The 122,925-nt window shown below is 31.7% G+C and overlaps 2 protein-coding genes and 1 long non-coding RNA gene across 5 annotated transcripts; 2 read left to right on the plus strand and 1 right to left on the minus strand.

Moving 5' to 3' along the window:
* Positions 1–1,660: 1,660 nt before the first annotated feature.
* LOC139500951 (pre-mRNA 3' end processing protein WDR33-like) lies at positions 1,661–42,060 on the plus strand. Of its 2 annotated transcripts, none has more exons than XM_071289879.1 (17): positions 1,661–1,815; positions 3,310–3,632; positions 4,324–4,392; positions 5,765–5,869; positions 6,547–6,642; positions 7,781–7,932; positions 11,285–11,382; positions 18,210–18,336; positions 19,143–19,297; positions 21,811–21,889; positions 22,378–22,488; positions 22,929–23,023; positions 24,143–24,232; positions 34,311–34,499; positions 35,960–36,094; positions 37,949–38,635; positions 41,096–42,060. In XM_071289879.1, exons 2-17 carry the CDS (start codon positions 3,351–3,353, stop codon positions 41,812–41,814), a joined length of 3,189 nt encoding a protein of 1,062 aa, XP_071145980.1. In that variant the 5' UTR covers positions 1,661–1,815; positions 3,310–3,350; the 3' UTR covers positions 41,815–42,060. The 2 variants fall into 2 exon arrangements, with proteins under 2 accessions (XP_071145980.1, XP_071145981.1); XM_071289880.1 differs by having other exon boundaries at positions 1,671–1,860.
* Positions 42,061–48,601: 6,541 nt separating this feature from the next.
* Positions 48,602–72,381, minus strand: LOC139502145 (uncharacterized). 2 transcript variants are annotated; one of them, XM_071291520.1, is made up of 8 exons: positions 72,132–72,328; positions 60,568–60,679; positions 58,908–59,599; positions 58,463–58,574; positions 55,619–55,720; positions 53,965–54,267; positions 52,349–52,444; positions 48,602–49,675 (listed from the first exon to the last, which is right to left on the minus strand). In XM_071291520.1, exons 2-8 carry the CDS (start codon positions 60,569–60,571, stop codon positions 48,879–48,881), a joined length of 2,106 nt encoding a protein of 701 aa, XP_071147621.1. In that variant the 5' UTR covers positions 60,572–60,679; positions 72,132–72,328; the 3' UTR covers positions 48,602–48,878. The 2 variants fall into 2 exon arrangements, with proteins under 2 accessions (XP_071147621.1, XP_071147623.1); XM_071291522.1 differs by lacking the exon at positions 60,568–60,679 and having other exon boundaries at positions 72,132–72,381.
* Positions 72,382–114,898: 42,517 nt separating this feature from the next.
* Positions 114,899–116,397, plus strand: LOC139501150 (uncharacterized). The gene is made up of 2 exons (XR_011658473.1): positions 114,899–115,086; positions 116,246–116,397. It is a non-coding gene; the product is annotated as an uncharacterized lncRNA (long non-coding RNA).
* Positions 116,398–122,925: the final 6,528 nt, after the last annotated feature.

Raw genomic sequence — 122,925 nt, forward strand, 5'->3', positions numbered from 1 at the left:
AAGCCCATACCGCATAGTGAGCTATAAAAGGCCCCGATAAGACAATGTAAAACAATTCAAACGAGAAAACTAAAGCCTTTTAACAACTGATTTTGAAGTAGAAAAAAAAAAATATTTACATTTATTTTTTTTTAATGTCGACTCGTGCAGTTATATACGTTCTCAAATCTCTCAATCAGGTTTAATATGGAAATTGATCTCTCACAAACAAGTTTAACCCTGCCATATTCTTTATGTGTTACCCGTAGTATCATATATTACTGTTTCCGGCCATCTTTTTCCAAGATCAATCTACCCCCTTTTTTATCCTCACATCCCCACTTTTTTTACGCCCGTTATCTCAAAATCCCACTTCCTTTCTTTATTGGAAATAGATGTTGGTATATATCAATCTAAAAACCGATCTTTTATCTGCGTGCATGGGAGCGACATATCAGAAAACAGGAGCAATGAAAGATCGGTTTTTAATTAGATGGGGTTTGATCTATTTTTATTCCAAAATTTAACCAAACTCCTCTATAAATAAAAAGATTTGCATTTGGTTTGTCTGTACCTGTAGAAAGCTCATTTTAAAAGAAATAGGACATAGAAATTTTACGGTGATGATTAACAGTGAGCCCGTAAATTTAGTAATGATACGATCCGGGTATACTTAGAATTCTAAACACATTGTAAACAATATGTACGCATACATGTGTAAGGTTGATTATAGAGTCATTTTAGTAAAAACAATCTTTATTTAAAAAAAAATATTTGAACTTTAAATGTTTACATTTTTGTCATTCTCACTAATTAGCGACAACAAGAATTTTAGCGACAACAAGCGTCAACAAGCGACAAGAAGCGACAACAAGAATTATTTTAGCGACAACAAGCGACAAGAAGACTATTTAGCGACAAGAAAATATTTTTTTTTTATTAGATATAAAGAAATTTGTATTTAATGTTGTTTTTTTTTTAAATATACGAGCCGATATGTCTAATTAAAATGTTTTATAATAAGCAAATAAAAAGATGAAAACATTCACATTTCAATTTTCTTTTCCTCTTGTTTGATTTCAGTTCTTTGTATTTCACAATTTGTGTCAATATTTTAAGGACAATGATGCACAAATAATTCATTTTGCGAGCTTAATATATATTGCACGAAAAGAGTTTTAAAAAACAAATTATAAGATAAATAATATGTTCTAAAACACAAGGAAAAGTAATCTCATAACACAATAATTAAACGTAATACTGGCTGTTAATTATACATAATAGATGATAAAATATTATGTCGCTCAAATTATTTTCTTTTGCATATTCTTTTAATATTTATTGCAATAATTAATTTTAATTAAAAAAAATATGTTTTCTTGTCGCTAAATAGTTTCTTGTCGCTTGTTGTCGCTAAAATAATTCTTGTTGTCGCTTCTTGTCGCTTGTTGACGCTTGTTGTCGCTAAAATTCTTGTTGTCGCTAAATTAGTGAGAATGACAAAAATGTAAACATTTAAAGTTCAAATATTTTTTTTTAAATAAAGATTGTTTTTACTAAAATGACTCTATAATCAACCTTACACATGTATGCGTACATATTGTTTACAATGTGTTTAGAATTCTAATCTTTCAATTAATTTTCACTTCGCAAAAAAATATTTTAAATTTCGATAGAAATTGTGCGCAGGCGTACACATATTGGTCGCCATTTGTATGAAACGTGCGAAGGAAGACAACGATGTTAAAGAAGATCTTTGTAGTTGTTTGACAATAAACATTTTGCCTGAATAAATAATTAAGCAAATCCAACACATACATATCACTAGGCACAACTGTAAGTCTGGTAGTAGCGCTTTGATTAGGTTTAACACACAGAAAAGTTCGTATAAAAATAGATTATCTCCCTTACTACAAATACTATTTAAAGCCCCCCTTTTCAGATGGGCTTTTTAGGGGGGAAAAAACTCGGGAAGATTGACAAGATGCAAAAAAAATACTTAACGAAAGATTTGAAATGCAACAGGTAAAACTTTTTATATTAGGCTCTAAATATTCATCTTGCGAGACGGTAAACAAACTAGAAACAAAACAAAAAGCACGAAAAAAGGGGGTATTTTTTATCTTAATTTTTGATAAACAATTTAACAGAAGGGAAGGAAAACATAAAGATCCTTTCTATCTGGATTTTCTTTGTAAATTTAAAATTGTTTTGTTTTTTGACTGTTTTATTTTAATTCATTTGGCAATCATGCCACATCTGTTTATTTTATTTTATTGGGAAAAGGAAAAAAATAGATGAGTGGTTTTGCTGAGCAACTGAAGTATCATGCATCAGGCCAGCAATATTAATTATTATTTTTTTTACAATTTAGCCGACAGACAACAAAGCTTGGTGTTTTATCAGAATTTTTTTTAATTATTTAATTTATTTGAAGCATTTCACATTTTATGCCAATACATAGATTAGGTCTATCAAGAAAACAAACAACCTAATTAATATAACAGGTTCTATTGTATATGATTATGAGAAAGTGGGTGAAATTTAAAAAAAGAAAGAAAAGGGGGGGTCATGGATTATACAAACTACTTTACATTAATTTTTGAAAGATATAAATATAAACAACTTTGCATTGTTTGAAAGATATAAATATGAACTACTTTGCAATAAGCAACTGTTATAATTAGAAATTGTTTTCAAAATGACAGGAAATGATTATACATAAAAGGGAGTATTACACAAATGTACCCCAAGAACTTAAGTATGTCAAAATACAGCAAAACTGACTACATCAAATAATGTATATAAGAGTACTCCAAAAAACAAACATTCAAACAACACATGGTATAAGAAGCTAGAAGTGTTAAAGCAGGGAAAGTGTTAATGTTCAAATCTGTAGAACTTCAATAACAAATTTTCATATGTTTTTTTGTCAAGCCTGCAACAGTTTGTTGCACCAGGGGAAACAACCATCCTTCATTCTGTTAGCATTTGCAGCTGCATCAGCATTTAAAGGTTCAGTCTTTTGTTAAAGATATTTGGAACATCAATGACTGTCAATAGATATATGAAGATGAGTGCCATGGTATGAGTGCCAATGAGACAACTCCATCCAAGTATCAATGTATAAAAAGTAAAAAATTATACATGTAGATCAAAGTACAGCCTTTAACACGGAGCTTGGCTCACACCGAACGGTGAAAAAATATTTTAAATGTAAATTAATATTAATTATACATACATGTATATATAGACACATTATTAAAATTGATATGATGCATCGATAATTAGGTAAATTATAATGGTAAAAACTATTTCTATAAATTTCAGATTTAACAATGACTTAGAGGGATTAACAATCAACAGCTAAGATGGATGGTGGTGTTGCCACACTGCCTATGGGAAGGCCCTTCCAACCAAGCAATTACCAATATATGCCCCCCAAGCCAAATCATCAACAACTGCAGAAGCCACCTAGTTACCAACAGCCACAACAGAATGCCACCCAACAGCCACCAGCCGGTGTGGATCCAAGCAAAGACCCGAATCAAGCTGCTGCAGGGCAGGTGGTCATGTTTGACGGTAAACGGATGAGAAAAGCAGTACACAGGAAAACAGTTGATTATAATTCTGCAGTGATTAAATATATAGAGGTATATATATAACTGAATGAATGAATTATCTCTAACATTTGTTTAGAAATCAGAAGCTGTGGTAAGATTGCCAAGGAGAACTTTCCACCATAGATAAAATGATGTAAACGTTTGCCAATAGAGGTTACCAAAATGCCATTCAAATATGAGAAAAACCCATATGAATACACAGACCTGGACATGGCAAAAGTAAAACATTTTAAACAAAAAAACTAACAAAACACATTATCATTGAAAAAATAAATATAGTATCATTTAGGTAAAACTTGTTTTAAATGTGCAAAACACACAGTTGCAAGGTGATTAAGTTGAAAAGCACTGCATATTTCACTGAATATTGTTAAACAGTGATTGCTAGTGATAGAAAAAATAGAAAAAAACATGTTTGGAAATTTATTGTACACTTACATATATGTAAAAAGGATACTTCTAAAAAGTAAAATCAGATAAAATACTGAACTACAAGGAAAATTCAAAACAGAGTCCCTAAGTAATCAAATGGCAAAATCAAAAGCTCCAACACATCAAATGAATGATAAACAGTCTAAATGTTTTTTGGGCTCCCTAAGGACATAAAAAAGAATATGGGAAATATGAATCAAGTCCATAATACCTTTTAGCTCGAAGATCATGGCATTACATATAAATTATATTTAGAATAGCCCTAATATATAAATATTTTGTTTTGTAGAATCGGTGTTGGCAGAGAGATGATAGAGATGTCAGGGCTGTTATGCCAGATGCTTTGTATCAGATAGATGTAAGTGTAGACTTCATTGCAACAGACGTTAAAGAGTTGATGCCAACATATTCATTTGGTTTAGGGCTATTACATTAAAAAACACACATGAAATGTCATCTATGGGTGGGTGTCACCAAAGTCACTTGAATTTTACTTATTTAAAAAAAGGCTAGAAAAATGTATGTAGTTTTAAGTATCTATGTATTTAATATATTTGTATGCCCCGCCCCTAGAAGGGGGCATTTAGTGTTACCTTCAGCTTTGTCAGTCTGTCCATCTGTATGTACCTCCCAAAATTGGTTTCTGTTCTCAAACTTAAGTATGCTTTAACCAAATGTTATGAAACTTGTGAACATTTACTTATTACCACAAAACTCAGATCAAGTACCTATTTGGGCTGCATCACTTTTACTGTTCTTCAGTTATGTCCCTTTAAACGTTATATATGTCATGGCATAGGGAGCATCATTTGTGTCCTAAAGATGCATTCCTCATTTATGTTTTAATCATTTATTGAGAAATTCATTTGTATGTGGTGTCGTATATTATTTTTTTTGTACAATGAAAATGAAAGTGGAATTCTAATATTGAATCTATGGGAGGTAACTCCAATTTAAAATTTCCTTCTCAGGGTACCATGTTTGATAAAAAGGAAAAGCTCTCAGATTAAATCAGTTTTAAACAAAACACAAACTACAAAGGGCTACATTGATGCATAAGTTATAAGAAAATTTCACTAGATACAAATGAAAGAACTTCACTTTGGGATTACATTGGGTTCACAGTACATGTACATGTATACCTATCTTTACTGTAAATGGTATATATTAGCGTAATGGTTTGTCCATGTTGGTTTTAGTCGTGAGACAAATCCAATATATTATGTAGTTACTAGTAGAGCTTCGTTTAATGTAAAAAAACTCAGGGGATTTCATTTTGAACCATACATTCATTTAAAATCAGTAGAACTCTGCACTATATATATTTGATATCTGGTTACACATACTATGGTCCAGTAAAATGACGAATATTTATTGGACCCAATGACCTAGACATGATGAAGGCATGATGAATCACTGGCAAAAAGTTTTAAATTAGAAGAATGGATAGACACACGTAAGGGCTCTTCTAGAAAAAAATCAGATATAAGAATAACTAAGGCATACGTACAAGGGGAAAATTCCTATGTCCATGGGACATAAAAAAAAACATGCTTGGAATTTAAAAAAACCCATCTGAAGCATTTTCTGAAACAAATGACAATGTTTATAAAAGCATATTTTGCTAGGTCAAAAATATCTTTAAAAACCTACTTTCTAGATCATTGGGCACACCTGTTATATTTGTTTAACCATGCCACTTAATTTTGAAAATGTGATTACTTTTTCAGCTGACTCCACCATTGAGTATGAAAACTAATCCAATGAACTGTGTCACAACAAAGTTTATAAGAACATCAACAAATAAATTCAGATGCCCAATATTCTGTCTTGCTGTAAGTTTATAGATATTTATTAAATTCTCTTTGCCTATATTACTGTAATCACTACCTCCATAGTTCTCATACAACAGCTTTCAGACATGACTCATGAGCAGAATTTATTGGCTATGAGAAGTTAATTATCAATGAGGCTACTATGTGTGAGATGTTATCAAGTTTACATTCTTGAAGTGTAAAACTATCTAAAAAGGGGGGATGAGGGGAACAGAACTATCATTATTAACAAATAAACTGGAATTTCTACATGTATAGATATAAAAATATTAGCTACTGTTTCTAAGCTTTTTTGCTAGAGCTGTGTCCGTTTGCTAAAAACAATCATACTGCAGCTCTTAACTGATATTATATCAATATGAAGGAGACCAAACTAATGTAGAAATCTTTCATCTTGACAATTTTTGTCATCACATTTATACATGTTCGTTTTAAGAGGATTTCTGTCTCTTTGATGTGTACCAGAAATATCTCATTCTTATTTTAGTGTCGTACATTTTGTCATATGAAATTTATCAAATTTGTAGGAAGTTCATGAAAACGGAAATTGATGCCTTGGAACCCAAGTGTAAAAAACATCATTCTCATCTTTATATTGTCCTTATAGAAAGTATTATGGTAAAAAATGAAAAATAAAGAGAGTTTATACAATAATGAACTAAATATTCCAATTTCAGTGGACACCTGAAGGTAGAAGACTTGTAACTGGAGCATCCAGTGGGGAATTCACTTTATGGAATGGTTTAACTTTCAACTTTGAAACTATTTTGCAAGTAAGTCTTGTCATTTGTTTTAGTTGTTGTTAAATCAAAAGTATTTACAATTATTTATTGATTTTTTTGTGCAGGACCATGTTTACTGAGCAAAAATAAATTATTTTATGCCTCAGCTGCAGCTAAGTGGGCATTAAGTGTTACCCTTGTCTGTCTGTAAGTTCCAAAATTAGTTTCTGTTCTCTAACTTTAGTTTGTCTAAACCAAATGTAGCGAACCTTGGACACACTGCTTATTTAATAAGGCTATTCCATTAAAATGAATGTGGGAGGGTAGAAAAGGACTTTCAAAATATCCCTACAACCAAGAACCATTTTTATGCCCCCATTTATTGAAATAAGTTTTGGTCTGTACGTCAGTGCGTCTTGTCTGGCTTCAGGTTAAAGTTTTTGGTTGAGGTAGTTTTTGATGAAGTTGAAGTCCAATCAACTTAAAACTTAGTAAACACATGTTCCCTATCATTTGATCTTTCTAATTTTAATGCCAATTAGAGTTTTTACCCCATTTTCTTGGTCCACTGAACATAGAAAATGATAATGTGGATGGGGCACCTGTGTGCTATGGACACATTCTTGTTAAGATAATTTTGCATAATGGTAATAGACACATACTGCAAAAGACCCTTGACCCCTGTTCAATAATTAAATTTCCCTTCCTACCCTCCAACATACATTTTAATGGAAAAGCCCTAACACAAATGCAGATAAAGTGGGGCCGCACGGAAACATTCTCCATGTATTTGAGTTTATCATATAAAAGCTACTGAATGTAAATTAATTGGGGACATTTATAAAGGACCTTTGATTGTCAGTAATGTCAGTCATATCGGAACAACAAAGAACAAGTACACTACATATTTTTTAATATTTCTACAAAATAATTTCTTTTAAACATTCTAATTGTAATGGCAGTACTGTGGATTAATTTAATTTCTTGGATATCAATTTTAGTGCTTTGCATATTTGTGGCTATTTGATTTTGGGGTTTAGTCTAACTCTGCATTCAAAACTTATTGTAAATTTTTATGTTATTTGTTGAACATTTGAATTCATGGTTCAACTGTACCTACTAAACTCACGAAAATTGGTATCCAACGAAAAAAAAATGAATTCACAGTAAATAAAATTGTTTTTTTCAGGCCCACGATACATCAGTACGAGCAATGGTGTGGAGTAACAATGACTCGTGGATGATAACTGGAGATCATTCAGGATTTATCAAGTATTGGCAGTCCAATATGAACAATGTAAAGATGTTTCAAGGACATAAGGAGCCCGTTCGTGGGATCAGGTGGGATTCTGGACGTAAAGTAACCATGGCAACCATCCTCTTGATTAGGATTGAAGCCATTATTGTTTCTACGTTATATTATTACAGAATGTCCGCAGACATGTTGACTTGCTGTACTCTTGCATATGGATTTCAAAGTAATTGTGAAAATTTACGAGAAAATCTGCCAAAATTACAAGAAATATTCTATGGGGAGGCAGTCACATAGAATTTTTCAAATCTTTGGCAAATTTGGAAATCTAGTTTTAGAAATCTGTTTCTATTGATCTATTTGATTGAACTTCTGCCAGTGTTAAATCTGGATACAAGTGTCACAATCGGAAAAAATCTCATATGCAAGAGTTCAGTTGTTCATTTTAAATATGAAAATATGAACATTGACAAATGGTTGATGGTTTGTCAGATCAGAAATGCACAAATAAAGGCGCAAGCCCTTCAATCAGGAGGTACAATAGTTTGATAATAAAGGCAGAAGCCCAAGTATTTATAGACAATCATGTATGTAGGGACTAAATAAAGGCATTGCCCACATTTCATCAATTTTTTGCATGTTTGTACATGTAATAATAAAATAAAGGCGTATTGCCCAGTTTGCCCAGAAAAATAAAGGCATATTGCCCAGTTTGCCAAGGGAAAATAAAGGCTTTAAGCCCTTCTGCCCTATTTATTTAGATTATATAATGTAGAATTGTATAAAAATAAAGGCATATAGCCCACTGAATTATCATTTAAGTATATTTTGTTAAATTTGAAATTGTGTATATACAAATTTCTGTTAAATTGTTATTCTGTAATTTATTTGGCTTATTTAATAAAAATTTGAAAATCACAAAACTTTTTTTTTAATTCTTCAAACTCCAGTTAAATCCCATGCTTTACTTGTACATCAAAATTATGGAGGGTTAGAAATATTGCAAAAATGCCTTTCTGTCTAAAATAACAACTGATCTGACTGACACGAAAGAAGTCCATTGTTTTAGGTTTAGGTGAAGAGATTTGGTGCAGCTCTCATTTACATGTATTTATTATGATTTGCAGATGTTTTATATTCCAAAAATTACAAGTATAAAAAATTTCAGAGAAAGATGAGACCAGGAGCAGATTATAAACATAAATAAAAACAAACAACAAACCTTCAAACACACTCACCCACACACCAGGATGTATTTACACTATTTGTCCAGATATTTTGATGAATTATTTTAATGAATTAAGGATGAGATTGTGAAAAGTATTTCCTTGGAGACAATGTATTCTTGATAAAGATTTTATCATGTCTATAATTTAAGTATAAGATTGCCCTTGTGGCATGATGGTATTAGACAAATTTTAAAAAATGCACTTTTTACATTTTAAAACTACAAAGCAGTTCAAAGACTTGCATTCAGATGAATTCATAAATGATTATGTAACTGCATAGGCTTAAGTTATAAAGTGTGCCATGTGAAATGACAACATTGTCCTAACAAGTGTGAAAGGTTTTGATACATGACCGATTCACATACATGATAAACATAGGTTTTCTTGAACACTTGAGAAACGTAATACAATGGCTCTGAGAGGTTTTGTATTTTAAGATATCCAAGACACAAATGCTAGCTTACATGTACAAGGAATAGATTACATTAAAATGTAGGCATCCTTTCAATACAAAAAAATGTTTTTAAATGATGAACTATAAACTTGTGATTACTTTTAGTCGTAGGATTCTTTGTGAGCAGAGTCGGTCTCAATAACTGAACAGGTTTCTTTGTGCATTACATAAATATTACTTTCCTTTGGTTTGCTTACACAACAATCATTTATCAGTTCACTGTACTGCCTTCAACAAAGTAATCAAGTTATAATGTTTCTAAATAAGAGGCTGTTCTCGAATATAATGTGCATGTGGGTAACTTGACACAGTTGTGTACTCATGGTACTTGCATCATGCAGTTTCTTTCGTTGGTTTTTCTTTTAATTCTTACTTTGCAGAATTTTATAATTTTGCACAAATGTCAAATGAAATTTAATAGTTGAACAGGAATGATATTATTTGTTAAGGGAAAAGGGATAACATATAAATGTATACAAGACTGACAATGCTATGATCAACTTATTTCTGCTTTTAACGCTGTTCTTCATTTTGTTTTCATTTTGTGGAAGATTATTGTATTTTTAAATGCATCTAAGTTATCAATATATTATATGGTTACAGTTGTGAACCTGAAATTGCAAGGTATCTGTCTGATTGTGTAATCAATCAATGAATAAGAAATTAAAATCAGTAAACTGACAGTTTTAGTCTTTTTGACTGAATTTGTATATTGAGTAATTTTATTTGACTACCAAATGAAGAACAGCAATCAAAGCACTGCTTTTGAAATGTGTCACTTGGGATTTTTGCTTCCTGGTCATCAAACTGCTTTGGATGGTACACCATTTTGAGATTTGCATCTTGGGAATCATCCATTTGAAAAGGAATTTTGTTTAGGAAATGGTTAAGAAACAAGCTTTCAAAAATGACAATGTGCATTCAACATGTGAATTTTTTAGACTGGTCTTAGTTAATATTTATCTACATTTGAAGAAAAACAACATCACTGGTAGAGTCGTCTTATTATGAAGAATTTCAAGCTATCACTTCAACATTTTGTATACTGTGCTTTCATAGATACTCCATTTAATGGTTTCATTGAGTTGGTTAGAAGTAGTTTGGATTTTTATTGTGTAGCTCTTAAATTTCTGACAACCTCCATGCATAAATCTACAAAAAGTGATACCTCCACAAAGATGACAAAGTTCAAGAAAATGGAATCCTGTGTAAAACATGTAAAACTTTCTATACATAAACGAAAAAACACAAAAGTTGTAAAAACAGAATTGAAATGAATTCAAACAGGTGTGAAATCCAGCATTCAACATGCACTAATCTCACAAGTGTGCATGGTACATGTAATAACCAGTTTATGGAAATCACTCCCAACAAATATTCTCTACACATAAAATCACTGTATTTCTACAGGTTACACAAAATGTATATCAGCTCGGACTAAAGTAAAAAAAGACATCATAGAAGAAGTTTTAATTATCTGAAGATTTTTATAATACATGTACCTTTCTGATGTTCACATGTCAATGAATTTCTTGTAAAAATTGCAGCATTTTTGTAAGGATATATGTTGTTTTCCTGTGATCTATCTATCATTGCTCTCTGGAATGAGAACTCAGTTCAATAAATGGTTAGCAGTTGCCATAATTCCATTTATTTCTTTGGTAATTGAAGATGAATTTGCCATTTACTTTCTACCATGGATGATTCTTAAAAACAATAATATAACCATGCACATTGTTTTTTCCTCTTCCCCTACAGTTTTTCTCCATCTGACAATAAATTTACGACTTGTTCTGATGATGGTACTGTTCGAATCTGGGATTTCCAGAAATGCCAAGAAGAGAAGATTTTGAGAGGTATGTATTTCTTTTCAAAACTCTTGTCCCTGTTCAAATAGAATAAGGGTTCATAGTAAGCTTTGATCCAGAGAATAATAATGCCCCTGGGGCTTTCACTTTTACCCTTGTTGTTTTCACAACCAAATGATATAAATCAAGTACACATTACTTATTATTACCAATCAAATTTCGAATTTGGGTGATGTCCCTTTCATTGGTCTTGAGTTGTGTCCTTCTGTAAGATGAAATGTTTCATTATATCAGGGAATAGGATATTCTGATGCCAGCATCAGATTTAACTGTTTGATGTTGTTGTCTTAAAACGTTCAAATGCTATACCCTGCCTATAGTATGATCTAGGGACCATATGGTTTTCTGGTGCATCTGTTTCTTTTTATGCCCCATCTACGGTAGTAGGAGGGCATTATGTTTTCTGGTCTGTGCGTCCGTTCGTCTGTGCGTCCGTCCGTCCGTCTGTCCCGCTTCAGGTTAAAGTTTTTGGTCAAGGTAATTTTTGATGAAGTTGAAGTCCAATCGACTTCAAACTTGGTACACATGTTCCCTATGATATGATCTTTCTAATTTTAATGCCAAATTAGAGTTTTTACCCCAATGTCAGGGTCCACTGAACATGGAAATTGATAGTGCGAGTGGGGCATTCGTGTACTGGGGACACATTCTTGTTATATCTCTTTAAACATGTTTAAAAAGACCATACAAATTGGGAGTAAGGTAGATAACCATAAACTTGAAACTTTACTATTATTATGTGTTCATTATTATGATGAAAATACATGCCAAAATTACCTTTTGAACTTTTGACTCTTTGTTTACAATTCAATTATAAAGTGATAGAGCAAGGGGGCACTATCGACTCATGTGATACCCACACTTTAGGCTGGGGGAAGGGGACTATATTGCTTTCACCTTGTTTGACAGTCCATCTTGCTTTTTGTCTGTTCATGCAACCGATAGTTATGTCACACTTTTCTCAGTTTCTACTGAATAGATTTTTTTGCAGTTTACATTTAAATCATTAAAACATGTTTTTGAAAACATTCATAACATACTTATAAAAGTCCAGTATGTATTTAAGGGACTGAAAAGGGGTATCAATAGGTCAAAAATTTGAAAAATCTACAATTAAATTGAAACCCTATGGACAAATATATGGTGTTTCAGAACTCATGAAAACAAAATATGCAAAAATGTTCTTAAGATGGTACTAACCAAGTATTGTTACATTGCAATTGGTCCGAATGACACGTCCAATGTGACACAAAGGGACTGAAAATTAGTTCCCAAATTGACCTAATTTAAAAAGAACCTCTTTTCAAGGAATAATGAACCAATTAAAACAAGTGTTCTTAGTTAGAATATATTGAAAATGCTACAAGCAGAGGTCAAAGATTAAATTTATTAAAATTACATTTAAATGCTGTAAGATTTTGTCCATTGGTTAAAAGATCTTGTCTTTTGACAAATTAATAGATTTTAGAACACCTGTTTGTTTTGGACAACCAATGCATTAGAATAGGGACATATGGTTGGAACCCCCCCTTTTTATACGACCGCAAATTTTGAAAAAATTTTCGTCGTATATTGCTATCACGTTGGCGTCTGCGTCGTCGTCGTCGTCGTCGTCGTCGTCGTCGTCGTCGTCGTCGTCCGGCGTCCGAATACTTTTAGTTTTCGCACTCTAACTTTAGTAAAAGTGAATAGAAATCTATGAAATTTTAACACAAGGTTTATGACCATAAAAGGAAGGTTGGTATTGATTTTGGGAGTTTTGGTCCCAACATTTTAGGAATAAGGGGCCAAAAAGGGCCCAAATAAGCATTTTCTTGGTTTTCGCACCATAACTTTAGTTTAAGTTAATAGAAATCTATGAAATTTTGACGCAAGGTTTATGACCACAAAAGAAAGATTGGGATTGATTTTGGGAGTTTTGGTTTCAATAGTTTAGGAATAAGGGGCCAATAAAGGGCCCAAATAAGCATTTTTCTTGGTTTTTGCACAATAACCTTAGGTTAAGTAAATGGAAATCTATGAAATTTAAACACAATGTTTATGACCACAAAAGGAAGGTTGGTATTTATTTTGGGAGTTTAGGACCCAACAGATTAGGAATTAGGGGCCAAAAAGGGACCCAAATAAGCATTTTTCTTGGTTTTCGCACTATAATGTTAGTATAAGTAAATACAAATCTATGAAATTTAAACACAAGGCTTATGACCATAAAAGGAAGGTTGGTATTGATTTTGGGAGTTTTGGTCCCAACAGTTTAGGAAAAAGGGGCCCAAAGGGTCCAAAATTAAACTTTGTTTGATTTCATCAAAATTGAATAATTGGGGTTCTTTGATATGCCGAATCTAACTGTATATGTAGATTCTCAACTTTTGGTCCCGTTTTCAAATTGGTCTACATTAAGGTCCAAAGGGTCCAAAATTAAACTTAGTTTGATTTTGACAAAAAATGAATCGGTTGGGTTCTTTGATATGTTGAATCTAAAAATGTACTTAGATTCTTGATTATTGAAGTTTTTTTGGTCCAGTTTTCAAATTGGTCTACATTAAGGTCCAAAGGGTCCAAAATTAAACTTTGTTTGATTTCATCAAAAATTGAATCCTTGGGGTTCTTTGATATGCCAAATCTAACTGTGTATGTAGATTCTTCATTTTTGGTACTGTTTTCAAATTTCAAATTCTACATTAAAGTCCAAAGGGTCCAAAATTAAACTAAGTTTGATTTTAACAAAAATTGAATTCTTGGGCCTCTTTGATATGCTGAATCTAAACATGTACTTAGATTTTTGATTATGGGCCCAGTTTTCAAGTTGGTCCAAATCAGGATCTAAAATTATTATATTAAGTATTGTGCAATAGCAAGTCTTTTCAATTGCACAGTATTGTGCAATGGCAAGAAATATCTAATTGCACAATATTGTGAAATAGCAAATTTTTTTTTAATTAGAGTTATCTTTCTTTGTCCAGAATAGTAAGCAAGAAATATCCTATTTGTGCAATAGCAAGAATTTTTTTTAATTGGAGTTATCTTTCTTTGTCCAGAATCAACTTAAATCTTTGTTATATACAATATACAATGTATATACACTTTTTACTACCAACTGATAAATTTAAATAATCTTTACCATTCAGTGATAACAAGCAGTTTTTTTACATCTTAATATTTTATGATGTATTTAAATGAGTAGTTATTGTTGCAAACTCCATTAGAAATTTGAATTGATATCAGTTTTGAAAAAGGGAAACGGGGATGTGAAAAAAAAGGGGGGGGGTTAAATTTTTCTCATTTCAGATTTCATAAATAAAAAGAAAATTTCTTCAAACATTTTTTTGAGAGGATTAATATTCAACAGCATAGTGATTTGCTCAAAGGCAAAAAAAACCTTTTAAGTTCATTAGACCACATTCATTCTGTGTCAGAAACCTATGCTGTGTCAACTATTTAATTTTAGATTTAAAAAGTTTGAAGAAGAAATCTTTAATTGATTTGTAAAATCTTGGCATTTGTTTTGTGTAAAAAAAAACCATGTAATGTCAAAAATTTGATCACAATCCAAATTCAGAGCTGTATCATGCTTGAATGTTTTGTCCATACTTGCCCCAACTGTTCAGGGTTCGACCTCTGCGGTCGTATAAAGCTGCGCCCTGCGGAGCACCTGGTTATCCTTGGTTGGGAACCCCCCTTCCCCCTTTTGAAAATGGCTGGATAGGCCCTAGTCATTGAATGTATAGATGCCAGTGTTTTCCCACCAAAAAATCAATATAAGTTATTTCTAGTAATACATTTGATACATATGTAAATCCATAAAAAATAATGACTTGTCCTCTTATTTGAACACCAGAAAAACAGTCACTATTGAAATATGGAAACAAAAATGAAAATTTCTGTTATATCACCACAATTTGTTTTTGGTTTGGGGGTGGGGGGGGAGGAGTAATTTAAAAATCACAGTGTCCATCTGTCCATTTACTTTGCAATTGCAACAATGCTGCCCTAGGATGTGCATAAAGGAATATAATTCTGGTCCAAATTATAAAAAGGGAATTAATCAAATTAACTTACTTCAGGATGAAACAGATGATTTGGTTGCAAGTTGTATCCACTTGTTGGTATCTCAATGGACTTATGTAGTAACATTTGCTTTCACTTGGTGTCCCTTTCATGAAATCCACTTTTGAAACCACTGGGCAAAACTGGTCCAAAGTCGACCACAATCTTTTTTATGGGTGGCTACTTTTAAAAATGCTGCCACAGGAAAAAAAACCATCACCACCATGGCTAAAAATAGATTACCTATAAGAGTAAAATCCAATTATTCATTAACATAAAATCTGTCAAAGCAAGAATGTTAAGAATATTGAGATCTACCTTGAATTATTTTAGACAAGGCAGATGTCTCCCGATTTTGTTTTATGAGGTTTTTTTCTTGTATGCAAGATGTTCAAAACTGACTTTTATTATTGTGATAGCAAGTGTATTGTCTAGTGGGGAAAGTGGGTACCTATTTTGTGTTATCAAGATGTGATAGAATTTCAAACCCAGACCTTGAAACACAGAAAGATAATACATACTGTAATTGGGTAGTTTGGACTCTTGTTATTGTGGAGTTGTTATAGGAATTATTTCCTATTTTCATAATGTGAACCAGTTTTAATTATGGAATTTCCCCTCATTTCTTGGAGTTTGGAACTTAAAGAGTAATATTTGAGCAATTTAAAGGTTTCTCGGAATATTGCCATATATAATACTACCCTATATATATTGATTTTTTTCAGAATTATTTTTGTGGTTTCCCTTAGAAAATTATGAACTTTGCCATCATTTTTATAATATCTACCAGATTGCAAATTCCTAAACCCCTCTTTTATCAAATTGTAATATAGCTGTTTTAAATTAGAATCAGAACAATATAATCCCGTTGGGCGACTCCTGCTTTATTTTTTTATCCAATTTGTTATTATTTGGGGTTTCCCCCTAAGCAGATCAAAGACTCTGCCATTTCTCATTTCTCAGAGGCCCTTTTTTCAAGGAAAAAATAATGGTTGATTATATAGGCAATCACTGAAGCAAGACCAGATTGGGCCTATCTTAGGCAGTCAATGGGTCCCCTCTTATGAAAATTTCTTGATCCACCACTGTTTCTGATAAAGGGGGTATATTTATTTGTTTGTTTAGATTGATACTGAACAGTCTAATTTGTGACCTGTTCAATGAATTGCACACATCTATAAAATTTCTCATTTCTTTTTTTCTTATCACATAAAGATAACTAAAATTCCTTCACTGTAGGATCATGCTAATTTTTGAGAAAATCTGTATATGAAATAAGCAATGCAAAACTCTTCAAGGCTTTCATCTTGAGTGTGGACAAAGAAAGACAAATAAATATTGTCACATGTGATTCTGTACTAGATTAGTTCCCTTTATTGATCTCTGTCCATTAATTAGATAGTTTCAGGAAAGTGTAGGCTTAGCAAACATTTAGTTTAAGTGGTCTTTACAGCTGATTACATTGAGTGTGTAGGTAAAGGTAATATCTTTGGTTAGCAATGCTTGCTAGCTGAACTGTGAAGTCATTACCAGTATTAGATTAGGTAAACTAATCTCCTTTAGGAGCAAACTAGTTTGACAGTTAACCAATCTATCTGTCTCAGTGTCTGTAAAGTACTAGGCTCCATCAAAAGGAGGGTAGTAATACCTTACTTTATAATGACTTCACGGTTCAGCTAGCAAGCAAGCTAACCATAAGATATTACATTTACCTACACACTCAATGCAATCAGCTGTAAATGGTTAAAGGGTCTGAATCTTAATAAAAAAAACCTCATTTTTAAGAAGTGGGAAGTTATTTCAGACACCACCCAGTTCTCCCACTTCTTTCAACCTAATAATATAGCTTCCAGTGTGGATATTTGAAAAGGAGTAGGTCCGGTAAGGGCCGATTTTGGCCTCAAATTTCAGGTTCGTCCAACGAAAGTTTTTGGCCACTTTTTAAACACTTAAGTGTCTATTTCAATTGATTCGATTAGTTTATGTGAAAGATTTTAACTGATTTAGTCATTAAAATCGCTCTGATTCAAGCTTAAATACGAAAAATCTATCAAATATGCCTAAAAACGTCACTTTTCAGATGGTTTTTGTCAAAAATGAAAGTGGCCGCATCCGTGTTCATCCTCAACCTTTACATATGTTTTGTATTATCATCAAATACAACTTACTTTTCAATATTATGAATGAACACGAATGCGGCCACTTTCATTTTAGACGAAAACCGTCTAAAAATTAACCAAAATGCTAAAATTTTTAAGATTTCAGTAATTTAGCATGACTTAATGATGCTAGAACGCAATAATTGTGCATTGTTTTGTCAAAAACAGCTCATATTTATGTAGCAGAAGCAGTTTACTTTCCAAAATATAGCTTACAGATTACATTTTCACAATTTTCCAAAACTGCTATATTTTGGGGCCAAAAAGGGTCTTACTGAACCTACTCCTTTGCCACTGGATGTTGATAAGCAAAGGATCAATCAGATTTGTAGCTAGAATGTCACTAAAGAATTATTTAGGATCATGATGCTCTCGGTCTCTGACTTTCAATAGTCAAACTGCAATCTAAAGTGAAGCACTTCTTGAAAGGTATTAAATAGTATTTTTTTTGTTTTCTAAAGGAACCCCCCCCCCCAAAAAAAAAAAAAACATCCAAAAAAACAAACAAAAACAACAACAAACCCACTGATTTCAACTGTTCAATGTTGAATACAGATATGCATATAGTGTGATCTGAATATAAACCAAACATTTTTGTGAATTAACTAGGACATGGTGCTGATGTGAAATGTGTAGGCTGGCATCCACATAAAAGTCTGATAGCCTCCGGAAGTAAAGACAACCAGCAGCCATTGAAATTATGGGATGCTAAAACTGGATCCTGCCTAGCTACATTGTAAGTCAACATTATAGGATGTGCCAAATCAATTTTTAATTTTGCCCCTGTCCTTAATTTTTATGATATATTTATCAACACGATCAATCTATTGTAATTAATAAGAAATTTTTGATAGTGTTAATTTGGACATTGTCTGGCATTATTGTATGTAGTAACTATACTATAGTTGGTAAAAAAGGGCAAATCCTTTATATGACTCAAGAAATTGATGTTGTCTATACTGTAGTCGTGACCCATATCATAAAAGTATGCATTGAAGTTCAATAAATGTGTGAAAAACATAAATACATCATTCTGTTAAAAAAATTTGTAAAATCAAATGCAATTAAGACTTTCTAAAAGTATGGAGATGAATAGCACATCTCTTATTTTATGATTGCCAATGAGACAATTATCAACCAGCATGATCAGAGACCAAATGATGGGAATTTAAGGAAGTCTGCACAGCTCTCAACAATAAACAAAATTCATACTCTGTAGTTAGCTATAAGTATGAATGACACCAACATAACAAAATATAACATAATTCAAACCTATGTCAGACCTGATTTTGGGTACCAAATAAATTGAATGATGTTTTCTTTACGTCACATTAGTACAAAAATGTCTACATCAGGAAGATGTGGAAACCAGACTTCAGGGGTTGAAGTCATAAAACTTTGCTCAGTGCTTGGAGCACATAAATCATGCTTGAAACATGGAATCCAATATTTTGATTGTTTTTTTTTGGAGTCTTGAGTACAAATAACCGACTCGAAAGTTCTATGACTTCAATCCCAGAGATTGTTCCTATAATATTTCAGGCATGCTCATAAAATGACAGTAATGCAGCTCCAGTGGAATAAGAATGGTAACTGGTTACTGACAGCATCACGTGATCATCTCATTAAACTGTTTGACATACGTAACATGAAGGAGGAGGTCCAGACATTTAAAGGACATAAAAAAGAAGCTACAGGTATACTTGATATTTTAAAAAAATCGGTAGTCTCCATGAGGGCTTTTCCATTAAAATGTATATGGGAGGGTAGGAAGAGAAGTTTAATTATTGAATGTGGGTCATTGGTCTTTTTTCAGTATTATCATTATGCAAAATTATCTAAATAATGGTTCTTGGTTGTAGGGATATTTTGAAAGTCTCTTCCTGTCCATCCACACACATTTAAATAGAACAGCGCTGAATATATATTCAGATTAAAAAACATTGTTTGATGTACAAGATTATTAAAAATTTCAGATATAAGTCATAGATTTGATGGTAACAAGTTGATTTTGCATAATAGTTGAAATTGGGAACTAATATTTCCCCCTTTTTGTGTTACATACAAATCTAAAATTAAACTTCAGTACGTTTCTCATGACAGTGTACTTTTGAAGTGTCTTTATGGTGACTTGAATAACACCGGTATCACTCAGATTACAATTTTACCTTGACATGTAAGTTTGTATTTAGCCTATAAAATACTTATTTAGCCTTGAGAATTGAAAGGTCAGTTTATCCCATTCATACAATAGAAGTTGATAAATTTGGCTTCATGCCATTTACCTTGTCCAAAATTAAGGTCACTTTATTGTTATTGTGATATTGTTAAAGTACAAAAGAACCCTATATTCTGACCAATACTTAAAACTTTGTGCATCATGATTTAATTGTTAAAAATCTGTTAATGTTGAATTTTTGGGGTTATTTCGGCCTTTTAATTGCATATTTCTTTACATGGTAGTTTTTTTTCAGATATAAAAAAATATCTGCTTGACTTTATAGAAATAGACTATGCTTGCAGGTTATATATTACACTGTCTTGTTTTTTGTTTACACCAAATCTGACAGATTATTATTTAGTTGCAAAACATTTTAAATGAGAGCTGAAATGTTTTCTATCTTTAAATGTGCATTGAAGGTTAACATAATCATAATGTGAACAAGAATGAAGTTAACATCTTAGTCCTCAAAAAACATCAACCAGGATATAACATTCCAAATTTTAATTTATACTAATATCAGTTGAAATATCAAGCCACTGTTTTGCATGTTAACAATGTAGGTCATGTCCAACAGAAAATCAATAAATATGACAGTACAATGTACTCTTAACACAAACACATGAGGTCACTGTGAAATCGAAATCTAGGGCAAGAAACAGTCAGTTATACCAAACCAGTTTGACTAGATGTCTAGTTTAAAACCAGTTTGACTAGATGTGTCCTATATTTTGACAATGTAAATGACATGAGGACCGGCATGGGTTTTTTTAATATCTGTATTCTTTAAATTTTTAGGGCATTTTCTTTTAATAGCCTTAAAAATAACTCTAATTCTGTAAATTTCATGTGAAAATGATTTTACTATTTAGTCTTTCTGTTACAACATTATTTATTAATTCTGTACATTGATTGTTTATTTTATCAGTATTGCATTACAGTTACCTAAGTTACCTTTTTATTTTGCACAATTATTCTTTATACTTTTGCATCGCATTAAATTATTCTCTATTCCTTATTTTGTTGTTCATTTTCTCTATTCTCTATTTTTTGTTGCTATTACATGTATTCTCTATTCTGTAAACCCTGTTCAGACCCTTAAAGGTAAACTTCTATTGTATGAATGGGATAAACTGACCTTTCAATTCTCAAGGCTAAATAAGTATTTTATAGGCTAAATACAAACTTACCTGTCTAGGTAGAATTGTAATCTGAGTGATACTGGTGTTATTCAAGTCACCATAATTCTTTAAATAAGTTTTCTTTGATAAAATACTCAAAATAAGACATATTTTCAATTTTTTTTCTTGCATCACTCATAGATTTTATAGTAACAAGTTGATTCAGCACAATACGCAGTCCTCGAGACAGTGTACTTTGAAATTTGTCCTTTAATTATTAAGAATAGTGAGCTTTTTATAATAATGATCTCAAAACAATTTGTCAGCGTAATTGACTAAAATTAGAATAAGAAGTTGTGGTATGATAACAAATGAGACAACTTTTCACCAGAGACCAATCGACACCAAATTTAGTTTAAACATATTTATTTATAGTGGATTGGGAAACAAGTTTTGCAACTTATATTAATCCCTTTCCACTTTGTTGGTGCGAGTTCTGCCTTGTAGCAGCATTAGCCTGCTCTTTTTCGAAATCTACAAGGGTGTCTTTAACGTGCAAGAGATATGGCTCTCTCTTAACAAGGTTCAGCCATTTATTCTCCCCTTCCGACGGACTATCATCGTTTCCTTGAGACCATACTCGCAACTGTACTTTACTGTATGTTTATCAATAATGAATAAAAACAATGCTGACAAATGTAAAACAACTAAAATGAGAAAACTAACAGTTTGTTTTATGTAAAAAGAAAAACAATTATGGTATACAGCAACAAACAATAACCACTGAATTGTTACTCCATTTTGAAATTAAAGGTACCAGTTGTTATAAGAATTTGTGAATATAGAGCCTATTTTTATATTATTTTAGCAATAGACTGGCATCCTATACACGAAGGATTATTTGCCTCAGGAGGTTCTGATGGAGCTGTCATGTTCTGGCATGTCGGGTAAGTGTTTTAAATTTGCCTATGTATAAAATATTTTGAAGAGAAAAATATCAATCCCATAAGTAACCTTACAGCACATGCAAATAAAACTAGAAATCAAATGCAACCATGAGAAATTTATTGTTTTATACAATAGAAGGGGGCTTTATGTTTTTTAGTCTGTGGGTCATTCAGTCCATCTATTAAAGTAGTTTACAATGAAGTTGTGGTCACATCAGCTTACAACATTGAACACCTGTTCTTTTGATGTGTACTTTTTATGTCAAATAAGGGTTTTGGCTCATGTTGCAAGTGTTCATTGTGTCCTTTTGATGCATGTATTATTACTGACAACTTGTATATTCAGGGCAATTTAGAGGCTGACCTTTAGCAGTCTCAATGATGGACAACCAAACTATTATTGTAAAAGTATGGATTATAATTTCGATAACCCACTTATTATTTTATTCATATGTGTAAAAGTATGGATAATTATAATTTTGTTACAGAACCGACAGAGAATTAGGTGGAATGGAGATGGCTCATGAAGGCATGGTCTGGAGTTTGGCATGGCATCCACTTGGACATATATTAGCTTCTGGATCTAATGATCATACAACGTAAGTCTGGAAGAATGTGAAATATGAACAGGCTGGTTGGGTTAATGTTTTCTATTCAGTTTTTTATCATGGCTGCTATGTACATGTTTATTACACGTAATTGTCAGATACCTTGAAAACCAAAATAGATCAAGAAATATCTGACATTGGCAAAATTGTTCAGAATGTCAAAATCTATTTTGTAGTATGTTTTTTTTTTTGTTTTTTTTTGGGGGGGGGGGGGGCAATAATTTTGGATTTTTTATTGTACCTCCATAGGAATTTTTATATTTCTCTTTTGTTGTAGATTAGGGTGTTAATAATACATTGGTACAATGCATTGAGAAATAGTATTTCTGTCTGAGATTTTAATTTGATGGCAAACTTTCTTATCCCTGAAATATTATACATTACAGATATCAGTGTACCTTAAATTAATTACTATCAATTTTATCTTTCAGAAAATTTTGGACACGTAATCGTCCCGGAGATAGAATGAGAGACAAATATAACTTGAACACGTTGGGTGGATCAGAACATGAGTTACCGGAGTTTGGTTTGTACATTAGAAAACTTTAATGTTCTTGAAGAATCTATTTTCGAATTAGGACTGTTCTGAACTTATTTGGGGGACATGGAAGCCATTTTTTCGAACCCCTATTACCCATAAAATGAACAATTTTCATTTTATTAAAATTTCTACAAAATTATAATGAAAATGCATCTATCAGTGTGTAAGTGATTTGAGTGCTTCTAATCCCTCTATCCGATAAATTTTGGTACAGCCCTTAAAGAATCCCTTTACAATTTAGATTTTTTGGCAAAGGTTAGGACAGGTTGCTCCTTGTCAATGCAAACCTATAGAAAGAGCATATTTTAAACTAAAGTATTAAGAATTTTTTGGTCTTAATAACTTTTTTTTGGTTTAATTTAAGAGTTATTTGCAAAAGTTAATACAATTCAACACAAAATGAATGAACTGTACTAGAATCTTGAAACTGTAAACGCATAGTGAAATATGTGGAGGTTTATTTTTAATGTAAATGGTATATTTTGTATTAGTTAAAAGTGTTCCAGAAAAGGGGTTACAGCATGTTAAAAATGTTTTTAAAATTTCCTGTTTAGAATCTAAGGATTTCTTGTTTTATATATGCAATAACCTGAATGAAGAAGAAAAATCAAAGAAAAAAAAATCATTACCTTAGCTTATTCCTTTATAATTCAATGAGAACATTCTCTTCTTCATTTTCATTGCTTTGAGTAGAACACACATGTATTATATAAAATGAAAGGTAGCAGGAAGAGATAACCTTAGCTGTATTTGGCAAAACCTTTGAGTTTTTTAGGTCCTCGATACTTTCCAACTTCTTACTTTATTTTGCCTTTTAAACTTTTGATTTCAAGCTTCCCTAATGAGTCTTTTGTAGATTTAAAGCATGTGTGGTGTGTGAAATTGTAAGCCTGGTGCATGTACCTATATACATTTGTATGAATTTTGTTAGTCTTGTATGATTTATACTTATAATTCATCTATATGTTTTGGAATTTAGTTAGCATTCCATTTATTCTGCCCTTTGGTTGGGTTGTTGTCTCTTTGACACATTCCCATTTCCTTTCTCAACTTTATTATTTACTATATATTTATTTCTAGTAAAAGTTAGTTGTTATTTTGTAGATTTAGACAACACAACCCCAATAGTGACATCTGTGTCAACCATTCCTGGTGTCAACGAGGGATCAACAGAAGATTTTAACAACATGGAAGGTAAGTCTTGATGTTGTATATAATGAACTTTAAGGCTCCTGGTCCAAGTAATCATATAATCATAATCTTTTTGCCAATATAATCGTATAGTCTTTATTTTATTTTTTTAAACAAGATAATCAAAGAATTAAAAATACAGTTACGAAATATTTGGTCTGTTAATCAAATAATCACAATAAAAACAGCCAAGTAATCACCAGAGATGGGTCTGATTACTTTCAATGTAATTGATTAAATTACAATTACTTTGTCATTCGTACGATTAAATTGAATTAACGATTACATCATTTCTGAAAGTATCTGATTAAATTAATGATTACATTGACAAAGTAATCATGATTACATCTGATTACAATGAATTTAAATAAAGAACATTTGAATTATGTGAATAAATAAACGTTTGATATAACTATAGAAATTTTTGAAAAAGGATTTTATTAGATATGTTATATTTAGTCATACTTACACTGATTAACGGACATGTCATGCCGTGTACTAGGACTTTGTGGTAATCAGATAGCCGTGGTCATTAGTGTTCAAGATGGCCTCTTGCCGAGAATTAAGAGTCGATTTTAAAAATCAAATAACTCACTTATCTAGAGGAATAAAGCTTTAATATTTTGAGAATATGCTTATTTATCTAGGATGAACATAATATCAAATTTTTATTTTTTTGCGAATTTTCCCTTTAAGAAACCGCAAAAATTCACAACATATATATATGATATATACATGAACATTATTTCACTGGTAATGACCCATTAAACTTTATCATCTTTCTTCTCTGAATTATTTTGACTTCAGTTGAATATAGCTTTAAAAAGAGTTTGCTGTTTACCTTCTGACCCCTTCCAGACTTTATATGTATTTCAAGGTGCAGTATCTTGGAGTTAAAATATGGACATGATGAATGAAATAATGTGTTACCACTTAAAAACTATGTAAAATTTTAATATGATTGTTTTATCAAATTGTAAACAAAATATAAGTACTAAAAATCATTGTATTTTATATGTCCAGACCAAATACCTACCAAGATGTGTTTATTTTAAAATACATATTTGTCCAACTTTTAATTTATTTTTGCCCATTAGATTAATTTTCACATGTCTGATTTATCTTTTATCATAAATATTGCCCTATAGCTATACACAATTGGGTATTGCAATACAAACAATCCTTAATTCGTGTCCTACTTGTCAATTTAAAGTTGACAAAAGTCACAAAATTAACAAAAGATTATAATTCAAGCGTTAAAGAAAATCATTACTTGAATATAACATCTATTATCAAATATATATATAATGTACAGCTTTAAATTGTGAATATATGTACAATATATTTTACTAAAGCTAATGATGACTTTTCAATACAGTAAAAGTTTATTTTTTACTGAAGTATACAAATCAATTAACATGCTTGAAGTAAACAAAACTATTTTAACATATTTTAAGTATTCATTAAATATGAATAACAAAAAGGTTCATTTATTGACCATAAACACAGTTTTAGATTTTTTTCAATGTAATCAGAATGTAATCAAAAAGTAATCAGGATTACAGTGTATTTTGAAAAGTAATTGATTAAATTAAATAGCATGTAATCAGATTGTTGGCTGATTAATGATTACAATAATTACTTGAAAAATTGTATTATCAATTACAGCTGATTTACGATTACAATTACAATTACCCCAAGTCTGGTAATCACGTAATAAAAAAACTCATTAAGAGGCTCAGATGTGTTGAATAAGATTGGACAGTATGCAAGTCAGGAATATAACAGTTGTTATTCACTTCTTTGATGTGTTTGAGCTTTTAATTTTGCCATTTGATAAGGGATTTTCAGATTTAAATTTTGCTTGGAGCTCTTTATTTTTGTTATTTTTCTCTTCCATACATTTTTGGTCAGGTTATAAAAATCTCTATCTGTAACTATTTGAAAATAGAGTCTATATATTAACCTTACTAAACAGACCTTAATTCATCTTTTGTTTTATATCTGAATATTCCAAAATCATTGAAAGTCTTTAACATGACAATGTATACATAAACATGCAGAATGTCTATTTCTATTCGAAGCAGCTCAAATATTGGCCTGTGTTTTACTCTAAAATTTAACAACTCAAATTGATCAAAAGTATACTGCATTGTTTATAACTCATGAGAAGAATACATTTTTCTTTTAATTTTTCCATGTTTTACTCATCATCTCATAGATGGACTGATTTTTATACTTTGCAAAAATTAAAAAAAAATTTGGTTGTATATTGGTATCACGTTATGATTGTAGTCGTCGTCATCAGCATTGTCCGAAGACAGATGGTTTCTGGATAATAAATTTAGTATAAGTAAATAGAACTCAATAAAGTTTTAACACCAGGTTTATAACCACTAAAGGAAAGATGGGATTGATTTTGGGGGTATGGTCCAAACTGTTCAGGAATTAGGGGCCAACAAGGGACCAAAAACAATGCTTATTTCTTGTTGTTTTTTATTATGTTAACTACCAGATACTGTGGAGGGTTAAAGCTTGTTACACATAAATTACTATATGAGTATGTCAAACCGTTGTAGAATTTTATGAAATTTTGGCAGAAATTTATGAATGAAAGATAACATCTGAAGCAAAAGTTGAAATATTTATTTTATCATTTAACTGACACTTATAGATAATGCAGTTAACATCTGAAGGAAGCCTCTGGGTGGGGGAATTTCTAGCTGCATTGAAGACCTATTGATGACCTTAACACGTTCTCATCTAAAATTAGAAATTCTCATTAACGGTAATTTGTCATAATTCGTGCTCAAATAGGTCGAATTATTGCTCATAAGACAAACTTATGCAAAAAGAGAAAAATAAAGGAAACAACACATTTTTATTTTATCAAGCACTTGGAAATCGTGAATCTGGCATATTTAACACCTGGTGTATGCTGAACTGAATTGTAATAAATTAACTTGCATTTCTCAGGCCTGTATGCTAGCATACGTACCTGGTGTATGCTAATGTCTACATTTAATTAATACATTGTATTTCTCAGGTATGTATGCTAGCATACGCACCTGGTGTATGCAGAACAGCAAATATTGAATCGGATGTTGTATTTCACAGGTCTGAATGATAGCATACGAACCTGGGTGTTTAAAAAAAATCCTTTACGTCAGTATAGTTGTGGTTTTACTTTATTGCCGATTTCAAGTTCTTTTTTAAACTAAAAGCCTACCACTGACCTTTTTATTTTCTCCCGTTGGTAAACAGAAAAGCGCCGGTTAATTTGCAAGTCAAACCGGTAAAGCGTTCACTGTTGTAAATCTATAAATGAAAACCAATTCTCAAGTTCCATGACTATGATCGCTTTATTGACCTAGCAGTTATCTGTTTTGTTTGCAAATTAAAATTACGGAAAAATGAGGCGATCATAATTTGAACAAGGTTCCAAGTTCGAAGTTGTTGACAAAAATTTATATGACGTCAGGGACCTTCTGACGTGAGGCGGAGGGATATACAGTTTTGTAGACGGATAGCCTTGACTTACACAAGTTACTTACCAGCACACTTAATTAGAATAATAGAAATTGATTACAAAACAACCTGTTTTGTTTATACTTGGTATTGGTAATTATTAAAAAGTCTAAGAAAAAAGGACTATTTATCTGCGGAGTCACGCACTCCATCTAGATGACGTCATTTATAAATGTAAACAATTTGAATGATCAATGAAGGAGTTCCCCTCACGGAGAAGAAAATGGACAAAAATACGCTCTATTATCTTGATTTGAATAAACCAGAAGCAAAACAGAATGTTGGATATATTTATGGTAAGTAAACCTAGCTGTTTTTGTACATTTTTCACGACTTCATTTAACACCCTCTTTTTTGGAGGTCGACTTGAACATGTACACATGTAGCAAGAGGTAGAATCTATATAAGGGGGTGCTATGCCAGTGCTTTGTGGGAAAACTTTAGTTGATTTATTGAGGGAAACAGTACTGAAGCGTCCATCTCTAAAGAAGTCATGCAGTGCCCTCCCTATCTCATCCCCCTTATGAAACTTCTGGATATTCATGTCTTATTCTTACAACTTTTAGGGAAACAACTTTCCCAGGTAAAAAAAGGGGGAAGCTGAGCGCTCACATGTTAAAACCGGCCACACCATATAGTCTTAATATGCCTTTCCCAAGTCAGGAGCCTGACTGTTGAAGTTGCCATTGGTTCATATTTTTCCAGTTTTTCTTTTTCGTAAATTGCTATACATTATTATTTCTTATTTTTCATGTTGTGTCCCATAGGCGGATACAAAAGGTTCCTGTCCCCCTTTTGTGGGAAACATTTGGTTGATTATATAGGAATTACTGAACCTTGGCTGGAACCCCCTCCACCTTTATGAAAATATCTTAATCCGCCACTAGACTGTTTAAATCAATACTGTAACAGGGTAATTTATGAAGATCTTTTTTTAAGATACTTCAGATACTTTTATTTCACTCATACATAGGTATAGCAGGCCCATAAATAATGGTACGTTTTTTGGCAAATTAGACATATGGGACATGGAAGTGTTCCGCCAGCGTCTTACGGCAGAGGGTATGGGGGCCGCTCAAGGCCCCTAGAAGCTCTGGGGTTCATAGCGTTAAAATCCTGCATTCTGGTCGTTTCCTGCCACTAAAAATCGTTTCTGAAAAGCAGCATTTTTTTTTCGACAATTTGAAAAAAATCAAGTATATTAATGTCTGTATCTTGCCGGTTTTGTAGTTTGTTTCATTTTTGTGTCATTTACAAAGCATGTAATTATTGCGCAAAATTCATTATAAGAAAAATAAAAGGCCAGAGGTTCCTTGCTACAAGTTAGGACAGGCGCAAAATTGCTGTAATGTAAACTTTTAAGACAACCACTGACGAACAGTAGGGGGTCGTCTTGGCCTTGTAAGGTATTTTTTTTTTGAAAATCATGCAGCGACTGTCAAGATGAAGTACTTAAATAAATCACTATGTTCTTGCAATAATTTGCATCTTGTCTATTTGTCAAGAGTGTTCAAATTGGAAAAATGACATATTTCATTGATCTTCAATCAATCACATGCATGGCGACACTTTGTTTTTCAAGGGGAACGAGTTCAATTCAACCACTATAAAGAACCCTTAGTTCATATAAACTTTAAAATCAGTAATTGTGATATAAATGTAACGCTAAACGGGTCTTTGTTCTGTGTGTTTTGGACAGTCATTATTTTGGATATATGTATCTGGGATCTAATCCTTCTTGCCCGTTTACATTAGGAAATAGCTATTAAATATTTCACCATATATATATATATATATAGGCTCACTTCAGTCTATATACTAGTAACGAAGTCTGTTTAATGTTCACATGTTTAATCATATAAAAGTACATGTATATATGATATATTTAAAAGGTTCACAGCCCAGGTTCACAGTTATAAATTCCAATACAAAACGTTACTTAGTTCCAACTCTATAAAACAACATGTTACTTCATTATAATCTATATCGCAACTTAATTGTTACTTCAAGCTACTACACCAATATAAGTGATCAATGCAAAAAGTTCTTACAAAATCGTGCTATGAACCGCTGTCCTTAAATTACATTAAACCTTGTTAAATTTGTGAAGTGTAAAATATTTACTCCCATATGTATATGTATATAATATGTAGTTTCCATTTCTCGTTTCAGCATTTTTCAAACATTGGCTATACCTTTTATGTAACTATTTATGTGTTGCTTATGAATTTAATTGTAACACTTCTTAGTGACTGGATAGGTTAAACCAATGCCTTCCTAGAAAACTATGACACCAATGAACAACACCAGTCTTTTTGCTGTTCCTGCTAATAATGTATGCATGGCTTCACTAGAAAAGGCATCAATTCTTTGGCTTTCCTGGTTGAAGGATTTGTTTTTACAACTCCAGTGTATACACAATTGTTACCATAGTATATAGTTGGTTGACCGTTATGGAATAACCGTTTCACAGATGATATCGGATATGTTTCTCACGTCATAACTACAATCCCCTTCCCTTTTCATGAATTTGACTTACTGTATAAAGCTAGTTATCGGGTTTGTAAAAACATGAGCAACCCGACGGTGCCACTGTTGGACATTTGGAGCAGTATCTGCTTACCCTTCTGGAGCACCTGAGATCATCCCCAGTTTTTGGTTAGGGTTCGTGTTGCTCAGACTGTGTTTGTTTTCTATGCTGTTTCTTGTGTACTTTAATTTGTATATTTCATGTCATGGTGTTATCAGTTTATTTTCGATTTATGAGTTTGACTGTTCCTCTGGTATCTTTCGCCCCTCTTGAAGTCTATAACTTAGAGAATGATGAAAAATGATAGTTTTGCAATTCAAAATATGAATACAATATAAGGCTGGTTAGAATGCAAACCATTCAGCTTGCTTAATATCTAATAAGTGCCACCAAATATGCAGACATTTAAGACTGGGGCAAACCATACACAATAACACAAGCTTACTGATCACCAGCTTGGTTTGACAATACTAGAATGTATGTAAAACTGCAATTCAATAAAACATAGATTGGTATACAAGCAATTAAAGCTTGTATGTATCGGTATCCATGCAAGAAAAATAAGCTTTCACCGTACACCAGTGTTGTATGCAAGAATACCGTGAACTGAAAATGTCAAACAAATATGCAAACTTTTATGTTCCAAAGGGTATAGGATTATACGTTGGTATGCCGACAATCAAACCCATGAATTCCATTGTTTTACAAGGGTTTATTGAAAAGCGGGTTTGTATACGGGAATTAACCCCTGAGTGTTGCAGTTAAGAATTAAGAGCTTTCTTTCAAATTCAAATGAAGTTGAAGGCTAAACATAAGTAATTCCTTACATCCATGTAATTCAACCTTTTCATTTCACAATCATACACATCTCCTTATTTTCTCAGGGAGGTATGCAAACATAATTAAATAAGAAATGTTACTACTCAGTAAATACTTAGCATTCAGGCATACAGACTTGCCAATACAAACATGAATCCAGAATAAAATTTTAGAATCCATGCAGGCATACAAGTACCTAGCAGAAAAAAAGCCAAAATAAATTAAAAAAAAAATTGGTTTACATATCCCAGGTTCGTATACAGGCATACAGACCTTAACTATGCCAAAATAAATATATATTAAAGGTTCTAAATACACCAGATTTGTATGCAGGAATACAGACCTGACAAATACTTATATACGCAGAAAGTGAGAGTTTAACATACACCAGGTCGGTATGCTAGCATACAGTCCTGACAAATACTAGTATATACATAGAGTGAGAGTTTAACATACACCAGGTCGGTATGCTAGCATACAGACCTGACAAATACTAGGATGTGCATAGAGTGAGAGTTTAGCATTAACCAGGTCGGTATGCTAGCATACAGATATGAAAAATGCTAGTATATATGCATAGAGTGAGAGTTTAGCATAAACCAGGTCGGTATGCTAGCATACAGACCTGAAAAATACGTGTATATGCATAGAGTGGGAGTTTAGCATTAACCAGGTCGGTATGCTGGCATACAGACCTGACAAATTCTAGTATACGCATACAGTGAGGTTTTAGCATACACCAGGGTGGTATGCAGGCATACAGACCTGACAAATACAAGTAAGAGAAAAAAGAATTAATTTAGCATTCTTTTCATTGAAACATCTGAAATAAAGATGGGTAAATGCTATGTTATGTATATATTTCAAAAATGACATAAAAGTATAACAAAAATGCAGAATGAGTATCTTTTTAAGGTTTATTTACTTGAACTATTTCCTTGGTGTTAAAATAGTTCATTCTAGCATTCTATGAAAAAGGTTTATGATAAAATGATGAAATTTTGGTTCGCAATTACAAAGAAAGATCACAAATCTTGCCAAAAGATGACAAACAAATATTGTTAATGCTATACAGTGAGTTTTTAACGCGAAATATATCAATAATCCCAAATGTTGTAGCCTTTTCACACAAAAATAAGTTAAGTGGCATATGAGAATTTCTAATTTTAGATGAGAACGTGTTCCTTCTGCTGTTGTCTGTTCTATGGTCAGGTTGTTGTCTCTTTGACACATTCCCCATTTCCTTTCTCAATTTTATATACAGTTACTGTATAAACATTAATTTTCTTGGGGATTAATTTTCATGGTTTTTAAGTTAAGAAAACAATTATGTAAATGTCACTTTATAATCGACAATACTCAATAAAACTGATCTCAACTTTCACCATTGGGAAAAATCAATAATTGCATTTCATAGTAACAGACACACTAGGCTGTTAAATGACATTGATTGACAGTTCTTGATGATTATTAATTACTGTACAAACAAAGGATTAGGATTATCACCTGACTTAAAGAAAACCTTTGAATATAGATGTCTTATCAATTAACCTATATATTTCATTTTATGCATTTATGTTCATATATAAATGTCAATAAGATTTTGTCAGATCATAAAATAATGTAAATCTACAGTTAAATTTTCGTTGGGGTTTTAATTTCGTGGATAATTCCTATCCAAGAAATAAACGAAAATAAATCCCCAACGAAAATTTCTGCTTTTACAGTAGTTTGGGATTTAATCTTTTTAACTTGATAGATTTGTAAACCTACAATTAATTAATTTGATTGTCTTCACTGCAATCATTTTGGGAATAGTCCTGATTGAATGTTATTTTGTTCTTTATTTACAGATATGTCAGATGAATGTTATTTTGTTCTTTATTTACAGATATGTCAGATGAATGTTATTTTGTTCTTTATTTACAGATATGTCAGATGAATGTTATTTTGTTCTTTATTTACAGATATATCAGATGAATGTTATTGTGTTCTTTATTTACAGATATGTCAGATGAATGTTATTGTGTTCTTTATTAAAAGATATGCCAGATGAATGTTATTGTGTTCTTTATTTACAGATATGTCAGATGAATGTTATTTTGTTCTTTATTTACAGATATGTCAGATGAATGTTATTTTGTTCTTTATTTACAGATATGTCAGATGAATGTTATTTTGTTCTTTATTTACAGATATATCAGATGAATGTTATTGTGTTCTTTATTTACAGATATGTCAGATGAATGTTATTGTGTTCTTTATTAAAAGATATGCCAGATGAATGTTATTGTGTTCTTTATTTACAGACATGTCAGATGAATGTTATTGTGTTCTTTATTTACAGATATGTCAGATGAATGTTATTGTGTTCTTTATTTACAGATATGTCAGATGAATGTTATTGTGTTCTTTATTTACAGATATATCAGATGATGAATGTTATTTTGTTCTTTATTTACAGATATGCCAGATGAATGTTATTTTGTTCTTTATTTACAGATATGTCAGATGAATGTTATTTTGTTCTTTATTTACAGATATGTCAGATGAATGTTATTTTGTTCTTTATTTACAGATATATCAGATGATGAATGTTATTTTGTTCTTTATTTACAGATATGTCAGATGATGAATGTTATTTTGTTCTTTATTTACAGATATATCAGATGAATGTTATTGTGTTCTTTATTTACAGATATGTCAGATGAATGTTATTGTGTTCTTTATTTACAGATATGTCAGATGATGAATGTTATTTTGTTCTTTATTTACAGATATGTCAGATGATGAATGTTATTTTGTTCTTTATTTACAGATATATCAGATGAATGTTATTGTGTTCTTTATTTACAGATATGTCAGATGAATGTTATTGTGTTCTTTATTTACAGATATGTCAGATGAATGTTATTGTGTTCTTTATTTACAGATATGTCAGATGAATGTTATTGTGTTCTTTATTTACAGATATGTCAGATGAATGTTATTGTGTTCTTTATTTACAGATATGTCAGATGAATGTTATTGTGTTCTTTATTTACAGATATGTCAGATGAATGTTATTGTGTTCTTTATTTACAGATATGCCAGATGAATGTTATTTTGTTCTTTATTTACAGATATGTCAGATGATGAATGTTATTTTGTTCTTTATTTACAGATATGTCAGATGATGAATGTTATTTTGTTCTTTATTTACAGATATGTCAGAACAAGACATATCAATCCCAGGTCTAGACTGGGAAACAGACGCTCAATTCTTAAAGGACAGTCATAGAGAACAGAATCAGAGACGCAAGATACCGTACTCCCGTCCCATCGACAGAGAATTCGTTCATGCGTGGAGAAGTAATAAACAACCACCAGCAATATCTGGTGAAAAAGTTGATGGTAAGGGCAATGAAAAAATGTAAGGCTGTTCCATTAGAATGGATGGGGGAGTGTAAAAATAAAGTTTAATTATTGGTCATGGGCTGTTGGATATTTATGTCCATTTGCATATATAAGAGATCTCCAAGAAGTTGGTTGTCACAGGATTTTGGAAGTCCTTCCCCACTCCCAACCTCCATTTTACTAGAATATATAGCAAGATGATGATTTAGCACAACAAAAAGAAAAATCCTGTCTACCTTCCATATTTGTTTAAGTAAGGAAACCCTAAACATCAAGATTTTTTTTGTTTAGCTTTATTCTAAATTTTTGTTCATGCTCTACCTCTGTCTCCATCAGTTATACATTCCAGTACATTTTTTTTAAGTAGGCTTCTTGATCCTGGCAACCAAGCTTTTATATCAGTAAAGTATAATGCATGACATGAGTTCAGATTTGTCATACATAGATATAAGAAGATGTGGTATGATTGCCATTGAGACAACTCTCCTTCCAAGTCACAATTTATAAAAGTAAATCATTATAGGTCGAAGTGCGGTCTTCAACATGGAACCTTGGCTCACACTGAACAGCAGCTATAAAGGACCCCAAAAATTACTAATGTAAAACCATACATGTATGTTATTCACTCTTTTGAAATTGTAAGAAATTTTCATCACATTTTTCTCAAATATTTGGCATTTTTCTTATCAACAATGATATATAACTTATAATTTGGTACCAAATTTATTATGGTAAGGTAAACTGTGTGCTTTATATCTACTTTTGGTCTCCTGTTTCCATTTAAGTTATTGCATATTCAGAAATAATAGAGAGGTTTTTATTATTGTGTTAAATGCAAATCCTCGAAAAAAAAAGGGGAAAAGATATCAGAGGGACATCAAAACTCATAAATCGGAAATAAACTGACTACATCATGGCTTAAAAAAAAAAAAAAATAAACAAACAGTAGTACAAAAAACACAACATATTATTATTTAGAAAAATAAAGACCATGTAACACAAACCCCATCAAAAACTGGGAGTGATCTCAGGTATTCAGGATGGGTAAGCAGATCCTGCTTCACATGTGGCACCAGTCTTGTTGCTCATGTAATTATATAAGTACAACCAGGTAATAATTCTTATTTGGTAGGTCACATTTGTGTAAAGGGAACAGAATTGTAGTTATGACATAAGGAACATCCTTGAGTATAGCAATAATAAGATCTTGCATTATGATATCTTTTGTATATATATGTATATAGCTTTTCCTAAATCTCAATAGTAAAACTTGCATTTTTGTTCATTCTTCAAACATTCAAATAATAAATGAATGCAATAATTTACAGTATAGTATTTTATGGGAAAGCAAGAAGAGGGTGTATTACTAGTAGCTCTCATTGTATGGCTATATTTGGGAAACACAATTGGTAAAGTAGCATTCATTACTGACTTTTGTTTCTTTTCTTTTGAATCAGAAAAACCCAAGGCTCCTTTACCAAGTTTGTTGGAATTACCCTCTGTTAAACCAGCTGGGGATTTCAACTTGGAAACTTTGAAGGATGAAGAGGGTGACAGACATGGGAAACAGCTTAGACAAGGGAGAAACAAAGGTAACTAGTATATAAATATTAGGAAACCTGATAACTTGACTTGAGTCCAAAAATCTCAGAGTTAGTAAAGGCCAGATCAGTTTTGTACTTGGTCCAATATCCAAAACATCACTTCGTCACATAAATTACTTTGGCACTCATACCACAACTTCTTATTTCTAAACACCTTAGAGGAACTGACACATATAAAACCTTTGGATTCTTAAGTCTGGCCCTAGTCATTATGTGTTACCTTTCACTGTCCATCTTTCTGTCAATCTGTAATTTATGGGCATTATTTTACTCTTGTCTGTCTGTACGTACATACTTCCGTCTGTATGTCTTAAAGTTGGTTTTTGTTCGTTAACTTTAGTTTGCCGCATCTAAATGTTATGAAACTTATACACAATACTTATTTCCTTAAAAGACAGATCAGTTTTGAATTTTGATGGTGTCACTTTAACGGTTCTAGAGTAATGTCCCTTTACAATGGAAAATTGCTGATTTTTTTTTATTTCCATTCTTTAAATTTAGTTTGTCTCAACCAAATGCTATGAAACTTGTACACAATGCTAATTACTGCAAAATATAGATCAAGTTTCAATTTTGCTGGTGTCACTTTAACCGTTCTAGAGTTATGACCCGAAAAGTTGCTGAATTTTTATTTTGTATTCAAACTCAAGTTAGTCTTAATCAAATGTTATGAAACTTATACATAATGCTTGTTACCACAAAATACAGATAAAGTTTGAATTTTTGGAATTCACTTTTTTGTTCTAGAGTTATGTCCCTTTGCAAAAATGCAAATGGAAAATTAGTTTTTGGTATCAATTCTCTAATTTAAGTTTGCCTCAACCAAATGCTATGAAACTTGTACACCATGCATATTACCACAAAACAAGTACAAATTAGTGTAGCATCACTTCTACCATTCTTCAGTTATGTCCCTTTATAACTTTATATATTATGCAAGCAGGGGCATCATCTGTGTCACATGGACATTCTCCATTTATTTGTTTCTGCACTCTTTGAGGTTTTTTTTTATGAAACTCATACACAATGCTAAGAAGATTAACCCCATTACATTCTCTATCAATTTCAATATGAACATACATTTAGTATGTTATGAACATTTAAGTCAGGAGCCTGTAATTCAGTGGTTGTCGTTTGTTTATGTGTTACATATTTGTTTTTCATTCATTTTTTTTTTACTTAAATAAGGCAGTTAGTTTTCTCGTTTGAATTGTTTTACATTGTCTTATCAGGGCCTTTTATAGCTGACTATGCGGTATGGGCTTTGTTCATTGCAGGCCATACGGTGACCTATAGTTGTTAATGTCTGTGTCATTTTGGTCTTCTGTGGATAGTTGTCTCATTGGCATTCATACCACATCTTCTTTTTTATATTGCAGACAGAGTTCCTATTTGGGAATCAAATAACTTACTGTTTCTTCAATACTATAAGCAACAGGTCAGCTATATTTGGTAACTACATGATTGTTCACGCTTGTTTAGCATGTTTTATTTGACACTAGACCTCATTCTCATAATCATTGATTAAGTTAGTTTTTTTAACACTTACAGTGTTTAATTCCTGATTATTTCCTGTATACAGTTACCGTAGTCATCCAGGTAACAGGCTAAAGATTCCAGTTTACAAAATTAGCCACCTATATTAGGAGTAATAAAAGGCTTAAAATGTAGTCTACTTTTTACCTTGGATTTGCAATTCATTAATTGAGTTAAATTTATGTGCTACATGTACTTGTAGTTTATCTTTAAGACTTTCAGCATTCAAACAAGCATGGTCAGAAGAATGTATGATATATAAGCTTATGCACTATTGTTGATGTTTTTAGTTTTACTTATTTTAAGACTTTCAGAGAGATAAGAGAGGATTTCCCGGTCGGGACAGAGATGATCAAGATGGCGACAGAGATGAAAGAGATTCCAGACATGACAGATCCAGAAATGATTCTCAAAACATGGATGATTTTGATGAACGAATGGCAGAGGAAAACTTGATTGAGCTCCAAGAGAGAATGGATAGGGGAGAGGATATGAGGGATGATGAAATCATGGAACTGCAAGATGGAAGGATGGGAAATAGGAAAGGAATGATGGGTAATCAGCAAGGCATGATGGGAAATAAAGGAATGATGGGAGATAGAGCAGGAATGATGGGTAATCAGCCTCGAATGATGGGGCCTCCAGGGGTAATGGGCAATCAGCAAAACATGATGGGACAGAACAGACCGGGTCTTATAGGAAATCAGCCACCAGGCATGATGGGTAATAGACCAGGACTTCTGGGAAATCAAGGAATAATTGACAAACCTGGTCCAGGAATGATGGGAAATCAACAAAATATGATGGGACAAAACCGGCCAGGAATGTTAGGAAATCAACCTGGTGGCATTCGAGGGCCTGGTCCTGGAGTAATGGGACCCAAAGGCATGATGGGTGACAGACCTGGATTCATGGGAAATAGAATGGGAGGTCCAATGGGTCCGCAGGGCATGATGAGCCCTGGAAACAGAATGGCTGGTCCTGGACCACAAGGTTAGTATTCCATTTGTTAAATGTACATGTATATGAAAGTTCTTCTATTTGTTGCATATACATGTATATGAAAGTTCTTCTAATTAAATTTCAAGTAGATTATGAATATGGAAATGTTCAGGATTTCAAGTAGGATCCTATCATGTAAGTGGGGTTATACTGTTTTACCTCTTTCTGTCTGTCTGTCCATCTGTCAATCCGTCTGTCCTTCCAATGAAGATTTTTTGTCGCCTCTTTCTCAGAAACTTCATAGGATTTCCGAAAATTTGGTTGACAGGTTTCTAGGAGTGGGCTATATATACTGTGTGATGCTTTTTCAGTTTCTTCACTCCACAATTTCCTGTTTACCATACACTTTTAGTGGGAGGGGGTATCATTAGTGAGCTCACAGATCCACTTGATTTAACTTAAATTTTATAAAAATCAAATCGATAATTTGGAACTTTTTCTGTTGGTGATATATACAGCCCATGTGGATTTTTTTATGTTCACCTGCCCACAGTAGGCAACCCAGCCCACCCATGCCCACTCTAGCTATAATCTCTAATTTTGTAAAGATATTGATTACAAACGCTTATCTGCTTTTTTCAATTTGATTCAACAAAAGAAATTGCATGCCCACTCCTATATCATTGTAAATGGAGTAGATATTTTTAACATTTACAATACATGAATATTTTATTGTCCAACTAAATGCATTGTTCTTGGCTTAAATTTTTGAATATTGAATGCAATGAATTAAAATTGTAATGCAACAACGTTTGTAACTCTCATTTTGATTTAATAATGTCACTTTCTTACATGACATCAATTGACAATTGATGCTATGGGACGTACGCGCAAGCGCAGACGGCATATGACAGATTTTAAATACATGTTTTAACGTTATTTTCTGTCATTTTAATTAGAATGGAGATAACAATATTGTATTTTAAGCTTCGACGGCATCAATTTGGGATTTGATGGTTGCAAATACCTGTTTACTGTCTCCGCTAACGCATCGCCAGTAAACTTAATTTGAGACAATCAAATCCTCAATTGATGCTGTCGGAGCTTAAAATACAATACAGTTATCTCCTAATTACACACCCTGACTAAGGCTGAGGATTGGAAAAGAACAAAACAGGGAAAAAAACGTGATTTATGAAATATACAAATGTAAGTCAGCAAGAACACATTTTAGTTACTGCATTTAAGACAAGATCAATTTAGATTGATTCGTGCTTTATGGAAGAGTCCTAAGGATTTTAGCTCCTTTTATAAATAAACAAGCATTTTGAAAGACTTGTAAATTGGTAGTATATGGATAACTGATTTTATGAAGTAGAAAAAAATAAAAGGTCTGTGTCCTTGTTTTTTTAAAGATATAATCAATTGAAAATTTGGCAGGAAATAATTCTCTCTAGATTTTTCATACATTTAAAAGTGGCACTTTTTTCCATCAAAATACAGGCCACAGCAGTATAGCAATGTTCAAAGTCACAAATCAATTTAGAGAAAACAAATCGGGGTTACAAACCAAAACCGAGGGAAATGCATCAACTCTAAGAGAAAAACAACATACTACAGAAACTAAAGGTCCTAAAAAACAAACGACAATGCAACATACATAGAAACAAACTATTAGATTAGAACTGCCATATTCTTGACTTGGTACAGGAAATTTTAAGAAAAAATGATGGGTTGAACCTGGTTTTGTGGGTAGCCAAACATCACACTTTATGGCAATGTTAAAAATATCGCTTAAATGACAACATTACATGACAAGAATATGGTATAAACAAATGCAAAAACACTCAAGATCGAGAAATACAGTAGCAATTTTGACATGATCACCACAGAATAACAACTAATACCTAAAATAATTTAGTATAGTACACAAAAACAGCATAATAGAATCAGAACTTTGCATCACACTAATGTATCAAAGCCACAAAAAGTGAAGTCACAGATAAATTTCTAAAAAATGGATATTAATCTAGATTAGCTTTGTAGTTATGTTATTTGTTGTATTTTATAACAATACTGGAAAACGAATAAATCCATATATATGCTTTTAACTTAAATCGAATATATATGACAGGGTGATTAATCATCTTTACTTTAACATATATGAATAGAAAATAAAGAATAGAATTACAACTACAAAGACATAAAACAATATCGGATCAGAATAACAAATAAAACATCATAACTAAATACATGAATGTTGGATAAACAGATTCAAAACCATGTCTTATAGTAATGTGAATTCACACTCATCAAAACAGTCATATTGGGGAATAGGTAATATTTGATACTGAAAAGACCAGAAGACAATATGTTGAACCACAATCTGAGACGTGGAAAAAATGATATAGAAGAATTTTTACTTGCCAACAGCAATATGAAATATTCCACTATTTTAGTTTTTTTGTGATGTTTAGGAGATTTATTTTATGAGCTATTCATATTTTTCAGGTGGTCAGAGAATGCCATTACTGGGTCCAGCACCTGGAATGGGTGGTCAAGGAGGACCAAATATGAACAGGCCTTTTGATATTGACCAAGATTTTAGAGGTCCAAATCAAAATCAAGGCATTAATAGAGGAGGTGGTGGATTTAATGACACTGACTTTAGAAATCAAGACTCAGATTTTCGTCAAGATTCTGATTTTCGTGGTGACAGTGACTTGCGACAGAGAAATCGTGAAGATAGGGACAATAGATTTCCGGTCAGGAATCAAAGTTTTGATCAAGACAGGAAGCAGGATAATAGATTTAACATGAATAAAGGTCAGAATAGACAAGAAGAAATGATGGACTTTGATGATCGTGATTCAAGGCCAAGGGGTGGCTTGGATGACCGTGAATCAAGGCCAAGAGGAGGGTTAGATGGTTCCTTCCGAGACAAACGAGACAATTTCAGCGATGGGAATCAAAGAGAGAACTTTGGTGATCGAACCCAAAGAGAAAATTTCAATGATAGAAATCAACGTGAAAATTTCGATGACCGCAATCAACGAGATAACTTTGGTGATAATAGAAACCAAAGAGATAGTTTTGGAGACAATAGAAACAGAGACAATTTTGGTGGTAACAACAGGGACTGGAATGATCGAGGTGGACATAGGGGTGGGAGGGGAGGTAGGGGTGGTGGTGGAAGAGGAGGCAGGGGAGGATGGCGAGGAGGAAGATAATCATGTATTGTTCATATGTCTCAAGACTTACTACTCAGTGCTAAATAAGAGTTTGAACTTATTTATGATCTCTTTATTGCTTTAAATGAGTTCCATATGATTTAAATCTTCATTTAGAGATCACTAGAGATAAAACTTGAAGGGTCAAAGGTCGACTTCATGAAATGAATGTTTTAGGTGGAAAACCTCTTGCAATAATATCAACAGAAGTGTTTTTATAAAAAAAAAGAAAAAAATATAAAGAAAGTAAATCTAAATTAGCCTAATTAAGCTACATTCTAAGAATAGCTTTTGGTGATCCTGTGCTTTATTTAGAAAACATAGGAACTAATGTATGAGCCATGACAGTCCTCTTTAAATTAAGTGTTTGTTCTTTAAAAACTTGCCTTTCCTAAAAAGGATAGTGTGAGGTATTGGCATTACTTGGTGTTAGTAGTCTGTTATCAGTTATGCAATATTAAACGATAATCTATGATACAAATGCCCCATTAAGAATAAAAATGTGCCTGCATCATTATGGGGTGTCTGCTTAAAAGTATTATTCTTGTTAAACTGGCAAGGAACAATGATAATTGCTGTTAATGTAAAAAGAAAATATGCTTAGATAAAATCTGTCCAAAAAATATATCAGAGAAAACCTGTTTCGAAATAATTGGCTTCAAATATTTAGGAAATAGTGTGGGTGAGATTGCCTTAAGGAATTATAGGAAGGTTATAATGCCCATACTTCCTATCAGACATGGCTGCAATTACTGAATATAAATTTTTTAAATCTTAAAATAGATCAGACAAATAACTTTAATAGTGCTATTCATTGCTGCTGTTGCAAGAACAGAGCATTTGATTTTAAAAGGAATGGAATCTGAAAAATATATCAAGTGTGTAACAACACCTCTTCAGTCCATTGTCTACTCTCTGATCTAGAATGATTTAATTTCAGCTCAGTTTGAAGATCTGGTACAAAAGATAGGACATTATTGTCAATACTTCTTTTACATTTTTAGCTCACCTGGCCCGAAGGGCCAAGTGAGCTTTTCTCATCACTTGGCGTCCGGCGTCCGGCGTCCGGCGTCGTCCGTCGTCCGTCGTCGTTAACTTTTACAAAAATCTTCTCCTCTGGAACTACTGGGCCAAATTTAACCAAACTTGGCCACAATCATCATTGGGGTATCTAGTTTACAAAATGTGTTCGGTTACCCGGCCAACCAACCAAGATGGCCGCCATGGCTAAAAATAGAACATAGGGGTAAAAGGCAGTTTTTGGCTTATAACTCTGAAACCGAAGCATTTAGAGCAAATCTGACATGGGGTTAAATTGTTTATTAAGTCAAGATCTATCTGCCCTTAAATTTTCAGACGAATCGGACAACCGACTGTTGGGTTGCTGCCCCTGAATTGGTAATTTTAAGGAAATTTTGCCGTTATATGGTTATTATCTTGAATATTATTATAGATAGAGATAAACTGTAAACAGCAATAATGTTCAGCAATGTAAGTTATACAAAGAAGTCAACATGACCAAAATGGTCAGTTGACCCATATAGGAGTTATTGCCCTTTATAGTCAATTTTTAACCATTTTTCGTAAATCTTAGTAATCTTTTACAAAAATCTTCTCCTCTGAAACTACTAGGCCAAATTTATCCAAACTTGGCCACAATTATCTTTGGGGTATCTAGTTTAAAAAATGTGTCTGATGACCCGGCCATCCAACCAAGATGGCCGCCATGGCTAAAAATAGAACATAGGGGTAAAATGCAGTTTTTGGCTTATAACTCAAAAACCAAAGCCTTTAGAGCAAATCTGACACGGGGGTTAAATTGTTTATCAGGTCAAGATCTATCTGCCCTGAAATTTTCAGATAAATCGGACAACCCGTTGTTGGGTTCCTGCCCCTGAATTGGTAATTTTAAGGAAATTTTACTGTTTTTGGTTATTATCTTGAAAATTATTATAGATAGAAATAAACTGTAAACAGCAATAATGTTCAGCAAAGTAAGATTTACAAATAAGTCAACAGGACCGAAATGGTCAGTTGACCCATATAGGAGTTATTGCCCTTTATAGTAAATTTTTAACCATTTTTCGTAAATCTTAGTAATCTTTTACAAAAATCTTCTCCTCTGAAACTGATGGGCCAAATTAATCCAAACTTATCCACAATCTTCTTTGGGGTATCTAGTTTAAAAAATGTGTCCGATGACCCGGCCATCCAACCAAGATGGCCTCCATGGCTAAAAATAGAACATAGGGGTAAAATGCAGTTTTTGGCTTATAACTCAAAAACCAAAGCATTTAGAGCAAATCTGACATGGGGTAAAATTGTTTATCAGGTCAAGATCTATCTGCCCTGAAATTTTCAGATGAATCGGACAACCCGTTGTTGGGTTGCTGCCCCTGAATTGGTAATTTTAAGGAAATTTTGCTGTTTTTGGTTATTGTCTTGAATATTATTATAGATAGAGATAAACTGTAAACAGCAATAATGTTCAGCAAAGTAAGATTTACAAATAATTCAACATGACCGAAATGGTCAATTGACCCCCTAAGGAGTTATTGTCCTTTATAGTCAATTTTCAACAATTTTTATAAAATTTGTAAATTTTTACTAAAATTTTCCACTGAAACTACTGGGCCAAGTTCATTATAGATAGAGATAATTGTAAGCTGCAAGGATGTTCAGTAAAGTAAGATGTACAAACACATCACCATCACCAAAATACAATTTTGTCATGAATCCATCTGCTTCCTTTGTTTAATAGTCACATAGACCAAGGTGAGCGACACAGGCTCTTTAGAGCCTCTAGTTACTTTGTTCACAGATTATTATTTTGACATTGAGCATTCATTCATTCCTTCATCCATCCATTCATTAATCAATTCATCAATTCATCCATCAGTTCATCCCATTGGACACGAGACATGATTGTATAAAAAGAGTTGTAAGTATCTTTGAGTGAGTATAAGAAATATAGCACATCAAAATGATTTGCTGTTCAACATTTTTAATACTGCTAACTAGAAAAATCTTCAATTTAAGAAAATGACTATTAAATCTAACTTTTTGATATGATGTCAGTTGGTACTTAAATAACTGTTAATAATTAACAAGTGTAAAAAAAGTAGACTTTTCTGAAACTCTTTAAGATATTCAAGGTACATACACATAAGCAAACATGCATATATCTTTCCTATAACTTGCTTTTTTTTTGGCATTCAAAATAAGAAAATTCATAAATTCCAGGAGATACCATGTAATTATAAAACTTGAATAAATGTTTGTATCGAAAATTCTTAAATGTACTGTAATGTTAATGTACTTTATGTCAAATTTTTATGATACTGGTGATTTTTAAGAAAAATTTCAATCATCAAAAACATGTACAATGAAAGGCATTGCTATGCATTAAAATTTTATACTATTTATATTAAGCAGTCTGGTTATTTGTAAAAAATAGATAATTTCGTGACAATTTCATGCTTAATGTCTAATTTGTAAATAAAATTGTCATTGCTAGAATGTTGTTTATTGTCTTTAAATACCTGCTGATGAACTGAGATTTCACTAGAAATGTACATTGATGTGCCTGCTGTATATAGTGAAAAAATACTTATGAGTGTTAATTGGGTGGTGTCATCTAGGACAAAGATGTCATAAATGCGTGCAGAAACTGGAACAGATGAATAATTAATATCTAATATGAAAATTTCTTGTGATCTTAATGTTCACTCTGACACTAGTCAAGTGTCCTTGACATAATCTTTATTGCTTAGTGCTTAGTTTAAAAAAAACACCAAAAGATTTTTGTCCAGCCTGCAACTTCTGTCGCAGTTAGCTAGACAGGGATAATGATACGGTTGTGGTGACGTTAGCTCACCTCTTAGAAGCTTAATATTTCAAAAGGAAGACGACCTGGATCCTGAAAACTTTGTATATAGACGCCTTATGTTATGCAGTTTCCGTCTAACATATGTCCAATGTCCTTGACCTCGTATATGTGGTCGTATATGGGTATCACGTCGTTGTCCGCATCGTCTGTAAACAGTTGGTTTCCGGATAATAACATAAGTAAAAATAGATAGAATTTTATACAAGATTTGAAACCACAAAAGGAAGGTTGGGATTGATTTTGCAGACAATATCGTGTGTTAGTATGGATCTTTTTGAAATTGTACCACATAGTTCCATTTCACAAAGGGAAGGTTGGGGTTGAGTTTTGGGGTAATTGCCTTAAATGTTCAGGAATAAGGGGGCTGAAAACAAGCCTTTTTGCTAGTTTCCAATAACTTGTGCGTAAGTGCATGGATCTCTCTGATATTGTTATGCAAGATACCATACCACAAAGGGAAGCCTGGGATTGAATTTTACCATGATGTTAGATTATAGATATCAGACCAGATTTTAGGTAAATTAAATGTCCAATTTCTAAATTTTAAGATCTTTGACCACATTTATTTTGTGTCATTCCAAATTCAGACAGTATCCAGCTTCACTACTTTGCCCGAACTGTTCATAGTTCGGTCTATCAGGCTGTGTGCAGCGAAACATTTTATTGAGTTTTGGTATGTTTTTCTTACACTATGCAATAGGTATGCATTTGGTGTATGGAATACATGTGTATCTGACCGGTGTCTTCTAACCTTGACCTCATTTTCATGCTTCAGTTGTTTAAATTAGTTTTTGTTATTTTTTGGTCTGTTATTGGTCCTCAATGCTCTTCAACTTTGTACTTTATTTAGGCTGCTATTTTATTTATTATAATGTTATTTTTTTCTTGTGAGTAATATGATAAATATATTAAGTATATGCGTACCTTGCAAGATCCTCATGCCATTCAGTTTTCGTCTGACCTTGACCACATTTTATGGATCAGTGAATAAGGTTAAGTTTTCGTGATTAAGTTCATATATTAGATACTGTATAGTTCTACTTACTTTGGTGTATGGAACAATTTTAACGTTTGCATGTCAAACTGGCAGATGTCACCTGAACTTGTCCTCATTTTAATAGTTATGTGGTCAAAGTTAATTAATTGTGTTTTAGATGTAGGAAGATGTGACGTGAGTGCCAATGACACAACTCTCCATCAATATAACAATTCATAAAAGTAAACCATTATAGGTCAATGTACGGCCTTCAACACGGAGCATTGGGTCAAACCGAACAAAAAGCTATAAAGGGCCCCAAAATTACTAGTGTACACCACTTTCGTAGTGAGGTGGCGGATTACGCGCTCACAAATATGTATAGCCACCTCCAAATTTGTATATGTCTGTCCTAATTTTGGAGCCAGTAATTCAAGTTCTCGCTGATGCATGTCTGTCAGATTTGTTTCTTGTTAATCATTTCGTTGTAAAGCATGCCATATATTTTTTTGAAGCAATTGTTTGTATGCCAATCTTTGTGACGCAGATCAGAGACTCCGCTCAGATCAAGCCATAGTATTTTGTCAAACAAGCTCCTGGTCTGCCATTCGTAAAGACCTATCCATGTTTTCAGATGCAATTAATTGAAAAACGTTAGTGCATTTAAGAAGTTTCAACATATGTTTTTGTATAAATGGGGACAACCGTTTGACTATAAATGAAATCCAGAGGTTTGAGGGAAACAAGTGCATTTTTATACTTGTCTGTTCTCCATTAGTACGATGTTTCAACAATATATGGAATCATTTCAGTTGTACAGTTTTACTTAATTATCTCTGATTAAATACGGTTTTGTATATTTAATTGATGTTTCTTTAAGGAATAGGCCAGGTGCTCTTGTTCATTCATAACATTATCGTTCATTCATTAATTTATCGTAAAATCAAAACCACTTCACAGATTAAACGTAGTGAAAAGTAAAATCACAAAAATACTGAACTTAGAGGAAAATCAATTCGGAAAGTCCAAAATCACATGGCAAAATCAAATAACAAAACGCATCAAAAACGAATGGACAAGAATTGTCATATTCCTGACTTATTACAGGCATATTCAAATGCAGAAAATGGTGGATTAAACCTGGTTCTATAGCGCTAACCATCTCACTTAAATGACAGTCTCATCAAATTCCGTTATATTTACTTTGATACGTTAAAAGGCTGGTTAAATTGATGAGATATGAGTGCCAATGAGACAACTCTCGATCCAAATAAAAAATCATAAAAGTAGACCGTTATAGGTCAATGTACGGCCTTCAACACGGAGACTGGGCTCACATTGAACAGCAAGCTATAAAAGTCCACAAAAATAGAAATGTAAAACCATTCACCCGGGAAAACCAACAGTATAATATTTGTTAAAACGAGAAACACGTATGAACTACATAAACAAACGACAACTACTGTACATCAGATTCATGACTTAGAACAAGTGCAAATATTTGCAGCGGTATTTTACATTTTAATGGTACCAAAACCTTCTATCTTTTCTGAAACATTAGTAAAACATCTCAACATTGAAAAAAACGCTTTAAATATCAACAAAAAATGCCCACAAATGGGGCATACAAATTAACCCACACCACCATGGCTACAAAAGAAAGCGACAAACAGACAAACAAATGAACACCAAACACAACGAATGACTGAGCAACAGAAACTCCATTTAAAATTTGAGGAATGATCTCAACTTTTCCTGAAGGGCAGGTAGAGTCTGTTCCTCATGTGGCACCCATCGTGTTGCATATACTAGTACAAACAAATCGGTAGGTCACATTCGAGAAAAATAGGACACGATTGTAGTGATGACAATTGGAATATGCCCGCTTTTACCTGTGAAATAGATATTCCAAAAATTAACCATTTGTAATTACTGGTCAATTTTATTAAATAAATGATTTGCTATGAGTGTAAACAACTAAATTGGTTCTACAGAAATTTCGGAGAATGTCAAACGTAGTCATTTATTGTTCGCATAGAAAATCTTCATCATTTCTTTGTGATAACGAGTCTTCCTTGTATTGGGTAACTATTGACAAGTGCAATGTTACAATATTCCAAACATTACACAATATTCATTAATTCAATTTGATTTGAAACACTGTTTACTCATAACAGTTGAAGTAACGATAAACCATCATTATTCGTGAACATCAAATAGAAATGCTTTACCATTTCTTTCATTACAAACCAATAAACAGTGGCTTGATTTGTCATAACACATTGCTCTCGGTTTTAATATGCCATCCTTCCTGGTAAGTAGTTCTTTATAATGTTTACCATCCGGTGAGATGACTATGACATTGTTGTATCCATAACTGCCCACATATACATTACCCATCTCATCTGTAATAACTCCTTCCGGAAACTTCATCATTTCATCAGTAAACTTCCATAAGATTGCTCCAAACCAGTCACAGCAGTATAAAATAAACCCACCAGTAAAGAACAACCTGTCTGTAGCAGTTGACACGTACTGTAGTGAAAGGGAACCTGGTGAAGTCTGATATGAAGTTGATTGGATTATTTCTCCTTTCAGATCTATTCCATCTATAATGAACTTGTCATGAAAATGAATAAACAGAAGACCTTTTTGATACGATATCCCTTTGTTGTCACTTCTTGTTCTTATCGCATTTTGTACTCGTCCTGTATCGATACTTATGATCTCTATATAGGACTCATTATATAAGACAGCAACATCTGTGTTATTTATAGCAGTTAAACCCCGCGGATCATCCGGCAATGTGATGTCTTCCTTATGCCTCCCGTCTGTTTGGTGGATAATTAGTCTTTTTGTAGTCAGATCAACAAAAACAAATAATTTACCAATGATGACACAGTCGATGATTTGGGAACCTTTTATTACTGGAACGTTTATTTTACACAATAAACTGGTTTTCAATTGAAGAGGATAGTTATCAGATGACAGTTCCTCTGAATAATAATGTGCATAATTATTTGAAAAAAGCAAGAATTTTAAACTGTAAAAGTAATCATACATTTGTTATATTGTTAAAATTGTTCAAAACATTTTTGGCCTAAAAATAAGTCTTCATTTGGTAAGATATTTTTAAACATCTTTGTAATACTGGGAACAGTATTTGCCTGGCATCTTCGTTATAATGATTGTGTAACAAATTTTCATGCACGTTAATGTTTAATTGTTTTTGTCTCTTATTGGTAAGCAATGCAAGTTAATTGAAATATTACCCCGATTTTGTGTTATTGTCCATGGATTTATGAGATCTGAACAGTGGTATACTACTGTTGCCTTTATTAATCAGAAATGACTGTAATATAGCTATAACATTGTATAACTGTATTATTTGTATGTCTATTTTGCTAGACCGGCTTTTCTATCATATTTTGAAAGATTTAGGTTAGTATTTTAAAGGATGAATTGTCAATTTCATCTAGACTAACTTATATACAGATGGTGTGTTTTGCTATGCAACATTCAGTTTATCCATTATAGATTTCAATATATAACGCAAACACGTAAATTCGTTACAATGTATCAAAGGAGGACATGAGCGCCCATCACAACAACTGCTGATTTCGGGCAATATCATTAGCTGTGTAGATCTAAATTTTTTACCAATTTGCGTTTCACAACTTTACTTTGACTATCTGCTTTACAAAACACCACATTCTTATTTTGATATACTCATGGCTTTGTGGATTTTTTTTGTAGACATAGTTTATCTAACACAGTCAAATATTCAAGATAATTAACAAAAAGGTATAAAAATTAAAAAAAAAAAAGCTTAACATCTTTAATTCCATCCCCCAATTATCCCTCAAACAATCGTGTTGTCGTCCGTTGATTTAGCATACCAGTGTTGCAAATAATTCAGATGTCAGCTGCCGTGCTCATGAGTTTGTAACACAAATAGGATTGCAATTAATTTGGACGCATTAAAAAAAAAAGATTGTTTTATTCGAATATTTATTGCACCCTCTGCACATTTACCAGGCTAGTCTTTATGTTTTCATACATATTCTTTATTTGGGCTCAAATTAAGTGTCTTTTACCTTTTAAAATTTTGAGTCATATATAAGATCATGCCCGGCAGACAATAATCAGAAAGTTAAGGATGTTGCTCTTTTTATTATATGCTGTTCAGTTTTCTTGCTTTCAGCTCTTTCGACTGTTCAAGATAGGGAAGGGTTGTTTGCAAATATGAAACCCAAATCAACCATGCACATGCTGTATATTCTCAGAAAGCGATATGGAAGTCAGTAATTGTCATTGGTTGCAGTTCTTATCATGTTTGTTTTTTCTTTTGTTTATTGTATGTGTCGTGAAATTTTGCCTCCGAGCGGTTTGAATAGAAAAGAATATGATGGCAAGTAATTCACGAAATCAAAGTACAAAATCAATATAATTTATTCACATAGATTTTTACGAATATTAAATAAATAAATCAGTACAGCTGGCAAAATACAAATAAAAAATTTGAACATGTGTGTCAGCGAATTTTGCCCAAATCGAAAAATTACCCCGATTTTGTTTTATTGTCCATGGATTTATGAGGTTTGAATATAGCTATAACATTGTATAACTGTATTATTTGTATGTCTATTTCTAGACCTGTTTATCTATCATATTTTGAAAGATTTAGGTCAATACTTTTAAGGATGAATTGTCAATTTCATATAAACTAACTTATATATAGATGGTGTGCTTTACTATGCAACATTCATTTGACTATCTGCTTTACAAAACACCATATTCTTATTTTGATATACTCATGGCTGTGTTGACCTTTTTGTAGAGGTAGTTTATTTAACGCAGTCAAATATTCAAGATAATTAACAAGAAGGTATAAGAATTAACAAATTTATAATTTAAAAACTTGTCTAAGCTTAACATCTTTCTTTTGTAGACGAAACGCGCGTCTGGCGTATATACTAAATTTAGTCCTGGTATCTATGATGAGTTTATTTATTCACTCCATCTCCCAATTATCCCTCTAATTATCGTGTTATCGTCCGTTTATTTAACATACCAGTGTTGCAAATAATCCGATGTCAGCTGCGGTGGTCATGAGGTTCTAACACACACAAATAGGATTGCAATTAATTTGGATGAATTTGAAAAAGGTTGTTTAGTTCGAATATGTATTGAACCCTCTCTATATTTACCATGTTAGTCTTTATGTTTTCACAGTGTCTTTTACCTTTTGAATTTTTGAGTCATATATAAGATCGTTTTCCGGAAGACAATAATCAGAACGTTTAGGATATTGCCCTTTTCGTTTTATCCTTTTCAGTTTTCTCATACAACTATTCGAGTAAGGGAAGGGTTGTTTGAAAATATGAAATCCATTCAACCATGCACATGTTTGTTTTTGTTTTGGCTTTTGTTTATTGTATGGTACAACGATAAAGACTTTGTTTTCCTCTTATATATGGAATATACAGGATTGATTGAATACAAATAGTTTTTATTTCCAACTGTATCTATTAAAAAAGAATATTCCCGTTGTTCCTAATAGCCGTATCTCCTGGAATAATAGTGTGAAACTAATGACTATTTTGACATGGATTGCATATCTATTCTGTTAAGAGATCACATTTTTTCCTTCTATATGTTTTACTTACCTCTTAATTCAATTGTTCGTTCCTGTTCATCATGAATACCTGAAAGTTGCTCTATTTGTTCTGTTTTTTCTCCACTATTCCTCTCCCTTTGCACATCTTAAAATATTATCACAACTAGTGTACAAATGCATCGTTTACAAGGCATATACTCATTAAACTATACTTCTATATCTAATATGTGTCTTGATCTAGTCTATAGAATCTTATTTTAAAAAGCTTTGCCATCGCATGACAAGAGTCGAGACAAAATTAAACACTCTAGATAAAACTTGAAGACCGTTTTAATAGAAAAGATAATAATACAACAAGCTTGATAAAAAAAATGCCCCAATGCAAAGAGAGAATAAGCAGGTAGGAAGAAAGTGTACAATTCTTATCTGACAACACAGCCTATAAAAAGAGGGTAGACCATATCTTCAATGGTATTGATTCGACAAACATTTGTTTAAGACAAACTAATAGACAAAGAGTAATTAAAAGCAAACTAAATATTGTTGTTTTATATATATACACATTCATAGATCTACAATCTCTCGATACCTGTATCTCGGCGTTGTACAATGTCATGTTTTTCTCTGACTGTTTATGACGTCTTAACACTAAATCCATTGGATGTTAGATGTGTACGTATTGATAATTTAGTCTTAGATGCCTGATTTTTTATAACTTGTTTGTGGCTTTGACGTTGACATCCATATAGGTCTTTAAAAGTTTAGACTGACAATTCAACGTATGTTTAACTACGCCTATATGACACAGTGCCTAAAAAACACTTCGATATTAACCATACCAAAAGACGTAAAATTATAATAGGCTTTTAGCTTCATACTGATATTGCTACATAGAAAATGTGTTGAACAACAAGCTTTTATCAATACAGAAAAATTATGGCTAATGCATATAAAACTAACAACTACTCACTAGTGAATTGATTTTTAACCGACCTGCGGAACATCTAATTTTTATGAGAGCATATATGATGCGTTTTCTCTCACGGAATAACAATATTCATAACGATTCTAGAGGATTGGTAAACATTTTCTGACATTTAAAAAGTGTTATTTTTGTCCTCTGGTCGTGTTTCCTGTGACTGTTTTGCATTGTGTTTTACACAACAATAAGGAAAGCTTATTTGTGGATGGCTTGCTCATTGTAGAAGATTTGTCTACTTTATCCAAAATCTCAATATTCATGATATTCGGATAAGTATTTGGGGTTTTAATTTCAGAACTTAAAATCCCACTTTGACAAAAGTAGTTAAATATCACTTTACATGTCTTTTTATCAATATGATATATTTTTAAAATTTTAGAAAATGGATTGGATCTGTATATATTCAGGTCCAATAGTTATCAAAGGTACCAGGATTATAATTTATTACGTTCAAATTAGGTCCTTACCAAAATGACTCATTTTGTAGTTTGATAAGAAGCCCCAATTTCAAACATCAATATATAGAAAAGAATCTCTGTAAAGTTAATGCCGATAGCGTTTATTCATAAAAAATATATTTTTGTATGGTTGCTTTTTTCAAATAAAAAGTTAAATGATACTTCTCAGACCTTGCACAATGATCCGAATCGAAAAACGAAAAGAACAACAAATACATATACTACCTGGTACTGTCAAATTCACTAACACATCAGCAACTTCTTTTGAATCAATTGCCACTTCTGATAGCATTCCAGACAGTATTGTGTTTATTTCGTTTTTCAGTAAATCAACATTTCTTAGAACTGTTTTTGCTATCTCTGTATACATGTTCAGGTCCTCACGTGATATTGCCATAATTCTTATATTTACGTCAGATTTTGCGCTCAATCTCATATCTTGAAGGTAGTCAAAAACTTTCGTTTCATCCCATGTTGTTGGTACGTTAAGTTGTAAAAAGGCGGGTACATGTACACTCCTTTGCAAGTCTGGAATAGGAAAGTTACATGTTCTTATCATAGGTTGTCGTTTTTCAATAATTCTTTAAATCATTAGTCTTTTATCATAATATGGTTCTTAATTATACCATTAAAATTGAATTTAAAAAACATAAACCAACATGACTGTCCTTTATATAAAACTATCCATGTCGTTTTACTGAAGCTTTATACAACCATGTTATTTTATTTATACATGTAAATTGCGAATATGGCCAGTTACATTTGGACGTAGGCAAATATGTATGAATGCAACTGATTTTTAGTGACGGTGAACTTTTGTAATTACAAAAAAGATATGCTGACATATGGAATATTAATATCAATAATGTTGTCATTTTTATATATTTCTTGCTTACAAAACTTTGATTTTTTGAGAAACTAACGATTTTCTTATGCCAGGCATAGATTACCGTAGCCATATTTGGCACAACGTTTTGGAATTTTGAGTTTTCAATGCTCTTCAACTTTGTACTTGTTTAGCGTTATAAATATTTTGAAATAGGCCCAGTAGTTTTAAAAGAAAATATTTTTAAAGAAAATTGATGAACGTCGACAAGTGATAAAAATCTCATTGTGTTATATGGAGCTATGAGCTACCCTTATGGAAATGAAAAGTTTACAAGAACACAGGAAATAGTGTTTGCAGAAACATCAATGTTTGCCGTAAGATTACCAAAAAGTTTATTTAAAATTATAAAGAGTGTTTGCCGCAAGATTGCAGAAAACTTTGACCATTCTCTATGTTTGCCGCAAGATTGCTGAACACTTGACCGTTCTATATATTTGCCAGAACATTGAAAGAACCACACAATATTGACTAGGCATGCGTATTAACCTTAAAAAAGTTTGCTGGAATTTTTCAAAGACTGTTTGTATATAGGCAGGAATTGACTTTTTAGAAATGCTGCTGTGTAATATCTAAGATATAAATTGAATGAGTCTACACACATGCCATTGGAATATGTGTAGTTCCTGCAAGAAAAAAAAACATACACACTCCTTTATGCTTACTTTTTGTCCTATATATGTGTTTTTTTGTTTCGCAATAAGTGGTTGAACATGACATTAAACAAACCCTACACACTCCTTAATTTTTACCTTTTGTCATAGTTGTGTGTGCGTTTATTTGGCAATGATTGGTTGTACATGACACTTAACTCCCCTTCATATTCCTTTAAACTTACCTTTTGTCCTATATAACCTTCATTTGTCTGGTAAAATGGTTACAACAAGTTTGCAGCAAATGCTTGCTGCAAGTTTGCGGCAATGATTGCTGCAAACTTGCGGCAAATGTTGCCGCAGGGCTTATTTGTTCAGTAAGGGTATTCATAAAACATACCTTCTTCTACTTTTTCTTCAGGCGTCACCACTTTCATTGTTTCATGGTTTCCAAAAACCTCGATAAGTATATTTATCTTGTCAACACAAGTTTTAAACTTTTCTGTTAAATAAAAATTAGTAAATGCACAAAATAAAATATTCTAGAATTTAGAATGTATGCAACATGTTTTAAAGTCGATAACTGGAAGAATTATAAAGACATTATTCCGTTCATGTGTAGATAGGTCGAAATCTTTTACTGGTCATATTTGTTTAAAAGCCTATATAAAATTAATCGTCACAAACAGATAGCCATTTTCGAATTGTCTTTCAAATCTTGAAGAACAACCAATTTTTCAGTTACGATTATATGATTAGAAATGTGACTGATATTTATTGGTTATCCAAAACTAACGGAAAAAAAATCTCATCCGAAGCAAAATTCAGGTTTGAGCAAGACAATTTTAACAGAATTGAAACAGTATATTCCGATAAGTATTATACAAGTTTGCGTTCACTGAGAAATGATTTTGTAAAAATCCACAAGACACGAACAATACCAAAAACAGTCAAAATAGACACAATATCGATAGAAGAGTATTCGTAGTTATTGGCATTTATTTTGAAAAAAACCTTTGATCTTTTTTTTATATAAAAAATCTATATACATGTATATTCTAAAGCAGTGCGCAATTGATAAAATTACTTTTTGACGTGTCGTTTCTAAGTCAGTTATTTATTGACGTTTTTAATCCGGATAGACATGAATTATTTTTAACTTGTTTTTTACTGCGTACTTGCTTCCAGAAATTGGGTATACCGTCCGTCATTGCCTTTTGTCGATGTGATAGTCAAGTTCGTAGAGTTTATTAATGTGTTCTTATGTTGTTATGTAGGTTCTGTTGTTCTTGGTCAAGAGAGGATAGAGCGCCTTCCGAAAAATGTTTTTCTTTTTGATAAAAAAAAAATTGCTAGTTTTGTCGTTTTTACATTCGTTCATGCCAGGACTTGTGCAGCTTAATTTGCTTAGTGTTGAAGGCCATTTGGTAATTTGTAGTTGCCAGGACAAGAAAATAATGATATTTTATAAGAATAAGCTTGATAAATGTTTTCCTGAGTAAAAAAATCAAAAACAAATCATTGCTTGTATTGTCTAAAGTGTATAGGTAGTGGTGTTGCTTTTTTTACATTTAAGATTTCAAAATGGTATATAAGTAAGTAAGCCGTAAATATAAACAAGAGTAAAAAAAAGAATCATGAATTATATTGTCCTCGATCAAAACGTATATTTCGTTATTAAAAAAAATTCAGTGCCCGAGGTTTCATATTCGCAACTGCATGGTGAACACTCTTGAAAGTTTTGTATTTTATATAAACACACTTGAATTGACATTGGAAGATCATGGAAGGGTTTCAACATGCCTGTCATTAAGAAACCAACGGCTAAAGAAAATATGATATTCTGGCTATGTAAAATATGCCGTAAAAGTTGTAAAATTTATTATATTTTTTTTTATAAAACCAAAAATGTTTAAACCGCGGCTGCTTTATTAATATCTGTGATATAATGTCATTTGTTAATAATAGTAAAACAGTAGTTATTTTCGATTGAATTGATTTTCGTTCCTTTATTTCAGGGCTTTATGATGTCTACTATACGAACAAGTTTCTTTGTTAAATATTTGTTTGTTTTAAGATTAAGATTATAGCACAATTATACTGCTGTACCTCATTTTTGACTATCTTACCTGTTTTTCTGTTTGTTTCGTTCACATATCGTTGTCAATATTATGGAATTTTATGCAACTGTCATACAAGTTGGGGTGTAGCTAGTTATGACCAGTTATATAATCAGATTAATTTTCTACATACGATTAAACTGTACCAAATCAGGAATAAGACAGTTTTTATTCATTTTCCATGGAGTTCAGTATTTTTGTGATTTTACTTTTTAGACAAAAAAACTCATTTTTTTCCTTTTATGTCTGTTTGTTTTGTTCACAAATCGTTGTCAATATAAATTTCTTTTCGTTACAAGGCTTAACGAATACCATTATACGTAGTAATTTGCAACGGGTGTATTCGCCCATGCATATGTAGAGGGAATAAAAACAATCGACGGTTTTCATTCAACAAGTCTAGACGTTTAATTCAATTGCTGTTAAGGTCTGTTCGTTTTTTTTTGTTTTTGTTTAAAAAAACCATTTTTGTTCTATATAGGTAATGTCTTTCACACGTTTACGATTATTCTTACTAGGATATATTTGTACATTGCAATAGATGCACGTGTACACTGTTTAACTTACATATAGTTAATTGTTTCTTATATTTTGTGATTACATTTTGTAGATTTTGCAGGCTGTTTGTCATACTTTTAATGAAAATAATATGATGAGGACCGGTTTTGTGTATCACCAGCACTTCTATGTGTTAAATGTTTGTTGACATGTTAGTATGTTCTAAATGTATAATTAAATGACTAGATACTGCAAACCTACATCCCATAAATCATTTCTGTTTTGTGTCATTGAGCCTTGTAAAGAAAAGAAATGATTTATGTTCGGTTGAACACATGAAAAAAAACCAACGTAATTTAATGCGTCTGTCATACAAGTGAGAGGTTTAATTAGCTATACAACCAGGTCTTTTCAACCATTTTCTACATAAAAAATGCCTGTCCCTAATCAAAAATTTGACAGTTGTTATTTATTCCTTTTATGTGTTTAAGAATTTGATTTTGCCCTTTTCTTAGGTAATTTCCGTTTTCAAAATCCCTGGCAGTTCAGTATTTTTGTTATTTAACTTTTCAGACACCTCTGACGTAAAGTACTTGTATGTATGTGTGCGGAATGTTGATATTTACGTATTCTGTTCATGGTGGTCTGGCAATTAATTTCCATCGATTCACTGAATACCCTAGGCATCTTTGATTGTAAAGCATTTGCTTTTTCCACAAGTTCTTCACACTGGGCCCTCTTTTAAAATATAATATAACAACAATCAAAATAATTATTCATTCTGTTTACTATCGTATCAAAAACTCAATTAAGTTTATTCAAACCTTCGTTATACGTAATGTACAATTATTTTTTTAACAACATGTTTAATTAGTCTATGATTACTTTAAGTTTCTAAGAAGACATTTATTGTGATCACTACACCACTTCAACTTATTTAGAGACTTTTGTTTCTGTTTAAATCCTGATATATATATACTCCAATCTATTATATGATAATATAACCTAATTTAGATTTTACAAAAAAAAATAAATTGTGATTTGTATTTGTCGGAGAATATACCATCTTACCTCAAATTCAGCACATTTATTTCTCCAGTAATCTCGACAAAGAATCTCATAATTCAACATATAAGCCGGGATAACTGTGAGCTGTTTCGTGTAAATAATCTTTTTCGTGATTTCCTCTTCATAGTCTTTGTCTATTAAACTAGCTATTCCTAATATGGATCCTTTCAATGTATCCCATTTGGCATTATATTCATTATCTGTGAGCTCTTTTATATCTGACAGGTGGAATATTTCGTTTCGCACATCTTTTATTTGTGTCATCCAATTATCCAGCCCTTGCTCTCTTTTTCCACATTTTTGCAAAATATAGTTCGCAAGTGTAATATCAACGACCTTTATATCAATGTTTTCTATTGCATAATAATTACAGATGCAAATTTGGGTCACTTTACCGCCAACATATTTTTTATGAATTGGCAGCTGTTTCGTATCATCCGATTTATATAATAAAAGTAACTGTTTTCTAGCTATCAATCTTTCGCCCTTTATCTTTTCTGAAACACATTCACAGCAATTAAGAGTTTCATACACATGAACTAACTTGTGCTTTTCTTTCTTCGAATTAAGAAATGATTCAAAGCTAGAAGAACCGAGTATGTTTTGTTTTATATATTTCCAGACAACATCACTTGCAATTTCAACTATAAGAGCCACTATCTTGAAAAAGTTATCCCTATCCTTTGGTGCCATATCTGGAACGAATCAAGTTTTTATAGACTTTTGAGTTACAAATTCATAATTTGGATCCTCAGCTAATGAAATATATTTGTAGTCAAAACAATCTAATCACGTTTTGTTCTTTAAGTAACGATTGAAATTATACACCACAGTATATCTTCTTTAATTCGTATGTTGTTAAACACAAACACTGTTTCATTGTATTCATCAGTTTCCATTATATCAATTCGCGTGTGGTGAAACACAGACAATGTTTCAATTATCATTGAGCGCTCAAAAACATGTTTAACCCCTCAACATTCTTTTTGTGTCAATCCCAAGTAAGTAGCCTGAAGCTTAGTGGTTGTGTTCCCATCTGTCATATTTGTTTGTTTTGTAAATAAGGCTGTTACATTTCAACCAATTTGTTTCATATTGTTCATGTTAGGGTCTTTTATAGCCAACACCACTGTATTAGTTTTACTCATTGATGAAGGCCGAAAAGTTGTCTATGATTGTTCACATTCACTATGTTTCAACTTTGGTTGATAGTATTTTAGAATCATACCACGTTACCTCATCTTCTTATAATATAATTACAATTATGAATTGGAAACAAAATCATGTAGCTGCATATAAACCATGATACACAATCACTATTTGCAAAACATATAACAAAGCAATAAAAAACTGTTTCTGCTATTATTGCTATTCGTTCTAGATTAGTCGAAGATTTGTGGAATATAACGACTGACATTATTCGGGTTATAAAACAGTCATATTCGGAATATTAAAAAAACAGGAGTGGGTTATCGGCCGATATTTGACCGGAAGTGATACTTTATCTTATATAACAATGATTTACTCAATTTTGTACAATACAAGCCAAACGGGCCATAAAAATAATGTCTTTTTCCTGTGAAGACGTCATTTCGAAAATCCAAGACGGCCGCCATGATCGGATGATTTTTTTCATGGCTACCCCCCTTATATGATTACATACGCATAAAGGCATGTTCTTTCAAAGTTTCATGCTTGTATCACCATTTGCATGATTTGTGTGGTAAGCTGCTTAACTATTCGAATGAATTCACTTGGACAAATCTCACATCGCACTGCAAGTGAAAATAAATAACTTATCATCGGGTTGACCGGAATTTAGGATAGATATCGGTTATAATATAATGTCCATTAGAGAAGAGTCGTATTTCTTACAAATTATAAATCTATATGAAACAAATGTATTTTAAAATTGTCTAACAATGTCAAATGCTTTTCGAAATGCACAATGACTTGTCTAACGTGCAAGATATATTTCTCTCTCTTAAAATGGTCCACTCTTCTATATTCCCCTTCTGACGGACAATCATCGTTTCTGAAGACCATACTCGCTAATGGTATTAAGGGAGAGCTGAATACTGAATTTACTAAAATGGAATTGTCTGAACGATTTTGAATTTACTGCAGTTAATAAAACTTACTACTTACTAAAAGAAGAAAAAGGCAAAAATATCAAATGAATTTCATAAAACATCAACAAATGAATTAACAAGTCTACAAAAACGAAGAAGCCGACATAAGATAAGTTATCTCAAGAAACCATATACCAGAATAATAACTGTAAAAATATGATACTCTTACAAAGAGCTTCGGATGTAATTTTTTTTAATAAATATTATGCTATCATTTAAGAATTAAGCGGAACGGTTATAATGTAGAAGTTTAACTATATTGCTTTCGATGTGTAACTGTCTTAACTTTCATATTCACTCTTAGTAGTTAACTGGATCGACACGCTAAGGTTAATGTTTAACATGATAGTGTACACTATATTTGAGTCAGGAAGTGACATATGCTACTAATGAGGGGAAAAGTTCACCATTGAGCGTCACTGATGAGTCTTATGTAGACGAAACGCGTGTCTGGCGTTTTGAATTATAATCCTGGTACCTTTGATAACTATTGATACCATAACTGTAAGTAGTGATATGCAGTGAATTCTGATTTTGATGTCCGTTAACAGTACTTCTAAGCAAATGTAATCTGCACGAGCTGAGCAAGACCAATACAGAGTTGCATTTATTATTAATCCACCATTTTCTACATTTGAAAATGCCAGTACCAAGTCAGGAATATGACAGGTCTTGTCCATTCTTTTTTGATGCGTTTTGTATTTTAATTTTGCCATGTCATTATAGTCTTTCCGGATTGATTTTCCTCTTAGTTCAGTATTTTTGTGATTTTACTTTTTATTGTATTGCATGATGTCAGAGTGACACTGGCTTTTCTTTATTTGTTTATTACATAGGTATCACTTTTATACCGATGTTCCAGGGACGCCAGAAGTAAAAAAAATACCAACAGCTGAATGCACCAAAACTGAGTCACGTCAAAATGAACACGACCAAGAGATAATATCATGATGACAAATGAGGTGTAAAAAAATATACAAGACTCCAGCACCCAGAAGCTGTTACTCTTGGCCATCTTATAGTATTTATGAAGAAGACCCTTAACAGCATTCAATAAGTTTTGATACATCCATATTCATATCTGTTGACACCCTTGGCTATTGATGTTTTTTTCAGACATTGCTGACGCTGTAAAGTCAGAGTAAAGGCTACAGGATGTTGATTAAAATGTGAACTCAATACGAAATTGATATATAACTGCGAACTAAAAGTAAATATTTATAACCTCAAAATTGAAACCGTCTGAGATGACAGTTGTTTTTAAAGTAGCGGTTAAAACATACACGACACTAATGTCATCTGATTGGTAGTTTGGCTCAGGTGTTGAACTGCTTCTTAGGATTTTTGTTTTTTTTATGTTACTAATTTATGGTACAAAGACATATTCTTGGTAAACACACAGAGGTTACTACAAACTGTATCTCAGTACAGAGATAATATTTTTTTTTCCCTGCAAATGTTAGCCCTGTTTTACTTCAAATAAACTTATATATATGATCAAAATTTCATGAATCTGAAAAAAGACTTATAAATAATTACTTATATCTGGAATTAACCCTTGGTATAAATATAAATTATTTAAATTAGTTTCTGAAGTCTATTTAAACAATTGTCCATTGAAAGATGATCAAATGCAACATCTTCAAAATGGCTTATCTCTGTCAGTTGATAATCCAAAATCTTCTCCAAGAGAATTAAAGCACTCATTTACCGCTTGTGTGACATATTTATCATGTTTATGGAATTTTTAGTTCAAAATAAAGTGCAGTTTTTGTTTGTTTAGTGTATTATTATTACCTGATCTGGTATTCAACAGTGTTCGGATTCAAAACTAAATATACTCTTTTTATCCCCAATGTCCAGTAGTTTCCTATTTATACTATGAATTGATGATAATATAATTTTTAAATGAAAAAAAGTTCGTATATACAAAACATTTACATCATGTAATGATATAATTATTTTAGTGAATCAAAATTTAAAAATACAAGGGGTAGAGGAACTCCGAATAAAATTCAAAACGGAAAGTTGATAATCAAATGCCAAAATCAAAAGAATGGACGTATGACAGTCAAATCAAATTCCAATATATTGACATCGCTATTTGAACAAAACAAACAGAAAAAAGAGGTTAAAATGTCCAAATGGGGTACAATAGTCATCATATTGTTATATTCTTAATCACTGTTTGAACAAAACAAACAGAAAATGAAAGGAAAAATTGTCAAAAATAGGGGTACAATAGTCATCATATTGTTATATTCTTAATCACTATAAAAACAAACAAACTTGTTAAAAAGGTATCACAAAAGTGCATATAGATAGTGCACTTTAGCAAAAATAAGGATTTTTTATTTAACAAAGTACAATAACGGGATATTTAAGTACAAAGCTACGTCTTATGTATCAAAGGAACACAAAAAGGCATATAAACAAAGCACATTAGCAAAAATGAAAAACAAGAATACCATTTTTTTTACAATAGCACAAGAGCATTTTGATGGGTTGCAGATGTACATAGCTACGCTATATGTATCAAAGAAACACAAAAAGACATACTAAAAAAGCACTTTAGCAAAAATAAAAAATAGAAATGCAAAAATTTTCATAGAACACCAAAAACAGACTTAACAGTAAAATTGACATTCATAAAGACTAATAAAAGAATGCTTTAACACTTTTTTAAGATGATAATCAACGTCAGTATCCATATTCTATACTTCAAGACAATCGCGTATTAATTCTGATGTTGATACATTCTACATGTTCTATTTATCAATAAATTCTTTTTATCGCAAAATCATTGCGAATTTCATACGAAAAAGAGCAACAAAAATATTCCCTTAAATTTGACAATTGTACAACATAAAAACTGTATTTCTTTGCAGAAAAAACTGGGTCATAAACGTATACTTCGGGAGATTCTAAGCAAAATTTTGTTTGTTTGATGTTTTGTTTACATTATTTGGAAGCTTGAGGTAACACGGTACCATTTTGATTGGTCATCTTTCAGTGGTGTTTTTTTTTAAATCTTATTTGCAATGAAATTTAATGTAAATATTTGACTGAAGTACCGGACAGGTTCAAACTGTACTCGTGCCATGTATTTTGTTATCAAAAAGATAAATTCTGCAAGTAGTTTTTTGAAAAAATGTCAATTTAAGAAAGACTACGAGGGAAAAATTATGGGGTTATTATTTCGATAAACATCATTAACAAAAGAAAAGAAAACACACAATTCATTTAAAAATGTTTTGTTTTTTAAGAAAACATCCTTGTTGTGTCTTCAATCTCTTTGCTATTTAATCCTCTACAATTGTATATCAACCCAACATGTAATAGTCAAGTGCAATGCATAAAGCTTGAATTGAGATCTTAACACTATTTAAAAGCAGAAATATTCGTCGCTGATTTAATTTCGTTTATTTCGTGGATGAGAATTATCTACGAAATTAAAACCCAAACAAAAATGTAACTGTACATTAGTTTATGTTCTAACAAAATAATATTGAGATAATATAAATTATATAAATGATGACCAGAAATGCATACAATAAACTTAATAGGTAAATTGATTAGACAACGATATGCATGCTTTTTTTATTAGCTGTTAGTGGCTTTGAACTAGATAACTGCGAGTACTCTCAGATCTGTTCCTAGTGTCTTTTTGTTGTCGGGATGTACAAGTACCCGGCAACGTCCACTTGTATGTTTTGTCCATTTGATGTGTTAAGCCTTTTCAACTGATTTTTAGAGTTGTACTGTTATACCACTGTACTAGGTTTGAGGGAGCGTTGGGGTCCCGCTTACATGTTTAACCCCGCCCTATTATTGATTTATTTGCCTGTCCCAAGTCAGGAGCCTGTAATTCAGTCGTTGTCGTTTGTTTATGTGATACATATTTGTTTTTCGTTCATTTTTTTCATATAAATAAGGCCGTTAGTTTTTTCGTTTGAATTGATTTACATTGTCTTATCGGGGCCTTTTATAGCTGACTATGTAATATGGGCTTTGTTTATTGTTGAAGGCGGTACTGTGACCTATAGTTGTTAACGACTTGGTCATTTTGGTCTCTTGGGAACAGTTGTTCCATTGGCAATCATAACACATCTTCTTTCTCATAAATAGATGTCATTTAACATACTGAGGTGTTTGTAATTCACTCAAGTGTTAATTAATCTATTACACAATCATTGTCCTTGCATAAAATATCAAATGTGTGTATAAGCCAGTTAGTGTGTGCAGTTCACAACATAATTTGGTAGTAAAGTGTTGGTGATTAGTCACATAATGCACTGTACTTTATTATGGGAGAGAGTATAATATGTGTTGCTGATTCTTTCTTTATGCAAATGTAATAACAGACAAAAGGCAATGTAAGGGTTAAACTAATTATTCTAAATAGGGAGTGAACATAAAAACAAATTTGTTTTAAGCGGTAAAATTGATGGCATATTTTGGTATTATTATTCATTCAGTCATAGCGTCTTTGCATCGGAAATAGATACATTTATCAATACTATAAACTACACTGTGTCTATTTATAACAGATGACCGTGGTCACTTATGGTGAAGTTGAAATAATCCCTTTGTAAATTTTACAGGAAGCCATTAGGAGTTGGTTGACCGCGACAAAATATATATTATTTAACTGAACGGAATGAGTAATGTAATAGATGACATTAAAGTTTGTATTACTACTACAAGCGTAGAAAGGAATTTTCAACATAGAATGAAATTCAAAACAGTGTGGCTGTGGCTATTGATTGACAGATTAAATTCATTCATTGACTGGGACAATTTACGTGAACGTTTGTCTGTAACGACCACTGTTCACAACGTACCTACGATAGACATTTAAACTGTGGGGTCACCAAAGGTTTCTAAACGCCTTTAATTATAAAATAATTCGAAAAATTCATCAGAAATAATCTTTATGTTTTGATTTTATATAACTAATATAAATCAAAACATCGTGTTATTTCTGATTATTTTTTTCGAATTACTTTATTTAGGTGTTGAGAACCTTTGGTGACCCCATAGTTTAAGAGTCTTTTAAAAGAGCATATCGCGGGTAGTGTGACGTGACAAGCTAAACATGGACGTTGATGAATCTTAGTTTTTGGCGATTTTCTTACTCAAAACTGTAAGTGTTCAAGGGAACAACGGTCATGTTTGAAGATATTGCTAATGTCGCAATGATGTTGTCGAAAAACAACAAGTTGATAAATCTTTGATCTCGGTGTAACCAAAAAATCACCACTCTATAGCAAATTCTCCCAACGTCCGATTTAGCCAATCAAAATTCGTATAGTTACATAATAATTACCTCCCTTTAATTCCCCCCTTGGTTCAGTGTATGCAATAAATTAAAACTATTCATTTATGTAAACATAGCTCCTTAACTTTGGTAGTAAGAGGTGCACCCCCTATATTATCATATATACCCAGTCTGCCTCTCCTAATAGGCTTAGTCATTTTTTTTTATACTTTTATACACCACTTACACAAAGTCCACAAATGAACAGTGTTGGTGTTTTTACATGTTAAACAGAGAATGACATTGTTTCAATATTCAGAATTTTTTTTTTTAATTGTGATTTAACTAAAGCATGAATGTATATAAATATAAAACTGGTATTTGTTTCACAAATAGTATTTATATATGCATTGTCATTTCTAAGTTTATGAGAAAATACCAGTCATACAAAGTCAAAGAATTTATAAATGCATGTACAAACAAATAAAAGGTACTATTAAGTCATATTTCAGTTAACAGGCTACTGAGATTTTACAAAATGAGAGAATTGGCTCATCTCAGTTAATATATTATCTAATTTAATTTTTAGTTAAAGATGTGAAAATTTTAATTGATCACCACTTTCATTCAATTGACATTTTAAAGACTATTTATTACTTGTAGGATTTGCTTGATAACTATTAAAATGTTATAATCCAAATAAGTGACTTTAAAAGTTGTCAATCTACATTAACATGATCAATTGATGAAAATATTTCAATATCATACAGATTAAATACCTAACAGTTTTTTTTTTAAATATTTGCCACTGGACGTTAAGCAACCAACAATCATTTTGTTTTAAATATCTCCTTTATTGCCTATTTCCTACATGTTTTTAAAAAATCTTTTTGTGTGCTTATTGCTTTTAAAGTTTTGGTTATGCAATTTTATATTTGTCTTTTGCAGAATTTGTATTCACTGGTTTTTTTTTACTGCTTCCAAGTGACTTGACATGTAGGAAGTCTGCATTATCACGTAAGCATTTAAGTATTATAGTATTGTCACTGACACTTATTTTATAGTCACATGAAGTGATATGAAAGCTATTTAAAGATTAACTGCTTATGAGTTTAGATTAATCTGTCTATAATTATATTTATGTGTTAAGAAAGTAAACAAACATGGCAATTATTTTTTTACAAACATGTAAGTTTACTTTTGGTTTTACCAACCACTGCTGATACTTAGGGCTTATGCTCTTAAGCTTACTAACATTTTATTATATTGAAGTTCCCCTTTTGGCACAGAATAAGAATTTTTAATGATTTTTATGTTCAAAATATTAATAACAGGGCACTTTTAGAGCATATAAATCAAGTACAATGATTGAAGTAATAGATATTATGCATATACTAGTATATATAGCAATGGGGCTTATAAATTAAATATATTGTGTATAATAATATCATTTTTTTGCAGGATTTTAAGATGAATGAGAAACAATGGCTACTTCCAATACAATAGGACATTTGATAAAACGAATAAGACACAAAGACTGCACTTGTCATTCTAAGGAAGATCAACAAATGGAACACAAACAAGGATATTATTTTCATAATAGATTCCTGTACAAGAGATATAAAGAGAAAATTAATTCTCCTGAAAAGACTCTTCATTATACATATGTGTGACAAAATGAATGGAATCAAGACTGTTTTAACTGTGCTAAAAGGAATACAAATTAGAAGTTAATTCACTGTATTAAAAATAAGTGAGAAAAATTTGCTGTATGAAAAAGCAGGTTCAACAAAAGGAAATAGGTTGAAATGAATGAATAACTAACTGCAATGATTCTGGAACATGTGTTTAATTCATGATCATTAGAGGAAAAATTTATAAGATAGTGGAATACAAATAGTATGTGATATTGTGTCCTAATTATGATCACTGAGGAGAGGATGTTTCACAGAACTTTTACTTCATAAATGTGTCAATGTGAACAAATTGTGATTTCATTCGTCAGATAAAGTATACTTAGCTGTGCTCCATGGAATATTAAAATCAAAATTATTAATATTGTTTATTAATAATAATGTGAAACAAAAGCAAAAGTATTAGGAATGATGAAATGTTTTCACATACAAATTAGCAAATAGATTCATCAATAGGATCACCCATTCCCTAATTTCTATGATCATTGTGAAACATGTTTTATAAGAAAAACAAAAAATTCTATGATATTTGGTTATGATGGTAAGTTGTGACACATAGAAAAACATACATTTTGTAGCACATGAAGTAAAATAAGTTATGTTGGCTGCATTTAATACACAATTTCAAATCAATCAATCAGTGAATGTATATTTTAAATTACTTGGGTTAAATGAAACAATTTTGAGATTGCCCTGTAGTGTTTTCTGTCAGACACTGATCATATATTCCCTTACAAAAACATTCACTCCACCTTTTTAAGAAAGTACCAAACAATGCTTATTGAAAAGCAATTATCAATAATTCAATTATCTAATTACATGAAGCTTAAAAAGATGATAAATATTATAACTTTAACTTTTCAACATGGTTTAAACTGATGTCTGCTAGTTTTATGCTGTTTATCCTTAAAAATAAACACCTCATTGATGGTTAGCATTGCAATTATAAAAGATAATATATTATATTGATATAAATAAAATATAGATAATTAAACCAGTTGTCCAAGTTCATGATTTTTTCTAATTTAAAAAAACTTTACACCCTATATATACCTGTATTTCTGTTTCTTATACCTTAAAAGGAAGGCACATATTACAGCTGATTTCCTATTGCATGTAGAGCATGTTTGCTTTTTTGTATATTGTACAATGTTAATTTAAATAACATCCAATTACATTTAACTTTAATATTTACAGGTTTAAGTTTGTCTATATTTATTGTTTGAAGATGACAATCGTATGTGCTTTAAGCTTGGGTAAATGTTTATACAAACAAAAAAAAACAGGCCAACCAAACTTTTACTCTACAAGCTTTAGGAAATTAGCTGTAAAAGAAAATATTCTGCAGTTTTAGAATATTTTATTCTCATAAACTAAATACAAATTTAAGTTACAGAGATAATGGTACATATATACATACATAGAATAAATACATATTCTGGAGTTTTAAGTATGCTTGAATGAGACACAGAATGTTCATTGAATGTGTACATGGTGTAAAGGGAATGTGTGATGAAAATGTTGCAGGATTTGAAATATTATTAAATTTCCATTAGCTCTTGAACTATCATATTTGGTATTCATTTATTTAATAGTCCCATACTTACTGACTATCATAAGTTTTTTTTTATGAAATCAACATCTATTGTTCTTTAACTATGTTTTATATCAGTATGTGATAATTTAATTTATTGAGAGAAAAAATAAGCAGGACATTGAATATATATTCCAAGCTGTCATTATATATGGTGTGATTGCCACTGTGACCAACGACTGAATGATGAACAGTGTATGGGTCTGTATGATTTATTAAAAGAATGAGTAAGATTCGAGATTTTATTGTACACTCTGACAGTTTACACAGTTACAAGAGACAAAACCTAAACATGAGAGGCACCTCATCTGACAAAATAGAAAACACAATTCAAAGAACTATCTGATTGATTGAATGGTGTTTAATAACACTTCCCACACTGTTGTGTGAATACACGGAGGTCATGTTTTATTGGTAGATGAAGCTAGTGTCCGTAGAAAAATTCCGTACAGAAACCAAACAGAAAAAAAGGGGCTTCATACCAAGCCGATGTGTAATTATAATCATTCTGATATATTCTCCAAGTAAAATATACATTTCTTTTATTAAATAAATTGGTTATGGAGAAGATGCAACAAAAAGTACATTGAAATAAAGATCAGCAACAATTACCCGATGACTGAAAATTGTATTTCTTTTTACAGAATTACTTCCCTTTGAAAGTCACTTGTGCGTTTGTAAACAATGACGGACCCGAAAACTTATGAAACAAGTTAACTTTGACTCAAAAGTGCTAGCGTGTAGAAATAATGAAATTTAGATTCAAATAAACGTACAGAAAGCTGAATATTAATATTTTACGAAAACTGCTACTCGGTTCATGTTGTTTTTTCCGTTTAAGTGTTAGACGATGTAATATCTGAAGGTTATAGTATTTTTGGCGCAATTTAGTCGAAAATCTCCGTTTATTTAATAAATCTTTTCATTCAAAGGAGGCGAGTAGCACTTTTCTTATACTTTGGTTTATAAGCTATCCACAGATAACAATACTTAGAAAAACAAGAGTGTCTACACGCTAGCACTTTTGAGTTTACTGTTTTCATGTTTATAAATAGATTTTGAGGATCACGTGATAACCACGTGATAATTTGAGAATGTTATTTTTGAAAACGAAAATTTATATTGTCAACATACTAGCACAACTAAAAAATATAACACATTAAACTAACAATGAGTCAAAAAGTCTTTTTTATTAAAAGTTGAAATTTAAGCATCATTTTTTCATTTTTTTGAAAATACAGCATTAACATACCCGCGTATAGAGAGCAGTTGTCGTTACATATAAACGTTCACCTAAATTGTCCTAGTCAATGGATGAATTTAATGTGTCAATCAATGGCCACAGCCACACTGTTTTGAATTTCATTCTATCTCCAGTCAATGTCCTAAAATTTCATGACCTTCTTTCTTCTTTGTGAAATTAAATTGGGTATTTAAAATATTTCATTTTACTTATGTTTATCTTAATTTTGTACGCAATGTCTTACAATTGAAAAATATCGTGTTTTCATTTCAAAAATGAGTTCGAACTTCGTAGGATTTGACAAGAAAAAATCGATCAATTATTTTGATTTTTACATGATATATCAGTTTGTTATTTAGGTCATAGGAAATAAGTTTCCGGTGTTAACAATAATACGGAAATTATTGAACCAATGTATACATACTTTTTTTGTTTATACTTTTTGAACACGAATAGCAAATTAATAACATAAAATCGTACATTAGTTTGTTTTCTTTTAAACAAGTCTGTGTATATCTGTTTTAGGCAAATAAAGGCAACAGTAGGTTCAAAACATAGCCAATCAAACATCGTCTTGTTACTTTCTAAGGATCATTAAACTTTCAAAAAGCCTTGATGTCAAATTGACTGTGAATTGTCATATGCCTCCCCTCGCAGTGCTCCCCGGCATTTTGATATCATTTTATAATTAAGGTAACTTGAAACAATTTTCTGGTGAGAACAATCAATATATATTTATACAGCCAAACAAGTACAAAGTTAAAGAGCATTGAGGATCCAAAATTTCAAAAAAATGTGCCAAATACGGCTAATATAATCTATGCCAGGGATAAGAAACTCCTGAGTTTTTCGATAAATTCAAAGTTTTGTAAACAGGAAATTTATAAAAATGACAACACTATTAATATTCATGTCAACACCGAAGTATTGACTACGGGCTAGAAACCAACACAGATCATAGGTGCCTGTATTTGTTTGGACAAGCGAAAGAATGCAGCGGGAGGAAACATGTTTCATGAGATCTCAACGCTCCCTTATACATTTGATTAATGTGTAATAAACAAACACACATTAATATGCACAATAAAACTCAGTTTAAAAGAAGACCGAGACCGATGTCAAAAAGGAATGACAATGGATAACATAAATTAACAAGGAATTAATAGCAGTTACTTGCATGCGAGTGCCAGCCCTTTTTCAAAATGATAAAATATGAGTATTATCTGTTATTAAAGTAAACCTAGCATTATTCAGCATTACACCATTGTGTTTGATATATTTGCAATATATACAAATGTACTTACCTCGACATGTATCTGTAATGAAACTAACAAATCCTGGTTGTTCTTCAATCCGTCATTAAAAAAACAATATCATAGCAACAAAACAAAGCATTGATTCAAAACTATTATAAAAGATATTCAACATACTTTAAATCATGTTTAAATATCTGACACGGTCTTTAACACTTGTCATACGAAATAGTGTATATAAACACAACGTTTAAAATAAAAGTGTCACGCAGAGTGTTTATCATACGTCTCATACTTAAACGGGATCGTACACACAAGTACTGTATTGTTTAATCTCTACAAATAATTCTTACCTACTATCCACTGGGGGAAAGCGGCCGTCCGTAACTGTCGTTGCGCCGGCACAACATTGCAGATGACCGTAGCGATAAGATTTTAAGTTTCCTAAATACTCTTGATCTAAAGCATTGTTAGTCAAGAAAATTGTCAAAGGTCTGTATAATATGTAGTTAGAATACAAAAATAACTGTTTTCTATGACGATAAAAAAAGAAGCCGTACGTATCTTTAAGAATGAAAATAAAAAAAAATTTCGTAACTGATTTTACGGCCGTGCGTAACTTCCTCATGCTTTAATTGATTTGTCAACTGTTTACTGAAAACTGCTTTCAATTTAACAATTTTAATGGACACATTGCGCGGTTACCAAAATACGGGAATATTGTGGAATACGGATACAAAATAAAATAATATGTATGGAAGTTTCCATTCATGAAAATTACTATGAATAAATAAGTTAATACATGTGCCTTAATAAGCTTATGGATGAGCATATTTATTTCTTTTTTTAGTCCTATGAGTGAACATTTTTTGGAAATAATTGTTGAAATCGTGATACAAGAATGAAATTTGGTATAAAGGTTGATTAAATAATACACCAGCTATAAAAAAAAGTCAACGAAGTCTATTATGTTTTCAAACTGTGATTGATTTTTTTTTCAATTCATACAACCCCAGCTTTCATGACTTTGTACATGTAACTGTCGAATGTGCCCAAACATGTCCACCTAGATATGCTTCTCTTATGATATGCTCCGGAAGAGAACCTCTGGTAGGCGGAATAGCATCAGAAGGTGGCTGCTTCCTCCTGGCAAACGCTTTAATCGTGCCAAGTTAACTTTACTGCAAATGTTGATGTTGCCATACATGATGCAAACAAATTATTCTATGATTTCAATATCTGTGTCTTCATACTACAGCGGGCAAAAATGTCCGTTACATCTGGAAATGCTGACATAGTGTCACATCCACTAAACGTATGGTCGAAAGGAAGAGCAGCTACACGAGGACCAAACGCATTTGATGTCATGTATAGGAAGTCATCGAAAGTCTTTATTCCTTTAAAATTTTATCCACAATTAAGTCATACCTAATCTTGCTGCAATTGCTACTACTACGTATGTTTCAGAACTACATTTGTATGTAAAATTACTTTTTATAACCATTTGCAACAGCATTCGCAACCTGGACAAAAACTCGAGTATCCGCTTCTTCATTGTAACAAGGGATAGCTGGGAAGTATTCGTATTGACATGCAAAGAATATTTTCACCTTGAGTAAAATATGCGTTTTATTACTATCTAAAGAAGCAACTCTGTCGGGAAAAAACTTAAAGAATTCCGTTTTGTTGTCACCCCACAGAGAAAACTACTCCACACTCTTGGCGTTCTACCAGAACCAACAACATTCCGTCTAGCGCCAGTAATATCACCTTGCTTTTTTTCTCGTCCCAGCCTTTAAATATTCATTTAGTAAACATCAAGTACAATGTCTACTCTTGAATACTTACCGGTGCAAGATTTATATGGGTATCTAGGTGTATTTGGGAAATCACAAACTAAACCTATTTGTATAATTCACACCGCATGATAGTTTTTATACGACCGCAAAATTTGAAAAATTTTTCGTCGTATATTGCTATTACGTTGGCGTCTGCGTCGTAGTCGTCGTCCGGCGTCCGAATACTTTTAGTTTTCGCACTCTAACTTAAGTAAAAGTGAATGGAAATCTATGAAATTTTAACACAAGGTTTATGACCACAAAAGGAAGGTTGGTATTGATTTTGGGAGTTTTGGTCCCAACATTTTAGGAATTAAGGGCCAAAAAAGGGCCCAAATAAGCATTATTCTTGGTTTTCGCACAATAACTTTAGTATAAGTAAATAGAAATCAATGAAATTTTAGCACAAGGTTTATGACCACAAAAGGAAGGTTGGGATTGATTTTTGGAGTTGAGGTCACAACAGTTTATGAATTAGGGGCCAAAAAGGGGCCCAAATAAGCATTATTTTTAGGAATAAGGGGCCCAAAGGGTCCAAAATTGAACTTTGTGTGATTTCATCAAAAATTGAATAATTGGGGTTCTTTGATATGCCGAATCTAACTATGTATGTAGATTCTTAATTTTTGGTCCCGTTTTCAAATTGGTCTACATTAAGGTCCAAAGGATCCAAAATTAAACTTAGTTTGATTTTAACAAAAATTGAATCCTTGGAGTTCTTTGATATGCTGAATTTAAAAATGTACTTAGATTTTTAATTATTGGCCTAGTTTTCAAGTTGGTCCAAATGGGGGTCCAAAATTAAACTTTGTTTGATTTCATTAAAAATTGAATAAATGGGTTCTTTGATATGCCAAATCTAACTGTGTATGTAGATTCTTAATTTTTGGTCCAGTTTTCAAATTGGTCTACATTAAGGTCCAAAGGGTCCAAAATTAAACTAAGTTTCATTTTAACAAAAATTAAATTCTTGGGCTTATTTGATATGCTCTATCTAAATATGTACTTTGATTTTTGATTATGGGCCCAGTTTTCAAATTGATCCAAATCAGGATTCCATATCAAGAATTGTGCAATAGCAAGAAATTTTCAATTGCACAGTATTGCACAATAGCAAGAAATATCTAATTGCACAATATTGTGCAATAGCAATTAATTTTCAATTGGAGTTATCTTTCTTTGTATAGAATAGTAGTTGATAATATATGTTGGAAATTTGCCAGACATGACTATGATGTCATTTTCTATTTTTATTTGCCAATAACTTTAGGTAAATAACTTCATTGGAAATTGCCAATATAAAATGTTGCTGATGAAGCTTTTTTTCCTTATCTTATCTAAAATGTTTTAGATAATGTATGTTGGAAATTTGCCAGACATGACTATGATGTCATTTTCTATTTTTATTTGCCAATATAAAATGTTGCTGATGAAGTTTTTTTTATTGTTTTATACAATAAACAATGTATATTCACTTTTACTACCAACCAATCTTTACCATTCAGTGATAACAAGCACTTTATTTTACATTTTAATATTTTATGATGTATTTAAAAGAGTAGTTATTGTTGCAAACTCCATTAGAAATTTGAATTGATATCAGTTTTGGAAAAAGGGAAACGGGGATGTGAAAAAGGGGGGGGGGGTTAAATTTTTCTCATTTCAGATTTCATAAATAAAAAGAAAATTTCTTCAAACATTTTTTTGAGAGGATTAATATTCAACAGCATAGTGAATTGCTCAAAGGCAAAAAAAAACTTTTAAGTTCATTAGACCACATTCATTATGTGTCAGAAACCTATGCTGTGTCAACTATTTAATTTTAGATTTAAATAAGAAGAAATCTTTAATTGATTTGTAAAATCTTGACATTTGTTTTGTGTAAAAAAAAAACCATGTAATGTCAAAAATTTGATCACAATCCAAATTCAGAGCTGTATCACGCTTGAATGTTTTGTCCATACTTGCCCCAACTGTTCAGGGTTCGACCTTTGCGGTCGTATAAAGCTGCGCCCTGCGGAGCACCTGGTTTTTGTTGAATCGGACATATAAGATTTATATATAATAATCTAAATGTAAAGCATGTAAAATGTTTAAAATGGGGGTGAGGAGCTGCATACTAGTATTGAAAACTAGTCAAAACTGTTTGTGTACCTCAGAAATGTTCTGATGCAGAGATACACTTTTGAGTAATGTTCAATAAGAGTTTTACACACGATTGTTCTTACAAATACAAATGTATACAAAATTAAAAAAAATGGTAGTAGAGAAGACAAACTACTTGTCAACAAGGTTTTGAGATTTATTCTATGCTTGTCTGAAACACTTATTTGTAAACATTGAATTCAATAAAAATAATTGTTTTCCTAGGTATAGGTTTCAGATAAGAAAGGCTGTTTGTATTTTTCTTGTTTATTTGCAAAAAAATCAAAAGTACATAAACAAAAACGAGAAAGAAGAAACGCTTCCTGCTGCACTTGAATTGAAACAGATATTAAAAAACTTCAATGATTTAGACTTACATTTGACAAGGAAATACAGCAGTGTTTTTGCACTTTTTTGTGGCCCAATGCAATTGATTCATCTTTTATAGTAGTCTGACAACCATATGTATTTTACTATTGACGTAAACAGTGGAAACAATATCAAATATAAAGACAGTACAATTTAATTATCTTGATATATTTTGCTACACAAAAATGTATAGATATTGTTCATATCTTTCTTAAAAAATAAATCTTTTGTTGTTTAATTCTTAAAACCCGTTGATTCTTTGGTTAACTGACGCTAAAAGGGTAAAGGAAAACTCTGACCTTTGAGTTTATAAAAAAAATATGAAACAAAACTTCATTGTCATGTTGATATAGCTTTTTATTGTCTATATTTGTATTGCTAACATAAAAAAAAATCACAATATAAGTATAAAACGTATATATAAGTAGAGTTTTTTATAGGCAATTGGATAGGATTAGCAGATTTGTTTGTTTTTTTGTTCGACTACGACTGCATATCATTTGTTTTGGGTTCCATTTTTTTATAAGTCTACACATCTGATTCTCCTTTAACCGGCTCCTTAAATCGATTGTTTGAAACTGAATTTAGTTTATCTCCTTTAAAAAGTTGAACTCTAGATTACAATAATTTTTAATAAAACCTATTTGTGTATGTTCCAGACCGTATGAGTATTTGGACCGTACGCGTACGGTCTGGACCGTATGCGTACTTTTTCAAAATACTCATACGGTCGGACCGTACGCGTACGGTCTGACTAATATTTAAAAGTTGGTCAAGTTTATTAGATACAAATGCATATGGCATATCAACATTACATAACTATCAAATTAATATAAAAAAGTTCAATTGTAATTGAAACAAAAACTTTATATTTTGACTTTTTTAATTCACGCTTATTAGATATGTTAATCTCTTGTATAAAGAATGTCAATCAGCAATACATTAATTGTATTATGATTACTGAAATTGAAGATATCGGAAGTAAACATAATGTGGGAGTTCATTTGTTTTAGAATATTTAGCAATTTTACCAAAAAAAAAAAATGCAAATGCAAAAGAACATGCATGAACTGCATACATGAAAATGCTAAAAATATTACGTTACTTGAATTGTGTCACCTTGGGCGAGAGTACCAAAATAGAATTCAGATATACAATTAAACAAATATCTAATTTCAATTGTTCCTTTGTTCATTTTATCTAATAATAGTATTACTGTATCTAATTGTAATAAATTATCAATAACAAATTGTAAAACTAAAAATAAAGATTGTTTCAATTTAACCCATATGATCAAATAACATATATGGTCAGCTCGTACTGGACCGTACGCGTACGGTCCAAAGACTCATATGGTCTGGAACATATACAAGTTGTTATTATACATTGTCAGGATTAACTTAGTTTTAATGTGTAAACTGATATATAAAAAATATAATTATCGATGCATTAAACATGTGCGTTGACTGAATTTTATTTAGAAAATTTTAATACACTACAAATCAATTATATGAAATAAATTACTGCATTTTGTATATCATTTAATGTAGACATGGTCTTAAATTATCAAAAAGTTCAGATAAGAAATTATTACACAAATTGTACGATAACAGATATGTTTGTGTTATCAATAAACCGTCACTGCGTACATCGAACGAATATATACGCCCTGTTTAACGACACTTTAAGCAAGAGTTGAACAAGTAACTTAATTTTAGATAAACCGTATAATGATTAATTAATATATTCCTATTAACGACAGTTTGTTTTCTCATTTGAATTGTTTTACATTAGTTTGTCATTTCGGAGCCTTTTATATATGACTTTGCGGTATGGGATTTACTCATTGGTAAAGGCCGGACAGAGACATATAGTTGTTAATTTCTGTATCATTTGTTCTATTGTGAAGAGTTATATCATTGTCAATCATACCGCATCTTCTTCTTTTTATATTTCAAATAAATACAAAACATATCTTGAGTAAGTATCCTTAATCATTATATCAATGTTTACCGATACTTTCAAAATAATATATATAAGGAGTTATGTTTGTGTTGTTTTAAACAACTTGCATTATTTTTCGTTTTACCAGAATTTTTTATGAAGCTATAGGAGACACAACTTTGATATATGAATTTATCTATAAACATTTAAAATTGAGAATGGAAATGGGGAATGTGTCAAAGAGACAACAAACCGATACAGATAACAGCAGAAGGTCACTAATAGGTCTTTAATGCAGCGAGAATCAACCGCACCCGGAGGCGTATATATATACTACTGTTGCCTTTATCTATTTATTCTCTCATATGTTTATGTATCTCATTTAATGTGTATCCTCATATTAAGTATATATAACTTGCGTTAGTATATATAATATCTAATACTCGTTGTATTTCACTTTACTTTTTTGATAGTAATACTCCATCCAGTGTATTCAAAATTCACATAGTATAATGAAGGAACAGGGTTGAATTAAGTAAACATAATGAACATTTACCATTTACCTCACTATTATTTTTGGTTTTTGTTTCGGTTTCGGTATCGGCTTATGGTGAACATGTCTAGTAGTAAGAACAAACTATTTGACATCAAGGTTTGGAGATTTGTTATATGCTTGTCTAAAACATTCATTTGTAAACATTAAATTCAACAAAAATATGTTTTCCCGTAGTTTTTCAATAAGAAAGCAATTTGTTTGTATTTTTCTTTTATTTATTTGAAAAAAAAAGTATATAAAAATACACAGACACATACGAGAGAGAAGAAAAGCTTCCAACTGCACTAGAACTGAATTAGAGATTAGAATTTTTTTAATTTAGTTTTACATTTGACAAGAAAATACAGCAGAGTTTTTGCTATTTTGTGTGGCCCTTTACAAATGATTCATCTTTTATAGTAGACTTATAACCATATGTGTTTTACTTATTGATGTAAACAGTGGAAACAATATCCAATATAGACAGTAAAATTTAATTATCTAGATACATTCTGTTTTTAAATGTCATGCTTTTAGCCCCTCGGATAAACAGTGATGTTGTGATTAATGCCGACTTGTATTGACTCCTTCATAGGGGGTCAGCTGATTTCATAGGGAAATACAAATGTCACGTCTACTATTAAAAGTGACGTAATTTGTTGTTGTTACTGTATTTCATTGTTTTTATACAGAATCTGACAAGAAAAGTTTCGCGTGTCAGAACAGGGGTTTAGTAGCAAACAACTTATAATATAGAATAATAGGGAATATGAGTAGAAGTAACAACGTTTGTCTACGAATTGTAGTTTCTGATTTGTAAATTGTTCCCTACCCAAAATTTTGAAAAAAAAATCAGTTCATAAAAGTGATCATGTCTGAAATTCATGCGAAAAAAATATGTTAAACATATACATTAAACGCATTCGTATGTTTAACGCATTACATATGTTTGTACATATTGGATCGTATGTTTTATATATATTATTGCCGGCATGTTTACGCAGGTTGAATGAAGAATAAACAAGAACGTAAAAGTATATTAATTAATTCATTAGTCATATGAAACAATTCTTTCTGATCATGGTGATAATCTAGATGTTAGTTTAAATATATTAATTTATAGTGGATCGGGAAACAAGTTTTTCCAACTTATATTAATCAGTTTCCACTTTGCGGGTGCGAGTGCTGCTTGTAGCTGCATTAGACTGCTATTTTTCGAAATCTACAAGAATGTCTTTAACGTGCATATGGCGCTGTCTTAACACGGGTCATCGATTTATCTCCCCTTCCGACGGACTATCATCGTTTCCTCAAGACTATACTCGAAAATGTTGAACCAGGGACCTTTGCGTAAGTACTCCGTTGCAATAACCACTACACCACGGCTCTCATTAATTTAGATATTGGAACAATGCATACAAATTTTCTTACCAAAAAGTAAAGTCATAAAAATACTGAACTCAGAGGAAAATCAATTCGGAAAGTCCATAATCACATGGCAAAATCAAATATCAAAACGTATCAAAAACGAATGGACAAGAACTGTCATATTCCTGACTTGGTACAGACATTTTCAAATGTAGAAAATAGTGGATAAAACCTGGTTCTATAGCGCTAACCCTCTCACTTTAATAACAGTCTCATCAAATTCCGTTGTATTGACATGATGCGTTAAATAAACAGTCACAATTAATAAAATAGTCAAAAACATGGGTACATCAGTCGTCATCGTATAACAATTTTAAAACAAACTCTGTGAAGGCGAAGTCACGTTTTACATTTATAACTACGAATCAGTGACATAAAAAACTAAGATTAGATATTGTTGATGTCCTTTCTAAATTGATGATACATTTATAGGGAACCTGTATGATACTTTATTTTTTCTTTTTTCTATTTTTTTTTTAATTATGAATCACTCTTTTCCACCATTTTGTATCGTCTTTGAGGATATGATGAATGATTTCAATGAAATATTGTAAATTGTTACAAACCGTTTTTTTTTATGGCTGCGAAAAGTAATGCCATAAATCGTAGTACAACGTTGATAGATTTCTCAATTTACAAATTATTCTACACGTGGGAACAAAAAACAAAATCCGCTGACATATACAATATCTTCAGAAACGAATTTGAATATTATATTTTGAAGGTAAAAGATGTGTAAAAAAAACTACAAGTAATCTTATTCGGAAATTTCAAAAAATTCTATAAACTTTGCTAGATTGAAAGTTATACAATATCTTCAGAAACGAATTTGAATTATATTTTGAAGGTAAAAGATGTGTAAAAAAAACTAAAAGTAATCTTATTCGGAAATTTCAAAAAATTCTATAAACGTTGCTAGATTGAAAGTTATGTAAACATAGTATTCATATATAGTTGCGAAACATAAAGTAGAAAATGATAACTCGTGTATTTTTAGAATGAAATAATACAAAATGCAAAACATAAAATGGACATCTCAGCGTTCGTAAATAAAACCTTTAACATACGCTTATTCTAAAACTTTAAATCAAAACACAATAACGCACATATCATTAAGAAAGACAATAAATGTATATTTCGATAACAATACACATATATTATCTTACCTTTTGCCAATAATCTATAAGCGAAAAATTAACACACGAACTATATTATCCTATAATCATGTCAGTTTATGATTATTTGATCACACTAGACACACGCCTGATTTTTCTAAACGAGTAATGTATGTGTCGGGTAGATTGTATCTAATAAGGATGTAAAAGTTAAGGTCAAATACGTAACAAAAATTAAAAATCATATTCACCCTGACTAAACCCTGACTAAACCGCAAAATGCAGTTTGTTAAACATTTTCATTTCCTATGTATCGTATGTTGTCGCCAATTTTATACGTTTTTTACGTCTTTAACGTACAATTTAACTTTTGACACAAATACATGCGTAATGTTTATATACTTTTATCTATATCTCAAAAATTCCTGCATCAAAACCCTTTCGAACATCTCGGCAGTTAAGACGACTAACTGGACGATCGATGGTTATGTTTACCGAAAAACAATAACAAAAATATCAATCGTGTCTATTTTGACAACAGAATCAAGAACACTTTTCAAAAAGTTGTACATTTACACCTTTCAATTAGAGTTAAATTGTCAACATTAATGACTTTGAAGAGTTTATTATCTAGAGGGAAAAAATACATACTGTCTTCCTGACAAATCCTTCCCATATACAGTGGTGCTTGGTCTGTTTTCAGACAGAATGGGCGATGTCGATTGTACGGTTATCTATTAAACTTGCAATGGCAAATAAAGCGCAAAATTTAAGAAGATGACATTGTTATTTGACCTCATTGTTAACAGGATCACAGACTAGAATACTCTTGATTTAAACAAGGAAAGTATAAAGTAGGATGTCACGTACTTGATCACTTCATCCAAGATTGCAAGGCATCCTGGGACTATAAAAAAAAAGTTTTAAAAAGATCAGTTTGTCCACATCCTCCTTCGGATTACCCTGGTTAAAAGTGTATGGTCTGTATGATCATGAATCAATTTTTTTATGTGGCTTGTTGTGTAACACCACTTATTCAGGAACGGCTAGAAAGCACATACATATTTAACAGAAAATAGCTCGTACGCATGAGTGTAACTTTCAAAATAAATAGGATATTTTGGTATATTTGGTATCAATTGAAAGCTGAATGACTGGTAATCATTATTGAATATTTAAAAAGCTGCACCAAATTTTAAGAATAGGGTACATTTTGCATATTTGTCAGATCTTTTAAAAGTACTTGATTTGGTAGTTCAAAAGTTTTGGGAATCAGTTCTTTCTTGTATTCCACTAAAGGTATGCTTATTTTTCAGTAAAAGGCACCATAAGGTTTTGCTTTGACATGCAATTATTGAACTTTGTTGGAACTAAAAACAAACCCAGCTGTACCAGCTTTAAAATTAATAAATTAAACAAACATAGCAACAATCCATGAATTAGTGTTGGACGTTCATGTCATTTGAGTACTTTGTGTGCAGCAAAATATAGCTTCTGTGTACATATGGCCATTTCGATATCCCACTATCAAATGCGGGCGGTATATGGATGTATTTATGTAATCTGTCTGCCTATTTGATCGTCTGTGTTTTCAACTTAAGTAATTAAAACTGGTTCTGAACCGCGTGAAATAATTGTATAATACCAGTATTTTATGTATGTGAGGTTCTTTTGAATCTCATATTTATAAGTTGCCGTTCTGTCTTTGGTTTCTTACAAAGCAATGAATTTGCCATTGCTATTGCGTTCATTTTGTTCCTTTTTATATACCCAACCGACGATAGAAGAGAAGAGGGGAATTATGTTTTCTGGTCTGTGCGTCCTTTCGTCCGCCCGTCTGTCCCACTTTTGGTCAAGGTAGTTTTTGATAAAGTTGAAGTCAAATCAACTTGAAACTTAGTACACATGTTTCTTATGCTCTAATTTAAATTTTAAATTAAGATTTTTAACCCCAATTTTATTTATGAATTTTGGACAGCCGTATACTACTGTTGCCTTTATTTACGGTCCACTGAACATAGCAATTGATAGTTCGAGATTCAGGTTAAAGTTTTTGGTCAAGGTAGTATTTGATGAAGTTGAGGTCCAATCAACTTGAAACTTAATGAACATATTATCTATGACATGATCTTTCTAATATAAATTCCAAATTATGATTTTTGAAACTAATTTCACGGTCCAATGAATATAGAAAATGATAGTGCGAGTGGGGCATCCGTGTACTATGGACACATTCATGTTTGTATACGCATTTTCGGCAAGTGGGTGTTAGTATGATGAGATCGATTCTATCACAGAGGGAGAGGTTGTCCTAATTACAGATCACAGTAAAAACGGAATCACCGAAATATTATAAAGCGACCAAAATCCCAGTTTTACAAATGATAGGCCTGAGATCCAGGCTCAATTCTCGAAAATATACATATTTATATATCTTTAGACTTACTCACGTTAAGTGAAAACCGTGTCGGGAATTCAAGTTATTAAAACATGAGTTTTCTTTTGACGTTTTTTAGTTGTCGACAATTAATTCATTAGCGATCTCGAATTAGATTTAGAAAAATTGGGCATTAGCAAGACAAACGACTTGACCGACCTGATTTTATTCGTAACTGTTTATCGTATATGGAATTAAATATATCACATACTTTGTTTATTAAATATATGCAGGAGAAATGTCCTAAAATAAACAAGAAAACGCATCTTCTGTCGCTATTTGTCATTATCAACAAATTTCAACGGCTTTAAAATTGTTTTAAGGAATGTCTAAACAGTATGTATTAAGAGATGTCTGATTATGGATAACAAATAATCGACACAGTATGAAAAAAACATCGATAGAGAGTATATACTTTATAAGAAACATTATGACTTTTATATCTTTGTCAAAAGGTACAAATATATATTTGCCTGACAATCTTGAACAAAATGTGAGTATTAATTGTCGGGCACACTTTTTAAGTGTGTTATAAAGCCAAATATAAATACTGGTTTTTAACAGAATCTATATAATACCTGGCCCTTAACGAGGTGATGATTTGGCGTGTCCACGTAGAGGAATTTCAAAATTGAAAATGTATAAAATGCAATCCGATTTTATATTCAGTGATAATGAGAGGACGTCATTTCAAAGGAACCAAAATGTTAAATAGATCAATTAATAAAGAAATATTTAATTTGGCACGTATCCTGATGGTTCAATCATTCTTTTGAGAGAGTGATCTTTTTCTTCGATTAAGTCTAAAAATATATAACTATAAGTCTCTTTACCATAAAACAAAATCGCGCCAGTCGCAACCTGTCACCGTAACAAAGATACATAACAAATTACTTGACTTTCGATAACATAACCTGCCATTTGTCATTACAATGAGCCAACACGTCTAAGTGCCTATGCTCATATCTACAGACTAACGTCATGACGAGAAACAAACTTGTTCTCGATAAATTTCTCTTCGTTTCAATTACAAATATTCGATCCGGTCGCCACCGGTCAACGTAACAAATGTACTTTGCCGATTTCTCTCTTTTCAATGCTACAACCTACACAGGGTTATGTTTGATCTATGAAAAGAGAGAGGTAGTTTGAGGATAATTTTCAAAAATAAATTACCTGAGAGAACTGTAGCACAGAAAAAGAAAAACGATCCAAATGACATTTTTTTGGGATCACAGAGAGCAGGAAATAAAAAAGGTTTGCATCTACTGTGTATGACAACATTCATTTTTAGAGCAAGCAAATTCTTTATGGGTTCGTTAGACTTTTATCATGTTAAAAGAATCTGATTAATTAGACTTTAAAAATAACTGAATATTACAGAATGCAAGACTGATAAAGACTACAATACTATCTAAAGTACCAGAAATACTAAAATTTTGTAATCGCAAGGAACACATCCTTGAACTATAGTAAATGTTGGATTAACGATGGGACAAAGAAGACAGCTCTAACCAATAAGAACATTCAAGATAAGAAACAAAATGGCAACTGCACCAATATTACCTATTTCAGAGGAAGAAAATAACTATTTAAGAATGAATTTGCTGTTGAATTATTTTTCTGCAAAGGCTGCACGTGTATTATTCGACAACGAATTTCATCCTACACGCTTAAATGCTTCCATTAAAATATTTTCAAACAGACTAATGGACTTGAGGAAGAAAGGACTCATTAATTCATCACAATGGAGATTACTTTTCCCGAGTAATGGTATGTAAACATGTACTTTATATGTACTTTGAGTTTGATTGATATCGGGCCTTTATTTAGGAGTTGTAATATACTATCTGATATTTAAGAAGGGGCTGAAGATTAAAATGTAAATTCGATCTGTTAATGGAAACAGAAGTATTTACAAATGAACAATGTTTTTTTTTATAAAAGGCAGGTGTTAATACTGCAAAAATAAACTGGTTTAATGTATTAATTTCGTACTTTTTTTAAACTTGTTACTAGCATGTTTGTAATTGTAGAACAAAGAAAAAAAAATGTACTTAAAATCTATGAAAAATAAATCTCTAAATATCTTGACCCCATCCTTAACACATTGACTATTCTCAAGAAAACACGTTCATTTAATATAAAATAGACTAAATTTAACTTTTATAAAAATCGATACCAGGTGGACACTTTTCTTACTGTGGGGAGATAAGTTAATGTTTTATTGTATCTGTTTTATCTTCAGTTTAACGTGATCGTCTCATTTTTCAAAGCTTTCCAAATACATCTTTTGTTAATTTATCACCATCCTGAATACGTATTAATTATTTGCCAAATTGAGTACACGACATCCAGTTAAGATAATTGATTATTTCACAAAAGTTTTACTTGAATAATATATAGATATAGGAAGATGTGGTGTGAGTGCCAATGAGACAACTCTCCATCCAAATAACAATTTAAAAAGTAAACCATTATAGGTTAAAGTACGGCCTTCAACACGGAGCCTTGGCTCACACCGAACAACAAGCTATAAAGGGCCCCAAAACTACTAGTGTAAAACCATTCAAACGGGAAAACCAACGGTCTAATCTATATAAACAAAAATGCCTGAATTGTGTTATTCAGTTTGTTGCTCTAAATTAGTTTCGAAATATGTCGTTGCTAATCAAACAAAATCAAATAAAATATTTTCATCTGAAGTCGTTTTTATGAAATAATTTTAAATTAAGTTGTTTGCTAAAGGATAAGATCGGAAACTAAAGTAGGGTTTTTCAATTTACTTAGTGTGCACCTTACATATTAAGACCTTCTTCATCATTATTCCGTATAAACTTCACAAATGATACATAATAGTCTTGAAGTATAATATCTAGGTAGTGACATTGCTTATCATCTTAATTACGTGATATAGTGTTCTTTATAAAAAAAGAAGATGTGGTTTGATTGCCAATGAGACAACTATCCACAAAAGACGAAAATGACACAGACATTAATAACTATAGGTCACCGTACGGCCTTCAACAATGAGCAAAGCCCATACCGCATAGTTAGCTATAAAAGTCCCCGATAGGACAATGTAAAACAATTCAAACGATAAAACTTAAGTTTGTCTTTTCATATTTTTAACTGTTAAGTCCATTTTTGGTTCGGTACTTTTGACGTGACTTGATACATCCCTCCATTGCGTTATTGTGTTATGGTGAATTTGAATTCTTGTATTTCATAATTACTGGTGTACTTTGTCTTAGAGTATCTATAGGTCAGTTTGTGTTTCTTTGTTGTAACAGTAATTTGTTTTTATAATGATATAGATTATATATAATAACACAATATTGATTGCTGTACCCCTGTTATTGATATTTTTTTTATCCCTTGTATTATATATCTTTGTTTCGCTCACACATTGTTGTCAATATAAAGAAATTACATGTCACTGTCATACAAGTGATATGTTTAGCTATCTATAACACTAGATTTAATTCAACATTTCTTCTTAATAAAATGCCTGTTCCAAGTCAAGAATATGACGATTTATTTATATTCGTTATATGTGTTTAAGATTTTGATTTCGCCATTTTTAAAGGTCTTTCTGTTAATAATTTCCTTTGGAGATTAATAATTTTTGTACTTTCTCTTTTCACATGGTTCTGATAAGCATTAGCTTCCTTTATCCCTCCATATTCTCTGCCCTGAACTCTCTGCCAAAAATCATGATTCAGTTTATAAACTTTTTTGTTTAGCTAACTGACAGAGTCAATCTGTGGTTAAAACTAAGTCTTTTTGTTTTAATTTGGATTGCCTGAATAATTAAACAGTGATTTGTCATACATTGTTGGATGATGTCTTTCCCCATGAGGCCAATTGTGCAGTTTACGAACTCATTGATGCACCTTAAGCAGGGGATGGTTATTACAACATGTATAAACAAGCTGAAAACTTACTTAATTTTTGCCTGGACATTTTCTGCAATAGGATGTATTTATTTATTTCCTATTGTACTGATATGCAATAGTAGTTATACCCCCGCTTTAAAAAAGGGGGGTATACTGTTTTACCTCTGTCTGTCTGCCCATCAGTCCGTCCGTCCGTCCATCAGTCCGTCCGTCAGTCAGTCCGTCCCATGAAACTTTCGTCACATTTTTCTCAGGAACTACACATCCACCCGTTCTGTAATTTGGTATCAACATTTATATATGTCAACCATACCGTGTGATGCGTTTTCAGATTCATCATTCATCGACTTCCTGTTTACCGAACACTTGTATGATTTTACAAATCATAGCCAAGTTGAAAATTTTCGTCACATTTTTCTCAGGAACTACAATACAAGGACTTCTGAAATTTGGTTTCAGGATTTATATAAGTCAGCTATACCGTGTGATGTGTTTTCAGATTCATCACTCGACAACTTCCTGTTTACCGAACACTGGTATGATTTTACAAATCATAGCCAAGTTGAAAATTTTCGTCACATTTTTCTCAGGAACTACAATACAAGGATTTCTGAAATTTGGTTTCAGGATTTATATAAGTCAGCTATACCGTGTGATGTGTTTTCAGATTCATCACTCGACAACTTCCTGTTTACCGAACACTTGTATGATTTTACAAATCATAGCCAAGTTGAAAATTTTCGTCACATTTTTCTCAGGAACTACAATACAAGGATTTCTGAAATTTGGTTTCAGGATTTATATAAGTCAGCTATACCGTGTGATGCGTTTTCAGATTCATCACTCGACAACTTCCTGTTTACCGAACACTTGTATGATTTTATACATGATAGCCAAGTTGAAAATTTGCGTCACATTTTTCTCAGGAACTACAATACAAGGATTTCTGAAATTTGGTTTCAGGATTTATATAAGTCAGCGATACCGTGTGATGCAGTTTCAGATTCATCACTCGACAACTTCCTGTTTACCGAACACTTGCATATTTTTACACTATTAATATTATCCACTTGCGGCGGGGGTATCATCAGTGAGCAGTAGCTCGCAGTTTCACTTGTTTGAACTATCTCAGTATGATGTATATGTATTTTTTGTATTAATAATGTTCATAAATTATATAACAAAACATATATGTTTTTATAATAATTGTTGTTAAGAAAGAACATTGTCAACGCCTCTTTCTGGACATTATTAAGTTAATTATTATTAACGGCATTTCGAAAATATACTACTCTTTTGAATACTACATCTCCATTCTTGCCAATATCATAAATTTCAAATATTTCTAAAAACAGAAAATGTTAAAAAAAATTGCACTCTGTAAATTCAAATATCAAAATAATTGCATAATTTGTAATTTTTACATGGCGGGCAGAATATTAGAAATTTCACAGTATTAATGATTAAGGAAATAAAGATAGAAACAAAAATTGAAGGTAAGGTCAGAAAAAAATGTCAGACAAGTAATACATTGACTTCTTTAATTCTTTTTATAGGTGTCCCAGACTCAAAATATTTTGATGTCATATTAATGATAACACTCATCAGGAACCTGGCGAGTTTACCGGCACCTGCATCTGAATATGACCAATTACGATTGAGTGCAGATACCACCACTACAGATGACTTGACAAGAATCGAATACTATAAACCCAAGATGGCTCAATTTGACGATAGACATATGGGGTCTACCTACTTTTCAACTTCATGGAATGATATAATTGGGGTGAGAACACAGTGCATTATTATTTCAGCTCTTTACCAAATATGGCGTATTTATATAATTTAGTCCTGGTATCTAAGATGAGTTTATATATTTTATCATGCAGTTTACCATATTCAAATTTATAAGAAAAGAATAACAACTGCAACATACCCAAAACATATGCACAAAGTAGACTAAGAAATTTATGTTTTATCAAATTGCTTAATGTTCAACTAGAAACCACGGATTTATCGCGCCTCAATTGCCCTCGGATCTCTTAAATTGGGAATGGAAATTGGGAATGTGGCAAAGAGACACCAACCCGACTATAAAAAAACCAGCAGAAGGTCACCAACAGGTCTTCAATGTAGCGAGAAATTCCCGCACCCGGAAACGTCCTTCAGATGCATGCATCGGACTGGTATCATTTTTGGCACATGTCGTGATTAAAGGTTGAAACCACAAGCATTATATATAATTGTGGTAGATTACCACAAGTTTTAAGTATACTAAAGATGTTTGATCTTTTATTATCGATATGATTTGGTTGTGTTTAATGGCTACATGTATTTGACACAATGGACAATTTCGGTGAGGATCATATTTTTTTTTAGATTTTAAAGGTAAATTTTATAAGATACATAATGTTTTAAGTTGACTAAAAGACATGCGAAAAGTTGAATAGAACTAATAGTATTTATGTCAGATTTTTAAACTACAGCAATGATTTTTACCTCCCAAAATAGGTCGAAATAAGAGATTTGGGCAAAACTTGACAAATCGGCAGGATTTATACCAAATTTAGGAACGGAAACATAGAGCGCAGACGTTGAGAAACTAAATGTTCCAGTACAAGGAAAATGTCTTTACAAGCATTTCTTTAATCAATCTTTGAACCTGTTTTTTATAGCTAGCTAGATATCTCACTTGTATGACAGTCGTATCAAAAAATTCCGTTATATTTACATGATGCGTTAAATAAACACAGGGCCGTAACTAGCCTCTTTTAATAAGAAGCTTTGAGTAAAATAACGCACATTCGTGCATTCTGAGCGTTCCACGGACTCTTTTTTACATTGAAACGCAAATAATCTTTAGCTATTTTTTCGACAATATTCTGGTCTCAATGCAAAAACATAGATTCATTATAATTAAAGACTTCTAGGTTTTAGGGGCAATATTAAAAGACCGATATATGTAGGCAAATAAAATTCGTATTTTTCATAATCATTAATACCGGGTCTGTCTGTCTGCTCTTGTCTTGTATTGTGCTGACTTTGATGATTTTTTTTATGACTAGATTTAAATATAGTGACAGTGCAGTATTATACTTTAAGTACTAGTTCTGCTTAATTCGACACTAGGGACCATCTTGACCTTCTTTTACAATATTAATGATTCTTTTATTATTGAGTACCCTCCAGCAACTATCAAGATGAAGAACAGGAATACAAATTTTGACCATTGATCATTTGTATTTTTCTATGCATTGACTTTGTACATGCGATAAGTTCTCGTTTATGTTTACCCCATATTCCTTTATTTTCGGTCTGAACACGACTTAATGCAAGTTTAACCCTTCATTGTAAAAGGTCATATGGCAATACATTGTTGTTGTTTTTTTCAAATGATTTAGTACCGGGAAATCGGTGGTCTTACTTAATTTAAACCATGTCAGCTATGTAGTTTTGTCCACAGGCGCTTGTGTATATGATTCATATATATTTTTATTTTTTGTTGTTGTTGATCAAAATAGTCAATTTTCTATATTTATAATACATATGTATCCCTTTTGTGCATGTCTCAGAGAAAATATCCAATTTTACCATCCATACTAAGAAAAATTGGGTATTTTCTCTGAGTCGTTTAGATCACTCGAAACTAGGTGATACATGCACAAAAGTGATATAATATTATATGCATTACCAATATAGAAAATTGAATACCTTAATCAACGAGAAAAAAATATATCTGTATCATAAGCCCAAGGCCTGTGGTTTAATATACAAAAAAGGCAGTTTTGTATTCTTTGATCTCAAGTTCAATTATCGATGCAGAAAAGACAATGTTTTTTTCTGTGTCAAGTAGCATCGTAGAGCATTCATTCTTAAAATATTTTCCCGCACAATATCTGGACATAGGTGGACATGCAACATTGCGCACGTTTAGAAATGAAAATCAACATTCAGTCATAGTCATAAAGCAGGAAAATAAAAGAACAAAAGACCGTGAAAACCTAGACACAGAGGTACAAACAATAGACCATCAACTCCGAAAACCAAAAGTAAAATAGAAACATGGATCACGAAAAAAAATGCATTGGCGACATCAGGGAGTGAAGAGAACTTGCTTTTTGCACGACACTTTCCGAGAAATCAATTTGATATAAAGACAATTTTTTTTTCAGTCTTTTTTTTTTTGGAAATTTCCAGCATGAGGCATTTGCCTCATTTGCCTCAATGTAGTTACGGCCCTGAAACAGTCACAATTAATAAAATAGTCAAAATATGGGTACATCAGTCATCATCGCAGAACAATTTTAAAAGGGACAATTTAACAAAACACAAAAACATCTATCTAGAAACTCATGGCACGTGCACAAAAAGGCGTATATTAAGTTAACAATCTCATTCATTGCTTTCTTATTTTAGAATTTTATTCATGTACATGTATGTTAAATCCATCCATAAACGATAGAAATATTTTAAGTACTGCGACCTAATGATTAGATTCACGTTGATTCGAACGTAGAATCGCGCGTTTGACGTCAGAATGTAAAAGCAACACAGGATGAGATATACAATAATGTTTTCGTCCATAGTATAAAAATAATATAGTCTATAGTTATTTAGGCATTTCCTTTGCAGGATGTAAATTAAAAGTTAACCTTTCGTTCTTGCAAAACAGAGTCATGTCATTATATAAAAAAAGAAGACGTGGTATGATTGCCAATGAGACAACTTTCCACAAATTATGATCGAAAGAAACACAAAAGGGCATGCAGGCAAAACATTATAAATATGAAAAACCAGAATACAAAAAAGAACAGAAACACAAAAGTGGGATGTTTAGGTACACAGCTACATGTACGTAATAAGTATCAAATAAATACTAAAAGTCACACGAACAAAACAAATATGAAGGTAATGCAAACAACACACCGACAAGGCGCATCAATACAAATTGATGTCAAGAAATACAGACTAAACTTAAGTCGGGAATCTGATGTACAGCAGTTGTCGTTTGTTCATGTAATTTATACGTGTTTCGCTTTTCTCTTTTTTTTTATATAGATACATGTAAGACTGCTGGTTTTCCCGTTTGAACGGTTTTACACTTGTAATTAAGGGGCCCTTTACAGCTTGTTGTTCGGTGTGAGCAAAGGCTCCATGTTGAAGGCCGTACATTGACCTATAATGGTTTACCTTAATAAATTGTTATTTGGATGGAGAGTTGTTACATTGGCACTCACTCCACATCTTCCTTCATCTATAAACAGTAAAAATTAATTTAGAGACAAACACAAAAAAATTATAACACGTACGTATTAAGATGATAAATAACGTAACTAGTTGACCCGTGACTTTAACTGATGTATCTCGCTGACTATTAGAATTCGCACCTTTAAAGAATATGGACAGGAACCTTTGTCTGATATTGAAAATAGGTTGTCTTACATAATCTAATTTGACATGACAACACATTTTCAGTATCAGAATTGATAGGAGAAAAGAGTTTCAAAATTAATTAATTCTTAGATTAAAGTTTGTAAAATTTATATAACGCTTTGAAATAATGTAGTGTTGGAGTACAATATTTGTCATATAGGAACAAATACATACATAGAATTAAACTTATATCATATCGTTTACAATTGTAAATATGAAATAAAACTATAACCACTCATTACCATATTATCATTTTGGTTGTATCTTTAGTACAGCAGTTTCTCAATTGCATGAAACAGAAAATATATGATCATTTATTGTGCTGTTTTTATTGTGTATCAATGTTAAAATACCAGTATTTTGTTGTCATAAGTATATTAATTTAACGGCATAGGCTATAAGAAGACTTGGTGGTCCAGATATGGCTGCAGAATGTGAATCTCTGAAAACCAAACAATTCCCCAATTCAACACAACACTCGGGGGAAGAAAGTAAGAATGCACTTTTCAGTTTTTTTTTCTATATAAGAAATGTAAGAGAATTCAAATGACTTAATAATTAGATTTTTTACTTAAAAAATGCGGATCCATGGCTTTGTTTCCAACTTCAAAGTTACTATGCACATCGTTTGTATCAACAATGTCCTAGGTTTCTGTACAAATATGCATTCATAGATGTTAATCAACTCTCCAAGTTTACCGTTCCACTAATGTCTTAAACTAATGTTCCACCATTGTCCAATGTTATTGTTACACCACTGTCCAATGTTACTGTTACACCATTCTCCGATGTTACAGTTGATCGCTGTCCGAGGAAACTGTTATACATCATTATCCGGTGTTACATTAACGTCACTGTCCGAGGAACATGTGACACATTTATCCGATGTTACTGTTACACCAATGTTTAGGTTCATGTTTCACCATTGTCTTAGGTAAGCGTAACACCACTCTTCTAGGTTGCTGTGTAACACCACTGTCTAAGGTTACCATTACATCGCTGTCCATGTTAACTGTAACACTCTTAATGTTTAACGCTTGTGTACTTGGTATCGGATACTCTTTTGAGGTAATATTTTGGCTTTAAATTGATTCACTTATAGTATCTTTGTATATGATACTAAACCCCTAACGGCCTGATATTCATATAATGAAGACATAATCCTTCAATCAGTTTAATTGAGGTTTGGATCTGGCATGTTAGTTAACTGCTAGTATTCTGTCATTTTATTCATTGTCTTTTGTTACAGCTTTTTCGCATTTAGACATTGCAAACATTTTGAGACACAAAAACCCTCAAAAGGCACTAAACAAGCTAACACGCAATTTTATACTTGAATGAGTATATAATACGAACAGATCTATAAGAAATTTTCATTTTTCTTGTTACTACGAGAGAAACTTTTATCTCTCCCGTTAATGTTTATTCAAGGAATACATATAGAAAGACAATACAATCCAGAATACATAACAAGGAAAATATCCAAAATTATTAAATCTCGAAAAGGTTATTGATCCTTGGTCCAATGTACTCCGAGGAAATAACCTTTCCTCGATTTAATTATTTGAAATAGAAACATTTCATGAATAGATATAGGAAGATGTGGTGTGAGTGTCAATATGACAACTCTCCACCCAAATAACAATTAAAAATGTAAACCATTAAGGTCAATGTACGGTCTTCAACACGGAGCCTTGGCTCACACCGAACAACAAAGTGTAAAGGGCACCAAAATTACTATGAAGGCCATTATTGTCTATTTAGATGAAGGCCATAATTGTTTATATATTATTAATTTTATTATTATTGTTATCGTTATTATTATCATAATTATTATTATTATATTTATCATTATTATTATATTTTTTTTATTATCATCGTCATTATAATTATCATAATAATAATAATTATTATTATTATTATTATTATTATTATTATTATTATTATTATTATTATTATTATTATTATTATTATTATTATTATTATTATTATTATTATTATTATTATTATTATTATCATTATTATTATTATTATTATTATCATTATTATTATTATTATTAAATCACGGAAACTCGAAATCGTAAAAAACGCGAATCTCGAAATAGGGAAATGTCGAATTCGATAAAAGAGAAAACGCAAAATCGCAATCTTTCAAAATGAAATTCACTCTCAATCTTTTGCGCATTTTGCTCTTGTGATTCGCAAATTCACCTACAGGTTTTCTCGTTTACGTCCATTTCGTTGTTAAAATTGCCATCACAATTATTTCGGTGTTATTAATTTTGTATATTTTTTTTCATCAGAACTAAATGAGAAGAAACCAATAAGGTTTTATTGGGGTGAAAGCTGGGACGAAAATGTGATGAACCTAAGATCATTGATAAATGAAGGAAAAAAAGAAAGTAATATGAGTAAATATGCCTTTTTTATCTATACTCACGGACATTTTCAAGTTAAAGCAAATATTCATTAAATGTAGTTACGACATAAGAAACATATCCAATATAATCAGTAACACAGATATTCCATAACGGTCAACAAACTCGTGATGACGTTCAATTCACCATTTGGAACTCTTGGTTTGAAAATGAAAAGGTCACAATTTTGAAGCTGAAATCATCTCTTTTATCATAAAGTTTAGTTTTCGACTGACCCTCATTGTCAAGTTCTAGATGTAAGTCACGATTTATGAGGCAGACTTAACTGTTTCTGTTGTATCCTTTATCTCTCTAATTAAAGACAATCATAGTATACATAAAATCACAAAAATACTGAACTCAAATGGCATATTCCTGACTTGGTACAGGCATTTTCTTATGTAGAAAATGTTAGATTGAACATGGTTTTATATTTCAACCTCTCATTTGTATGACAGTCGCAAACAAAATCCATTATATTGACAACGATGCGTGAACAAAACAAACAGACACAAGGTTAAAATGTCAAAAATAGGAGTACAGCAGTCAACATTGTATTATCATCATAATCACTATAAAAAATCAACAAAAGATTTAATTTATATAATTATGTAAAATCCATCTATCAAGGATCGAAATATTTTAGTACATGGATCGAATCCTTATACTTACAGACGCATGGATACATTAAAAAGTAAAAACACAAAAATACTGAACTCCGAGGAAAATTCAAAAAGGAAAATCAAAAATCAAAAGGCAAAATCAAGAGTCCAAACACATCAAACGAATCGATAACAACTGTCATATTCTTGACTTGGTACAGGCATTTTCTAATGTAGAAAATGGTGTATTGAACCTGGTTTTATAGTAAGTATAAGGATTCGATCCACGTACTAAAATATTTCGATCCTTGATAGATGGATTTTACATAATTATATAAATTAAATCTTTTGTTGATTTTTTATAGTGATTACGATGATAACACAATGTTGACTGCTGTACTCCTATTTTTGACATTTTAACCTTGTGTCTGTTTGTTTTGTTCACGCATCGTTGTCAATATAATGGATTTTGTTTGCGACTGTCATACAAATGAGAGGTTGAAATATAAAACCATGTTCAATCAAACATTTTCTACATAAGAAAATGCCTGTACCAAGTCAGGAATATGCCATTTGAGTTCAGTATTTTTGTGATTTTATGTATACTATGATTGTCTTTAATTAGAGAGATAAAGGATACAACAGAAACAGTTAAGTCTGCCTCATAAATCTTGAATTACATCTAGAACTTGACAATGAGGGTCGGTCGAAAACTAAACTTTATGATAAAAGAGATGATTTCAGCTTCAAAATTGTGACCTTTTCATTTTCAAACCAAGAGTTCCAAATGGTGAATTGAACGTCATCACGAGTTTGTTGACCGTTATGGAATATCTGTGTTACTGATTATATTGGATATGTTTCTTATGTCGTAACTACAATACGTTTCCCTTTTCACGAACCTGACCTATCGAATTAGACTATTTACCGGCTTTGTATACGTAATAACATGAGCAAAACGACGAGTTCCACATATGGAGCAGGATTTGCCAACCCGTCCTGGGCACTTGATATTACCCCCAGTTGTTGGTGGGGTTCGTGTTGCTGTTGTCACTCCATTGTGACATTTTTACCTATTGTATTTATAAAAAAAACAAAGTGTGGTATGAATGCCAATTAGACAATTCTCCTCAAGAGATTAAGTGACACAGAAATTAACAACTAAAGTCACCGTCAAATATTGTGTTTTTTTAGTTTACAAATCGTTGTCGATATAATTGAATTTGATGCGACTGTAATACAAGTGAGAGGCTTAACTAGCTTTAACACCTGGTTTAATCTACCATTTTCTACATAAGAAAATGCCTGTACCAAGTCAGGAATATGACAGTTGTTATCCATGTGTTCGATGTGTTTGAACTTTTGATTTTGCCATTTGATTAGGGACATTCCTTTTTTAATTATTTAAGGAGTTCATGTTTTTTAGATTTTACTTTTTATATCGTGATGTTTCACAAGGTCATTTCTTCGGCGGACTGCTTAATGTGTGCTTACGCAAAATCTGTTGTTTTGATTAGTAATACTATCTAAATATACCACATTCTTTACGTTTTCTGTAATATTGTACTTTAATGGGTGACACATAATGATGCTTGTGTTAGTCTGGTCAGTCAAATTACGAAAAATCGTATCACAACAAGCACTCTCTATGAAAATTTATATGAAATTTGAACACAATCTTAAATCGTTCAATTAAAATTAAGAAGCTCTGTGATGCTTTTGAATATATCCAAAAAGATTTTTCTGATATACACAATAATAATTCTTGATACATTTACTGTGCACATTTCGTAACGTATTAAAACTAAGGTCACAAACACAGCTAGTGACATATCAAAACAAAGAAACAATACATTACATTAGTGCATCGGCATCACTTTTCTCGATAAACCAAAACAAGAACGTTCATATTGGAGGACATGGACAGGCGGGACCATATAAACATTAAATGAACAAGACGACTTGTAGTAATAGAAATTGAATACTACTTATGTCATATACAATAAGGATACATAACACTGATATCAATACTGTTTTAATTCAAAATTAGCATATCAGTTTCTATGACAAACGTCTGGAAAAAAGCACAATCGTTTGCAGAAATACGAAATTCATATTTTATTACAAAACTGTAAGCTGATATACCAAATTCATCAGGAGATAAGTGCGTCGAATGCGAAAATGACTTTAGTGATGTATATGTACACGCATGCTGTTCCTGCATTTGCACTTTAGAGCTGCGCGAATTGTGGTGGGATATTACCATCTAGAATTTTCCGCTACAACTTTATTCTGAGCTAAGTGAATATGACGATGAGGATATATATCAAATTTTGCTCCGAAGAATTCCATTAAATTTAAATGTTGAACATTCTGAGTTTGAGAGACTATGGCCGTGTTCACACCAAACGCCATGTAGAGTAAACATGTTTACAATTAGTTTAGTGTAGTGTACACTGGTTTCACATTACATTTGTTCACATCTATACACCTTGTTTAGCTACCTGTACATAAGATTTGTTCCCACTTGTAAACTATATGTCATTTAAATGTTCATTACGTAGAACTGACTTCAAAATTTTAGGAATTTTTTTTTAGCGGTAAGGGAACAACCATTTGACTTCAAAAGGGGGGTGGGGGTGGGAATGGAAATATTCCAATCCCCAATTTGATAAAAAAAAAAATGGTCATACAGATGATAATTTTTTTTATTCCGAATCAAGAGTTTCCCCATACATTATAGTGTTAAATATTGAAAAAAAAGTATTTGATCAACAGCATCGAAAAAAAGGAATAAAACGTACGCGCGAAAAAAAATCTGACTCAGATAAAAAAAAACAAACTCCCCCTTTTTTAAGTTAAGTGGTTGCTACTTTATGAAAGCCATTTTTATAATTTGCAGTAGTTTGAATATACTAGAGATGTCTCGATAACGCGTTAGAAATCAATGTTAGCATTATATATAGTGGCAGCTGCGGGTGAAACAAACCAATTTTTTTCAGGGCCAAAAACTTGAAACATTTTTTGTTTCCAAAACAAAATCCATAGCTCACCAACCCCACCCCCTTGCCTTTATGTTTTATACTCAATTATAATAGGCCCCCCGCCCCCCGAAAATCAATTGGTTGCTGCCTTATGGGTTCGGCAATGATGCTGCTTTGAGTCTTGATTAGGGGTAAATAAAGTACGTTAATTTTTTTTAACAAAAACAAATCTGTAAAATTTAGACAACTTATAATTATCAAAAATATCAATTTTACAAAAAAATAGTTTCCTCCTTAAATATATACACGATAAAACTTATGTCCTAAATGCCTAGTTTTGCGTACACTTAACCTGCACAAGGCTTACATTGTCTATCGACTGTGTGTAGGTAAAACATGATTTAAACTACATGTAAACATTGAGTTTTATCAAAAGGAACGCAATGTTTAGTTTACGTGTGAGTTACACTAACACAACACCGAATTTAGGTCAATGTGAACACGGCCTTAGTCACGCCCATGTGGTTCAGTGCTTAGCATTATATGGCCGTTGTGTCAGGCTAGGCAATACATGATATGTCATCAATCGATATTATAGAAGGCCTTAATGCTAAGAGACCAAAGTGTATATATTTGTCTGTATATGAGAAAAACTGTTGTGTACCTATTTCGTTTATTTTTTTTTGTTGTTGTCTGATATTTAGTTAATTGTATGTATTCATTGTATCTCAATTATTAGGAAATAAAGACATGAATGAATGAATGAATGAATCAAGAGAAATGTTTGCTAGAAAAAAATATACGGAAACATTAACGCCTTCTAGGAAAGGTGATTATTAAAATAGTATATTGGTAGATAACTTTTTTATAGAAAAGTGCTGGGAAGAGTTTTTACTCATAATGTGGGAAACAAAATATGTCAGTGACTTGTATTATATATCGGCAGAGTAGTTCATTTATATTTGAACCATGATTATCTGTGAAAATCACTTTAATCGATATGTGATTTTTGGTTAATACTTGTGCACTTGTTTTCTTCTTTATTGAAATTGATAGTCTATACACATATAAATATAAATAAAAGTCTTTCATGAACAGCCATAATATGTTTTTGCAGATGATGCAAACCCAAATCTTCAAAAGATTCCAACTCATGACGCTTTGATCAATCTATCAAAACAAATAGGGAACTGTGCCATAGAATTAGGCATCGAACTTGGACTGAAAGTTGCTGAAATTGAACATACATGTATAGCGTATACGAACGACAAAAATCTACAAAAACTAATCGAAGATATTTTATTGAATTGGAAGGAGAAATCAAAAGAGAAGACAGTTCGAAATTTGCTGATGGCTTTAGAAAGGGTTGAAAAGGGCGGTTTTAACTGCTTAAAAAAATGTTGAAAGATTCAACTATGTTTGAGGAGGTAAGTTTTAAACATCCTTTTAATAGAAAATTAAAATAAGAGTAAGATACAGTTAACTGCCCTTTATATTCCTTGGATATCAATTTTCGTGGATTTGGTGGGTACAGGCTAGGGAACCCACGAATTCAATTATGCAACGAATTGGTATTTTTTTTTTAAGGAATATATGCAGACTTTTACAAAAACCACGTAATTAAATATGCAAGATTTCCTCAAACCACGAACTTTGTTACTAATGAAAATCAATGGATCCACAGTACTACAATAATCGACACGACAGGAGGTACAAGGGCGCTCGATTTTGTCTCTAGGTTTTTTTAAATGTAATTTGTGCTTCTATTACTTTTGTCTTAAGGATGTATTCTTCTGACTCTCAGTCTCGTTTAGTCTCGTTGAAATCTCTTTCTTAAACTATTTCCAAAACACGTGATACAAGTTGAAAATATCAATGAATTTTTAAAATATATTATTCAAACATAACTCTGTGAGAAAATTGTGTTTTTACAATGAACCGTTTTTGAGTAATCCAGATTTCAAATTTTACGACCAATCAGGTCAGCATTTGTAGCCAAAATGTTGAGTAAATGGGTGTGGGATGCAAAAAATGATTTTACAAGAATCATGTTCATCCAATATCATTTTGGTCTTTTCAAATTTCTTAGATATGTATTTTTTCAATCATTTATAACAAAAAATTGAAATAATATGCATTTTGTTCTTAAAACTCAGAATTTTTTTTTAGAAAATTGACAACATGGTAAATTTTACACAAAAAAGCGTCAAAATATGATAAAAGTTTCTTATATTAACACCTACCTATAGTTTTTTTTAGTAAAATTTATTCAGATTGGTCCACTTCATCTTTATAGAAAATATGAAAAAAAGTTGAATTGTAGAACTGTGACTTTTTTCACGATAATAGCCCCAAAATAGCTAAAATTTCACAAAAATGGGAAAATCATCAAAATTTGGCATTTTCAAAGGGCCGTAGCCAAAAAAGAAGTGCACCACCATATGATTTTAAGTCTTGTTAACCAAAAATCAGGTTAAAAAAAAAGTTTAATTCTTGAAATTTTTGGCTCCTCAGAGGTGTACATCCTTAAGTGTTTTTACATGTACACAAATGTAACATATTTGTTTACCCTTTGACTTAGAAAAAAACATGTTTCAATTTAACATTTCATATCAGGTCAAAGGGTATAACATGTTACATCATCGATGGTTTATGATTTTTACATAGGGCTACATGTTAAGTCAATAGGCAATCCTCTATTTCGTGATGCCTGATTATAGGATATTCATTATCAACCTTTTTGTTTTTTATCGTGGTTCATTTAATACGTAGGTTGTCACATATGCAGCTTGCTATTCTGGCATTTTCTGAAGTAGGATTTGTGTTGCTAAGTCACGAGTTTTGTCTTTTTTGTGCTGTAGTTTGTCACAAATTCATTTTTAGTTTGACGCAGATAGTCGTCCTCGACTCATGAGTTTGAAAATTCCTTTTGTAACTTCCGCCTCTTATTTATGCATTTTTTTACGCCAAATAGTTTGGCTTGACATCTCAATTGCATTAAAATCCTTAAATGCATTAATGTACTTAATCTGGCTAACTTTTAGTCTTATAACTCGAAATTGAAACAAACAGTCACCTCAGTACCAGAATTCATGACAAACCAGATGATTTTAATTTGAAATAATAATTTCCCCCCCACATTAGCAGCAATATACTGGCTTAAACTGCATATGATATATGCCTTCCCCAATTTATTAGGTTTAAGAAACTTGCAGCAGCTACTCTGACTTTATAAATCGTCGAAAGTGTCTAAGCAGAAAGTTGACAAACAAAGGTTATTTCAAAACTAGAAACGTCCTTTTTTCTAAAAAAAAGTTCATTGGAAAAATCACGATTTTGTTGATAAATATTTCGTATCAACTTCACAGTCTATAGAGTCATAGAGTATATATGCCATTTTGTATCTTCATACACAAAGCTGTTTGTATTTATTATGCTGAAGATTAAAACACAAAGTTGATGTAACTGTTATAAAAGTTGGACATTTAGCTGGCTATAACACCAGATAAAATCAAATAATTGCTATCTATTCAGGAATATAACAGTTGTTGTTCAACGATTGATGTGTTTGCCATTTTAGAAGGGAGTTTACTTTTTGAATTACCCTTAGAGCTCGGTATCTTTGTGACTTGTACTTTTGCTTAATAACTGAACTAGCCCCTGTCATGTTAAAGAAATCTTTAAAAAATATATGTTTCAAATTAACTCTGGTGGCTGACAACTGATCCACTTTAATTGTGATGAATGTATTTTTAATTCCGATCTATATATCAATTTGTTGAGTGGTTATTTTTTTTCAGAATGCTTACTCCCTAGGTGAGTTTAAATGAGAGATTAAGATTGATGTTGATTCATGGTAAGATGACTATAATTTAAAAATATTTTTGAAAACAAAAAAAGTACATTTTAGAAACAAAAAGACCTCCTTCTTCAACTCTAGATAAATGACAAAAGCAACTTAAAAAAACACTCTTTTTTGTAATCTCAGCCTTCCTTTCGTACTTTTTAAATACATTGTATATTACAGCGTCAACGAATAAAGACGAAAATGCACGTGATTGACGTACCTTCAGTTTCAACTATTTTTATTCTCCGCAAAATAAATTGATTTCCTGAATAATAAAGGCAATTCGGATTGCAATTAAGCCTGGCAACAACCAACCTACGGACCCTCAAAAGAGTTGTTGCAAGGTTCATTAACATGCAGATAGCGTGGCACTTTCTAAACATGACAACATATGTAACGTACAAACTGTGACGTGAAAAAACAAGAAAACTGATAAGTGCTAGTCATTCATATTTGAAAATCTAATGATAAAATGTTCTTGTGCGTGTACTATTTATATAAACAATATGCAATATATCAATTGCTGACTACCATCAGTTGCAAAATGTAAATGTGCTTTCCAAGCAAGGACTCATAAGTAGTTTGATATATAGGTATGTACAATGTGTTGTAATAGAAGTCGACAAAATAATATCGGGAAATGTGTACTGCCGCAGTAAAAAAAATGCGAAATAGAGACATTAGCCAAATCTTGTAACAGACCACGAACGGACATCTCAAAAGCGTTGTTACAATGATTATTCAGTGTGCAATCAGCATGACACGCTAAACAATGTAATTTAGGCATCAGATTAAATGTCCCCTTTGTTACCAGACGTGACTGCGAGTTCATACATACCGCCCAGCCAAGAGAACGTTCAACAATTATTATTTAGAAAATTAAAATGTTTTTGACTTGCTCAGTCAGAAACTCTTATTTATTAAACTTGTCGTACCCTTACATGTATGTATATATCGACTAAGCAAAACTCTTTTTTGACGTCTTAGCTGTAAAAATTCTTGAAGTATATTCCTGGAATCTTGTTGAGTTTCGAATTTAAGCATATTATATCCTGTAAAATAATTATGATAATATATATCATTACTACCTACCATAGGGACGACGTGAAAACCTTGTGAATACCAGTTTATGGTAGATTGATGGTATACCGCCATCTTGGATTGTACAATCACAGTACAAAATCGGTCTAGTTATTTGCCTAAATCTGCAATTTGGAGACAGATTTGCAATTCAATTGTTAGAAGTTTTTTTCTATTTAAAGAAAACTTGTTAATTAATTGTATTATACAAAATATTTTAACAAAATATCATTTTCTTTGGTTTTAAAATCAAATTTCAAATGAGCCATTTAAGGGGAGATAACTCTTTTATTACAAAATTTATACTGGGCTAATAGGGAAATTTTTTATATTTATTTGTATCAAGAAAACAAGTTCGGTGACACCATTTTTTATTTTTATTTTCTTAAAACATATTATGAAACCTTTCTTTTCACAATTTATTTCAAAATTCTATCTCATAGAATTTTTTTTATGCACACTAAAGTGTTTTTTCATGAACAAACTAACCAAATTTTGGCAATTTTCAACGACTCATAGCTTGAAAAATATCACGGTGACCCATACTTTTTATTAAATTTTTGAAAGGAGCATAGTAAAATCTTCATTTTGGCAAATTAGAAAAAAATTCTGTCTCAAAAAATATGTACTGGTGAATTACCTAAAACATTATGTATTGCCAGTGAAACAATTATCTCCCTGAGTAAAAAAAAGGTGGTTGTTATCACCTAAAACCATGTTTTAATACCCACATTGAAACGGCAGATAAAGCTGATATTTATTTAGATAATTATAACAAGTCAAGCATCTATGATTATTGATTTTATCAATATACCGTACGTACCGAACTATGTATGATTTGAGTAAATGGTACCAATTTTTAAACCGCATTTGACGTAAATATCAATGACTTTTTAGGATCACATCAGTACATCGAACCTAAAATAACTGGAAAACACGGTTAATCACATTTTAGAAGTAATTGCAATTTGATTTGTTAACGTGTTAATGTTTGTTGTTGCTTTATCTATGTTTGCTGAACCTCTCCACTATTTTGAATAAAAAAAAATTCTTAATGTTATGTTCCGATTCACAGAATGCCGACATATCATTTTCATGTGCTTTAAACTACATACACCTGATTTAAGCTTATTTTTTTCACGCATATTATAGATTTTTCAGATTGTTATAAAAAGACAAAGTACCAAACAGGACTGATGTTAATTGTAAATTACAGTAAAGATAGAGAAGGTAAGCTTTTCTTATTGGTAAATTCAGTTTCTTTTGAATATGACCGCATTATATTTGCGGTCGTATATTGGTATCACGTCGTTGTCGCCGTCACGTCCGAAGACGGAGGGTTTCCGGATAATAACTGAAGTATTAGTCAATAGAAATCAATAAAATTTTTACACATTGTTTATAACCACAAAAGTAGGCCTGGGATAGATTTTAGGGGTTACGGTCCTTGAGGTTTAGGAAAAAGGGGGCCCAAAGGGGCCCAAAACAAGCATTTATCTAGTATCAGTACACACATTTGTGTAATTATTAATAAAAGTATTTCAATTGTTCTGAAATTGTACCACAATGTTAAATACAATAAATAGATAGTTGGGATACATTTTGTGGGTTATGGGGCAAACAGTCTAGGAATAAAGGGACAAAACGGGCCAAACGCAAACATATTTGTAGTTTCAAGACAATAAATTGGAGTTATATTTTTTTGTCCAGAATAGTAGTTGAATCAACTTAAAACAATGCTATATACAATATACAATGCAATTCATTCTTTACTACTTACTGATAAATTAAAGCAGTCTTTACCATTTATCAAGGGTTATGCTCCTTTACAAATAGAAAAATTGAAGAATTTTGTTGTTACTGTTCTCTTAACTTAAGTTAGCCTCAACTAAATTTAATGAAATGTGCATATAAAGCTTATTACCCCTAAAATCAGTTAAAGTTTATTTTTGGAAGGCTCACTTTTACAGTTCTTGAGTTATGTTCTTTTATAACGTTATATGCTAGCGGTGGCATCATCTGTGTGCCTATGGACACATTCCCCATTTATTTTTTTAGAAGTTACTATTAATTAATATTAATTTTAACCATAACTGTATGACATTTTATATTTTAATATGTTATGGTGCATTTAAATGAGTATTAATTGTTGCAAACTCCATTAGAAATTTGAATTGAGATCATTGTTGGAATAGGGGAAAGGGGGAGATAAAAAAATGGGGGGATTCATTTTTTGTTCATTTCATATTTCAGAAATTATATCTGAATTTCTTCAAATATTTTCTTTCTTTTGATAGGATTAATATTCAACAGTATAGAGAATTGTTCAAAAGCAAAAAAAAAGTTCATTAGACCACATTCATTCCGTGTCAGAAACCTATGCTGTTTCAACTGTTTAATCACAATCGAAATTCAGAGCTGTATCCAGCTTGAATGTTGTGTTCATACTTGCCGCAATTGTTCAGGGCATAACCTATGCGGTCGTATAAAGCTGCACCATGTGGCGCATCTGGTTACAATTAATGTTTATGAACAACCATTTGGCATATAAGTAGGTTGATTATATGCATTAACCGACTTTGTACAAATCATATCTAGAAAACCATACGTATGCCTGGATTTTGCCTTTAGTTAGTGGATGTAGGAATTATTCCTATGTTTTTATTATTGCGAAAAATATGACAGTGTAAAAAACTTAATAATTGAAACTCGCATTTTGAAATTTCAATGTGAATTAAACAGGATTCTCCGAAAAAATCGCCTTTCAGTCTACAATGACAAAATCGCTATAATAAATGAACGCAATTACTTATGAATTTACAGAAGTAAATCACAAATGTTTACCCAGGGAATGTGGGCGAGTGACACGAAATATATCACTTACATCAAAAACTTATACTGCATTACCCTGCAGGTTTTAAGATTGACACAGAGTAACATGAATTGCTAGCAACAGATCACACATATAATTCATCTACAATGTATAAGTTTTCGGTTAACAAAGGCGGAGAGCAAAAGATGATAACAGGATATTGCATGCTCAAATGATGTATGAGACTAAATTTTAAAAAGGTTTGATTCGTGTTTAAAAAATGTAGAGAGCATATCATACATGGTCATACATTGGCTTTAGTACTAAAAATTTGTTTGAAATGCGAAATGATTATGATTTTCAATGTTGGCAGTCACAAATTAGCTTTTATTTGCACAGTAATTTGCATGGTACTTTTTTTACAGCGGCTATATCGCTTGCATTGTTTGTACTACTACCAAATAATATCTTAATACAGTATAATTTGGATGTTTTGAAATGAAGCTGACATTCGAACGATTACCATTTCTTGTTTGAGAACATTTTTAGTTTAAATTTTAACAGACCGTGGAACGCTACTATTAAAATAAAACACGTTTATGATTCGGTACGCACGTTGTTTCTAATTAAAACTCATTATTGGCATTCGCATCAAATCAAAATTTTCACTGTAAGACACCAGGTTGGTCTTCAGTACAACAAATTATTTTGTGTGAAGCAGGCTAACTTAAACGAATCATATACAATTTCGTTTTGTAGACTTTTAAATCACCGCGATTTTATTTGAATAAATAAGTGTGTGATTTGTTCTGCTTTGGTGTTTTTTGTGGACATGTCGAAAATGATATATGAAAGTGTTTAATAAAAGCCTCAATTTATTGTTAAAAAAGTTCATACATGAATAATGAATTCGATAACTTATAAAGCCTATCAACTCCTTTCATTTCGTTACTTTCAATCACTGACAAAATTCAAAATGATCGATTTATGATTTGTCAGCCGTGTTAAATGACTGATACATGATTTGTCAGCCGTGTTAAAAGATTGATATATGATTTGTCAGCCGTGTTCACTTTGTGTTTACCAAAATTCATCTTGCATTAGAAACAAATCGTAAATATGTTGCAAGAATGTCTTATTATTTGTCGACTTAATGACAATTTTGGAACACGGTTGTTTGCAAACAAACAAATAGGGTGAATATTGTTAAACCCTTCGGTTGTGATATCCAATACCTCTCTTCCTTTGAACTCTGAATAAAGTTCCGGTATAAACTAGTTATGAGAGTATTGTTTAACTTAGATTTGAATAAGTTACAATAATTTGAATTATCAATTTTTAGTATATATGCAATCAAAGTCTTTCTGTCTAAAACCAAAATTACCGACATTAATCTACGGTCATTTTTTTTGGTTCCTTTATTTCTCCTTTCTTGATAAGTTATCATTAATAAGATGTGAAGCTTAATCAATCGAGATTCTCATATTAAAGTTGTTAGCGGACATTTCAATTTTTACTCAACCCCACCGAATGTAAAAGTAAATGGTTTTCAGCATTTTTTTGCATTTTATTTGTACGAATCTATTATAAAAAAATCATTGGAAATTTATTTATCATTTCTAGATATAAAGCTGTTACATTTATATCTGTCTTAGTTATGTGTTACGTCTAAATACTGCCTTTTCAGGGTCAGATGAAGACGTCCGGAGATTGGAAAACTTCTTCTTAAAGCAACTGAGATACAAAGTTAAGTGTGCACACAACTTGAAAAAATCGGATTTGATGGACACAATTGATTCATTCAAGACGGATGAATTGACGGGTAAAGCGGGGACAAGATACCACTGTTTCGTTCTTGTCATGATGTGAAGGAGGCAAGTATTTGATAGTTGTTAAGGATATGCTGATCATTACTACAAATGTATTGTGACATTGTTCTATTCATTTTACTTCCTTCCTTCGCGAGTGGTCTTTTGAGTGTCTGATGCAATGTTTGGACTTTTTTCCCCCCTTATATTTTCAATTGCCCTTGCTATTCATAACTGTAGAAAGTGTGCATACACTAAACTAATTCCTAACGAGTCAACAGTATGTCAGAGATTACAAAATGTGAATACAAGCAGATATGAAATTGCAATGTCGGTAAGAAATGTCATGTTTTACAAAAGCTACATTGAAAAACTATTAAAAAGAAAAACAAACATATCTTTAAACTTTTGAGATACAAATTATACGAGTATACGATTATACAGTTGATGTTTATGTAGCAAATTTATTACAAATACAGGACAAACTTCGTTTATGTGGTGAAGATCATGTGATGGTAAATGAAATTGTAGACAAATTCAAGCTCTCAGATTTCGCAGGTATGCTTTAATATGTGCATTGTTTATGACCTGTCAATTTGATATATATAGTTTGACTGATATGTGTTCAATTGAAACAGCAGCCAGATAACTAGTCAAAAAGGGACAAGTCTTGGGGTTCGTGTTGTTTATTCTTTAGTTTTCTATGTTGTGTCATGTGTACTATTGTTTTTCTGTTTGTCTTTTTCATTTTTAGCCATGGCGTTGTCAGCTTGTTTTAGATTTATGAGTTTGACTGTCCCTTTGGTATATTTCGGTCCTCTTTTTGTACATGTTATCGATTAGATAGTAAATAGAAGAATAAACAAATTAAACACAACAGACGCTTTAATGTCATAGTATATTGTGTTTTGATCATATATACTTATTTGTAACTATGGTTTGATTTTTTGGGATATACATCATCCGACGTTCATACAATCAATATAATAAGGAAGAATTACCACTAACTCTTCTAATTCAATAATGATAAAAAAAAATCAAGCATGTTGTCGTGCATTTCTGAAACCTCAAGGGAGAATATAAAACTTAATGAAAATAGTAGGGTATGCAATATCAGTCAATATTTCATAGGGTATGATTTTTATTGTTTCTCATTTGTTTATGTAGTAATTTATATATTTTGTGTTATTTTACTATTGTGACACGTTGACTAGACGTAACTATATTTATAAATCATATTGAGGCAACATAGTAACATAACGTCAATAGTATTTCCAAATAAAGAGCATAGCATCAATATTATCATCCGATATCATCTGTGAAACGGTCAACAAAACTCGTGATGGCGTTTGTAAAACTAACGAAGGGATGATCTCAACTTCACCATTTGGAATTCTTGGTTTAATAGCTTCTTTGTGAGCAGAAAATCATGATATGAAATACAAGCGCGGGAATATCGTATCATTTGGGAGATATATACCCCGTATGCAGTTGCTGCTGGAATGTTGCTACTTAGAAATGCAAAGTTCACAACTGGAAATCATCTTTTTTCTCGTAAAGTATTGTTTTCAACCGACTCACTTTGTCAAATTCTAAATGTAAGTCAAGATGTAAGAAATTTTTAGGCGACTAAATCATAAATTGATATATATATATATGTTCCGGACCATATGAGTATTTGGACCATACGCGTATGGTCATGACCATATGGGTATATACTCATATGGTCGGGAAAATTAACACTCTGTTAGAGTTTACTTTTAATACTTCTAAACTCTTCGTATGGTATGACCGTTTCTTAAAAAAGACGGTATCATATAGGTGATTTTCAAGATAATGGTATTATAATAAAAAGATAAGCTAAATAAAAATTAGAATTTTAACTTAGTTAATTTTACTTACTTGTCAAAACTATAATAAACACATTTTATTCCGATGGTCATTATTTACCGATGGTTATTACCGATTTATTATTACGCGTGAATAATATGTCGATTAAAAAAAAAAAAAAATCCAAAAATTTCTTATTGAACTGTTACACAAGTGAAGAAGTCATTGGAAAGTAACATAGTTTATTTAAGTTGTCTTGTGAATATGGTGTATTGCAGTCATGTTACGATATTTGAGACCTAGAGCTTCTTAAAACACTATAGACATATCGGAATGACCAAAGACCTCGGTATCACTGTACACAGCTACATAAAGGCTAGATTTTCCCTCTTAAACTAAAGGTGTAAATGAAAAGGATCGTGCACAACCACGACTTGCAAATGCAAAAAAAACTAAGGTACCGTGTGGAAGTAAATGTCACTCCAAGCCTTCATGCAAGAATGTAATTAACGAAGAAAATTAACTATGGCATCAATATTTAAATTGTACGTAGTATTTGAATTATAAAATAATAGATAGTCATGTAACCATCATTTTTTTTAGTTAAATTTTTATATTATTGAAACATTTATAAATTAATTAAAAAAAAAATATACCTACATGGTCCAAATACTCATATGGTCCGGCCTGTTAATAACCAAACGAGTATTATACTCATATGGTCCGACCATACGCGTACGGTCGGACCATACGCGTACATGTATGATCGGACCATATGAGTATACGCATATGGTCATGACCATACGCGTATGGTCCAAATACTCATATGGTCCGGAACATATATATGTAACTGTCAATTAAAATCGAAACAAAACATATAGTAACATTTAGATACTTTGGGATATATAGCAAGTTGGTATTCTGCAGAAAGCCTACAAATTATAGGATATACGTAATATCGTTGAAAAGTTTGAGATATTTGACTTTAATTTTTTTTAAACATGTCCGACAAACATTTTTAAAGTTGATATGTTATTGGCTCTAATAATTTCCCGTTTAATTGCTATGACATTTAAAGGGGTCACCAAATTATGTTGTGCTGTACACAGGCAATTTTTTCCAACGTGTGTTTCACGTTTGTGCTCATCACGTGAGAATAACATTTTTCACACGTGTGTATCACACCGGATAAACGTTTATATCACGTGTGTTTTACAAACATGATATTCTTACGTAAAAATCACGTTTCAATCTGATCACGTGATATTCACGTTCAAATATAACATTATTATCACATGTAAAAATTTTAACGTGATTTGAACGTGTAAATATTGTGTTAATTTCACATGTAAATTTTTTAACCTGATTTTAACGTGTAAAAATTGTGTTAATTTCACATGTAGATTTTTTAACCTTATTTTAACATGTAAAAAGTGTGTTATTTTCATGTCTATTTTTTCACATGATTATGATATAAATTTATATCAATATCACATGTATTACTTATGTAAGTGCAAGTTGTTTTTTCATTGGCCATGAAAAAAACTTGTTTGATGTTCATGTATCAATGAATATATACATGATATAAGGTAATGCATGTGCATCATACATCATATAAATTTTACCTTCAAATTACTGTCACAAGAAAAGTAGTATTATATACATGTAACTTTACTTTCAGTTCAAACAAGACTTAAATGACTAATGTACAGTTATTATCACTAGCGTTGCATGATTTAAAGCAAAAGTTTAAAATTCTGAAGTTTTATTAATATTTAAAAGAAAACAGACTCCTGTACTGCAACCAAAGTTTTGAAAGTACAGCATAAAAATTCAGCAATTGCAAAAAATGAAATTGTAATACGTTATTGTATGTTGTTTACTGTACAATAATATTCCTTCACAAGAGTTATTCTGAATTATGCTTTGTTATGCTCTTTGATGATTAAGTCTTTTCCTTCATTTCCTCTTCAATGTTTTATTATCTTCCTTTAATTATAGTTGACAATGGTCTCGTCTTCAATAAAATTACAAGAGGAACATTCTGTAGCAAGTCTTTTTAACTGAAATAAACTCATTTCATATTCAGATATCTTCTTTTCAGTCATAATGATTTACTGCTTTATCTCCTCTTTTTATTACTAATAGATGTTACACTCCGCCAATTTTCCCTACAAACATAAGAAAAGTTATACATGTATTGGTCAAGAAAAGAAGTATTGTTTTTGGCCCCTTGTTTATAAACTTTTAAGCCATAACCCCTACCCAACCTCCTTTTGGGGTATGGAACCATGTGGTACAATTTCATAAAGATCCATTTAGTTACTAAAGTTATTGCCTGGAAACAAAAGTCTTTGAACGACGATGCCATACCATAATATCATTATGGTTGCAAGGTTTTATAAATATTTCATGAATAATATAAGAATAAAAACTTTATTTAAGGGATTTGAAAATTGAACTAATGAAAAACAAATGAGGATGGAGAAAATAATTTTTGGAGATTCAATGAATGCAAGATATTTACCATACCCAAAAAAATTTTAAAAACTGCATACCGGTAGACCTTTATATAAAATAAATATATAATGTGCAATAAAAGATTGCTGTTCAAAGCTGATAAAATAAATTCTATTTCTCTAAACTCCACATGCATGCTTCAGTTGAAAATAAAAGTACATAAACTATGAAGTTCCATGGAAGGATATACATATAGAAAAAAGACAACTAATTGTTTACCACTAATTATACCTACCAAATATAAAGGTAAAAGCCTTATTAACCTTAGGGACAGGTCAATATTTATTGGGGGGTTGGGACCGGTGCAATTCATATTTCTCTCTTAAAAAAAGTTTCTGTCCTATATGAAATATCTACTAATTTAAATAAGTATATATCCTACCTAATCTATGAATAAATCAAAGAGACTTTAACTTCATTTTTATTAGATTAACACAGATCAAATATAGTAGTCTTGTGATTTGTCTGGAAATTTTAACTGATCTAGCTCCTATAATGAAGAAGGCAAATAGTCATGCAATATGCACCCCCTTTTCCACTGCTTCTTGATCAAAATTTATGGATCCACCACTGAGTATGGAAAATAGTTTTCATAAATGAACTTTATCATATACTTAAAAGAAATATGAAATGAAAAAATGGGGTCACCGTTTATTTAAGCTAAAATCTGCCTCTGGAAGAAGCATACATTTTTGTTAATGTCCTTTTTTTCTGTTGAACTAATAGGAGAAAAAGAGGAAATATCGAAATAAAAAAAAAAACTAATATAAAAAATCGCTTAAATTTAACAATTATTTAGTTTATGTACAGCTTAATTGAAAACAATAATAAAAAATATAGGTCACCGATGAGTTAAAAAAGATATTTCAAATTTAAGGCCAAAAAATGGCATTTTTGCAGCAAAGGGAGATAATTTGGAGCTTTTTCAATTTTTAAAGTCATCTGGGGCCAAACCAAATCATTTTTTGGGTTGTTTTTTGTACCATATCATAAAGTAACAACTAATAGTGTAATAAATAAAATTTGTAATGAAAAAATAAAGGTTTAATTTTTTGCTAAAATTTTTGTACCGACGAGCCACCTTTAGTGAGGTGCTATTTCTTAAACTATAAAAGGTAAATTAGGGGGGGGGGGGTCAGAAAAAAACACCCCGGTAATTTTATTGAACTTACCTGCACTGCAAATTATTAAAGTCACGTGTACGCAGTATAGTATACCAGAGTGGGTTTTTTTACTGCTAAAGTTGCGTTATCAGTACACAGACGGTCAGTTGTAAATACAGAAACGGGTACCACATGGACAAGGATGCTAAAAATAACCGCGGGAAATACCGCGCACCTTGATAAATTTCGGAATCGGTGTGTAACCCAGAAGAGGAATCAATTTATTAACATTGTTTTGTTTTTAAGCTGGTAGCATAAAATGATTAAGATTTTAAATTTAATCAATATTTTGAAGGTTTGAATATGAAATGCAATCGATAAATGCAGTTTAAATGAGAATTGATGTGTTCGTATCTCAGATAATTATCCCGTACGGTTCACGAAAACGAGCGTCTATGCCAGACAACATGCTGAATATTGACAACACAATACTGGAAACGGAGAGTAATACAGCTTTTGGAGAGATATATATCAGGGATATTTTTCACAAACACGTTCTAAATGCATGTGTACAGTAGTAAATTATAATATACAGATCCCAGAACAAAGGCAGTCTGCATAAAAAACTTGACAGGCCGAAAATTTGAAAAACCTGTCAATGTCATCCTGAGACTACTATAACACAGAGATTGGTCACTTCCTGTACTGACCAGTCAAATCGTGATTATTTTTGTGTCATCGATAACATCTGAGTCACGTGACTTGATGGGTTTGACAAGATGGAAAAATCCGCCATCTTTGACTGCTGAAGAAAAATAATTATTTAGCGAATGTGTATGTTTAAAGAGGTTTATATTTCGGTAAGTGTGAATATAACATTGAAATAATCATTATTGTTTGCTTATAATCACTTTAAATAGAAAAAAAATGCAGTTATATACTTGAATTTACTGACTAAATCGGAAGGTAATCTCCATTTTTTACCAGTGTATGGGACTGGGTCAATGAGAAATTCGATCATCACTTATAGTTCAGATGAACAATCTGTTTCCCTGATATTTAAGTACAAGCCTTGGTTATAATCCTTTGTACTTATGTAAAATTTGTAATTTTACGAAATACCGTTTTTTTGTGATCGTGACATTTCCGATTCATAATTAAGAATCACACGTGACAAGTTCGAGTGACAAGGTGAATAAACAACATGAGGTCTGATAACGAATGAAAGGTTCATTTATATTGTTAGTTTAAGAAATTCAGACTTATATTTGGATCTGTTAATAAAATAAAAGCAGTCTTTTAAAAGCAGGGGGAGGGTTGGGATCCTGCTATAAACATATTTAACCCAGCCACATTATTTAAAATGCTGAAATGGAGGGGTCACTATGAAAACTTTTAAAATATAGAAAAATAAAGGTTGGCAGGTAGAACTTACATAAATGAAGAGATTAATGAAAAATGAAGAGATGGATGCCCTATTTATAAAATTCCAATGTCCCCAGTCGGCTCCAGAAGCGATGAAGCAGCGCATCTATTTTGGGTAGGCAAATATCCACTTTTTGATATTGGAGAGCTCTGACGTCCTACGGCCCCAGCTTGTCTTGCAAAACAGCAGTCGGACGTCAGAGTAATCTCGGAGTAATTAATTATGTATGTGTCTGTCCTAGCTAAGTCAGGAGCCTGTAATTTAGTGGTTGTAGTTTGTTTATGTGTTACACATTTGTTTTTCGTTCATTTTTTTTTACATAAATAAGGCCGTTCGTTTTCTCGTTTGAATTGTTTTACATTGTCTAATCGGGGCCTTTTTTTAGCTGAATACGAGGCTGGGATGAGAGGTATGGGCTTTGCTCATTGTTGAAAGCCGTACTGTGACCTATAGTTGTTAATTTCTGTGTCATTTTGGTCTTTTGTGAACAGTTGTCTCATTGGCAATCATACCACATCTTCTTTTTAAATTATGAGATCTTATAATGATAAAGGTTCTATACATTTTCATTGATAATATATTCTTTATTGTAGGATTATCCCAGAAAGAAATCATGCATTGGATTTGGAAGAACGTTGAAGTCTACTGGACAAAGTGAAAAAAAATAATTATTATTTTAAAATTTCATTGTCATATTGTTATGCTTGTCTCAGTATATGGAGAAATAAATATTTATGAATTTTGATATACATGTTTATTTATATGTCGATGATTTCTACAACTGAATTGCAGAAATTTACATACATGCTTAGTCTGAATGACAGGTCAATTAAAAAAACACACAAGTAACCACACATCTTGATATATTAAAGGGAAAGCGACTTTAAGCAATACATGTACTAATACTATTTAAAGAGGAGATGTTGGTATATTACAGTAGAGAAAACGAATAGTCTACATTAACAAAGCAATTTACCAAAAAATCAGATATGACAGACATGAACCACACCCAACCACTGAAATACAGTATGCTGACTTGAGACATAGGTGAAACAACACAATCAGAACTAACTTTAAACATGTTGAAAAATGTTTCATTGCGGGATCATCAGACTGACTGTACATAAAATATTCATCATTGACAGATGAGTTGTGAATTGAATTTTAATTGACAGAAAGAGTGACATCATCATATACTATCATATTTTATAGTCTTGTTTAGATCTGACCCTGCTTCATCTTTATACATTCTGCAATGTTTTTGCTCACACATATAATTTGTATGATATTTTGATCATTTAGTCATGCAACCTGGAAGCTTTCTTCATATAGAACATCTTGTGTCATTTTTATGGCTTATGTGTAAACTGGCCACATACTGATTGATACTTCGACATGATCGAAGATTGAAACAACAGCAGGGGTCCAGTTTAGCTTATGTGAAGTTCTAACTCTTTTCTGATCTATTACCCAAGTAAATTATTCATTTGACTTTTATAATGAAATTTTGTGTTTCTAATGTATTTGCCGCAAAATACATTGTTTGCAAAATCTTTATCTAAATTGATTGAATAAGGAATCTTTGATTTATCATTTATTACTGACTATGAAAGGCATCCTTATTAGCTGAATCTTTAATAGAAAGCAATAGTCCAGTCGATTTGTGCAGATTTTTGACAAAATTGCTCAGATTGTGGTAAAAGCATGAAATTTAGCATAGTAGTAGTATATGTAATGGACAACATTTTAAGCTATGGACCCACTCTGAAAGTCAAAATTTGTGGACGAGGCGGCCATTTTAAAATGGCGGCCGTTTGATCTCTGTAGATTAATAAAAACAATATCATGAAAAGGATATTATACAAATACAGCCTTTGTATGAGGTCGATACAAGGATATATTGACCTGAAAGAAGTATATTGAATGAGGACGCAGTCCGAGGTCGATATACTTCGTTGGGTCGATATATCCTGTATTGACCTCATACAAAGGATATATTTGTTATATTATTAATTTCCGACCATATTTGTATCAAAATCGTCATTTAGGATTATTGGAATTTTATAGATATTACATTGTCTTCTTGACAGTAACAACATATTAGTTGTTATTTCATTTACTTTTTTTTTTTTTTTTTTACATCTTATGTATTTAAAGATTTTTTGTCAAATAATCGATGACAGATATCATGTGTTATAAAACGTTAAACAATATCTTGAAATTCATTACATGACGTCACAAAGTATATCGATTTTTTTTAGATATTCTAAAAATCACCGTGCGATATACTTTTTGCTGGTCAATATGCTTTTTGCTATCCGCCGTTTTCTCTCTACCTTCGAAAATATAGTTTAACATGTGACTATCTCTAAACGAATCAAATTTGTTAAAATATACGAATTAATAATATTAGAGAAGATATTGACATGAAACCTGGCTAATAGAACAGTGCTGATTTCAATTATCTTGTTAACTAAAAGTTTTGGAAATATCACCCATATTGAATGGCGGCCATCTTGAAAAATCTAGTTTTTTTAAGCCAAAATATGTAGTCATTTTTCGATAAAAAATTAAAAAAAATCATTGTCGAAGATAAACAAATGCTTTTGTTTGAGCTATATAAACAGTAAAAAAAGTGAGCATACCCCCTCCCCGAGTTATTCTTCTGTTTCGTATCGGGTATAACAGCATTAAAACGCGTTTCATGTTTCATGTTTCATGTGTTTGTCTAAGTAACTTTTTAAACAGAAATTACGTATATATGATATAATTTATGACCGAAAGTTTTTGTTGGAAAAGATCAAATTTTATATTTCGAAAAACCCTGGGGCTAGATATCAGAATGACATTATGGGCTATAAGACTGGAAGGAATGGGTGAAATGGCAAGTGAGGACATGTGAGGGTTTGCAATGCCAAGCAGATACAAATGGAACAGACATAGTCATTTCAGCTGGCAATCACTCTTTTGATGCAAACATATGAAGATATTGGGTTTTGAAGTGCTTTTCCTTTCGCTCAGTTCGAAACAGTTGAATGAGGGCTATAGAATAGCTGAAGCACTCCAGAATCACAAGGCAAAATGGCACAAATCATGTCAAACAAATGTTCAGATCTCAAAATATTTCATCGGTAAAAGGGAAAACATACTAGATACGATAAGTTGCCAATTGAAAGAAAACAATAAGCAACCAGACACTGTAAGGTGATACTGGATTAACAAAATCAATGACTGCAGTGTATTTATTTTGTGGTGATGTATCTGAAGATCTCCATGATACATCGACATTTTCAAATCGACAAAAATTGGACATGACTGTGCACCTGTACCACAAGACATATTCCCCTAGCCAAAGTAAAAGCTGAAGATGTCAACTCACTAATATCCTGCTTGGTGATTGATAAACCATGACAACATAGCAAATCAGAGAATACAAGACACAGAAAAAAAGCCGGGAATCTTTTATCTTTGGAGCTGTGCTTTTCAAAATAATAAACTAAATTGATGGCACACGATCTGGAAGAGGAATTGTACTAATCTCCAAGCTTGCAGATCACGCTAAATTGTACAGTTAACGCCTTGAACAACTTAGGGTTATCATGGAAGGAAGAACTGATACAACGCTGTTAACAAAATTGGAATGTTGCTGTCATAGCAAGCATACAAGCAAAATAAATGAGTTCTCTTGAATTTCAACAAACGAATTCGTGACGCTCTAAAACAGACCTCATAATAAAATAGTAAAAATAAAGACATCACCATAGCCATAGCGGGCAAAATATATATGCTCGATACTAAAAATAGATTTACAGGGACACTCAGTAAACGCTATATCACGAATCAGTTCAACAGACATAAGTTGTAAATGCAAATAAAAGATAGTAGTAATTTAAAAAAACAATTTAAAATAGCGAATAATGATAAATTGGAAATTTACGTTTCCAAAATGGCCAACATTCAAGATGGCCACTAAATACTTCAATAGTCCTCAGTTGATATTCTTTGTCATAAGAAATACAAAAGTTTATCAAAATTGGTAAAGAAATATATTTTTTTTATATTTTTAATAATTATTATTATTAATTTTTTGGACATGATTTCAAAATGGCCGCCCAGAGCCGCCATTTTGATTTTCTGAATTGGGTCCATAGCTAAAAATGTTAGTTATGACCTCAACTAACACTCAGCAAAGTTTGATGCTTTTACCACAATCTGAGCAATTGTTTCACAATTCGACTGGACTACAATGACTATATGTGATCAGAAATAAACCGCACCACCTAATTATCAAACTGAAAATTAAAAAAAAGACATAAGAGAAAGGGGTTGAAACCGAAAAAAATATGGGTTCAAAAATAAAATTTACGTAGGATAATCTGAATGAGGTTCTTGGTGGGGTTTCTTTATTTACTATAATAAAATATTTGATTTGATTATTTCTGTGTAATTATTCTTTATTCTTTAAATTGTAACACCGAGTTAGTTTCTAGTCTCTATTCTTTATTTGACGGTCCATTTTTCTCCATTCTCTACATGTTTTTTTGAATATTGTAAAACCCCATTTATACCCTCCTGAATCCTACCTCCAGTGCAACGATGGTAATTGACAAGGTTTACTGCAATAAATATGTAACATGGGTACTCGTAGTGAGCTGTAAAAATACCTTGTACAAGTATACAAGTTTATTGCAATTAACGGAGCCTCGTGTATCTTGAGGGCACCCAGCTGTGAAACAAATTCACCTCCCATGCTATTGAGACTACCTGTCTTTACAGGTAAAATACTTGTTTATTAGATACAATTAACGGACCTGTAGCAAAACAATGTACCAAACTTTAAGATGGATAAGATTAATCACATTTGCATTTTCGCCGCATAATTAAAATTTATTAACGAACTATAAACTGATTAAAAATATCTAGATATGAATAGTTAAACGAAAATAATAATAATTTATTTTCTTTTTCCCTCTAATTCAATTTTTTTTATGATTTATTTTTAATTATATCCGATACTGAAATAGACAATTAGTAGTCTCGGTGATTAGGTGATGAAATTTGTCGTCTGCTACTGATAAATACGAAACTACGATTGAATACGAAACTACGTTATATTAACGTAGCTGAAAAGGTGGAGACTCACACTACACGATAAATCGGTAGTGACCAATCTCTGTGTTATAGTAGTCTCAGTGTCATCAAACCAAAATTTTGAATTTCTTAAATTTAAATCATATATTTGGTATGTGAGTTGTGTGTCCTTTTTTATTTAAATTTTACTGTCACAACAACATTTATAAGTGTCTGGGCGTATGATTTTTACGAGTGTTCATGAAGACTGACCAATATTAATGATCACAAAAATACATATATAGACACTTGACCGACTTTTTTTTGTCAATGTTGGGTTTACTATCCACCCACTTACGAAAAATCACTGCGTACGGTTGTGGATAGTAAACCAAACATAGACAGAATAAGTGCTTGTGCAATTTTTGAAAGAAAATGACCACGGCGCGGGCACTTGTTTTTGTCAATGTGGGGTTTACTCTCCACACCCGTAAGAAATATCACGATATATATCACGAAATATCACTTACCCAAACATCCGCAACCTCAATCGTAAAAGCAAAAACAAAATTAAAGTACATGAAGGAAAATACATGGAGGAAGATACACATAGGGCGTAATCATGGCAATATGCACCAATGAGAAGAGTTGTGCCATAAGGCCATAAGATTAAGGATTGAGGAAGGTAGCTAAACTGATCTGCCTTACTAAGACATTTAGGGCAAATCTTTCAAGATTTAAATGTCCATCAGAATATAATTTATCCCCTCACAAATTTTCAGATGAATCTGACAACTCGTTGTTGGGTTGCTGCCCTAAAATTGGTAATTTTAAGGAAATTTTTCAGTTTTTGGTTATTATCTTGAATACTATTATAGATAGAGATAAACTGTAAACAGCAATTTTGTTCAGCAAGGTAGGATCTACAAATAAGTCAACATGATTAAAATTGTAAGAGTACCCCTTAAGGAGTTATTGCCCTTTATAGTTAATTTTGAACAACTTTTAGTCATTTTTGTAACTTGTACAAAAATCTTCTTTTCTAAAACTATGGGCCATAATAAACTAAACGTGGCCACAATCATTACTATGGTATCTATTTAAAAAAAAGTGTCTCATGACCCCACCTACCAACCAAGATGACTGACATCAGTAAATACAGTAACAGGTGAGCGACACAGGCTCTCGAGAGCCTCTAGTTAGTCTAGTTAATTCTAGCAGTGGGGTTGGGGTCGAGCTGGGTGACCTCCTTACTTAATTGATAGGGTGTGCTGCTGTGGTTTTGTTAACCCCAACTTTTTTATATAAATGAGCCTTATAAAAAATGTAGACCTTTTCATATTTTACGTAGGCAATGCTAGGGAAAAATGTTACTTTTCCCATATTGACTTTTATTATTGTTTGTGTTTTGGTGTGAATCAGAATGTAAAAAAAGTGGAGTGCCAAAGGAGTGCAAGTTAGTTGATAAAAACACAGCTTGACTTTCTTTTGAAAGAAAATTTATACCAAAGACACTACAACTTTGTATAATCTCTGTAAAAAGATATCTTGATGCCACTTTTGAAAATCCTGGATCCCCCTTTTCCAAAATAAAATATACATATACTTCAGAAGTTTAAAAGAGAACTAAATGTTTATGTTATATAAATGTGTTTCTCTTTTTTTTTTAAACAGATTAGGCCGTTGGTTTTTCCTGTTTCAATGGTTTTACACTAGTAATTTTGGGGCCCTTTATAACTTGTTGTTCGGTGTGAGCCAAGGCTCCGTGTTGAAGGCCGTACATTGCCCTATAATGGTTTACTTTTTTTATTTTTTTTTTAAATTGTTATTTGGATATGTGTTTCTCTTTTTTTTAAACAGATTAGGCCGTTGGTTTTTCCTGTTTGAATGGTTTTACACTAGTAATTTTGGGGCCCTTTATAGCTTGTTGTTCGGTGTGAGCCAAGGCTCCGTGTTGAAGGCCGTACATTGCCCTATAATGGTTTACTTTTTTTTTTTTTTAAATTGTTATTTGGATAGAGAGTTGTCTCATTGGCACTCACACCACATCTTCCTATATCTATATAAAGTTAGTTGACTGTGGTATTATCATTGATTATGAAAAGAAAAGTAGAGCTAGGTTATGAGGATTTTTTTTTAATTTTGGAATATGAATAAAGCCAGAGGAATCTGAATATCTGGCAAAAACTCAAATACAGGAGGC

The sequence above is a fragment of the Mytilus edulis genome, chromosome 13 (genome assembly GCF_963676685.1).
Source record: "Mytilus edulis chromosome 13, xbMytEdul2.2, whole genome shotgun sequence".
In the NCBI taxonomy this organism is placed as follows: domain Eukaryota; kingdom Metazoa; phylum Mollusca; class Bivalvia; order Mytilida; family Mytilidae; genus Mytilus; species Mytilus edulis.

Bases quoted from the DNA above. Each gene is read 5' to 3' on its own strand.
- LOC139500951 (XM_071289879.1), top strand. From the start codon at position 3,351: ATGGATGGTGGTGTTGCCACACTGCCTATGGGAAGGCCCTTCCAACCA. The intron at 21,890-22,377 runs GTAAGTGTTTTA...ATTTTGTTACAG, and splicing joins GTCATGTTCTGGCATGTCGG to AACCGACAGAGAATTAGGTG. The intron at 24,233-34,310 runs GTAAGTCTTGAT...CTTTATTTACAG, and splicing joins AGATTTTAACAACATGGAAG to ATATGTCAGAACAAGACATA.
- LOC139502145 (XM_071291520.1), bottom strand. The intron at 52,445-53,964 runs GTAGTATATGTA...TAATATTTTAAG, and splicing joins AGTGAATTTGACAGTACCAG to ATGTGCAAAGGGAGAGGAAT. The intron at 49,676-52,348 runs GTAAGTAAAACA...ATTATTATTCAG, and splicing joins ACGAACAATTGAATTAAGAG to AGGAACTGTCATCTGATAAC.